General features: G+C 44.4%; 5 protein-coding genes across 8 annotated transcripts; 3 read left to right on the forward strand and 2 right to left on the reverse strand.

Moving 5' to 3' along the window:
- The first annotated feature begins 4,516 nt into the window (after positions 1–4,516).
- Positions 4,517–10,398, forward strand: LOC125441510 (neuropeptide FF receptor 1-like). Its single transcript, XM_048512118.1, has 3 exons — positions 4,517–4,829; positions 7,782–7,881; positions 9,513–10,398. Exons 1-3 carry the CDS (start codon positions 4,517–4,519, stop codon positions 10,396–10,398), a joined length of 1,299 nt encoding a protein of 432 aa, XP_048368075.1.
- Positions 10,399–24,074: 13,676 nt separating this feature from the next.
- Positions 24,075–31,813, forward strand: LOC125441974 (small serum protein 5-like). Of its 2 annotated transcripts, none has more exons than XM_048513053.1 (4): positions 24,075–24,198; positions 29,469–29,562; positions 30,029–30,161; positions 31,648–31,813. In XM_048513053.1, the coding sequence occupies exons 1-4, from the start codon at positions 24,157–24,159 to the stop codon at positions 31,757–31,759; spliced, it is 381 nt and encodes a 126-aa protein (XP_048369010.1). In that variant the 5' UTR covers positions 24,075–24,156; the 3' UTR covers positions 31,760–31,813. The 2 variants fall into 2 exon arrangements, with proteins under 2 accessions (XP_048369010.1, XP_048369011.1); XM_048513054.1 differs by lacking the exon at positions 24,075–24,198 and adding an exon at positions 25,420–25,525.
- A 27,074-nt stretch (positions 31,814–58,887) lies between these two features.
- On the forward strand, positions 58,888–64,586 carry LOC125441595 (small serum protein 2-like). The gene is made up of 4 exons (XM_048512217.1): positions 58,888–58,927; positions 61,244–61,334; positions 63,396–63,507; positions 64,446–64,586. The coding sequence occupies exons 1-4, from the start codon at positions 58,925–58,927 to the stop codon at positions 64,555–64,557; spliced, it is 318 nt and encodes a 105-aa protein (XP_048368174.1). The 5' UTR covers positions 58,888–58,924; the 3' UTR covers positions 64,558–64,586.
- Positions 64,587–69,809: 5,223 nt separating this feature from the next.
- On the reverse strand, positions 69,810–81,612 carry LOC125441511. The gene is made up of 6 exons (XM_048512120.1): positions 81,570–81,612; positions 79,505–79,659; positions 72,765–72,858; positions 71,794–71,978; positions 70,444–70,523; positions 69,810–69,936 (listed from the first exon to the last, which is right to left on the reverse strand). The coding sequence occupies exons 1-6, from the start codon at positions 81,610–81,612 to the stop codon at positions 69,831–69,833; spliced, it is 663 nt and encodes a 220-aa protein (XP_048368077.1). The 3' UTR covers positions 69,810–69,830.
- Positions 81,613–91,067: 9,455 nt separating this feature from the next.
- Positions 91,068–119,235, reverse strand: ARID5A (AT-rich interaction domain 5A). 3 transcript variants are annotated; one of them, XM_048512980.1, is made up of 7 exons: positions 119,113–119,235; positions 107,008–107,162; positions 99,140–99,329; positions 97,570–97,622; positions 95,208–95,305; positions 93,551–93,713; positions 91,068–92,884 (listed from the first exon to the last, which is right to left on the reverse strand). In XM_048512980.1, exons 1-7 carry the CDS (start codon positions 119,114–119,116, stop codon positions 91,367–91,369), a joined length of 2,181 nt encoding a protein of 726 aa, XP_048368937.1. In that variant the 5' UTR covers positions 119,117–119,235; the 3' UTR covers positions 91,068–91,366. The 3 variants fall into 3 exon arrangements, with proteins under 3 accessions (XP_048368937.1, XP_048368936.1, XP_048368938.1); XM_048512979.1 differs by having other exon boundaries at positions 119,138–119,224; XM_048512981.1 differs by lacking the exon at positions 119,113–119,235 and adding an exon at positions 112,185–112,204.
- Between the last annotated feature and the right edge of the window lie 1,781 nt (positions 119,236–121,016).

Raw genomic sequence — 121,016 nt, forward strand, 5'->3', positions numbered from 1 at the left:
GAAAGCTATGATCAGACACTCCCCATACTCAAACAGGGGCTTGATTCCTGCTTCAAATATGTAAAGCATTCCTGTGGGGCTTGTTTCCATGGTGCCCAGCACAAACGTTTGCTACTTCACTCGATGCAGGTTTAATTATCAGGAAATGGATAAAATGTCTGTGGAAGGAAGTGAAATACTGTGGGAATCCTTTGTTTAACTTATGATATTGGAGAAGTGTTGGAAGAAACTTCAAAATCATCTGTAAGCAACAAATGGAATGAGTAAGTCCATCCTTAAACATAGTCTAGAGTTCTGCCTTAAAATGTAAAACAAACACAGCAGGGCTGGAGGGCATGGGCAAAAACTTTGTAACTGTGTTTGCTGCTAATTTAGAAGATGCTTCTGGAAAGCTTTCAGTCCATTTGTTCCAGTCAAACATATAAACTAAGCCTTGTAATATCTTACCCCCATACTCAGGTGACAAAGTAGATATCACAGAAACACAAAACATGATCACCATTGCCACACAAATGTTGGAGTATACTGTCTGGACAATGTCACCACAATCTACAGAAAAGACAGAGAGGAACTCCATGCTTTTGGCATCAAAGATGCAGCCTTAATTGTCCAATATGACTTTCTGGCACATGCCCACGCTGCCTACTGACATGAAGTCTTGTTTGGTAGCTGAGTGCTGTCATCATAGTTCTACAAAGATATTTGAGCCCTAAATATGTGTCCATTTTGGCAGACCTGCTGGAACTGGTCAAGGTCTGCAGAGTAGCACACTGTCCCAGTTTATGGTGTTTACAGATTCAGATGGGGATAGTTTTGGGATGCAAACATTTGAAATGGGGCAGGTTGTTACTGATTTAGAATGGGGTGGGGAGAGGTGCTAAAAACCCTTCTATTTATTTCTATATTTTTTCCTATGTATTTTTATTCCACCCTATACTCGAAGGTCTCAGGGATACAACATAAAATACCTCTATCAGGTGAGGTGTGAAAACCATGGCACTCCTAACCTCTACGGAAGTGTTAGGCTGTTTTTTAATTTGCTCTAAGTTGCTGGTAGATCCACACGGCTTCTTGACATTCCTATAGCATGTTCCACCAGACCTACATGTTGGCAGAGTGCCTGTGCAAAAGTCAGAACACTAACCTAATTAAGAATTAGACTTCAGTCCAGTGGCACCTGAGAGACAAAACAAGGTTTTGGGGGCAAAAACATTTGAAAGGCAAATATATTTTTGTGAAACATGACAGAAAGAATCTTGAGCCTGTTGAAGCTCAAGGTCAAATATTCTTCTAACCAGAAGACATTTTCTACCATAATGCTCAAAGGAGAATTTGGGGGTGGGTGAATTTCCGTTCTAATCACTTGGTAATCTGAGGGGGCTGTTGCCCATCTTTTAGCTTATGTGCTAATACTAGCAATAGGGAATATGGAACAACATAGAAATCTGTCTTCTGTTCTCCCCAGCCTTTGCTTGTGATACAGTTAGCCATCAAATCTCTCTTCAAAGGGTGAATAAGAGAGCATTTTAGCCAACATGTCCTTCCAAAGTTCTTTCAGTTGGCATTTTTCAGGAATCAGTGACTGGAGTGAAAGCTTTTTAACCTTCCTGACTCTGGGATGTGGAAACTGTTCACAGCAAGTAAGGTTCAGCCAACAGATGCACTAAAGTGGGATATTCTTGTTGTGAAAAGCCATATGAGCAAGAATGCCAGGGTCTGTGCATGATACAAACTCAGACAGCAAGGATGTGTGTGTTTGTGACAATATATGTCTCTGTGTATATATATATGTTTTTGTTTATTGGATACAAATGCCATATTATTGTGAATAAGCATGTGTGCGTGTATGCGTGTGTGTGTGTGTGTGTGTGTGTGTGTGTGTGTGTGTGTGAGAGAGAGAGAGAGAGAGAGAGAGAGAGAGAGAGAGAGAGAGAGAGAGTGAGTGAGTGATTGGGAATGACATCATATCTTACCTGGTCCCAGGTTTTGTAAGTAACGGATGCATGGCTGAAGAAACCTGTCGGAAGGGCTAGTACCATTCAGAAGCAAAAATGTGAGCCAGGAACTGAATCATCCTGTATCCGTGGAAACAAAGTGATTATTCTTTTGTTAGTCGGACAGGACTGCAGTAGGAGACCTGCACCTTCGGACAGACCCAAGTAGCGGGGAAAGCTAGTCTATGGAATATCCCAAGTTTAACAGGTAAGAGGAGTGTTGGCATATTCTTTTTGACAATGGTGACAAATTAAAGATTTTTGTTCTTCTTTTAGCATGCCAGATTTTCCTTAATTATGTTTGATAAATGATGCCTCTGGGATCCGACACCAGGTGTTAAATTTGCCTTGAATCTGACTGTGCTTACAATAACGATATGGCCAAAGAGAAGAGGGAAAGAACTATGAAAATGGTTTTTAAAATAATGGAAAACCAATATCTAATTGCCTGAAGAATGCCAGAAGCTGGTACAAGTAAATTGGTGCCCAAATCCAGTTTGAAATTTATTGTCATCTCTATCTTTAAATAACATGAACAGAATGTTGATAGAATATGCAGCTTCAAAGTAAGTAGGTTTCATTTGAGATGTGTTTTCTTAAAATCCCAGTACAGCTGGAAAGTTACTGTGCATATATCAGTTTGGCTGATGGAAAATGCATAGCTCCCTCCCCTCCAAAAGAAATACAGTAGCCACGATCTCTTATGATAAGAGTTAGTTCTGTGCTTTTGAGGGTGGGTAGGTGATGTTCTTGAAAAGGACTGTCTAAATAGAAAGAGTGAGATTTTAAGAGCATGTAATCTTAACGCTTCTGTAGCCACCCCCCCCCCTTCCCAATGCTCCATATTTTTCTAGAGGAAAAACACTTTTCAAACAATTTTTGGAAAGCACTGAGCAGAGAGAGACTTATTTCCAAGTTACTGTGCCCACAGCTCTTCAGGAAAATGCAGCTCAATCCAACAGTTTCTGGTTGGGAAGAGAGTTACAAGCAGTGGTGGGATTCAAATAATTCAACAACCAGTTCCGGTGGTGGGATTCAAATTATTTGACAACTGTTTGTTTACAAGCACCATTTTAACAACTGGTTCTGCCGAAGTGGTGCGAACTGGCTGAATCCCACCCCTGGTTACAAGTCAGATTCTAGTTCACTGCTGGAGAGTCTGCAGTGTCTGAGACTTAAATCACAAGGGACAGCGGCAGATCCATTTGCTTAACCCCACTTCCCACCACAGTCACAGGTAAAGTAGGAGACAAGGGTTTAGTTTTTATAGCAAAAAGTGTGCTTTCTTAAAAAACTTTTTCACTTTGCCTGCAAGCTGCACAGTAGGTACAGTGCTTTCTGGGGGATCTCTGGGGTGGGGGCAGGGGCAAGAACTCCCTGTGTCATTGCTCTCACATCTGCACTTTTGCGTAGATGTGATGAGGAAAGAGGGAGAGGCAAGGTGCCAACAGCAGGTGGCACAGGGATGGGACGTGCAGACACTGTTCCTGCCTGTGCGTCATCTAAGATGCTGCTGCTGTAGCTGAGGTGTGTTTTTGTACCACCATGTGCATCCAGCCAAAATCTGTTCCCCAGGTGCTTTCCCCTCCCTCCCAGTCAAGCTCTGGTTCCAGAAATGAGTTTAGCTAAACCGAAAAAAGCCTGGGGGTCCAGGGGCAGAGGCTATGGGGAAGTATGCCATACCGTTCTTCAAGCCTACATGTCCTTCTAAAAATCAAGGACTTTGCTCTCTATTTTACATGTCATTGAGTGGCTCCTGGTCTTCAAGAAATGGTCTGTATAATTCAGATTTTGCACATAAAGAGAACCCATTGCAAAGACACTTTGCAGATTTTTATTTAAAAATTTTGATTCAATAGCTAAGGGAACTGGGTGTACAGAGAGTCTATTTCGGGGGCCTTTTCTGAGCCTCTTCTGATGCCAGTCTTTTCTTTAATGATAGCTACTTCTGGGTAATGATCTCAACATCAACAACCTTTATTGGCATAACAATGCACTGGGTAATGATAATTATGCCTCCCCATGTTACTAATAGGAAGAGCACCAAAATCAAAGCCGTCCGCTGAGCAGAACAGAGAAAAATCTTTTGAAATAAAGAACTTACAGCAGATCTTTTTGTAATCTTCTTCTGGGTCTTCTAGGGGATACGTAAGATTTTAAACAATGGCCAGAAAAGTGCCTCTACAGTGATGCTCTAGAAATTTTCCCATGTTTCTATGGTCCCTACTATGAGGATTATGAGAAATTCCTAGAGCATCATCTAAAAGTGACCCCACATCTACCCCAAACTCTACCACCCTGAAAATATCCCAGTATTTGCTGAGGTCATGCTGGCAACCCTGGCTTGAAGTGTTTAGATTTTCTGATATCCATTTGTAAATTCAAGGTCTAGAAAATTGGATGAATATTTCCAAATGCAATTCTTTAAATGGGAGGTTTGAAAAGTTTTATTTTTTCCTTGTCAAAAATTAACTACAGCAATTATTTTTTTGCTCCTTCGCTTGTTTTACAGATGAAACAACATGAAGATTGTAGAAGTTGTCCAGGAGGAAATGTTGGCCAATAAGAATGGGACACAGATGGGAGGAAGACACCTCAACAGTACTTTCCTCCCTTACTACCAGCATTCACCAGCTATTGCCACCATTTTCATCATTGCTTACCTCATTGTCTTTCTCTCATGCATGGCTGGAAATTCGTTGGTATGCATAGTGGTGATGAAGAGCCGGCGCATGCGCACTGTCACCAACCTCTTCATCTTCAACTTGGCCATAAGTGACCTACTCGTGGGTATCTTCTGTGTACCAACCACCCTGATGGATAACCTGATCACAGGTAAGAGTTATCCTGAAGAAGATGCCTGAGAACTGAATGTTCAGGGACTCCATGGTCCTGTGAACACAAATTTGGCATGGCATAGTTGTGTTGACTGTTAAAGCACATGGCATAAGAAGCAATTCTGATTTTAAAAGAATGTTGATGGTGAAAAATATCTGACCCATGTATTATTCAACTGTGGTCTCAAATAAGAGCAGATGGGGGGGGGGGGGCTTTGGCCAACAGGCCATCGGTGAGGACATCTCTACCCCCAGCTGTATCCTTCCAATTGCTGTAATGTCCATGCTCTTTAGTGGGGCCTTTCAGCTGAGTACGGCTGACAGTCTTAAATTGTCAACACTTTGGTATCTGGGTGGAGCCAGACAATAGAAAGTAGGACTAGAGATGAATTCAGGGGGTAGAAGCCTGTACGTTTCCAGTGAAAGAGGAACTAATAGCAATTTCAATTTCATTCTGTGATTTGCACCAGCAGATAATGGTGAATTGGGGCTGCATCCCTAATGAGAAGTGCTGAAAAGTACCAGAGCAAGACCCAGTCAAATAGAAAAATAAAACGGTGGCACCTTAAAGACTAACCACTTTTATTTTAGCATGAGCATTCATGAGTTAGAGCTCACTTGTTCAGAGGTATGAAGAGGCAATCATTTTGGGAATACTTACAGGGAAAATTACAGAAGTTGGGAGGAAGGCAGGAGTTGAGATAGAGTGAGGATTTATGTGAATTCTGTCATAAATCGTTCAAGGGGGATTTGTCATGCAAGGAACTGAAGCGAATTTTGGATGATGCCAGGTTCTCACTTGGGGAAGGAAATCTCCTGCTGTCAGCTCCTGTTGTCTGCAGCCATTCTGGTGGCTAGCAGGAGAAAAAAAGTGTGAGCTGATCATTGACACAAAGGATAATGTCATTTCTGGGGGAAATCCAGTAATGACATCACTTTGCTGTAGGAACTGGCAGAAACTCTATGGTTTTGAGATTCCTAGTACTGTGTGATGTTACTTCCAGGAAGCACAAAGAGATCTGACATGAAGAGAGCTTGCATTCCAATTAGGGATGTCAGACTGGTGTTTGGCATCCCTGGAAGATTTAGCAGCCCGGTATGGGCAAAAATGACATAGGCAATGTGGCCAAAATCAGAGATTATTTCACATGTGGGGTTTCAGGCATATTTGATGTCATGCATCACAGTGAATATCTTCACAGTGAGGCTGTAGTAGGTCTCAAAATTATTTGGCCACCCCAATCAGTTGAAACTGCAAAAAGGGGCCCTTTCCAATGACAGATGATTATTGCACTCCCTGAGGTATTGACCAGTGACAGTGCTCATCTTCAGGTACAGGAGTTTATAGGCATTGTTTAATAAACTGCTGTTTTCCTTACTGCTCTCTGTTTCTGACATTTCATTTAATTGAGGATATTTTGAATGGCTTTGATAATCTATCTCCTGGAGGAATTTTTACTGATTAACTGTCAAAATTTATCCTGAAGTGTTACTTGCTAATTTCTGCAAGCACAGATATGTTCCTTCTTCTCTGGCCCTTGATGGGTTATTAAGGTGTCTGAGAAACCAAGTTATCCACCTTGTCGCATTTTCTGCAAGATGATGGCAGCCACTGACTGCAGATCACTTTCTCTGTCATTGGAACTCATACAATGCAGATGTCTTCCGCACCTGCTGCTAGGCCTGCTTTGTGTTCTGTGTCCAACGTGAAGTAAACTTTGAATCCTACATTTTCCTTATTTGCCTCTTTCGCAGATTCTTTCTAGAAACTAGAGTGTCTTAGAACATATATGTGTCGAATGCTAGGATGGATTGATTCTATCATGGAAGCCACGGCCCTCAGTTTGAAAAACCTGAGGAAGCATTGAAGTAGTGTCAGTACAAGAGGGGCATATTTCAAAATCCTTATTTGAATATGGAATGCCAAAACGTTGCCGAGCTTACTCATGATGCACGTTTATCCCATTATACCTTTTTAGGTAATAGGGAAGCACTGTCACTATTTGGAAGCTTGCAGGATGGGATCTGCTTGGAGTGTAAAGAGGGGGCTTGGCTTTTGCAGAACAGTTTAAGATACTGGGCGGGGGGGGGGAGGTAGTGGTGGAGGTTCTCGTGGATCCAGCCTTGCTGTTTGAAAAGCATGTTGGCATAATGGCCAAGAGTGCCTTCAAGTGGCAATGACTGGGTTGACTGAAATGAATTCCATCAGCTGCATCTGGTTTGCCAATTCACTCCTTTCTTAAACTCAGCCAATCTTGCCACAATAATTCGTGCTTTTGTAACCTTTTGGCAATGAGCTCTGTGTTTGAAGACAACCTGGAAACTTCAGCTGGTTCAGAACACAGCATCTTCATTACTGTCAGGGATTATCCAACAGGAATATATCCCACCTGTCCTAAAACAACTATACTGGACACCAGCTTGTACCCAACTCCAGTTCATGAAGGTGATATGAGTTAAAGCTATGGTCTAGTACTCACACGTCAAAAGGACTCTCTCTCTCTCTCTCCCCCCCCCCATGTGACCTTGTGTACCAACTATCATCCTCAGTCTTCCATTGGTCTGATGATGCAACATGGCTGCTCTTAACTTGTTATGCTTGTATGAAGTTTCCAATTTTAAGGGGTACAGTGCATTGTGTTCTATGTTTACTAGAAATAGGTGGGTTCTATTTGGATTTTCCATCTCACATACTATAATGTTATCATTTCAGGCTGATTAATGCAATTTTATCGTCCAACATGTGTGCCAAAATTCCAGGAGCCGTGATTACTCTTAAGTCCCCAGGAACTGGGCATGCAATGGGATTTGTCTCCATGTAGATCTTTGATTTGATTTGGATTCCTTGTGGTGATGAACATAACAACGACAGTTTTTGTTGTTGTTCTTGCAAATTAAAAATGTTACAGTAACAATAAACATGCTTATTCTGTCACTTTTTGGTCAATAGGATGGCCTTTTAACCAGATTGTCTGTACCATGAGTGGCCTTGTCCAAGGGATGTCTGTCTCGGCTTCAGTCTTCACCCTTGTGGCTATAGCCATGGACAGGTAAGGATTTTAGCTCCTTATGGGTGTTGCAATGAACAAGAGAATTCTTGTTCCCTACATACTGGGCATCTATTAGCCATGAGTTGGCTACCAAAACCCCATGGATTGGTTGGTAGCTTGCCACCACTGGAAATTATAGTCAATAAGGCACGAATGTATATCTCCGTGATCCTTGATGGGATCGATGAGTGCAGGCAGGACAGACCTGAGAAAACTGGATTCTAAACATGGCAGTTTAGATGAGAGACCTAATGCAATTGTGCTTACAGTGTGCATCAGGGAGACTCTGCTACCCAGAGGTAGAGCTAGAAGGGGACGGGGGGTACACGTTGCACTGACACATGCTTGGGGGGCAGCAAAAATTTCAGGTGTGTTTTTGTATTTTTTAGTGTTTTTTAGTTTTTGGCCTGCAGGGCACGCAGTTTTGGGGGGACTCTCCTGATGATACCACCCAAGTTAGGTGAAGTTTGATTGAGAAGTTCTGAGAGAACTCAGCCAGCAGGCTTCATGTGCAGGAGCGTGGAAACAAAATAAGCTTTTGGGGGGCCATAAAATTGAAGCAAAGGTCTCCAAACCTGGATGCTATTACCAGGAGGACCTCCTGAGCCACCTTGAAAGTCTGGTGCCTCTATCTTCAAAAATGTGCAGCCTGCCTACACACTCAGAAATTCCCCATTGGCTACAATGGAGCAAAGTCACTGAAAACAAAGAATCTTGGGCAAATTTCTTGGGATGCCTGTAAGGGGTATATTTTTAAAGATAGTGACACCAAAATTTCACGGTATCATTTGGTAACTATTCTTATGATGCCACCCAGGTTTGGTGAAGTTAGGTTCAGGGGGACCAAAGTTATGGTCCCTCAAATGGGTAGCCCCCATTTCCTGTTAGCTCCCATTGAAAACAATGGGGATGGGAACCCCCTTTGGGGGTCCATAACTTTGCTTCCCCTAAACCAAACATCACCAAACTTGGTTGGTATCATAAGGACAATCTCTGGATGGTTTCCTGAAATTTCTGTGTCACTACCCTTAAAACTGCGCCCCCTGCGACCCTGAAATGTTGGCGCCCCTCCACGTGACCAAATGGGGGCGCCCGGGGACATAGGGTACTCCCTGTCCCTAGGCTGGTACACCACTGAGGTGAATACTTTATGTGGAAGCCTGATTTGCTCAACTCTCTGCTCAAAAACATGTGTGGGGATCATACAGGCTTTTTTTGTTGTTCCAGCTTTATTCTGTTGTCATTATCATTGGTTTCCACCAACTTCTTCTTTGTTGCTATCACTGATGATTCTTTTCAGCTTTTAATCCCATTCATGTGCCGTTCATGCATAGATTGTTGCAAAAATAACACTAGCTTGTATTTTACTACACCTCTGAGCCAAGATTGAACGCTTCCCCCAACAAAAGAGCCATTTCTGTTGGAGGAAGTCTCCTTAGGCTGGGTGAGTGACGAGATGCAAGTCATTGAAAAAAATCTGTATGTTTCCCAGGGAAAAAAATGGTACAAATATAAAGACTCATTTCTCACAAAGCAGAAGTGGGGATATCAAAACAGGGATGTTATTAAAGAGGCAACCTTGTGAAATTTCATCTCATAGCTACTTCTAATTTCTTATGCTTTCTCCCCAGATTCCACTGCATTGTCCTGCCCTTCCGGGAGAGACTTAGTGTATTCAAGGCTGTGGTTATCATTGTCATGGTATGGCTTCTAGCCATCGCTATCATGTGCCCATCTGCCATCATGCTCACTGTCACACACATGGAAGACCATTACATGGTGCTAAGTGATGAGAAGAACAGCACATATCCACTGTACGCGTGCTATGAAGCCTGGGCAGACAACAGCATGAGGAAGCTCTACACCACTATTCTTTTCATTCACATTTACCTGGTGCCTTTAGCACTTATCATATTCATGTATGGAAGAGTCTGCCTGAAACTCTGCAGCTCCACAGTACCCATCACTGACAATCTGCCTTGCAGTGGTAGAGTCAGCGGCATTTCTAAAAAACGCATCAGGGCCATCAAGATGTTAATTCTGGTTGCTCTCCTCTTCATGATTTCATGGTTGCCTTTGTGGACTCTGATGCTGCTGGTGGACTACACCAACTTGGCTGGTGAACATCTAGACTTGTTGACCAGCTACTTCTTTCCTTTTGCCCACTGGCTGGCTTTTTCCAACAGCAGCATAAATCCAGTTATCTATGGATACTACAATGAGAACTTCCGAAGGGGCTTTCAGGCGGCCTTCAAGTTCCAGTTTTGCTCTCACAAAATGGACCCTCAAGAGACTTATTCTGAGCAATCCCGGGGGCCTGCCATCTTTGGGATGTGCAACAAAGTCTTGGTGGATGCAATTTCTTCTAATTCGGTGTCCTCGCAGCCATTGCAGAATAGTGCTCCTCTCTTCTCTAGGATTATCCAACCCAAGCGTACTGGTCTTCGCTTGGAAGACATAGATAAAATAATGACCCGCCATGGAGTTAACCAGGCTTGGGAGAAGACAGAGACATAAACTATTAAAACATTTGGCAAAGAACAGGACTAATTTCTATAAAACACCATCTTCTCTTGCAATTTCTGTGTTGTGTAAAAAAAAAAAGTTAACATATCTAGGACCGCTTATGAAGAGGGACATTTGCTTATGGCCGGAGATGCAGCTCTAGGTCTTAAGAAGCTGTATTCTTGGATTCTGCTGCCACCCTGAGTCTTGTTCACCGGGGAAGGGCAGGGGGTATAAACAGTGGTGGGATCTAAACATTTTAATAACAGATTCCGAATGTGGTGGGATTCAAACAGTGGCGCCGCCGCACCCACGCACCTCCAGCTCCTATTGGGCAGGGAGGTTGCTTTAGTAATCCCTTCTCGGCACTCAGAAAAAATTAGTAACCACTTCTAGAGAAGTGGTGAGAACTGGTTGGATCCCACCTCTGGGTATAAATAATTTTTTCTTTCTTTCTAAGTTCAACAGTCCATTCTGCACAGCACAAATAAGATGTTTGGGGGACGTTTTAAAAAGAGGCAACTTTAAAAAAAAAATCCCAGACAACACAAGTGAGACATCCTGCGGACTTTAAAAAAACCCACCTGTCACATTTTGTCTGGACAGCACAAGCCTCAGAGGAGAAAAGAGGCCTTTCCCCACCTGACTCTGGTCACTTTCACCCCCAGCTTGTGCCCATCGTTTTGTGTGCTGCTGAAAGGAGACTCCCTGTGACCACAGCGTATGCTATATGAATGAAATTCACTAGACTTAACAGCCACTTCAGGCTGCACAGTGCTACGCTTCCATTACAGTGTATGAGAGAAGGGAAATAAATTTGGAAAATCAACTTTAAAAATCATTTAAAAAATTTGAAATGACCTGGTGCAAAAAAAAAGTGTTTTTGGTTGTGGTGGGGTGGCCGCCCATGGGGGAGGGAAGGGGCATCCAACTCAGGTTTTGCCCAGGGCTACAGTTTGCCTCGTTACTGTCCTGGTGGGACCCCCCAAGTTTGGTGCAGTTTGGTTTAGGGGGTCCAAAGTTGTGGACCCTCAAAGGGGGTGCCCCATCCCCCATTCTTTGCTAAGGAGATGGGGGCTACCCTTTTGAGGGTCCATAACTTTTGACCCCCTGAACCAAACTGCACCAAACTTGGGGGGGGGGGGTGCCATCACAACAGTCTCCAGATGATACCCTGAAATGTTAATGCTGATATGTCCAAAAATGCACCCCCTGCAGGAACATCCCAGAAATTTGCCCAAGAATCTTTGTTCTGCATTGAGTTTTCTGCATTGCTGTCAATGGGGGTTGCAGGCTGGGGGGGGGGGATTTCTGAAGACACAGTCTCAAATCTTTCATGGTCTCATCAGGAGACTGCCCTAATGATACCCCCCAGGTTTGGTGCAGTTTGGTTCAGGGGGGCCAAAGTTATGGACCCTCAAAACTGTAGCCCCTATCTCCTATTAGCTCCCATTGGAAACAATGGAGGATGGGGCACCTCCTTTGGGAGTCCATAACTTTGGACCCCCAGAACCAAACCTCACCAAACTTGGGGGGTAGTGTAAGGACACTCCCCTGATGATACGCTGAAATTTTGGTGCCTCTAGCCTAAAAACTGCGCCCCCTGCAGGCCAAAAATCGAAAACCACTAAAATACCCAAAAAAGAACCCTGCATTTTTATGCCCCCCACAAGGTGGTGCCCTGGGCAGCTGCCCACCTTGCCCAATGGGCATTATGCCCCTGGATGCAGCCACTGGCGTAACGTCCACTTGGCATGGCGAGATGCTGCATGAGAGCAGGTGAATCCTAGGAAGACAGAAGGACAAGGACTAGGAGTCAAATTTATTGGTCCTCGCCTGCTCCTGGGTCAATATATATATATGACCCAGGAGCCAGTATATATATATATTGACCCAGGAGCCAGTATATATATATATTGACCAAGGAACTAGTATTTATTTATTTATAGTTCAAACTTACTACAGTGCCCACCCCCAAAGGGCTCTGAAGTCCTTATGGGAAATGTTCTTTGTTTTTCTGTGATTCTTCTTTGTGTTCGATATGATGTAAACCTGTTTAAAACTAATACAAATTTTAACCTAAATGAAAAAAAAATGTACTGGAGTTTCTTCTTATAGTGAAAAGTTCTAAGGCCAAAAAACATTTCTCACAGAAGACTCAACACTAAATCTCTATATATAAAAAGCTAACAGTGTTTTTGTTGATGACAGTATACCTCAGTAACTGCTGGGCCAATTCCTCTGAAAATTCCCAGCCACTATAGTCAGCCAGGTGAGAGTGTTTTTAGATGTTCACATACCTGAAATTTCACACCTGGCCCAGGTAAAACACCTTTTTCCTGGCGCCCCATGGTAAAGGACATGCAGCTGCCTGTGTGTAACTGTCACCCTTAGAATGTTCATGCTGCTTAGAATGTTCACTCAGATGGCCAGATAGGAGCAGTGGAAACAGTACATAGGCAACAACTCGAGTGGAAGTGAAACACATACACACACATACACATGAGAGAGAGGGAAGGGAGGGAGAGGGAGGGAGGGAGGGGCGGCATGCAAGGGAAGAAAAGTGAGAGAGGGGAGAAAGTGAGGGGTGGCATGCAATGGAGGGGAGGCAGGGGGGCTCCAGACATCTTGATACATGACCTTGCACTCCACTCCTAAGCTGGAGGGAAAGGGAAGGGAAGGAGTGGCAGGGGTGGGCATGCAAGCGGGAAGAAGGAAGTGAGGGGAGGAAGAAGAGAGTGAGGGGCGACATGCAAGGGACGGGAGGGAGGGGCCAGGCACCCTAGATTCCCTGAATACTGTGGTTACAGTTAAGAAAACCAGGCACGCATTACTCAAGAGTAAGCTCGGTACAACAACCGTGACATACTTTGAATGGCTGCGTCATGCCCCTCAGAGGGTTTCCTCAGAAGCGCCACCCATTGCCACCAACCAAACTTACTCCCAGGTAAAGGATCATGACCAGCCAGCCTAGATGTGTGGGAGGGGTGCCTTTCCATTCCCCCCCCCAAGGAATGTGGGCACACACATCAATGACATTGCACAGTATCAGTCTGCATGTTTGCATGAGCACGTACTGCTGGCCTCTGCAATTGATTTGCTGCTACTGTTCCTTTCCCATTTCACCACAATAAGCCACAGCAATGCGTGGCCGGGCCCTGCTAGTAACACAATAAATTGTCAATGATTTATTATTACCAATATAACCATGACACTAATTTTTCAGTTACCAAAGCTCTGCTTTGGGGAAACAGCAGTGATAGTTCAGTTCAATGAACAGAGTTAAGATTTCTGGATGTTTGGAGGAAATCTGTATGCTCCCATACATATATTCTAATTTTACACACACACACACACACACACACACACACACACACACACACACACACACACACACACACACACACACACACACACACACACACACACACACACACACACACACACACACACACACACACACACACACACACACACACACACTGGAGAATTATCATTTTAACTATTACTATGATATTCAAATACATGTTTCATTCTTCAGTTAGAAAATTGATATTCTGCCTCCCTAGATACCTGTTCACAGTAGGTTACAAAGTAAAAAACAATACCATAAAACTATATAACATCAATTATCAACATGAAAACAATTTGAGGGCATAGGAATAGCACAAACCAACCTCAGATGATATTCCTCAGGCTAGACGTGTTCTAAGGTGCACAGAGACTCGGTCTGGATTGGGATCATGGCAGTTTTCCCGACTAGAAATGTCCCAGGAGATTTGCCTCAGTGGGCTAAACAGATGAGAATGTATCACTTTAGTCTAACAGGGCTAAATAGTGTCTCCTTGGGGACATTTCGGGACAAGAACACGGCGAGAAGGGGAGGGCTTAACTCTCCTTTCCTTGTGTTTTGTAACCCTGATCTGAATTACATCTCTGAATGCCTGAGAATTAATTTTAGGGAGTGCCAAACACAGAACCAGCAATACTTATCTATTTTGATTTACTCAGACTTATGGTGCTTGTTTGATTATCCAAATAAGATAACTGTTTACTCTTGTTCAAGGTCCTCCATATGAGGAGAAATTCCAGAAAATAATGTCCATCAACTTCTTGGTGTACTTCTGAAGATAGGGGCACTTCTGAATGTGGTTAAACTCTGCAAAACTGAACTGTTATCTCTGGACAAAGCAAACATCTTGTTAATCAGAACCAAATGATTTTCTCTGAATATTTGTTCAGTTAATCCAGGGCAGCAGAATCATGAGAGGTGATTTGTTCAGTGAAACCTCTCCCCTATCTCACTAATATAAATATGGGTAGTAGGTTTTTTGCAGATACGGGCACTCAGCTTTCCTTGGCTGTCAGGTTTATTTCTCACTGGGAAGACTCCATTGAGAGCATATAGAAGAGACAGGATGGTAAGTAGAAAGCTTATGAGCTCCACTATGCCTAACTTTGAAAAATTTAGATGGGGTAAAATACTGGAAAAGCTGTGTACAATTTTCAGGATTTTGACTTTTTTGTGGGGGAGGGGGGGTCCTTAGCACCAAATGAAACATGGATTATGCCACTTTTAAAGGAGCCATGCATCCCCAATTATCACATCTCATCTTACACCATACCTCTTGAATGGCAGCCCCTGTAGATATTGTGAAAACGCTGCTCTTTATTTAGCATAGTCTTATTTTTGATGTTCTGTTCTCATAACTCTATAATAAGTAAAATGGGGAGAACAGAGATGTGATAATTGTGAAATTGTATTTGGAAAATGAAATGAATGGAGCACTGATGAGGGCAATTGAAAAGCTAACAAACGCGTGTAGCTTCTGCAATGTTTATTCTGATGTGGATGCATGGCTCCTTTAACCAGCCTGCCTAACATTACTCCGGAGGGAGATGCAGTCATGGTAATATTGTATCCATTCATGAAAGTGGTGATTGTGTTTACACCTGGAAGAAAATAATTCATGAACTCAAAGACAATTATTCAGTCACCGACTTGAAGTATAAGACGTATGAAAGGAGACAACAGATAAAGTCATAAGCCTTCATTGAGGTGAATGTGTTGATAACATTGAAGGAGGATGTTTAGCTGCATCGGTGCTACTGAAGTTCTCCCATCGGAGATATCTGTAATGAAAGTAAAGATTTGTTAATGGCAATTGCATTTTATGTATGGTTATACACTGTAAATTATATTTGTAATATATACAAGCCACTGTGCAGCACACGTGCGTCACGTGATTTTTTGGTCCGGATTTGGCTAACCGCTCGTTTGACCCACAGGTTGAGAACCGCTGATGTATAGGGAATCCATTTTTGAGCCTTTTCACTGGGTTACTTTTCAGGTTGACTTGTTCCTGCTCAGCAGAGAATTGTATAACTAAACAGTAAGCAAATCACCTAGCCAGCCTGTGATCATAAAGACACACTGTATTGTCGAAGGCTTTCACGGCTGGATTCAACTGGTTGCGGTGGGTTTTCTGGGCTGTGTGATCTGGTGGATCTTGTTCCTAACATCTCGCCTGCATCTGTGGCTGGCATCTTCAGAGGGGTATCACAGAGGCAAGTCTGTTACACACTGTGTCCAGTGAGAAGGGAATGTTTTAGTGGGGTATATGGAGTATATGTTGTCCATGTCCCAGAGTGGGGAATCAGTCAGTAAGTGTATTGTTTCAAAAGTCTCACTGTTCAGCATTTATTAAAGTCTGTGTTATCAATGTATTTCATGAACCACACTTTCATACAACCTTAGATGTCATTCCCGCCTCATGTCATTTAATTACCTGACCCTACGACCCTAGGTAGTATAACCTTACTTCATGCGTAGATTCAAAGGTCCCTGCAAAACAAGGAAGTGGAAGTTCACTGCTACGGCAACTGCACCACTACACAGCTGACAGAGGGTCAAGGCAGATGATAGGCAAAGTCATAGGAAGTTCAGCTTCCAGATGACCACATCTGTCAAAGATATAAGTTTGCCTATTGAAGATGTTCACTGTGAAGCCTATGGATTCTTTAGTTCTGACTGCCTGTCAAGATGAATGAACATTCGAGAGAGCACAGTTTTAATTTACTGCACTCCTAAGGAATCTTTAAACTGAGAAGGGGCAAAGCCCCTCATTTTTTATAGTATCCTGGGTGAAATAAGAGTCAAGAGAAGCTTCTCCAACCCCACGAGGAAGGAGAGATCAAAATACCATAGTCCTATGCTGTATTGCTGCAATTCAGGGCTGCATGAACAGCAGTCCTGGCTCCAGGGAGTACTGTGCAGTAGTACTAAAATGCTGAGGTTTAGGGCCAAGTGAGTCCAAGCTGGGAGGTGTAAGGAGCAGGAGGAAAGATGCCGAAATCATGTATCCACTTCCCAGTGGTTCCTTGTGGACCCCTCATTTCTAGGTGGATAGAATTGCCAGTCTACCGCTCTAGCGACATCCTCAAGGCAGCAGCAAACAAAGCAAAGCAAAAGAGAAAGCAACCACAACCAATCAGTGCAAGTTTATTGTAAGCAGCAGAAGCATCCAATAGTGGTGATGGGGAACCCTGATAACTAATTTTGGGCCCTCTCTTGGTAATCAGAGTGAGGGAGTCCCTGCTTCTGACATTCAACGGTCTGTTCTCTCCATTTCTGTGTGCCCTCTCCCCAGCTGGTGAAGGAGTTGGTTAAACCAGTACTGGCCTGCCATAAAGGACATGGGGAGAGGGGCAACAGGGGAGGCCATAATCTTAATGGATGTGGAATGGTATAGTATACTCCTATGTCATCAGATCTCAGAGGGTAAGCAGAGTCAGTTCTTCAGTGGGGGACCACCAAGAAAGACTTTGCAGAGGAAGGCAATGGAAAACCACCTCTGCCTCTCACTTGCCTGGAAAGCTCCTTGCTCGGGTCACCCATAAGTCAGTTGTGACTTGATGGCACTTTACACACTCACTCACACACACGTACTGTCTTCATGCCTGGCTTAATCGAGTAATCTGTCTGGCTGTTTTAGGAAACAGGATGTTGGGCTAGATGAGCCCTTGCTTTGATGCAGCAGGGCCCTTCTGACCTGTAGACTCCTTCCACTCACACAGAAGCCCAGTTGTGTTTGTGAAATGTTCCTCCATTCCTGCGCAGAAAAGTAAGCTGTGCCGTTGCTGAAGTGTGGGAAACACTCACTTGTTCCTTGCCCATAAGAGAACCACCTTTTTCTGAAAGCCAGGATTTAAAACAAAACAAACCCTTCTTACTCAGAGAACAAACAGATTAAATGGCGGAATAAAACTGGATCATAAAATAAACAGGACCCATCATTAAAAACAATAGGATGATGGAGAGTGCTAAGTGACAAGCCCATTTACAGTTTTGTGCTATGTGTGGCACACTGACCGCTCTCGCCAGGCCAGAAGGAAGCAAAAGGTCAGTTCACCTCCTCAAAGCTTATTATGCTGGAAGAGGCTTAATGGTGGTTCAGTGACAATGTGAATTGCTGAATATCATGTGGCAGTCTGGATGTTGGTGACCCTCTTCATCTCTGGGGAAGAAGAGGGGGCACTGATATTTGACTGGCTTTAGTTTCATGAGTATTTCTCGGGCAGAGGAGTGATGGAATCTGTTCAGATTTTCCGTGTAGTTGTGGCTGGTTTCTTAAAAGTGCAAAGGAAACTAAGATTATGTTGACTAAATAAAGCCCAACTGGAAACAACTTAATGCTCAGTTTTGTTTACATTACAAACTTGTATAAGTGTAATACTAGCATACCGCTATCAAGACTTCCTTCAAATTATCAAGGGGGACTGCAATTTGGTGAGGGTGCTGAGAATTTGTCATTAGAGATCATGAGCCCCCTTTCTCAGAATCCCAATTCCAAGGATTCCTTGCAGGTAGGAAATGGTTTACAGTGCAGTTCCAGACAGAGGTACACCTTTCTAAGCCCATTGTCTTCAGTGGATTTAACGATAACTATATTTAAGATGTAACTATATTTAAGATGGCATTGTTAAGCCAGCTGAATTTTCCTGACATGTAAAAATTTAGCAAGTGACATTTTTCTCAGAATGGTGAATAAAAGTGGCGCTGGGTAAAGCTTTTCCCATCACTGTACTCCAGTGCAGGAAATACTTTTCCAGTTGGGTTCAGCATGCATGGCAGTTGCTAAAGGCACCACAAGACTGTCTACTTTTAATTAAAATAGACTTTATTGTTAATCAGTGCATGCATACTCAGGGTAGAAATGGGATTCCTCATGGAAAAGCCCTGAACACACACAATTATTAGAGAAGGAGGAGAAGGAGGAGGGGGAGTTTGGATTTATACCCCACCTCTCTCTCCTGTAAGGAGACTCAAGGTGGCCTACAAGCTCCTTTCCCTTCCTCTCCCTGCAACAGAAACCTTGTGGGGTAGGTGGGGCTGAGAGAGTTCCAAAGAACTGTGAATAGCCCAAGGTCACCAAGCAGGAATGTAGGAGTGCGGAAACACATCTGGTTCACCAGATAAGCCTCTGCCGCTCAGGTGGAGGAGTGGGGAATCAAACCTGGTTCTCCAGATTAGAATCCACCTGCTCTTAATCACTACACCATGCTGTAGGAAATACAAGATTGGCCCATTTCCTCAGCTTGGCCATTTTATTATCTGCAGGAAAAAAACCCTGCAATGCACTGCTCTGTGTCTTATATCTGTATCCCAATCTATGCCCTTTTAACAGTAAGTATCTTTCCCCCCAGTATCTACTCTTGCTGCAGATAGCCACTGGAAGAGAAAAACACACAGAAACAGTCACTTCCCTCCAGGTTGATAGCTTGGATGAGTGATTCCCATATTCCCACACAGCCTGGTAGGGAGAATAATGGGCTGTGATCTTGCTTCATTTTCTCCTGCAGTCTCTAGAGAAAATGGTCGTGCAGAGAGCTGGGTGTGTGAATAAACTGCAGTTCAGCCCAGAGAAGACAATGGTGCAGCTGGTCAAAGGAGAGACTACTTGGGCACTGCAGGCAGCCTGCCCTAGAAGGAGTTACGCTCCCCATGAAGGAGCAGGTTTGCAGCTTGGAGCTGCTTTTTGGATCCTGGCCTCCAGTTGGAGGCATAGTGCCTTTGAACATGAATGTTCCATTTTGCTATCAAATAGACATTCAAAGATCTATCCTCCCAAAAATTGGCTCTGTTAATTTTTTAAGAAAACAAGAAAATGTGCCATCGCACATCTTTCGGTGGCAAGTTTCATAGGTTAATTATGAGACAGCGTTTCTTTTCATCAGTTCTTAAGCTCCTGTTGATCCATTTCTTTTAGTGATGTTGAGTTGCAGTAGTGTAAAAGAAGAAGCAAAAATATATTTCCACTCTGCACTGTTCACTAACCCACTGCACTGTCACTTCTCTGTTCTGATCTCTTTCCCCATCTCTAATTATACACTTTTTTAAAAAGAATCAAGGATATAATTGCTGTACTAGTGAGGGAGCTAAACCATGCCCCCATGCATTATTTTTCTGTGCCCAACTATTTGAAACATTTTTCATCCTACCCACTTCACTTGTGGGCTTGGACTGCAGCAAGGAAGGGGGACAGGATTTCAGTGGGAGCTAATAGGAGATTGGGCTACACCTTTGAGAGTCCATAACTTTGGACCCCCTAAACCAAACTTCACCAAACCTGGCTGGTATCATCAGGATAGTCTCCTAAAAATACCCTGAAATTTTGATGCTGCTAGCCCAAAAACTGCACCTTCTGCAGTGTGAAAAACACTAAAAAATACAAAAAACACAAACGAGCATGGGGGAGGGGGCAGCAAAACTCAGATTTTGCACCGGACTCCATTTTCCCTAGCTACGCCTCTGTCAGTGATTATGGCAGCTGTATTTGGTTCTCCCTAACAACAGAACACCTGTAGAAGAAATAACATGTTGTAGAATTTAACCTACTGTTAAATGGTTTAACGTAACTAGGAAGACAGTGTGACCGCCAGTTATGTATAACTATAGGGACTGTGCTTGTCTTCTACACTTTTGAGTTGTGGATAGAAATGTTCCAGACCTTTCCTCTTGCATTTCATGAGCTTTTAATCCATTCTCTAAAGGTTTTCTCACATCCACCATATAATCTCCCTGGCTTTGCTGCAATTTCTCTCAAACTTAGTTCTTATTGCCTTTCTTAGAAGATTATCCCAAAATGTGTTTAGGAAAGTGTGGAAGAAAAGATATGGATTTCCACTCCTCCTTCCCCTCATAACCTCATATCTGCCACCCTCCACTCACAGCTGGTGGGGGGGGGTTGCTGTTTTTCTAATTTATCGATCTATATATACAATGGCAAAAAGCCAGCCTGTGGGGTAAGGCGGAATGTTGGAGAAGAAGCATGGAGGGAATCTCTGCATGTAAGCACTGTTTCTCTGTGAATGTTTTTGCATTTGCAGTGACACACAGAACAGAACTGAGAACAGTCCCCCTGCAAAAGCAGCTATAATCAGCTGACTGATAACTCATTTCATGCATCTGATGGACTAAGGTGGATGAATCTTCCGCTTCAATAATTTTGTTAGTCTTTGAAGTGCCACAAGCCTTTTCCCCCTGTTTCTGCTACAAAGTACGAATATGGTTTCCCCTTTGTGATGTGCACCCGTATAACAGAGAAGCTAAACTTCCTCAAGACTGCTATTGTTTTCCCATCTCTGTTTTTTTTCATGTAATGATTAACCTTTAGTTTTTATTTGTTTTTCCCTCAGAGGTGTCATTCCTTCACAAATGTTTCCATTGTGATGGTCCCTGATAAAGTTTTTCAAGAAGAAAAGAGGCTAATGCTGGGTTTCACTCCCCCCGTTACTGTCATGACATGTATATATTTATACCTCAACCACACCTCAGCCTAGGAATGATTGAATTTCATGGAGGTGTGAAGTGACATTTTGCGTCATTACTGAGAAATCTGGGGATTCCCCTTGTGGCTATAGAAATGTTAACTCACCAGCCAACAAACACATCATGTTTCTAGTACTATAGCCTCAAATGGACACTTCCTCCTTTATTATACATTTAGGCACAGCCCCATCCTGCAGCTTTATGAGAGGATCCTGTTGGGGTTTTGGCACGTCCTTATCAGCAAACACTTCTGATGGCGATAAGGCGCTACCAGCCTCTATAGGTTGCTTAGTCTAAAATAAATAGCAACTAGGACTGAACTGAATTCTTATTTGCCTCGGAGACATTTTATTTGTGTGTTCGTTGACCCAGGAGAACCGAACAATGTTGGCACTCTGCTGTGATTAGCTAACTGCCTTCTTGAGGGAACTCTGAGCAGCCAATTCCCCTACAGACAGGACTGAAGAACAATCTCTTCCTGTCAGAGTCATTTATCCCCAACAAAACTGTTGTCCAAAGCACTGAAAAAGCTGGGATGATCAGCAGAACATGCTGGTTTTCCTCATTGTTTGCCCTTTTGTTGCTTATCTCTGAAAAGAAATCACACTTAAGCTAAAAATAAAAAAAACATATGTCAGGAGTGAGAAAAAGAAGTCAATGGAGGATCTGTCCTAAATTGACAAGACATGGGGGGCAATGTGAGAGAAAACATGGCCATTAAATGTGCAACATCTCCTACTAATAACATCTGATCTCCGGGGGACAGAGATCAGTTCATCTGGAGAAAATGACCACCTTGGAGGATAGATTTAATGGCATTATACCCTGCTGAAGCCCCTCTTTTTCCCAAATCCTGCCCACCTCATGTTTTACCACCCAAATCTCCAGGTATTCCCAAGTACTTGCATCTAGCTTTGTCCCAGCTGCCTTTCCCTTGAGCTCTGCTTTCCTCAGACCCTCCTTGTCTTTTTCCCGCTATCTCCAGGACTTCTTCTCTATCATCTCAGCTCAGGCTTTGTGCTTCCTTACTAAGCTCCAGGGTGTTCTGTTCAAACTCCCTTCTCTTTGACCTTTACATCCATCGCAATACCTTCTCTTCACCTGCCTCCTCCATTCTCTTTTCTGTGTCCTCTCCCTTTCTTCTGTCGACTCATTTGTCTGCCTCAGGTTCTGTCAGAGTTCCTTTCAGGAAGACTCCTAAAGAACTAAGGAACCTCCTCCTGTGACTCCTACGTCCAAGGGGCTCCATACCTACCATTGCCCACCCCTGGCAGATGAGAGGCTGGTGGAGAAGAGACTTACCAAAAGGGCATCCCACAACAACACAACACCACCTCTGAGTAGAACTCATTTGGGTTGCTGACAAAGCCCTGGCAGATGAGAGGCTGGTGGAGAAGAGACTTACCAAAAGGGCATCCCACAACAACACAACACCACCTCTGAGTAGAACTCATTTGGGTTGCTGACAAAGCTCACTCTGCCTCAGACCATTCCATATGCTATCAATTCAGAGAAAGACTCCAGGGAGGACTCCGATTGGGACCTGGACTTCACCTGGCAGGAATCCAGGGTTGGCTTGAGATGTCACTCAACCTTGTTGGACAGCTCCCAAGTGAAGCTTCCACTGGTCAACAGCATTCTCAGGATTGTCTTGGACATTTGGGAGAAACTGACCTCTGCGTTGACTTCCACCCAAAAGACTGAAACATCAGGAGAGCATGCTACTAGAACACGGCCATACAGCCCGGAAACCTCACAACACCCCAATGGTCTGCGTTCTTGTCTCTAATAACCTCCATCAGCCTTGCCATCTCTGCATACCCTGTAACAAGGATGCGTATTTTCATGTGGCCATACATGAAACCCATTGGAAATATCTCAGGTTTGCAGTAGGCAATCTGGTTTACGAGTTTTGCATCCTGCCCTTTGACCTCTCATCAACCCTAATGGTGTTCACTAAGGTGATGGCTACTGTAATGGAGCACGTCTCCCTAAAAGGTTGCACAATATTTCCTTATTTGGATGACTGGCTCTTTGTAACCCGCTCAGCAACAGGTCTCCAGGAGCAAATGGCAACAGCACTGCTAGCTTTCAAAGCACTGGGGCTAGTTGTTAATACTGCCAAGTTCTAGGTCTCATGGCCTCAGCCATAGCCACAGGCAGGTTTGCTAGGTTGTGCATGCGCCACCTACAGAACTGGTTTGTGCGTCCTTTAGAATCAATGTGGATTTGCAGTGGCATCAACTTTCGATTCCCAGATCATATTTGGATCATATTTAATGGACATATTAAAGCTTTAGCTTCTGTAATCATTGTTTGCTAAGAAATCCATAAGTGCTAAATGGGACGGGATAATCATGCCTGCAGATGTGTAGTAAAAGATTACAGAACTTGCAAGAAGAACTGGATATGTCTAGTACAACTGGAATGTGGATGAACTAATGAATTTATGGTACGGCAATATGTACCCTGATTAGGAACAGCCTGATTCGTGTTTGTTTCAGTGTATAAAAGATTTGCTTTTGGCAGAGTTCCCCAGAGAAATGCACAAGCCCCATTTCTCTCACTGGCAAACAATAAAGTTTTATTTCTGGAACTTTGGATAGTCCACAATTTAGCTTTTTGCTTAAGACTGTGACAAAAGGACAGTAATCTCTTGAAAGGGATGCCCTTGGGCACACTGGCCCCCTCCAACCTAGTAACAACAGATGCTTCCATAACGTTGAGGGGCATACTGTCAAGGGCTCAGGGCCTGTGGCCTGAACACAAATCTTCCTTACACATTAATCTGCTTGAACTCATGGCCATCAGACACAGAGAAGTTCTCATTGCCACAGACAACATAGTGGCTAAGTTCTACATCAACAAACAGGGCGGCACAGGCACTTAAACTGCTATCAAAAAGGCTCTGTGGCTGGCCTGGGTTAGTGCAATTCCATATGAGCCTGTACAGAGGACCACTAGATGAACTAACAGTTAAGGTAAGCAACACTGCTTTTAGCTATGCTTTGTTATTTTTCGAAACAGTTATTAACAAAGATTTCCGTTTCGGTACTTGCATTTTGTAGATTAGTTCAAGAAGAAGCAGAGACCTTAATGGGTTTCAAATCCCCATTATCTTCACAACATGAACATGCTAACAGTCTAACCACAACATAATCCAGAAATGATAGAATTTCCTCTGTGGGTGAAAATGACATTTTACGTCACCATTTGGGAATTTGAGGCTTTGACTGAGATCACAGAATTGGTAATGCATCAGCTGCTTAGCTTAAATTTGCTCTGCCCTTCAAGTTCCACTGAATTTCTGTCTTGGGTAATAAACATCAGTGGAAGTTATATAGCTTCTCTGAAAAATGGTCTAAATTCTTCTGCTTAAATTAATTTTTCTTTCATGTGCAGAATTATTTGGTGCTGTGCCTGAACACCAATGTGTAGTCTGTATGCAACATTTCCAATTGCATTAGCTCATCCAGGTTCCACCTTTCTGTTAACTGTTGTCTCTTTTGATACCACCCTAATTCCATTCCAAGAAGCATTTGGCCAGCCATTGTTGAAAACTTTGATTCAACTCTGTCTTTCCCTATGCTCTCAAATCACCTTGAAATTTTAGCAGAAGACCAAGGCCCCTTCTGCACATGCAGAATAATGCACTTTCAATCCACTTTCAATGTGCTTTGCAGCTGGATTTTACTGCGTAGAAAAGCAAAATCCACTTGCAAGCAATTGTGAAAGTGGATTGAAAGTGCATTCTTCTGCATGTGCGGAAGGGGCCCAAATGCAACTTGCATATCTGCTGATCCTCCTGAGAAATTTCTCCAGTTTCTCTGCCAAGTTTGCTCTTTCAGCCCTTTCCCATCAAATAGTACTCAGTTTCCTGTCATAGTGGATAAGGTGTATCCATGGCAGAGCTCTCTTCTCTTGGCTGACCCATCTATAATTTTCTTTGGGGTTCATCATCATTTCCCACACATCATTTGCAAAAAGATCCTGATTTAGAACTGGATTTTTCCTTATCTACATCTATCTTTGAAGAGGATTGCCAGCTATTGCCCTTATCATTGCACAATGCAAACACAATCCTAGCTGAGTCAGAAGCAAATATTTAGTTCTTATCCACTTTGTTGTTGTGTATCAATTCACCCAGAACTGCAGGGCAAGAGTGATATTGTGCTCAGTTTAGCCTCTCCCTCTTTTGGACTGTATAAATTTGGGTAGCAGATTTCCCACTGACATTGTTAAGGAACATTCCCTGGCCAACTGAGCTGGTTCTCACGAAGAAGGATTCTGTATTGCACAGCAAAGATGGTGAGCACTAATCCTTTTTGCATCTCATTATGGTCCATTGTTTCTTTGCATGGAATCAAACAGATGAAAAGGTTGAATTTGTAAAGCTAGATGTATGTGGGGAACTGCAAAGGGTTTCTTGCTTTAAGGGGGAAATATTTCAGACATTTCATATTCTCTCTGACTTCTGGTCCATCGAAATCGCAACCAACCTCCTTCAGGTCACAGCGGGCAGTGTAAAACTGTCAGCAACATAGAACGTTTTGCAAAATTGAGTGAAGGGCTATATAAAGCAGCTATATGCATATACAATTAATTGGCTTATTTTTGAACATAGAATTCTGTTTTCCACGGTGCAGATTTTGGTTTTTTCCCCCATCTCCCAGGACACTATTGATTATGACTGATTCTCATGATATAGGAGTTTTGTTTTGCTTGTTCTGTTAAGCCTCTTGATGCTTTTAATATTTTTGTGCAAGTGAAAGCCTACTAGCTTAGATTAATGGTCTGTCTAGTCCAGCATCCTGTTTCCCACAGTGGCTATCTAGGTGCCCCTGAAGACCCACTGTAGGGCACAAAAGCCCATCCTTGCTGTTGCCCCAAGCGACTGGTGTTCAAACATACGGTGGTGAAAAGTGCAGTTAAGTCAGAGTTTACATGGTAACTTTAGACTGGAGACCTGGGTTTGATTCCCCACTCCTACACGTGAAGCCTGCTGAGTGACCTTGGGCTAGTCACAGTTCTGTCAGAATTCTCTCAGTCCCTCCTACCTCACAAAGTGTCAGTTGTGGGGAAAGGAAGGGAAGGAGTTTGTAAGCTGCTTTGAGACTCCATAGAAATGAGAAAAGTGAGGTATAAATCCAAACTTTTCTTCTTCAAGAAAATAGAGGTTCAGAGGTGGTTTGCCACCACCTGGCTTTACGTAGCAATCCCAGGCTTCCTTGACTGTCTCCTATCCAAGTAGTAACCAAGGCCAATTGTACTTAGTTGCTGAGATCTGATGAGAACGACCTAGCCTGGGCCATCCAAACCAATCGTTCAGATATATACTGCCTTTGAATATTGAAGTTCCATTCAGCCACCACCATAACTAGTAACTATTGACTTCCATGAATTTTCTAATTCCCTTTTAAAGAGACCTATGGTGGCATTGTAAGCACAGTTACAGTCTTCTCAGGACTTCAATGGACACAGAAATAATTACTCTATGAAGGCAGCTGTCGTCTCCATATCCCAAATGAATGAGTGACACATTGTGCGAAACATCCTGACAGCTCAGTCCAGAGCTGCCAGGCAGGCAGGGATGGCCCCGCATGAGTGCCCAAAAACAAAATCCTACCTAAAACTCCCCTGTAGGGGAGAATAGAGATACACCCTGAAAATCAGGGCGTATCTCTGTTGGAAACCCCATTGGGCCAGGAGGGCTTTGGAGGCTAACTAGAGACGGCTCTGCCCCCCAAAACATCCCTAGGATGCCCCCAGGAGGCTGGCACAGCTCTGGGCAGTGTGGGCATGTTGGCAGGGAGCTGGGCACTGCAGCTGGGCATCCCAGGGTACTGCAGCTGGGCATCCCAAGTATTGGCAGATTTGCCCCTCTGTCTGCATAAGAGGGCAAATCCACCAGCGCAAGCCTACGTTGCCTCCAGAGGGGGATTTGGCTCTCCCCGTCCCAGATTGCTTTGTGAATCTAATTCCAGTCAGTTCAATGGATGCTCTTGAGTTCCAGTATTTTGGGAGAGGAAGTTCTAATTATCCATTTTTTTCAAGGCCCCAAACTGTGTTTCAAATCTGCAATATAACTGCCTTGTTCTTTTTTCTAAATGAAAAAAGACCCAGTAAAGGAGATGTAACAATGTTTAGTTTAATAGGGATATTTTTAATTGATAAATTCTCTGCGACCATTTCCTCGTTCACATCTGCTCACACGGGCCATTCATTTGCTATTTTTCCTCAGATACATCTCATCCCTTTCACATTGTTTAGGGCTTAACTTTACATTGCAAAGATCTCTTGTCCCCCATGTGCCTGTCCCAGGCCTATCTGCTAGATATGCCCTAGGCAAGGGCATATCTACAGTAAACAGTACCTGTGGCAAGCAGTGAAATTGCAACACCCCGCTCCCCTGCCCCAACCAGAATGCCACCAAGCCCAGGGCAGGTAGCTCCTCTACTGCCTGCCTGCCCTTCTCACCCCCCTGACTTTTCGGGTGGCAGAAGCTCACCTCAAGCAAAAGCCAGCTGGTCCCCGCACTTGCCATGGGAGGTGGGACAGAGAATCCTGTGCCTGGAAAAGCCGAGGTGGGGGTGCCTCCACACACCTCCCAGCTCCACTCAGCTTCTCCACTCCCAGCCTAGCCAACAATGCCCCGCCCTAGCATTGGGGGAATTGTGCAGCCCATGCCTGCCCGCCACTGCCCTGCTTGCTCATCTGCATACTGTTTCCCGTGGCCCTCCACCCACTCTCTTGCTGACCTGGCCTTTTTGCCTGCCTGGTATGCAACCCAGGGACTTGCTCAGTTCTGGGCCTGGTGGACTTCCTGGCCTGTGAGGGAAGAGGGAGGAGGAGGCAAGTGGCCAAAAATGACCTCCATGTGGCCCAGGTGAGTGGCGCCTGAGGAGAGAGCCCCCTTCCTCCCCGCCAAGATCTGCCTCTAACATTGGGAGTTTGGTATTCAGAAATTAATGTCCATTACTCAGGCATATGGCCAGTAGTGGGATCCAAAAATTTTAGTAACAGGTTCCCATGGTGGTGGGATTCAAACTGTGGCATGGCGCCAATGGGGCTGGGTGGGGCATGGCAGGGTATTCCGGGGGGCGGGGCATTCCTGGGCGAGGCTGTGGCAAGGACACAGCCACTGTGCCGGTCCTTAAGCAGGAAAAGAATGCACACAGGCGCAGGCTGCCACGCACGCCGGTGCACCTCCTGCTAGACTGCTTCAAGTTCTGTGCGCTACTGCTGAGAGGAGGGGCATTAACTAAGGCAAAAATCACGAGGCAAAATCACCAATTAGTAACCCCCTCTCAGCACACACAAATAATTAGTAACCTACTCTCGGGAATCTGTGAGAACCTGCTGGATCCCACCTCTGCATATGGCGGCTTGCTTCAGATTGGGACTGTGGCATGTGGGAAGATCAGTAGCCCTGTGCCTAACCTGAAATGAGCTCAAGGTGCTATTTTTTGTCCCAATGAAGAAACTTACATGTAGCCCATCAGTACGTTTCCCCAAGGGAGTAAATAAAGTCTGCTCAGTGCCATCTCAGGTCAGGAGAATAACAGAGAGGGAAGGCTTAAGCTCCCTCTCTCTGCACAGTATGGTCCTAATCCCAATTGGGCCCAGGTACATCTGGAAATTGAGTTCCGAGCCTAAAACACCCAGGGCACAGCTGGTTGGAGCAGGCAAACGAGGCACACAAAGACTCCCTGTACCACATAGTCAGGCCCGTGCCTCAGTCCACAGGCCTGTTAGCACTATGTGCTGACAGGCCTTTACGCATTTCTGAGAAACTGGCATTTTCATTCAGACTTCATAAGATCTGAGTAGCTGAGCCAGTAGCTACCAAAGATTCATTCCAGTCTTCTCTTAAGACCAGTACTAGAGGGTTTTCAAAAAAAAGCTGTCTGCTGCCCTTGTCTCTCCCCACCCCCACCCCCTTTAGTGTCACGTTCATAAGAGCTTAGGAGCAAATTGGCGAGAAATAACAGGGTGCTTTAATGTGACACCCCATTTGTATGACCAAAGCCTTGTACATGCCAATTAGCTTTAATTGACTTTGTTGTCAAAAGTATGTATGAAGAGAAACACCATTTCTGAAGAAACCTGTTGAATCCATTGTCTTTTTAAAACACTGTAAATATTAAAATGTAGCCAGTCACAAAGCCTCAATGGAGTTTCAAACTGAATGAACTCCTCAAAGAACTTGGAGATGTTTCTAGCTAACTCTTATTCTTCTGTTGCTTTACAGAAAGTCTTTCTCATCCTCACCATCTCATACATCACTCTGGCCATGTGTCACGGAGCTTGTTTTCAGTCAGCACCCGAATTAGCCATAAAAGACGGTAATGTCATCTATCAAAGGGCAGAAGGTTTTTTTCCAGCTCAAAAATTTGATTTTGGCAGATTGATACCTTGCTTATGTCAATATTATCCCATTTTATGTGTAGTTTAGTGGCTAGTATGTTGGAGCCATGTTCAAGTCTTCACTTAGACATGGAATCTTGTTGGTTGACTCTCACAGCTCAACCTACATCACAGGACCCATTTTGTAAAGACACAATGGAAGAAGGGAGAATGATGCTGTAAGCCACTTTGACTCCCCATGGCGGGGGGGTGGGGGCATACAACCAGTGAAGTGAACTAGTGTGGTATGAGTTTCCATTAGGGTAAGTCCCACTCCTGCCAGTTTCCCAGGATTTGCTTTCTTGTTTTTGCTTTCTTTGATTATTAGGTATTGGTTTTTATTTACCTTTGGAGTTTATAGCATTACTGCAAATAAAAATGACAGAGATCCCCCCCCCCCCCCAGGTCAACTTGTGAAACCAGATAGCTGTGTCGATCCTCAAGATGAGAGTAAGCACGCCTTGGGGTCTTCATGGAACTCAACAAACTGCATGGGCTGCAACTGCAATGATGAAGGAGAAGTACAATGCTGTTCCAGGTAGGCCGGAGCCTAAATTTGAATGTATCCTGCCCCAAATGTGTGTTTTTCCTCCCATGGAGAGCAGAACATTGGATAGATAACTGGCATCATTTATAGGCAGATGGCATTTCTGTTGCAATCCCACATCAAGCAATTAATATGTTAACAGGTCTGACAATGGACCATGTTATATATTGATCAGCATGTTGCACTAGAAGATATGAATTCAAATCTCTACTGGAGCCCAGTGTTTGAACTTGAGCCAGTCAGTCTCCCTCAGTCTGACCTACCTCACAGTGCTGTTCAGTGGCGTAGCTACAAGGGAACGGGGCATGCACATTGCACTGTGCGCGCACCTGGGGGACAGAAAAATCACCCCCACCCACTTTCCTTTGATGTGCATCTGTGCAGGGTGTGGGGTGGGGGTGGGGGAGGCGTCTGGGCACCATTTCGTCCAGGGCGCCATTTTCTACGCCCCTGGTGCTGTCAGGAGAGCCTTGCGCTGTATGCATTTTGCCTTCTTGGAAGAGAGACAGGGTAAAATGTAATTAGACAGATGGATAGGTAGATAAGATATTCTGTGCATTTGTTTCTTACATTTATCCTCAAAACAAGGAGCAAACATCAGTTCGTCCAGTCTGACAGCCTTGAGAGGAGGCTTGTGCCAGGGGTGTTTTGCATTGGAGCATGTGACATGAGAACAGATAAAACTACAGTGGGATTAGATGACTTCTAAGGTCTCGCCAAACTCTATGGCTTTGTGAAAGATTCAGAAGACATCTCGCTGTCTGTGGAATGCCACCTTTGAAGATCAAGGGAAGGGCTTCCTTTTCTGTTAGCTTTCTTTCCAGAGAGATTTCAGTCCCAACACCGTTTTTTAGATATTCGTGTTAGATAAAAGAAACTAAACAAATAATTGGTCTCATTTAGCCATCTTTTATTGCAATAAAGGGGAAACACCAATAAACAATGTATGTCCCAAATAAAAAAAACACAAAGAGATTCATTTATATATTTTCTCCTCAGTTTAGAAAGTGTGGCTAATGCTGACTGGTTAGTTACATAATTAGGCAAAAATAGTTTCTTAACTAGACAGATAATTGGTCTAAAATAATAGAACAAAGAACAACAGTTATGTCTTTCAAAGATGATATAGTTTCTCTGTCTGGGTAATAAAAAACCGGACTGTGGCAGCATTCCTCAGCTGTCAACCCTGACCTGTGACCCTGGCTTGCCACTTCACAATCTGAGAAAGAATGAAGAAACCATTAAAGAAGAGCTATGAGCATGCACAAGGTATTTTTTCCTCTACACAGAATCATGTGACTTTGTGAGCCACCTTCAGCTGGTCTCAAGAGAGGCAGCACTTACATTCCCTAAACATTTACCCTATGGTAAGGTGCTTTATAAGGCTGAGTTTGTTAAGTTGCTCTGCAAAATCCAGCAAACAGAATCTTGTAAGTTATTAAAATCCTTGTTTAACACCTATTTGTTTTTGTTTTAGATATGGTGGCCTTGCAGTTGTTGAAGGATGCAAAGGAGTTGTTGACCCAGAAACATGTGAATACAAATTTTATAAGGCTGATGACCCTTCAGCACCATGTCCTGGGTTTTAAAACCCAACTCTGTTCCCTTCATATATGAAAACCTGAATAAATTACTTCACTCTGCTACTCTGTGCGCCTCTTTTCTTGGTTCCCCCTCCCCTTCAGTGAATGCTAAAATGATGCTTTTATTTAGATTGTTTTAAAAACAGAGTGGTCTTTTTTTATGTAGAGGCTACGAATGTGATCTTTTCTCCTCAGAATATCTACATGGGAGTCACTTCAGCCTTTATCTTTTTAGAAGCTGAAAGTTGAAGAGAGAGAAGCTGGACAAATCCCATTTTTCCCTCTGAGCTCAACATTTGCATTTCCCTCTGAGCTCAACCTTACATTTCTAGCCTTGCCTAATCAAAATGAATGAGGAAAAAAACAAATTTGGGAGAACATAAAATATGAGCAATGTTTATCTCTCCATGCAGAAAGAAGTTAGAGACTTATTTTTAAAAAAAGAGAACTGAGGATTCAGAGAACTTGCTTAAACTATCATTGCAATGCTGTGGCATTATATTGTTATTTTGGGGCTGTTTTCTAAAAAAAATAAGAGAGTGCTCTGGCACCATTAATCAGGCTACTGATCACAACCCTGCACTCCTCATTATTTAAGGGACACGTGTAAGGAAATTAACTGACTTTATTACATTCAGTTCAAATCAGAAGCTTCAAATAATGCTAATCTGTTGCAGCTGATCTTTTCAGAAGAAATAATTCAAATGCTACAACTCCACACTGTAAAAATGCATGGGTGAGTGTGGGGCAGACATGTTGAAAGAACCCTTCTCAAACTATTGTCAAAGGCTTTCATGGCCGGATTCAACCCGGTTCTGATGGGTTTTCTGGGCTGTGTGGCCATGGTCTTCAGAAGATGCCAGCCACAGATGCAGGCGAAACGTTAGGAACAAGATCTACCAGACCATGGCTACACAGCCCGGAAAACCCACCACAACCTTCTCAAACGGATTCCAATTGATGTGGATTGACTCCCAAGAAAATTAGGAGTAATGCCAGTGTGTGGAAAAGGTCCAAATTTAATCTTTTCAAGATACTTGCTTGGCTAGAGCCCCTAGAATTTGGTACCCCTGGCAGTTGCTCACTTTGCTTCTGATTAGGCAAAGACTGCCAGATCTCCCCTGGTCAATAACAAGAGAAGGGGAAGGTAGAATTGCCAGATTCAGATTGGGTAACTCCTGGAGATTTGGGGACGCAGTCTGGGAAGGACAGGGATCCCAGTGGGGTACAATGTCCACCCTTTGAAGCAGTCATTTTCTCTAGTAGTCTGGTGTGGAAAAAAGATTACTCAAAGCCAGGTGCTGTACCAATAACATACTGAAACCAGGTTACTTTATCCAGATACTCTCAAACATCTGAGATTTTTTTAAAAAATTATTAAATGATAAAATCAGCTCTCTCTCTCAGTTCTAAACAGTTCCAATTATAAAAACAATACAATACCAGGCTAGTCAGCCTAAGGCAGAAGAATAACAAGAACAGCAAGAAAATCTTAAGAAGAATCCTTTGAATGAGTCCCTTTAGAATTGAATCTCCCTAAAATGGTGTCAGGGGTTTTATCGAATTTGCTCATCTAGATAATTTGATCAGTAATCAACCAATTGGGTGTTGAATAGAGTCCATGCGGGAGATTACCCCCACCTGAGCATTCTTGGCAATTAAGACCTATCTGTCCAGTTTAGAATGTGGCCAAATGGTTGCTTTGTAAATGACCTGAAACAAAATGGTTACCTCATAAAAGAATACACAAGATAAATGATCTCTAAATAAATTTAAAGGAATATATATACTTTCTTCACATCTGAAGATGAGCTGTAGTTTCAGGTGATCCCCAGATGTCAGCTGGAGGCTGGCATCCCTAACTAACCCTGATCTGGGTGTTTTGATCTCTCACATCAGGATAAGGTACCTTTAAATCAATACCAAGCTTTTACCTTGGTAAATACCAATACCAAACCTTTAAATCAATACCAATACCAAGACTCAGGCTCATATTCAGAGTGAGGGTTGGAGGCTTCTCAAAAGTAAGTAACATTTAGAAACTTGCATGCAGAGGGAGAACCGGTACAGATAGCAAAGTGGGAGCAGAATGATTTACATTTCTAATTGTTGGCTCCACTGAACAGCAAGTATGACTGGCAAGAGTACAACATTTTACTTTCTAAAGGCAAGTGGTCATTGGGACTCTGAAGCCATCCATTCCCATAAATGCTGAGTATCAAAGGGGACACCACTAAAGGTTCCTCAAGAAAACAGGTCCAGAAATAGAAAAATCACTATTTATGTATATTAAGCTATAAATAGCTAGACCCAAAAGCTAGATCATTTCACATCTGTAGGAAGGATGAGATGTAGAAGCAATGAATTCTGGTAGTTGAAGAAGAAGAGTTTGGATTTCTATCCCCCCTTTCTCTCCTGCAGGAGACTCAAAGGGGCTTACAATCTCCTTGCCCTTCCCCCCTCACAACAAACACCCTGTGAGGTGGGTGGGACTGAGAGAGCTCCGAGAAGCTGTGACTAGCCCAAGGTCACCCAGCTGGCGTGTGTGGGAATGCACAGGCTAATCTGAATTCCCCAGAGAAGCCTCCACAGCTCAGGCGGCAGAGCTGGGAATCAAACCCGGTTCCTCCAGATTAGATACATGAGCTCTTAACCTCCTACGCCACTGCTGCTCTCTTGAGTTAGTTTCTCAGGTCGTAGCCAGGGTTGAGTTAGTTTCTCAGGTCGTGGCCAGGGTTTTCAGCTCCAGCAGTAGTTGTGGCTTTGAGTGGCCACACCCCTTTTGGAATTTTTTTTAGTTTCTATTTAATAAACCCAAAAATTTTCAAAAAAAAAAAACAACAACCCCAAAAGAAGTCAATATTGCAAATCGGTTTTTCAATTTTTTCCAAAAAAATTTCCAACAATTAAATCTGAAGGTTCAACGTCAGTCCCAGAAAGGTGGGAAATAAAGGAAGTAAATAAACAGAGACGCAAGAGGACAGAAAAATTATACTTTGCTTTGAATGACAAAGTATTTCCAACCAGAACATGAAGTACAGATTCATCTTTACGGAGGTTGAATAGAATTGCCTGGTCCTCCTGCCCTCCAGTGGGGCTTGGGAGAACAGATCACTATCTGGAACTGAAATATCCTGAAATAGTTCTTGAGGTAAGACTGTTCTGCCCGTAGTTCAGAGATAAGGGGAAATTTTGTACATAGCAGAATCTTGCCTACATTGTTCCCAGGACACGGTAAAAATTTTCTTTTAGATTACACCTGGCTGGGGAGTTGCTGAGAAGATATGAATATATCTGAGGGTTGTGATTTCATATTAACTAGAGAAGAGAAAGATTAAAGGAACGGCATTCTTTGACATCACTAGATATAAGATATTCTCCAAAGGAAGCATAATGCCTGGCCAATATGTCTGTGTTAAAAAAGACACTTGCAGCAGTAAGAAATATTATAATAATTGCACATTTATGTAGTGAAGTCGAGTGTGTTCTGTAATAAATATGTCTGTGAGCTTTTCATGTTTCTACCCTTTAGCCTAATTAACCCAGGAAATTGCGCAGCACACCGGCTGGCTGGTAGTGAAAACATAAACAATTATGATCAAATAAATAGTCTACTATCGTTTCAAAAACTCAAATGTATCTTATTGATATAAGTTCTTAAACTATTAGTACAATTGCATCACAATTTCTTAAATATAAAGAGGTATAGTTCATAAGAAGCTAGATTCCTTATTCAGTGCTATGTATCAAAAACGATAGTAGACTATTTATTTGACCATAATTGTTTATGTTTTTACTACCAGCCAGCCATTATTGCTGCGCCTGAACCCTAGATTAATTAGACCCTTGCCAATGACACCTGTTTGTGTTTGTTTTCTACCCGTTAGCCTAACATAAAGGTCTAAGTTGACAAATATCCTTCCATTCCATCCTGGAGAAGAGGTGTGCAAATCTGATAAATAAATTCTAGTGCTAAATGACAGTTTTCCTTCTGGTTTCAAAACTTGGTTTACATGGAAAATTGATGCCGCTGAAAAAACTGAAGATGAAACTGCGGTTTTCTTGCATAGGTGACAATGCTTGAAGTATTGCTAACAGCGGCGAGTGCACTGGGACACGGTGCCCGAGGCAATACCTGCTCCGGGTGCCCCTACCCCTGCACACCCCTTGCGCCTCACTTACATTTGTAAGCCAAATGGGCAGCTTGGGAGGGTGATCCAGACAGGAGCCCCGACCTGGTGATGTTTTGTATGGTGGCCAGCTCCTGCCACAAAATCCCCAGGAATTGCCCAAGTTGGAGCGGGCAAACCTACCCAAAGGCAGTTTAGGCAACAACATGGCTACTGAAAAGTTACAGATCTGTGGATGGAAAAAGAGGAAGGCTGGTCATGTGGCATCCTGAGACATAAACATAAACTATGTCTGTGGCTTACTATGACCTTGGTGGTATTCTATATATTTTCCTACCGGTACACCCTCATCCCTGCCACATGCCCCCTTTGCTTACCATATAAAGCTTCCATAACTTTCTCCCCCCTTCCACCCCCCCATGGAGTTGCCAACACTGGAGTTTTAGAAATTTCATGGAGAGTTAGTGGGGTTAAAAGTTGAGGACTGTGTGCAGATTTCAGAGGATGGGGTATCTCAGTGGACTATAACACTTCATAGAACCCACCTCAAGCTTTATTTACCTAGGGGGAACTTTGGATCTCTGTAGTCGGGAGATGAGTTGTAATTTTGGGAAATCTCCTGGTTCCACTCCCATAGTTTGTTCTTTCTTTAAGTTTGTGTATGATTTGTCCTAACTTGGTGAACTGGATTCCTCGTTGTATTGTTGCTTTATCATAACAAACATACTGTATGCAGAATTATTTATGCCTAATAAAAGGTTTACATTGTACTGTACTGTTTTTCTTTGGCACCTGTAGGGTACCTTTGAGGATCCACTTTCCTGAAACCACAATCTGCATAAATTGGTTTCTAATCCTTCTGCAACAACCCTTCCTGAGCTGCTAATTTCAAGTTGAAGGTAATTGTCTTTCCTATCTCTTGGATACGTTGCAGGAGCATCCACATGGCATTTCTCAGCTTCCCCACCTCCCATTTTGCCGCAGTCTTTATGGGAGGGGGAGATCGCAGTCAAAAGCACCTTTGGACGGGAGGAAAGGAGGGAAATGTAGTGGTGGTTTTGTGGTGGTTACTGTTAGCCATTAGGAACTGTGTGTATGCTTCTCCATGTCTTACTGTGTGATTGTTTGCAACCAAAATTTATATAAAAATATTTAAATCCACAATTCTGGTCTCTTTTGCATCTCCTCTGTAGAACGCTTCTAAAGCCAATTCTGGTGCATAGTTGTCTAAAAGATCCCACCAAGCCTGCCTCTCGCACTGCCAAGCTGAATTATATTCCCCATTGCTACTTTAAAAATATTATCATACTGTTAAGCTGGGTGACAATACTTCATTGCCACTGCATTTGCAGCAGTTAGCACTGAGAGCAACCTGGAAAATTGCCTCCGTGTGTTGAAGCAGTCCTTCTCACAAATACCACTGAAAGTGATAAGGCGTTCCCATTTACTAGAGGGACAAAAGAGATACCTAAATGAAAAGGAAATATTTTCTTGTGCAACCAAACTTTGGCATGTTATTTCAATCAACACATTTGGCATGTTAGCTGTCAGTTAAGACACTCCCCTTTTCATTTGTATAAATTTGGGTAGTAGACACAGAAACTGACACAAGCTACTGCCTTGCTGTTTCTCCTCACAATTCACAGCCAACTTAGCCAGGGATGCAGGCAGGGCATTCCCCTGTAGCTGTTTGTGGGTAAGTTTTTTTTTTTTTTAAAAAAAATCTGGAATAGATTAAAAGGCTGCAATTATTTAGAGGGGGACAATTATTAGTCTCAGTCTGAATCAGATGGCTGTATGCCTGGGAACTGAAGGTTGCCACCCTCCAGGTGGGGCCTGGAGATCTTTCAGAGTTACAACTGATTTGTTCTCCAGATTATACAAATCAGCTCTCCTGGGGAAAATGGCTGCTTTGGAGGACAAACTGTATGGCATTAAACCAGAGGCGTAGCCAGGGAAAATGGACCCTGGGGCAAAATCGACTTTTCCGTCCTGAGTCCTCCCTCCCCCCCCCCCACCCGCACAACAAAAGAATGATTTTTTGCACCAGGTCATCTCAAAGACACCATCACATTATAGAACATGCCCCAACTCACAAATCTGCTCACCCAGGACTCCCTGTGATGCTGTGTGGGGGGGGGGGGGGATCCACCCCAAAACAGCATCACTTTCAATATTGTTTAAACTAGGGAACTCAGATTCACCTTAAAGGGAGACTCTGGGCTCCCTAGTTTAAATAACATCACTTTTAGACTAGAGAGCCCGGATTCTCCTTTTAAATCCAACTTAAAGGGAGACTCTGGGCTCCCTAGTTTAAACAACATTGACAGTGATGCTGTTTCAGGGTGGATTATGAACCCTCAAAAGGGTAGCCCCATCTACTATTAGTTCCCATTGGAAACAATGGGGGATGGGGCACCCACTTTGGGGGTCCATAACTTTGGACTCCATAAACAAACTTCACCAAACTTGGCTGGTATCATCAGGAGTGTCACCTGATGATAGCCTGAAATTTTGGTGCTGCTAGCCTAAAATTACAGCCCCTGCCAGCCAACAACGTAAAAACACTAAAAACACAAAAAAATAGAAATGAACTCAATTTTTTCCGCGCCCCCAGGTGATCAAATGGTGGGTGCCCAGGACATTTGTCCCCACTTGTCCCCATGGTATCTATGCCTTTGCATTAAACACCATTGATGTCCCCACATCCCCAAACGCCATCTTGCCTAGGCTCTACCCCCAAACCTCGAAGAATTGCCAAACCCAGAGATGGCAACCTTACTGGGAAATGGGTTCCCACAAGGGGACTCCATGTACATGTCTGATCACAAGGACCCAGGGCAAATATAGCATGTAGGCAGACCTTATCTCTCACTTTCTCTCCCGGTCTTTCTACAGCCATTGTGGGACTAAACAGCAATGCCTTTGGATTCCCATTTCTGTGCAAATATAAACAGTCAACATACTTTTTGTGAGCATTGAATTCAGATTTGCCTAAGGCACAGTTTGGCCCCAGAACATGAGGCTTTGGAGAGGGGTTGATTCTTTTTTAAAGAGTGTTTCTTAGGTCATTTCCCGACGGCTCATTAACCGATGGCTCACGTAATTAACGCGCGCCTCAGGCCGCCACCAAGAGGTGGCTGAGCCGCTGCTGCAACGCAGCAGCTGCATTCCGACTCGGCTTCCTCCCCAGGGCGCGGCCAGGTCGGCCTCTAAACAAACAACCCTTTAAAGGATTGTTGTTGAGGAGGCTGCCTTTCCCCGATTAGCCGTGCGCGAATCAAGGCCACTGGAAGCAAGACGCTGTCTTCAGCTCTTGCGCCTCACTCATGGTGTCACGTCATGGCCTGTTGGCGTCGAGCTTGACGCCCACACTGTCCTCCACGACCAGGGTCAGGAGGGCAGTGTGAGTGGAAGGCGACGCTGCCATGGCAGGCTTACCTGAATGAGGACGAACCTGAGGGGCGGGCAGGGTGGCGGTCTGCATGGAGTCAGCTTGGCCGCCCTGTCAGGCCTCTGATCGACGCTTGCATGGTTGAGCAGCCTTTAGCCACGCCGCCAGAAACCTTGGCGGCGCGGGGCTAATTGGAGTACGTGTATGGAAACTTTAGTATTCTCAATTGATTGGCTATAGAAAGGGAGACCTGAGAAAATTTAAATTAAAAATATTGGAAACAATATCTTCCCTGTATCCATTTCTCAATTTCACTTTCTCCCTCCTGTTTACACTACTCACAGTTCATTTGTGTACCACTCTCAGACATGTACGCCGGCGTTTGTACAACTTGCCCAATCACATTGGAAATCCTTTTCTCTCATACATAATACTTGTCCACAGTGCTGATGATGCTACTTTCTTTCTTGCACCCATCTTTCCCTACCATCAGCACATTTAGTAGTTCTAGATTTTGGGGAGGGGAGTCTTTAAACTGATGAGTAGTTAATGGTGGTTTGCCACTAGGTAGCAACCCCAGGCTTCCTTGACTGACTCCTATCCATGTACTAACCAAAGCCAATTGTACTTAGTTGCTGAGATCTGATGAGATCAAGTTAGCCTGGCCAACCCAAATCAAATCGTTCAGATATATACTGCCTTTGAATATTGAAGTTCCATTCAGCCACCACCATAACTAGTAGCTATTGACTTCCATGAATTTTCTAATTCCCTTTTTAAAGAGACCTACAGTGGCATCGTAAGCACAGTTACGCTCTTCTCAGGACTTCAATGGACACAGAAATGATTACTCTGTGAAGACAGCTGTCATCTCCATGACACAATGTATGAAACATCCTGACAGCTCTAACTCTTACTCTTCTGTTGCTTTACAGAAAGTCTTTCTCATCCTCACCATCTCATGCATCACTCTGGCCGTGTGTCATGGAGCTTGTATTGTGACTCCAGCCCTATTAATCGAAAAGACGGTAATGTTATCAAAGGGCAGGGGGGGTGTTTCAGCTCAAAAATGTGATTTTGGCAGACTGAGGCTGTATATATGTATTTATCCATACTACCTTGCTTATGTCAATATTGTCCCATTTTATGAGTGGTGTAGGGACTAGTGAGTTGGGCAAGGATCTGGAGACCCAGGTTCAAGTCTTTACTCTGATATGGAATCTTGTTGGTTGACTCTGTCTCTCTGAGCTCAACCTACATCACGGGATCCTTTTTGTCAAGACACAATGGAAGAGGGGAGAATGATGCTGTAAGCCCCTTTGCCTCCCCATTGGGGGAAAAACATAGGTATGCATCTGCTGTCAACTGTCTTTGGAAGTGATGTAGTGTGGTACGAGTCTCCATTAGGGTAAGTCCTGCCCACCCTACTTTACCAGGCAATATGATACTGTTTTAACCGTGTACATGCTATGTAGTCTTTCCTTTCCTTGATTTTTAGGTATTGGTTTTTATTTACCTTTGGAGTTTATAAAAATGACAGAGATTTCTCCCCCCCCCCCAGGTAAACTTGTGAAACCAGATAGCTGTATCGATCCTGATGATGACAGTAAGCATGCCTTGGGGTCTAAGTGGAAGAAAGCGAACTGTGGCAACTGCAGCTGCGATGCAGGAGAAATACGGTGCTGTTTCAGGTAGGACGGAGCCTAAATTTGAATGTATCCTGCCCTAACTGGGCATTTTCCCTTCTATGGAGAGCAGAACTTTGGAAAGATAACTGGCATCATTTATAGGCAGTTTGCATTTCTGTCACAACCACTCATCAATAAATTTATATGTTAACAGGTCTTATGATAGGCCTTGTTGGTATCGGTCAGCATGTTACACTAGAAGATATGAATTCAAATCTCCACTGGAGCCCAATGCTTGAACTTGAGCCAGCCAGTCTCCCTCAGTCCAACCTACCTCACTGTGCTGTCAGGAGGAGAGCCTGGAAGCGAGGAGAGCCCTGCACTGTATGCATTTGGCATCCTCGGAAGAGAGGCAGGGTAAAATGTAGACAGATGGACAGGGTAGATAAGATATTCTGTGCATTTGTTTCTTACATTTATCCTCAAAACAAGGAGCAAACATCAGTTCGTCCAGTCTGACAGCCTTGGGAGGAGGCTTGTGCCAGGGTAAGCTTTGCATTGGAGCATGTGACATGAGAAATAGTTTAAAACTAAACTACTGGTGGGATTAGATGACTTCTAAGGTCTCGTCAAACTCTATGGCTTTGTGGAAAGATTCAGAAGACATCTCCCTGTCTGTGGAATGCCACCTTTGAAGATCAAGGGAAGGGCTTCCTTTTCAGTGAGCGTTTCTTTCCAGAGAGATTTCAGTCCCGGCATCTTTTTCGAGATATTCAGATAACTTACCTAAGACCACTGGCCCAGGCTCTGCAGGTTTCTCATCCACACACCAGCTGCACTCCTACGTACTATTTCAGGCATGCAAGAACCACTGAACTAGGTCAAATTTACTTCCAATTCAATGTAGATGGGATTGATTGGTACATCCGGCTTTGGAGATTTAAACACTGGCTGTGGGAACTAGTACGAAACTTGGTGGAAAGGTCCAGAACTTCCCTCAAGTTAAAACTCTAGACAGCATGAAGAAACCCTTAAAGAAGAAGAGCTGTGAGCATGCACATGGTGTTTTTCCCTCTACACAGAATCACGTGACTTTGTGAGCCACCTTCAGTTGGTCTCGAGAGAGGCAGCACTTACATTCCCTAAACAATTCCTTACCCTATGGTCAGGTGCTTTATAAGGTTGAGTTTGTTCATTTGCTCTGCAAGATCCAGCCAACAGAATCTTGCAAGTGATTAGAAACCTTGTTTTACACCTATTTGTTTTTCTTTTAGTACACCTTGCAAAAGTTGAAGGATGCCAAGCAGCTGTTGACCCAGAAACACACGACTACAAATGTTATAAGGCTGATGACCCTTCAGCACCATGTCCTGGGTTTTCAAACCCCACTCTGTTCCCTTCATATATGAAAACCAGAATAAATCACTTCGCTCTGGATCTCTTGTCTCTTTTTCTTGTAGCCCCCCCTCCTCCCTTCAGTGAATGCTATAATGATGCTTTTATTTAGATTGTTTAAAAAACAGAGTGGTCTTTTCTTGTGTTGAGTTTTCTCAATAGTCTCTGGTGAGGAACTTTGTCAAAAGCCTTTTGGAAACCCAAGTAGACCATGTCCACTGGTTTCCCCTTATCCACACGCCTGTTTACGCCCTCAAAGAACTCTAGTAAGTTTGTAAGGCAGGGCTTGCCTCTTCAAAACATTTTTAGAAGGACAAAGAAGGAGTTTCCATTGACTATCTACAGTTTGAAAAAACAAAACTGCGGGATAGATGAAGATGAAATGTTGTAAGAAGGAAAGACTTTATGGGCATGTGTTAGAATATGTAAGCCACACATTTTGTTGTTCACCTCTTCATTTTCACCTTATATGGATAACTTTTTTATAGCTCCTGCTATCTACCCAGTGTGTTGAAAGCCCATAAAGCAAAGATCATGGTAGAATGCCTCAGAATGGCAGTGGTAATTTATAACAGGCTTGTTACATATATCTTGTAGCAATTACATTGAGAGAGGAATGCATCTCAATCACCAAAATGCAATTCCCTTGACAATTGGTAAAACAGGTTTGATTCCCAGAAATTTGCCATGTGATCAAAGTGATTTAGATATGGAACAAAGAGATGTCTTCAAGTCAAAAGGTATAGTAGTGGGGAAGGGGAGCAGGGCTGCAGTTCCCTCCTTCTTCCTACTTATGGTAGCAAAATTGTTTTTCTTTTGTTGTCTCCTCCTGACTCAAAATTGCTGGAAATTCTATATATTTCATGTGACTGGACGAATGACCAACCTTTAAAGGTTCCTACAGAAAACAGTTCCAGAAATAGCAGCAGCAAGCCTTTATTGGCATAGACAACGGTACAACAATAGTAAAAAACTGACTAAAAAAACATATAGTTCCTGAAATAGAAAATCACAACTATTTATGCATGCTAAGCTGTAAATAGCTAGACACAAAAGAATCCTTCCACATTTGTAGGAAGCATGGGATCTGGAAGCAATGAATTCTGTTAGTTGAGTCAGTTTCTCAGGTAGCAGCCATGGGGTTTCAGTTCTAGCAGTAGTTGTGGCTTTTTTTAAAAAAAAATTGAGTTATTTAATAAACCCAATTTTTTTCAAAAAAACCACAAACAAGTCAAAATTGCATATCTGCCAAAAAGGTAGGAATTTGTGAAGTAAACAAACAGGGGACCGGGAGGACAGAAACATTGTACTTTGCTTGAGAATGACAATGACAAAGCTTCTCCAACCAAACAGGAAGTACAGAATCATCATTATTGAGGTTGAATAGGATTGCCTGGTCCTCCCCTGCCCACCACTGGGATTTGGGAGAAAAGAGCACTATCTGCAACCAGGGGCGGAGTGAGGGGGGTTTTGCCCGGGCTGCATTCCTCAGACTACAGCCCCTTCCACTCTGCCCACTCCCCACCCTCACTTCCACGACTTCCAGAATGCCCTCGCCATGCCCCGCCAAGACCAAGCTTGAGCTCCAGTGTGGCTGTGCCCCACCCAGACCCCTGGGCGCTACGCCACTGTCTGGAACTGAAATATCTTGAAATAGTTCTTGATGTAAGACTGTTCTGAGATGAGAGGAAATTCTGTACATAGCAGAATCTCACTTACACTATTCCCAGGACATAGTGAATTTTTTCTTTTCGACTACACCGGGCTGGGGAGTTTCTGAGAAGATATGAATACATCTGAGGGGCGTGATTTCATATTAACTAGAGGAGATAAAGATTAAAGGAACTGCGTTCTTTGACATCACTAGGTATAAAGGCTGCAGATATTTTCCAGAGGAAGCATAATGCCTGGCCAATATGTTTGCCACCTTATATATATACATACACATACATAATAAATTGTGCTTTTACTCCTTTGTTCTAAGGACCTTCCCAGAAAGCTATAGAGCATCACTGTATTTCCGCACTCAATTTCTGGGCAGAAATGGTTTGGCACCAGAGGCTCAATCTCAATTCTCAATCATTTTATTTACGGTCATCGACCAGAACAGCAATAACAGAAATACACATTTCAGCAATAATGAATCACAAATCAAAAATAGTACATAGTACAAAATATATAGTCAATATTGCTGACTGAGGGATGCTCGCAGGAATTAAATAATTTATATAAAATTTTTCCTGTGACTTATGTTTAAAATCCCGTTACACCTAAAATTGCAATACAATGATAAAAATACAAAGATTGGAGCAGTGATAAAAAATTTAGGTATAAAAGGCCCCTACAATATTGCAAAAAGGAAGCTAATAAAGACTGGCTTGGCACCAGAGGCTTTTGAACAGTTTAAGGAAAAAAGCTCTAGAGAAATTTATTAAAACTCTTTAAAGTGTTTGGTGTTTTCACGAAGAGAAAACAGGTAAATTTCAAAACCAGGCAGTTATTTACAGAGTGATGTTGCTCCAGTTTAGACACTGTTAATAGATCTGAACACATTTCTCAGTCCCTGGCAATAAGTGACAAGTAACTGAATTTACAGAAAGCTTTAAATATTGTCAGTTTTCCTTAGAAATTTATCATTCCAGTTAGGTCTGTATGTCTCCTGATGCTAGAGTTATAAGAATTCCTTCACCTCTGGATAGCTTGAGAGCATACATTTACCTTAAGGTAAAATCTTAGCAGTTTGAACAAACATCAGACTAAGGCAAATCTACGATATGATTATTCCTTCTTCACACAGATTATGATCAGGATTTTCCCTTCTGTCCCTCAGAAGAATCCCTTCCCTCTTTGGGTACTGAACTGACTGAATTAGAAATCTCACTGCTTCCCCCCTTCAGCATATCTTTCTCAAAGATAATATCCCCACATGTATCTGTGTTAAACTGCTACCAGGAGACACAGATCAGACCAGTCACGTCTGTCTGACAATTCCCTCAAAAAGCCAAGCTTTCAGCCAAGAGTACAGAGCTGTTCACTCAACCTCTGCACAATTCTCTTCCAGCTGTCTTTTCTGTTCAAATTAACCACCCACTACTAACTGGCAGGCTCTCCTCCTTCCATCAGAAGCTCTCTCTCTTTCACCCTCCAAAGCATCTATTTTCTCAGGTGATTGGATGAAATTCTGGGATATCTCTGGGTCCCACCTGAAAGTTGGTCATCCTACTGGACAGCATTGTGGGAGTCACACCTTTAGCCTATTTTATTTCACCAAGTTGTTGGGAGGATAAAATGGAAAAGAGGATGATGAAAGCCACTTTAGATCCCCAGTGAGGAGAAATGTAGGAAATAGATGAAGCAAATAAACCAACAGGACGACAGAAAAACTGTACTTTGCTTGGAACGACAAAGTATCTCCAACCAGAACAGGACGTACAGAATCATCATTACTGAGGCCGAGTAGGATTGCCTGTTCCCCCTTGCCCAATGGTGGGCATTATCTGGAAAATTGCATTTTGCTTGGAACGACAAAGTATCTCCAACTGGAACAGAAAGTACAGAATCATCATTACTGAGGAGGTTGAATAGGATTGCCTGGTCCTCCTGCCCACCAGTGGGACATGGGAGAAAAGATCACTATCTGGAACCGAAATATCCTGAAATAGTTCTTGAGGTAAGACTGTTCTGTCCATAGTTCAGAGATAAGGGGAAATTTTGTACATAGCAAAATTTCGCCTACCTTGTTCCCAGAATACAGTGAAATTTCTCTTTTAGATTACACCTGGCTAGGGAGTTGCTGAGAAGATATGAACATATCTGTGGGTTATATTAACTAGAGGAGAGAGAGATTAAAGGAACAACATTCTTTGACATTACTAGATATAAGACATTCTCCAGAGGAAACAAAATGCCTGGCCAATATGTTTGTCTTCAAAAAGACACTTGCAGCAGTAAGAAATCTTATAATAATAAAGTCCAATGTGTAATGAAATAAATATGTTTGTGAGATTTTTATTTTCCTCCCTGTTAGCCTATTTAATAAAGGTCTAAGTCAGCGGTTCTCAACCTGTGGGTCGCGACCCCTTTGGGGGTCAAATGCCCCTTTCACTGGGGTCGCCTAAGACTCTCTGCATCAGTGTTCTCCATCTGTAAAATGGATAAATGTTAGGGTTGGGGGGCACCACAACACGAAGAACTGTATTAAAGAGTTGCGGCGTTAGGAAAGTTGAGAACCACTGGTCTAAGTTGACAAATATCGTTCCATTCCACCCTGGAGAAGTGCTGTGCAAATCTGATAAATAAAATATCGCGCTAAATGACAGTTTTCCTTCTGATTTCAAAATGTGGTTTACACGGAAGCTTGACGCTGCTGAAAAAAATGAAGATGAAACTGCGGTTTTCTTGCATAGGTAAGAATGCTTGTACGAATGCTAATGATAACAGTCAGAATCCCATTGGGACTGTGTGGGATGCATTCCAGTGTTGTGATGAAGGAGGCCACATGCTGTACAAAGCTGGCTATTTAACCTTTGGAAAATGTCAGAATCCCTACATTTAACAGGCTAAAGTTTGCATATAAAAAAACCCAAACTAGACTGTTGGATGATATCTTCCTAGAACAGATGATCAAATTTTCAGAGAGGAGAGAAGTAGTAGTAATGGGAAATTTCAATTATCCTGATATTTGGTGGGAGTCAAACTCTGCCAAGACTATGAGGTCCAACAAATTCCTTACTTGCCTTGCAGACAGTTTCAAGGTCCAGAAGGTGGAAGAGGCAACCAGGGGATTGGCTATTTTAGATCTGCTCCTAGTCAACAATGGGCGTTTTCGCACACACTTTTTATTCTAGAATAAAAGCGAACCGCATTGATTCCTTACCTTTTTGATGTAGTTTCGTCGCTCAATGTCATTCACACATGGCCAGGTAGTCACGCATCTTCTGCTTGCTTCACAACTCCCGGGTTTCTGCATCCCTCAGGAATGCGGCGCAAACAACAACTCTGATTGGCTGGCGTGCAGTCCTGGGGCAGTCCAAGGGTGGGCTCAATGTGCCTTGCGTCACCCGTGACGACGTTGCCTCGTTGTCACGTGAAAAAGTGGCGTGGGCGGAGGGCAACCCTGATTGGCCGCCGTTAGCTCGATACATCTCGCGTTGATTGAGACGTGATCTCGTCGCCATTTTATCTTGTCGCGTCGAGTTCTCGTGTTACCGAGGGACCGAGGTATCGCTTCCTGGTAAGGCAGTTTCCCTCACCAGTTGTGCCCCGCTTTGGCTACATAATTGCTTTGTGGGCATAATATCAGATGGAAAGCCATCATGTCGCCATGCCTCTTGACACAGAGGAGACAGAGCTGCTTCTTCTTGTTGTGACGCTGCTGTGCCACTGGACGAGGGTTGTGTCTGCGGCGCAAGCCTTCATGCGCGCCATGGCTGTGCATGAAAGTTTGCCACAGGCTTCTGCACCAGCATCAGACAGTGGGCGCAGGGCGCGCGCATCTCGCCAGTGGCTTGCCTTGGCTGCCGCCCCAACACCGCGCCGCTTCTGGGTGTACCCGCACCGTGGCAGGGACTGGTGGTATAACTGTGTGTGGTCATCATGGAACGATGAGGAATGGATCAAGAACTTCCGCATGAGCAGAGGAACGTTCCAGAGGATCGTGAACAGCCTGGCACCAGCATTGCGGCGCCAAGACACACGCATGCGGGCGGCGCTGCCCGTGGAGATGCGAGTGGGGATGGCCATTTGGTATCTGGCCAGCCCAAACTCCTTCAGGGAGGTGCGGCAGCAGTTTGGAGTGGGCACCACCACCGCTTTCGAGGCTGTCCATGAATTCTGTGAAGCCGTGAAGAACATCCTGTTCAAGAGGGTTGTTCGGTTTGCGGATCCAGTGGAAAAGGTTGGTTCAAAGTTTGTTTAATCGTGCTGTGAATTGGGCAAATTATGACTTTTAGGGTGCCTGGGTGCTTCTCACCCAAGTCCTCTACTCCACCGCACTGATGCATTCATGTTTGGTGACCTTGCACTAACCATCTTTATCTCTGACCTCTCTCTGTCCCCATTATCTCTCAGGGTTTCGTTTCTGGGGGGCGGGATTTGTGAGCCCCCTTCAGTTTCCATGCAGGAGAGGTGTGTGGGTTAGGACTCCATGCTTCCAGCCTTTGTGCCAACCAAGAAATGGCCGTTCACATGCTGATCACTTAAAGCTTGTGAGGACAATGGAGAGCTGTGTTGCCTTAGTGCCCCTAGCAAGGGGCATCCTTGCAAAGTCATCCCATATCACACTCATGTGCCTCGTGCGGCTGCTGTTCAGAGACACGGAAGAATGGCACCATGACACTAACTGTTCCTTTTTTTCCAAACGACCTCCAGGTTATGCGAGGATTTGCCAACCTTGGCTTCCCACAATGCGTGGGAGCAATTGATGGGTGCCACATTCAGATTCTAAACCCATCGGACGCCCCTGCGGACTACATCAACAGGAAGAGGGTGGCCTCCATTGTTCTTATGGCTGTTTGTGATGACACAGGCCGCTTCTTTGAGGTGGACGTCACCCCGGCAGAAGCCACGACGCACACATTTTCAGAGGTTGCCATTTCACGCAGGCCATGGACAGGGGTGCCTTCTTTCCAGTTAACCCCGTGATGTCAATTCACGGCTTGGCCATCCCTCCGCTGATTTTGGCGGATGGCGCATTCCCCATGCGAAGGTGGCTTGTAAAGCCATTCATTCATCCATGCAACGCGATAGAGCGCTTCTACAACAGAAGAATGAGCCGGGCCAGATGTGTCGTAGAGCGTGCCTTTGGGTGATTAAAGGGAAGGTGGAAGTGCCTGTGGCACAAGTTGCCCATAAGGGTGGAGAGGGTCAATTCCCTGGTTGCCACTTGTGTGGTTCTCCACAACCTATGCGAGGCGGAAGGTCATGACTCTCCAGAAAGTGAGGGGTGGGCTGGCCCCCTGCTAACTCAGATGGAGGAGCAGCAGCCCATCATAATTGAACAGGGTGAGGGGTCCTGCTCTGAGGATCAACATCTGGCAAGGGGGAAGGCGGTGAGGAATGCCCTGGCCACCTACCTCTACTGCAACTGCCCAGGGCAGCAGTAGTCTCCTCGATGCATGGGCATCAGTTCATGTTTCGTTCTACTAGTGTCCGCGCTAATGTGCACAATGTATCTTGGTTTTGGCATAATAAAGTTATTTTACTGACAAATCAAACTTACATGCCTGCGCTCTCTCAATTCTACCACACGTTTCCCTCCCACTCCACTCGCACTGGGAGAAAGCATCCAGGTGAACGCCCCTTCAATTCTTAAAAGAAATGGCTCGGCCGTTGTGGAGCCACGGTGCAACATTGGGGAGCCGTGACATAGAGATACGGTGGGGGTGCGGGGGACAGCCATCTCACCTGGAATTCCATGCTCCCTGCCCAAGCTCTGCAATGGGATCATGACAGTCCTGTCATCTCAAGCGGCTAAATGCTCCTTGAGGGTGTCTGGGGACCACAAGTCGAACTGTGCTTCTCTCAGCTGGCACCATTTTATTATTACCTATGGTTTGGTCCCTTATTCTCCTCCGCATAGTTTCCGGCACACCACCAAGGAGATCAAAAGGCAAATGTGCGAATTAAATTCAATGTAGCGATGGCTACTTCCACTGCGCAAATGTTTGGGAAATGTAAGGCATAAAGAAAAGGCTGTGCACTGGAAGGTCAGAGGCCACGGGCTGCATGCCTGTTGCGTCACGGATGCTTGCTTGCAGGGAGCACTCTAACAGCAGTTTCACAGCTTGTGCGCTGGAGGCATGAGTGGCAGGAAGTTCCGGGGTTATCTATGCAACGTCACCTTGTTGTCCTGTTAGCTCACTAAGCTGTCCTTCAAAGGCGCCTGTGCAGGCTCGTTGGCCCATCCCCCTCTCGCACTTCTATCATCCTCAGTAACAGTGAGCACTTAATGATCGCTATGTCGTCGTCTCGAGGTGTGAACTGGTCTGAAGAGGAGGTGGAGGCGATGATCCAGGCGGTCATCAGCAGGGGAGTGGCGCCAAACCTGATGGGGAGTGGGAAGGCTCCCAACAGGAAAATTTACTCTGGGCTCAGCAAGGCCATGGCAAGGAGAGGACACAACAGAAGCCCAACTCAAATACAGAACAAATGGAAGGCGCTCAAAAAAGAATTCTTAAAGGTGAGAGCGGCCTGCAGTGGAGAACCAAGCGTCGCTGGGAGGCCAAAGCACTACTCCCTTATGCGGGAGGCTTGGCTGAAGGCTGGTGGTCCGGAGCGAACATCGGAAATGAAGGGGGGTGAGTTTGACAATTTTCAACATCATGCTTTTGCAGAGACAAACAAGTTTCTGGGTACAAATTCACCTGCTAGCTTTAATCTGAACACTGTGAACCAACCAATCTTGCACCTGCACTCATTATGCAAACTTATTTTCAGGGACATTTGGAGCTTTAAAAACAATGTAATGCAACAGATGTGTGGCATGTGGAGTCAGATTGTAAGGTTACGTTGGTTCACAAAGAACTTAGCTTGAAGGAGTGCGACTTTTACATTAGTTTTGCAGAGCACTCAGCAGCAATGGGTCTTAGTGAGCATGAAGCTTTGCAGAGTGATTGTGTGCAAGAGCAAATTGCTGCTAGCAATGAAGTTTCTGCAGCGGTGGCTTTGGAGGTTAACAGCCACAGCGAGCCCACTCTAGGGGCGTAGTTTAATCCCCCCCCCCCCGTGTGCCGCTGGAGCTGTGAAGCCTTACCTTGGGAATTCAGGTTTTCATGCACAATCCCAAAGACACCAGCTGGGTTTCCCTTGGCTGCTCCCAGCTTCTCAGAGCTTTCTCTGACCCCACCACGCCAAGTTGAGTCTTCTGATGGTGGGCAGGTGAGAGGAGAGTGTGATCCCCTTTGAGCATGCTGCAGGAGAGGAAGGGGGCCAGGAGGCCACACTCTTTTTGCTCTTCCCTTACTGCTTCTCTACTCATGCACATGGAAGCCAGCAAGTGAGCACCCTTTCATGCGCCTCACGCACATGCATACCAATGCGCTTACAATTTAATTGCATATTTCTTTGCAAGTGAGTTTTGCTCCTCCGCACAGTGGAGTCAAGATGCAATGTTCCACTTCATGCAACTGTTATCATTAAACTGAGCACTGTGAACCCATCTTGCACCTGCATTCATTATGCAAACTTTGTTTCAAGGACATTTGGAGCTTTCTAAGCAATGCACCGCAACATATGTGTGGCATTGGCAATAAGATTGTTAGGTTAGGTCTGTTCACAAAAATCTTAGCTTAGAGAAGTGCGTCTTCCACTCCATTTTCCAGATCACTCTGCAGCAATGGGTCTCGGTTAGCACGGAGATTTGCAGAATGATTGCGTGCAGGAACACACGGATGCGCTCAATGAATTTTCTGCAGCAGTTGCATTGGAGGTTTAGAGCCCCTGCGAGCCTACTCTGGGGGCGTGGTTCTATTCCCCCGAGGTGCTGCTGGAGCTGTGAGGCCTTACCTTGGGAATTTAGTTTTGCAAGCACACTCCCAAAGACACCAGCTGGGTTACCTAGTGCTCCTCCCAGCTCCTCAGAGATTTCTCCGCTACTGCTACTGAATGCATGAACAAGGAGGCAACCATTGGAGCACCCTTTCACTCCCCTCCCGCACATGCAGACCAATTAACTCTCATTGCACTTGCATCACTCTTTGCAAGTGCTTTTTTCTCTTCCAAACATTGGAGTCCAGCTGCAAAGTGCATTGAAAGTTTAGTGGGAGTGCGTTGTCACGCGAGGGTGTTAGGTGCCTCTGGCTCCCCTGGTGCTTGCATTGCGGCAGAGGGTTTTCATCCACGTGCATATACATTTGAAATTAAACCACAAGCCGACACATTGGAGAGCGCGCCCTAGTCCCGCCCCCCCTTCCAGTTTTGAAGTTGCCATGCAATTGAGGAAGTTGATGATAACTTACAAACGTTTGTGAGAAGCATTTTCCCCGTTCCTTAAACAATTGGGGACCTTGCTTGCAGTTTGCAACGCTCACCCTTGGCTGGAAAAAGTCCAACATGCTGGCCTGCAGTTCAATGAGGGTAGGACAAGGAGAGGTTGCGGAATTTCAGTGGCCACAGCTGCCCCTCCCGCACACACGCAGCATTCATTGCATTTCCAAACAATGTTGACAGCTATTTGAAAGTGCATTTCCGCTTTCCACACTGACAGTTTGAGCACTGTTGAAGGCGTGACAGAGCGCAATTTTAAATGTTTGCTGTCTGTGGCAATCTGGAGCTTAAAGCCACGCATCCCCTCTTCCTGCCAGGAACAGCTTCGCCCACCACCAAAACCGAGGAGAAGAGGAGCGAGGAGGCCACCCAACTGCAGTGCAGTGAAGATGAGGGTAAGCCTACTTGTCACCCCAAGCGTCATATCTTGGGGAAACGGGCGTGTCGCGGGATTTCCACGTTGCCCATGTTTCAGAAAGTTGTGTCCAGCATGTTCCAATGCTAACAAGCTCTGCCATTTCTCCACGTTTGCCAGGCATGTCTGGGGACCCACAGGGGGCTCTGACACCGGCTGTGCACTCTGCATCAAACACCACGACACGTGCAGTTGGCACTCAGACAGAGCCATCGCTGGATGCCAACTGTGAGTTTAAAAACCCGTGGGTGGTGGTGGCCTAAGCGGCCTGCGACAGCAGAATGACCTGCGTGGAGCGGGCTGGTTAGCAGTGCTGCAAAGCTCTGAATGGGGGGGGGAGGGGGAAATGTGGACACACGCCACAAAACCCTGGCCCCGGGCCTTGCCTCATCGGAAGTTTTCACTGGCTTATATCTTCCACACACTTCAGACAAGGATCTGGAGCGCAGGCTGGCTGTGGTTGAGAAGTGGATGAACAAGAGGAAGGGGGCCGCAAGGAGGCTCCTGGAAAAGCGGAGGGCTGCAGAGAAGGCCGGCAAACCACATGGGGCAGGAGCCAGCGAAACAAGCACCAAACTTTCCTAACCCATCTCCCTCACCCCTCAGTTGCCTGATTGTTTTATGCATTGTTTACCTCACAAAATAAAGGCAATGGATGTTTTCACAAATGCACAGGTGCATGATTTATTGTCGCTTGCTGGTTACATCTCTGCAAAGCAGAGGATGGTTGCCTTGCCATGTCCATCCTCTCCTGGCAACCCACCAGAGAGGACAGGCATGTCTAACGTTAAGAAAAAAAGAAAACCTTTTAACGTTGATGCGCAACCGCACATCGGTAATCGTAGGGAAAAAAGGGGGGCCGGTGGTGGCAGCCAACAGAGAAATAAGAGGGGGAAAACTGGGTCCTCAGAGGTCCATTCTGGCTTTGGGCTTCCTCAGAAGCTTGGCCTCCACCACATCTCCTCGAGGGTTGCAACAGGCAGACCCATTGCGTGAAAACGAAGTTCCTGGCAAAGATGCCTCTTGAGAACCCCTGGTGGCGGCAGCCACAGTTGGGCATGAGGAAGTGCCATCACTCAACCCTCCCAATGCGTGCATGTCCAGTGGCTGTGATTCCTGGCAATCAACCTGAGTGCCGCACAGCTCAGAGGTCTCCCCAACCATCATGAGGTCCTCCACCTCTGATGGAAGGGGCGCCGTAGCGCCCACACAGGATTCCAACTCGGTGTCCTCAGCCAGAGTGGGGAAATTTACCTCTGCTGCATCTCCGCGAAGATTTGCAGCTGGGCCAGCAATTGCACAAGTGGGCCGGCACTGTTCAAACGCTGGGGCAGGCAAGGTGTGTGATGCGACCTCAGGAGCAGAGGCGCCCCATGAACCTGCAGCACCCCTGCCACCCGAGGAGCCCATGCGCTGCAGCAAAGCCGTCACAAGGGTTTGCATTATGTCATTCCCCCTGTCGATGGCCAGCCTCAGCGATGACAGCTCGCTGTTTTGCTCTGCGTGGCTCTGCATGAATGACACCACCTCCCTTTCCCGCTTATCCTCGAAGCGCCTCCTCTCCATCGCCTCAGCCTCTCCCTGCTCCACCATGGCCCATGCAAAGTCAGCGAGAACTCCAACACGGCGCACACGGCGCCTTTCTGCAGTCATTCTCCGCTTTGGTGAAGTCAGTTCCATCATGGGCATGGATATGGAGCCTGTTAGAAGACATTGTTGGGCAAAGAAACAAATTGAATAGCCAGGTTATAGCAGAATTTTATGAATGTACTGTTGGGGGTGTTGTGTTTCAACGCACCTTCATTGCCACCAGAACTCCCAGCAATAGGATGGTCAAGGACATCATTCATGTCACCAGAGGTGTCTGCAAAGAGAGCTGCCATGAAGGAGAAAGCACATGAGGGCGCACTCATTACTTGTTTTCCTTTTGGAAAAGCACTAACACATTGTGCTGTGAGTGCTGCCTGTTGCAGGGTAGAAGTCTGCGCAATCGTTCCAATGCACACCACCCTGGCAGGGCTCAGCCACGCAGCACTAATCACCAATGGCTGAAAGGCATCAGAATGTAGTGGCCTCACATGCTTTCGGGAAAATAACCCATGAGACACTGCTCGTGTTGACAATAAACCAGGGGTCTTCAAACTATGGCCATCCAGATGCTCATGGACCCCAAATCAAAAAAGCCCCTGCAAGCATTGCCAAGTGGTCGTGCTCCCTGGAACCGTACTCTATGAACATATGGTGGGCCATAGTTTTAAGACCGCTGCTTTCAACCATACTCCCACACCAGCATTTGCAGGAAAAATGGATCTTTTTTTCACCCAGGTCAGCCACTCAAATCTGGGTTCCCCCACCAAAAAAACTGGTGTGTTTGGGCAGCATGCAACGGTGGCAATAAGCAAAAACCTCGCTGTGCTGGCAGACCAAGGCTGGAGCTACGGGGAACATGACGGTGTGAAACTCCTCTCTCCATCACCTCGGCTCACACCGAGCACGCAGAGTGATGCACTGGCAAAGTTCCAGTTCAGCTCTTTGTGGCTGGTTTACCTGCCCACATCCCCTGGCACACAGTGATGGGTGAGGCTGCGTGACTCTGAGTGCGTTGAGGATGCCCCTGCCCACCAAGCCCATGAGGGACCATTGTTCCCTGCATTGGTCTTCTGGAGGGAAACCATTGAAAGGGCACTGTTTTTTGAGGGAAAATTCCCTGATGAGCAGCTGTGGTCCTTAACCCGTCCCCACTTTTCATGCACTGTGATGGAGGGATGGCGTGGGAACCCAACAAAGCACAGCCTTACACCAGCAGGTTACACATCCAATGAACTCACCACTCATCTGCGACATAGGAATCTGCGTGGCATTGTCCTCCAGAGAATTGCAGATTTCAGAGGTGGACATGGACACTGTTGGTGCAAAGCATAAAAGTTCAGAAGCTGCGTGCAGAAACGTTGGGCAAAGAGGAGCAAGGGGACAATGGAGGCTTCACCTTGAAGTCCGCAGCACTGTGCAACACCAGCAACTGCGGGAATGCCAGCATTGCGCTGAACCCCCCATCCCCCCCCACCTTCGCACATCACTGCGACATAGGACATGAGCGAAGACCACATTAAGACCACCACAAAAGTGCTGCGTGAGGAGTTTGGAGTGCTCCATCACAAGATAGGGACTACAGAGCAAGCGCTGCATCCGGGGGTATCAGGTAGAAATATAGGAAAACTCACCCTGGGATGTAGGGGATGGGGTGGAAACCTGCAGGGGTCTCGTGTCTATGGTCTCCAAGTCTCTGTTCCCCACGCTGGTGGAATCCCTCGCGGCCGCGTCTGCAGAAGCGATCACCACGCACTCTGTCACCCTGAGTTGATGTGGGGGGTTGATGGTCCTGTCCCCCCCAACATCTGCTCAAGCTCTTCATAGAAGGGCATTGTCCGAGGCCCATTCCCTGAAGTCTTGTTGTGCTGGTTTATCCGCTTAAAGTCCCTTTTCAAAGTCTTTGCCTTCGTCCTGCACTCAACGGACGTCCTGTTGTGCCCCCTTTGGCACATTTCCACTGCCACCCTCTCAAACACGTCCAAGTTGCGGTAGGTGGACTTCAGCGAGCGCTGAACTTCCTCCTCCCCCCACACGGCAATGAGGTCCTTCGTTTCCTCCGCCCGCCATGATACACCCCTACCTGGAGCCTTCCCCGAAATGGCAGCCGATTGTTTGTGCGCGTCGAAGTTTCCTCCCATCCTGTTACCGAGAATGGTTAAATCGTTGCAACGCGGTAACGGGGCAGGAAACGAGCTGACGAGTCACCGTGCTGCGCAAATATCACGGTGCAACGGGGCCACGAGGCCTCGGTGGGTTGAGCTGCCAGGCGTACACGACCGAACAGGATGAGGGGGGGAAGTCGAGTGAGACGCAAACGGAACAAAGGAATGTGCGCGCGCAGCCAGAACGCCCAGTCGCACTCCCATTGGATGGATCAAATCTCGTCACAAGGTGGGCGTAAACCCTTGCTGCCGCTTGCTCCACTTTTGTTTCGCAACTAGGCACCAGATTGTGGGGGGAAACTGTGTTTTCCAAGAAAGTTGCAGAAATATCGAGCGACAGGAAAAAAGTGGAACAATGGCTGGAATGTGGCACAGAAAGGGAGTCGGGACACATTTCGGCTTAAGTGTGTGCGAACAAATGTGTGAAACGGCAACGACCTCACATGCCAGATCTGCAACAAACAGTGTGTGTGAAAATGCCCAATGAGATCTGATTAATGGGGTGGAAGTGGTAGGATCCTTAGATGAGAGTGATCGTGTTCTCCTGGAGTTTGTTATACAGTGGAAAGGGGATGTCAAGCGTAGTCAGACACACATTCTAGACTTTAAGAAAGCTGGTTTCAGTACACTTAGGAAACTCTTGGGTGTGATCCTGTGGTTAGGAATACTGAAAGAGAAGGGAGTGCATGATGGATGGAAGGTTCTTCCAAGTAAGATCTTGAAGGCACACTTTCAGGCAGTTCCAATGAGGAGGAAAGATGGGAGGTGTCTAAGGAACTCCAAAGACCTTTCAACGGAGCTAAGATTTAAAAGGATATCTACAAGAAATGGATATTACAAGATAACCAACATTTGCTCTTTGAAACTATGAAATGAAAGCCTTTACTGCCCAAAACTTGTAATGTTCCCATCCAGCACTCTCCCTGTCTTTGATGAGTGGTAACCAGATATTTGTAAAGTCATGAGAAAAAGCAATGCATACTATCACCCAAGTTCTCATCCCCAGACAACCCCCTACAAAAGGTACTTTATTGTCTTTGTAGGGCTGGGCACGTCCACAGACAACCTCCCTTCGCAGGAGTATCCAACGCCACGAATTTCACATGGCTCATCACCATTATGTCTCTCAGGTGATTTGTGAGAAGATCTAGAGGCACCCTCAGAATTTATGTCAGAATTCTAAAGGTACCCCCAGGCTCACAAAGGTTGGGGACCCCTGTTGTCATGCTTGATCTTCACAAGTTATTCCATTTTGGCCAAGATTCACAGTCATCTATGTTTATGGTTTTTCCTGTATCCCTGCTACCGTAGGCTTGCAATCTGATACCCTGGAAAGAATGAAAGCTTCCAAACGTGGACTCTATGAAATTACATCCCACTGAGCTCCCTCCACTCCTAACATTTCACCCTGCCACAGCTGTGCCCCCAAATCCCCAGGAATTGCCCATGTTGGAGTGGGCAAACCTAGCCAAAGGCAGTTCAGGCTTCAACATGGCTACTGAAAGGCTACAAATCTGTGGATGGGGAGAGAGGAAGGCTGGTCATGTGAGTCTGTGACCAAGAAACTAAAACATAAACTATATCTGTGGCATACTGGGACCTGGGCATACACCCCATAACCTTCTCTCCCTTCCGCCCCCATGGAGTTGCCAACACTGGATTTTGAAATTCATGGAGAGTTGGGGGTGGGGGGTGGCTGAGGACCGTGCAGTTTGGGGAGGGTGGGGGATCTCAGTGGACTATAACACCATAGAACCCACCCCCCAAAGCCACCATTTTATTCAGGGGAACTGATCTCTGAAGTCTTTAGATGAGTTGTAATTCTGGGAAATCTCCTGGTTCCACTTCCATAGTTTGTTCTTTCTTTAAGAATTTGTAAGTGCCTTTGAGGATCCAATCTGAAACCACACCTGCATAAATTGGTTTCAATCTTCTGCAACAACCTTCTGAGTTGCGAATTTCAAGTTGAAGGTAATTGTCTTTATTGTCTCTTGGATGCTGTAGGAGCATCCACATGGCATTGCTTCCTCACCCCCCTCCCCCATTTTGCCTCAGTCTTCTATGGGAGGGGGAGATCGCAGTCAAAAGCACCTTTGCATTGGAGGAAAGGAGAGAAATGTAGGGAGGAATTTGTGGTGAGTACTTCATTGCCACTGCATTTGCAGCAGTTAGCACTGAGAGCTACCTGGAGAACTGCCTCCGTGTGTTGAAGCAGTCCCTCCCACAAATACCTCTGGGGGTGATAAGGCGTTCCCATTTACTAGAGGGACAAAAGAGATACCGGAGTCAGAAGGAAATATTTTCTTCTTGTGCAACCGAACTTTGGCATGCTATTTCAATCATCACGTTTGGCATGTCCATTGTCAGTTAAGACACTCCCTTTTCCATTTGTATAAATTTGGGTAGTAGACACAGAAACTGACACAAGCTACTGCCTTGCTGTTTCTCCTCACAATTCACAGCCAACAGCAGGATGGTAAGCAGGGCATTCTGCTGTAGCCGTTTGTGGATAAGTTAGTTTAGTTTAGTTTTTTAAAATCTGGAATAGATTAAAAGGCTGCAATTATTGAGAGGGGGACAATTATTACTCTCAGTCTGAATCAGATGGCCGTATGCCTGGGAACTAAAGGTTGCCACCAGTGACGTAGGTATAGATTTTTTAAGGGGGGGTTCGGGAGCGAGGCCTTCCCAAGCCCCATCCCCAGCCTAAGTGCTTATAAAAGCAGCTCTCCGAGGCAAGGGATGGGAGACTCCCGTGACCTGCCCGCCCCGCCTCCCCCACCGTCTGGGCTCCCAGCTGGCACCCGGCAGTCCCTTCTCTCTCCCCTCCAGGCAGAGGGGTAGCTAGGGAAAAAGGAGCTCAGTGCAAAATGTGAGGTTTGCGCCCCCCGCCCCATGGGCGACTGCTGTGATGCTGGAATCCACCCCCAAACAACATCACTTTCAATGGTGTTTAAATTAGGGAGCCCAGATTCTCTTTTTAAATTCACCTTAAAGGGAGAATCCGAAGTCCCCAGATAAAACAGTATTGAAAGTAATGCTGTTTTGGGGTGGACCTCAGATTCTCCCTTTAAATCCATGCCGAAGGGGGTGGATTTAAAAAGAGAATCTGGGGAAATTTGGGGGGTGCCTGCTGTCAGGGGTACAATTGTTAAGCTAGCAGCACCAAACTTTCAGGGTATCTTGGGGAGACTCTCCTGATGATACCACCCTGGTTTGGTGAAGTTTGGTTCAGGGGGTCCAAAATTATGGACTCTCAAAGGTGTAGCCCCCATCTCCTACTAGCCTCCATTGGAAACAATGGGGGATGGGGCACCCACTTTGGGGATCCATAACTTTGTACCCCCTGGACCAACCTTCACCAAACCAGGGTGGTATCAGCAGCAGACTGTCCTGATGATACCACCTGGGTTTAGTGAAGTTTGATTCAGGGGGTCCAAAGATATGGACTCTCAAATGGGTAGCCCCATCTACTATTAGCTCCTATTGGAAACAATAGGGGATGGGGCACCCCTTTTGGAGGTCCATAACTTTGGACTCCCTGAACCAAACTTCACCAAACTTGGCTGGTATCATCAGGAGTGTCACCTGACGATAGCCTATGGTATATCCCACTGAGGTCCCCACATCCCCAAACTGTATCTTGCCTGAGCTCTACCCCCAAATATCCAAGAATTGCCAAACCCAGAGATGGCAACCTTACTGGGAAATGGGTTCCCACGAGGGGACTCCATGTACATGTCTGATCACAAGGACCCAGGGCATGTGAGAGACCTTATCTCTCACTTTGTCTCCTGGTCTTGCTACAGCCACTGTGGGACTAAACAGCAATGCCATTGGATCCCCATTTCTGTGCATATATAAACAGTTGACATACTTTTTGTGAGCATAGAATTCAGACTTGCCCAAGGCACAGTTTGGGCCCAGCACAACATGAGGCTTTGAGGAGGGATTTATTCTGTGGCAATTGTTAAATATTGTTTTCTCAGTACTCTCAATTGATCGGCTGTAGAAAGGGAGACCTGAGAAAATTTAAATTAAAAAAAAAATGGGAACAATATCTTCCTGTGTCCGTTTCTCAATTTCACTTTCTTCCTCCTGTTTATGCTACTCACAGTTCATTTGTGTACCACTCTCAGACATGTACACAGATGTTTGTACACCTTACCCAGTCACCTCGTATATCCTTTTCTCTCATACATATTACTTGTCCACACTGCTGATGGTGCTACTTTCTTTCACTCTTCTTTCCTACCATCAGCAGCATTTGATAGTTCTAGATTTTAGAGTCTTTAAACTGCTGATTAGTTAGAATTTATGCAAATATTCCACAAACCTACAGCAGCTCAGCCAATGGCTTCTAAGCCCTCATTTCAATCTGTTGAGGGAAGAACTCTTAAAGTGAATACCTGTTTCAATAATGTAGCCTGACCATGGGTTTGATTGTTCCTAATGCAGCATCTGTGTTTACCTCAACATTTTCTTTATTAATTTTCTTTATTAAGTTTAAGTATCAAATTGAAGATTTGTACATTGCTAATTTTGGGTGGGATGAATCTATATATTGTGTAGTTTAACATAACTCTGTTTCCATTGCAGGACCCTCACCTTCCCCTCACCTTTGCCTTGATATATCAATCTGGCTAGGGCATGAACAAGTGTTACATTAATTAATGTTCCCTCAGGTGACACTTTTGATTAAAGTTCTCCATGAAGTAAGACATTAGTACGGAGGGAAATTTAAAAAAATAACTTAACAGCTTCCCTAGCTGACTTTGTCCTCCTTTTCCAGAAAGTTCTCCTCTGCCTGATTATTTTGTGCATCATGATGACATTGAGTGATGGAGCTTGCTTCACTACACTCCCCAAACTGGGGGCCAAAGGTAGTAATGCTATTCAACAACCTATTAGTTTGGACAAAAAATATTTCATTTAGAAAGTATTATAGATGTATTTCTGACAGACTGAGCTTATAGGTATATCCATACTACTGATAAGTAGAAACGGGATATGCTGTGGTGGTGTACCTCTTTTTGGCTTGAATCCTAAGGACCTTTTCCTGGGATTATGCCCCATGAAACAAAATGGGGCATATAAAGGTCACAATGTGCTATCATCCTGAATAAGTAAAGACCTGGTGTTTGCACACCTAGGGTTAGGGTTAGGGGTTAGGATTAGGGGTCCTACCTTTTCCTTATACAATGGGACTTACTTCTGAGCATGTCAGTGAGTCAAACTAGATGTGACGGCACCCCTGAGTCCACCCAGGGATACCTCTGCCAGCGGCTCTTTTGAAGCCACTGCAGGAGCCAGAGTCTGATCAGGACTGCAGCAGGAGACTAGGGATCTCCTGTTCCCCTACCAATGCACCATTTCAAAATGCTAAACACTGTGTGTTTGGCCTCTTCAAAACAACATTAGGGGGACAATGAGCCCCCACTCATACACACCATGGTTCTGATCCTGATCCCACAGCTTTTGAAAACAGAGGGAATTTCAACCCTAAAATGGCAGTCATGCCTGTGGTGGATTTGAGGAGGCTGTCATGCCTAGTTTGGCTCTGTACCTCTAACAAAGAATTCTTGGCATCCTTACCAAACTACAGTTCCTGGAATTCTTTAGCAGAAGTCAGGACTGATATAATAAACATGCAGATGATATGACATAATAAACAGGCAGATCATAAACATGACAGATATAATAAACATGCAGATCATGACACATTTTTATTGATTTTTGTGATCTGCCGACCTTAGCTTCATGCTGGTTATAAGCCATTTTGAGTCTTCTTGTACAGAAGACTTGTGGGATATAAACATTTAAAGAAATAAATGGTAGTCACAGCTATTTGCTTCATGGGGAAGAAAAGGGCACCTTTATGCATTCCTCATAATGGCTCATTCCGCACATTCATTCATTCATTCATTCATTCATTCATTCATTCATTCATTCATTCATTCATTCATTCATTCATTCATATATATATAATATATATATGAATATATATATATATGAATAATATATATATATATATATATATATATATATATATATATATATATATATATATATATATATATATATATATATATATATATATTTATTATTACATTTTTATACCGCCCTCCCTCGGAGGGCTCAGGGCGGTGTACAACACTAACAAACAGACAATAAAACAAATAAATTAAATTAAAACTTAAAATGCAGCATAATGCACATGCAGAATAATGCACTTTCAAACTGCTTTCAGTGCTCTTTGAAGCTGTGCGGAATAGCAAAATCCACTTGCAAACAGTTGTGAAAGTGGTTTGAAAACGCATTATTTTGCCTGTGCGGAAGGGGCCAATGTTGACATTAATAGTGTATTATACTACTTGTGTAGTGTAATTCACTCCCACAGTATTCTAAGAGGGCTGCCAAGAGTCTGGGAAGGACCCATGTCTCCAGTTACCACCTTTATTTCTAACCCTGCTTTGGTGCTTTGAAAACAGGCAGACATTAAATAGACCATGCTTTCCTTTCCACATATCTTTGCCAAGAAAAATGTCAGTTGTTCAATTTCTGCATATCAGAATGATTTTATGCCAATAAAGGCTTGTGACTGATATCAGAATGATTGCTGATAAAAGCAGAGAAGGTCTAGAAAAAAGTTGCCCATCCAAGCATACAGCAAGCCACTGAACAGGATTTTTCATGATTCACGTCTGATTTCAAAACTTGGTTTTCAGTGATGACTAGAGATTCTGGTACTACCAGGGGCGTAGCTGCAATGGGAACATCCGAGACAGCTTGTTCTGGGCACCACCATTGCAGTCACGTGGTGGGGCGTGGGCGGGGCGTGGTGGGGATGGGAGGGGGCGTGCAGGCAGTTCATGCTCCGGGCACAGGCTTCTGTCACTGGGTACTACTGCTGCTAAAATTGACAGGAATTTTTCTTCCTTCAGGTTGCGCTGATCCACATGATAAGAAGTTACATCCCCCTGCATCTCAATGGCAGTCTAATAACTGCATGGACTGCACATGTGATCCTCAATCTCAACTTAATTGCTGCAGCAAGTAAGCCAGAACTCCAATCTGACACTGGATTCCTTATTGTCTTAGAGCAGGGGTGTTCAACTCTGGAGCTTCAGATGTTCGTGGACTACAATTCCCATCAGCCCCTGCTGGCATGGCCAATTGCTGGCATGGCCAATTGAACATCTGAAGCTCCATGCCATCAGGGGCTGGTGGGAATTGTAGTTCATGAACATCTGAACTGCCAGAGTTGGACACCCCTGTTTTAGAGCATTTCATTAGAAGCAGCTGCTCTCTCTTTGTGCAGAGGGTAGGGCAAAAGAGAGTTGGTATCCACGACTGGATTAGCAACAGGCCTGGAACAAAGTGTCTCAGCCCTTTAACAGAGGCTGATATCAGATGACATTTACCTCCATGCCATGAAAATCTTCAGCGGATTCCCACAGAACTAGCCTCTGTTAAAAGGGTCAGGACATTTTTCTTTAGATCTGTTCATACCCTACAGAATCAGCCACAATCCCAGATCACTCACATTCTTAGGCATTCAGTGCCTTTCTTGGTGATTCCTCCTCTGCAAGTTAATATGTTTCTCCATCCCTTTCTTGCCCTTTTTGAAAAGTTCCTCTTGAAAGCAGAAAAGGTAAGGCAAGGCGAAAAGCTACTCAAGAAAGGAGCTAAAGCGAGGGGGGAAAGGAAAAAGACAAGTAGGAAGGACCAAAGATGGAGCAAAGTGAAAATATCTCCATCAGGAGACCAGACCATCAAATAGCTGTTAATACCTGGGGGACTTGAGGGGGACCATCAAATAGCTGTTAATGCCTGGGGGACTTGAGGGGGACTTGAGGGGGAATGAGGCTACGCTGTTCTCATTTCTGCCTTGACAGCCTGATTTAAACAGCTTGAGTAAGTGGTAGAACTTTTTTTTAAATTGTGCACATTCAGATAAATTGTTCCTGATTCTTATTTTCTCTTTGTTTTAGACATGGTGTTGCCAGTGTGCCAGGATGCAAACCAGTTCTTGATGTAAAAAAATGTACAGTTACATTCTTTAAGGATGATGATCTTACAGAGCCATGTCCCATTTTTTGGTAATATATGGTACGAATTTTGTCGCACAGCACTTGGCGACAAACAAAACTCTCTGTCATAAGAAAGGCAAAAACACTGCTTTGAATTCATCCCCGCATACTTTACAATGACTTCTAACCAATCGCATTGACTAAAAGTTAACTCTAGGATCATGCATATAATTAACACATTGATTCAATATAGCTGTTTTCTTGGAATTGCCTTCTGGTAACTTAACAATCTATTGTTTTATGTAGATTTCAAAACCTTGCTACTGCTTCTAAAAGCCATATATTTAACCTTTAATAAAACCATGTCTGCATGTTGAGTGAACATGAATAAATACCTCACCTGTCATGCTTTACATACGTGTCTCTTCCTCTTTGCACAAATAGGTGAACATTAAAAAAGGAAATATTTTTGTTCTGATAATACAGATGGGGCCGAAACCTCTCTTGTGACTGAAGGGTGAAGGTCAGCATAATTGATTTCATTTTGAAATAGTCTAGATTCCAGTCAGGGCTGACAGGAGCAAAAGTGGAAAGAACAGATTTTTTAAAAATGTAGGTCAAGAGAACCAATATTAGCCTAATAACATTTGCAGCGTTTGTTGACACCTGTGTTAGAGAAACATTTGATCAGCTACTTTGGTTGAATGTTCTCATCTGGTAGCTGTCAATTTCTTTCTTTTTTCCTGGAAGGAGCTTAAAGATGCACCTGTTATTTTAAAGCTCCACCCAACAATTCCCTAGTCATGCAGAACTTTGCAGAACACTTTCTCCCTCAGGGTGCAATCTGGAACAACATTTTTCCCTCCCTTTCTCCCCCTTTCAACATCTAGCCACTCCAAGAATATTGGGAATTCAAAAACGTTTACATTATTTTGTGTGTTATTTTGAGTTGATCCTGTTTTAAGAGTATTGAGTGTTTTAGATTTTGCTTTGAATCTAATTGCTGTAGTGGTGACACAATTGTTGTGTGCTAGGCTTCAGCTGAATGCTTTTGCTGTGGAGCAGAGATAAGGCAATCAGCCTTTTAGAAGTTCAACAAATAGCATTGCTTTGTAACCCAGGGACGCATAATCAAATCCTAAATATACCACAGACTGGAGATGGATACCTTTAGAAACAGCAGAAAGGACGGAAAATAGTAGCCAACACCAGTAATTTAGCTTTAAGGCAGAATTAGGTACAGGTCTCAAGAATCCCTCTCTGGCTCCTGCCAAGTTGCACGTTTCCTGTGTCCAAAGAATGATCTAGATATAATTCCAAAGAGGATCCTAATCAGGTCAAATGGAAATATAAATTCAAATTGGAAATGCAGAACTTACGAAGACTTTTGGCCAGGAAATGTTCTGGGAAACTCTCTGCACAGCATGTTATAGTGTTTAAGAGCAGGTGAACTCTAACTTACACGAGTTTTGATTCCCCATTCTTCCACATGAGTGATGGACTCTTATCTAGTGAACCAATTTTATTTTCTCACTCTTTGCATTCCACCTTTGGTGATCTTGGGCGAGAATGCAGTTCAACTTTTCGAGAACTTTCTCCACCAACCCCTCACAGATTTGGTCCGCACAAACAGCACACAAGTGGCAAGAGGCTGGCCAAAAGCACAAACCCCATGTGGGAATTTTACTGCTTCCGGGCTGCTGGAGCAACTGAAAGCAGCCCTATTTTCCCTCAGCCAAGGCGGCTAAAGCTAAATGATGAGTCTTTTCCAGTGTACCGGCCAAGCACTGCGCAAAGCTCTGGCGACCAAGGAGGAGCCCTGCTGGAGCCGCACCCTCTCACAAACACACCGCTTCCTATCTTCATAGCCATACGAATTTTGAGGTTGGCTTATCTGGAGTCCCTAAGGGAATGTCGGCGGCCAGACTAGGGAGGACTGTCGGAATCCCATTCCCTCGTGAGAAAGCTGATCCGGATAAGAAGCGACAAAGAAAAAAACCGCTGGAGGCCCCAGCTGCAAAGGCCTGCGGCGGCCGGTTTGCAAAGCTGGCCAGGAGGCCTGACCATCACGTCACCAGGGCAATAGATTTTCATTTTACACTGTACGCGCATATGCAGCCACCAATGCAGAATCCGCCAAGGTAATAATGGCAATTGGGGAAGGAAGGAAAGGGTTGTAAGCTGTGAGTCTCTCCTTACAACCTTGAAAAGGTGGGGAATTATATAAATTCAAACTCGCCTTCTTCTTCTTCACTGAAGTGGTTACCATAATGGAAAATAAAGCGATGGGAGAGAATCCCCTTGATAATCCTCATTGCTACAGAGAAATAGCTAAAACGATCAAAGCTTGTCTTGAACAACAAGAGTAGAGTGAGCTTTGGACACAGCATAAAGGATGGGGTTGCCAACAAGGGTTGCCAAACTGTTGACAAGGCTCCTGGGTCTGGGCAAGTGGCACAATACACTGCAGGATAGCAGGGGCTGTTTTGCTGTAGTTGGAATTTGTTGCAGCCACTGCTTCCAGTTTGGAAGGCAGAGGAACCATTTTAGAAGGAAGGATGCATTCCCATACGGGTAGGGTTGCTGCTGCTGGGAGGCTCTCTGGGGTGGTTTCGGGTGCAGTGGTGGGAAGGGATGTTCCGCGCCACGGCATGCTGAACAGCCACTACAGGAGGTTGAATGGAGGTCAGTGTAGGATAGGGTAGCAGCACAGGGTTCCTGCCCGGTGAGTGAGTGAGCTTTTAAGGATTGGAGGGTGAATAGATTGCAGCTTTGGTGAAAACTCCCTGAGATAGGATGGGGTGGGGTGAACAGACTATAATGTCATACAGTCTGCCTCCAAAACCAGCCATTTTCCCAGGGTGACTTAGCATATTTCCCCACTTGTCCTCCACTGTGGTGTTGGTTGCTTTCTGTCCTCAGAGTAGGGGGCTTTGAATTGGGGCTGGTGGAGTGTCTACTCTCTGACTGTGCCAGAACTAGCCAGCTGACTTCACTCCAAGACATCCAGAGCAGGCTTTCTTATCCTTTCTTCCTGCTCACCAGTCCTGCTGCCCATCAGTTGGAGAGAAATTACCTTTTATTGCTACCCCTGCTGGTCACCTTTGGTTCTAGCTGTCCGCCTCCTGACCCCAGTTCACCACTTTCGTGAGGATGACGGGCTTTATAGTTGTAGTCTGACTCAGCACTCTGCCCACCTCTGGGCACTCAGTTTAGCCATCAGACTTAAATTACTCAAACTAAAATTAGTCAATGACTCAACATGGGTTGATGTCACGCATATCTTATCTTTCCCACCTAGAAAGGCAGGACCTCACTTTGTCACGCAACGGTTAAATTGCATACCTATGAAATCCTGAGGATCTCTTCTAAAGAGCCCCTTTCCCGTAACCAGTGTTCGTATCTCTAGACCCTTCTCTATCTATTGATATTATTAATCGTTGGTCTTTTCTTCTACAGGCTAAAAGGCAGCTCTTTTCATTCGTTATTCTGCTCGGATCAGAGGATTATAACCCATATTCTAGATTCCTTCATCTATTCCAAATCTTTCTCCTCAACACTGCGTATATCCTAGGAATTAATGCAGTATTGTGTTCTGCTACTTTATTTTACTATGCAGATTTCTTCTTGCAAAGCTGACTTCTGCACACAGGCAGCTTAAAGATCTCGAGCTTCCCTGATCTTTTGCTAAGTCAAGAGCCACTTTCACTAATTCTCTAAAAGGAACAGACTTTTACGCACCATTTCCCGGGTGACACTGACCTTGAGCTTCACTTTTTTGTTAGCCCCAAGGCCTCCTGTGGGCTGGCCGGAGCCTCTTCTCATCAGAGCCAGCACCCTGCCACGGCTGCTTGTCGTAGACTTGGCCATGGTGGCACTTTTCTGCTGCCATGGCTGTTCAGCCTCTCCTTCCTCCACTGATCTTCACCCAATGACAAATTAATGGTGTTGTTGTTTGTTTAGGCCTGCATCTAACTGGTGCCCTGGGAGGGAATGTCAAGAGGGCATCCCAGACATTACACACGAACAAACACAGAACATACAATTGTGGCGTGCTCTTTGGCGCAAGTGTCCCATCCACACAGTTAAGCAAATTCTCCTAATCATTCAGATTTAGGGATGCTGGTCTGAATTGCTGTCCCTGTTTATATATACTTGGTGGTAAAGTATTAAGTGTGTTGGATATGGCTAAGGTCAGCTTCGGTTGCATTCACCATACAGAAACCCATTGGAGAAACATTCACTTTTCAGCCTACACTACTCGTTGCAAGGGATATTTTTAGGAGATAAATATATAGGAGACCATGTAGCCACCACCTTGCAAAAGAAGGTAGATAGAAGTAATCCCTGGCTAATAGCAACTGGTAAATATTCTTATAAAGCGGATATCTCTATTCCTGCTGAGTGCACTAGCACTTGACTGGCTGCTGCAATACACTATCCTCTGGAAGAGGAAGGAAAGAATAGAGAGTTCTCTCAGGCACTCCATTTACTTCAGTGAGTGTACGTTTGAATTAGATCCGAGCTTTGATTTGTCTCCAGAGTCCATTAATCAGGGCTGCACAAGGGCATGAACCAGTTCATTTGCGTACTAGTTTGTGACCTGAGGTGATGAACAAGTTACTGGCAATGCGGAAATCACCAGTCGCGCGCAGGTGACGCCAACAACCTGCAGTCCATGAGTTGCATTCGGCCCTCGGATACCGCTGGTCTTCTGTCCCTTGGCGTCAACATTTTGCTCCAGCTCTGCCCCAGCAGCCTCTGGCTCCTCCTTGGCCCAGATATTTGCAAAAGGCTTCAAGCCTGGCGGCTTGATCCATTTTCAAATTTATCTCCCTTTGATCCTGTAATCAACACTTGTATCATGGCATTTCCACTGATGGCCAGAGCACACCTATTTGGTGATTATCCACTCAGCATTCCTGGTCACCTTCAGTTGAAAAGTAAAGAAACCAGGACTAAAATGTCTTTCTGACACCAAACAGAACATATATACGTATCAACAATAAGTTTACAGAAACTTTGCTGTGATCTTGTGATTTTGTTTATAGTCATTTTTTTTTAAAAAACAAAATAAAATCTGTTTTATTTCCCCATTTAAATTCTCTGTTTCTTCTTCCACTTGCTGTGCCTGCTGGTGTTAAAGGATTAATGGAGTCCAAGGGTATTTATCCAAGATAATCTGTTCTACTGACAAACTTTCAATCAGAAGAGATTCCTTCCCATTTCATTAAATCAAAGTCTTCTCTGTTGTGCTTTGATTGAAGAAAGACATAACAAGATAATAGCCTGAGGCCGCCTGATTTATTTAGGCTCACAGACATGAAAGGAATGGGCTGCTGAGGCTCAGAAACATGGCTCCGAAGGGTCGTCAATGCGATAGAATTCATACTCGCATGTTTCAGGATTAACAACAGCTTTGCAGCCTGGAGAACTTGCAGTACCGCCATATCTAAAACAAAAAACAGGAATTAAGTATAAAGGACCTACTTGGGATTTGCAGTGTGAAACAGACTTTTCTCTGTGATACCTCTAGAAGATACCAGTCACAGACACGGAAAATAAATATTTAGGAACAAAGATCACCAGACCACGGCCACACAGCCCGGAAAACCCACCATAACCGACCTACTTGGAGTTCTTTCCCTCAACTCAAGCTTCCCATATCTTCCCTGCAAACATCCCTTCCAGGACAGTCCAGTTTAGTTGAAGACACTAGGGCTCAATGCTTGCTTTGAGGCCTCACTAATGAAATCGCCAAATGAATCTGTGGCGCCAGCTTCTGGACTTACATTCCCGCTGGCAGCATGTTAATGGAAAGAGGAAGCCTGCCAAGGAAGAGCTACTTGATCTCATTTGCCTTGACCTTTCCCTCTCTGCAAGGGAGGAGCTGTGCAGGTGACACTTCTGGGAAGCGATGTTCAAAATGAACCAGGACCAATTCTCAGCTCTGGCTTACCTTGAACAGCAGGACATTTCTCCACCCCTGCAACTGCATTCTAAGCAATTAGCTGAGTTCCATCTTGATCCAGAGGAGCACTGCTTCCATCCATAAAGATCAATGCAGTCAAATGGGAGGCATCATGCACCTACAGGAAGGAAAATCTGGATTTCATTTGCAGCAGTAACAAAACCAGTCCCAGGGACAAGAGCTCGATCTGCCTGGCGACTTTCCCTCATCTATCCTCAAAATCAACGGCGGCATGCAGAACTGCTTAGAAGATAGACCTTTTCCTGGCAAGTTAATGGGAAAGTTTTGCATCCGTCGAGCCAGTGAGCCAGCATGAACAACAGATAAAACTGTGAATTAGCTGGAAAGCAAAATGGGGAAGCATCTACCTCTGAGGCAACCTCCTTAAAATCCATCCACAGAGGTATCTAGGGAAATGGAGCCGAGGGGACAAAATCTGGATTTTGCAGGGGCCTCACCCATGGTATACCTCCCTCACAAATGACAAACAGTTTTGCTACACCAGGTCGTTTCAAAGTCACCATAATGATAGAACATGCCCAACTCTGAAATCTAAGACACATGAAAGCTGGGCCATGCCGCACAGCAAAAAAAATAAATTTGTTTTAGAAAACGTTTTCAAAAGATGCTTTCAAAATTTTATTACTACTGCTGTGAAAGAATATAGTGTATCGGTCCACTCCCAATTGGGGGACACAGCAACACTTTCAATGTTGTTTAAACTGGGGACCCCAGGTACTCACTTTAAAGTGGATTTAAAAGGAGAGTCTGGGGTCCCTAGTTTAAACAAGTGATGCTGCAATCCACCCCAAACATCATCACTTTCAATGGTGTTTTAAAACTAGGTAGATTCTCCTTTTTTAAATCCACTGAAAGGGAGAATCTGAGGTCCCAGTTTGAACAACATTGAAAGTGCTGTTTTGGGTGGTTCTCCTGAAACAAGCATCACTTTCAATGTTTATTTAAACTGGGGACCTCAAATTCTCCACTAAATCCGTACCGAAGGGGTGGATTTAAAGGAATCTGGGAAATAAGGGGTACCTGCTGTCAGAGGGTGCAATTCTGATAAGCTAGCAGCACCAAGGTACAAGGATATCTTTGGGGAGACTCTCCTGATGATTACCAACCAGGTTTGAGGTGAAATTTGGTTCAGGAATCAGTCATGGACCCTCAAAGGTGTAGCCCCCATCTCCTATTAGCTCCCATTGGAAACAATGGGGGATGGAGGCACCCCCTAGGCCTGTGGTTGCGGGCAGCAATGGGTTCTGACCTCAGCTGGCCACCCCATCCAGCTGTTTGGTGCAGAACGCAGCCCTTGTGGCATCTTTGTTTTCCCACCTGATCTGCCAGCCTGTCTGTGCCTTTCTTCCCTTCCACTTTTGATTCCCTTCCACTGGCAGATGCCATTTTAGGTGGACTGTCTGCCCACCCACCCACCACGTTGCGAAGTTTGTTAAACATGTTCTGTGGTTTTCGAAGCACATATTTTTTCCTCTGCCATCTGTCCTTTCCGCCATGTCCAACTTTGGAGTACAGAAATACATTCATACTTGGCTCAAATTACAGTCTCAAGTCCCTCCCCCCCTTTTAAAAATGTTTAAAATATGAAGTTCTGTAGCATCATAGCAAAGCATCCATGGCGGGGCAATTGTGAAGGGGGCAATTCTCATGGTCATGGTGTACTCGTTATTATTCAGTATCATTATGTCAGAAGAATAGAACATACATTTTAGAACATGGAAAGGTGGAGGGAATTTTTTAGCATTGTTACAGTACTGTATTGTAGTGGAGGAAAAGGAGACTGGCTTAATGTCGGATCTGTTGTACAAAGTCATCTCCTATAGGAAGGCTTCTCTCATCTGAGGGTAGAACAATTAGCAGCTAGGCTTTAATGCAGGTTGTTGAGTCATTTTCTGCAGTAATTGCTTTAGAAGAGTAAGGTGTGGGTAGAAATATGAAATATTCAGAGATGCATGTGATATCACATCAACTATGTAGGAGAGTCTGCACATGTGTGGCAGGTCCTACTGCTTGCTGGATTACGATCTGGAGACTAAAACTCCTACAATCCACTGAAGCCACCAAAGAGTCCAGATTTAGAGCAGGAAGGAGCCAGCTGGACTCTCCATTACCCTGCCCAAAACTGGAAATCCAGAGTTCTTTTGCGGAAAGCACCGGCACTTAAAGTGGTATAGCACTGATATTAAAACATGATAGTAGAGTCAGTGGGGCAGAACCATTTTTCAAACATTTTCGAAGCACAGTATTACTTCTTTGCCCAAATTAGTAGGTTGTGTGATTAATATTACCATTTATAAACTCTAATTTGGCTGGTCTGGTGAAACAGTATGTGTGGCACAATGCCAAGGTGAGGGCATAAGGGCTGAGGCTCAGGAGGACTTTCTAAAAGAGAAGTAAAAGGAATTAACAGCCAACTTGATATAAACTTTAGATTTATTTATTTTTTGCTTAAACAGACCTTATGACATTTTAAAATAGAAAGTATATTATTAGTTCAGTTACATTTTTTAAAACCAGAGCTACAAAGGTATGGTTAATTTGCCATGACAAATGAAACAATACATTTTAGGACATCCCCCATAAAAAAGATAATTGCTCGGTACAATCTATATATATAAAAATCTATCAGTTCGTTTTTCTGCTGACAGGTAATCTCCCCCAAACCCCACTGGACCGATTGGCACAATTTTCCTGCTTGTCGCATTCCGCGATAAGCCAGGTTTTTATACTGTTTCCACACCTCCTGTTGTGTACTATCCACAACTCTGCCAGTGTGTGTGAACCTGCACATCTGCTGGCAGTTGGAACCCACAGTTCTGTCCTGCAACAGCATCACTGGCGATCAGCAACACTCCCCTCTGGCCTACAGAGACCAACCATACCTTCCTTAGGAAACCACTGCCTTATGGAGTGACAGGGATGGGGCGAACCATCTGCACATGGCCCAGCCACCCTATTTGGAAGGGAAAGGGAAGGTGAGGAGGAATCCTGGGGTTCTAACTGGACCACAGCTCACAGAATTTTGGAGCACAGCATGGCTCAGCACTCCCAGGTAACAAACACAGATAATTTATACAAGGGAAGGGCCCGAAAGGGACAGGATCTAAGCCCACCTGGACATGGCCCACCCACTATGAGAGGAAGGAACATTACGGAGAGGACCTGCAGGGTTGCCAGCCACAAGGGAATGGGAGGAGGGAGGACTGCCTTTTCTGCCTTTGATGTTGTGCACAATTACATGTTTAGACCAGTTTCGCTTCCCACTTTTCTTCCCTTTTCCACTTCCTGGGCACTCACAACAGCCTACGTGGCTGCACTGGGCCCACTTCGTTCTTCAGGAAAACACAAGCTCTGAAACTATTGGTTGTGAGAATTCTAACATCAAGTGATTGAAATGAGTCTTCAGCTGCTTATTGGATTAGCTACTTTATTGTTACAATGCATATTCCAATGGCTCCGATGATTCAACAACAATAAAAATCCTGCCCATAGATGACAGCTTGAGACTGGTAGAATTATCCAAGACCAACTGTCCAAATCGCAAAGAGTGTATATCTTTATTATATGATGATGATAAGTGTGAGTGTTGTCTTAGCTTTTCTCAGCCCTAAGAGGTCTCATGACACAAACTCTTCCTTCCTCTCTGACAGACTCCTTATGAGTAAGTGGGACTGAGAAATTCTAGAGAACTGTGACCTTAAAGGTCACCAGTAGATTTTTATGTGTAAAAGTGGAAAAACAAACCCAGTTCTCTAAAATTAGAGATCTGCCACTTATGTGGAGGTGAGTGAGGTCAAACTCAGTTCCCAGATTACAGAATCCCACATCTTAGCGTTATATCTTGAATGGCAGCCTGTAGATATTATCTGAAAACCTGCTCTTTATTTATAAAGTAGTCTTATTTTGATGTTCTGTTCTCACTGCTATATAAGTGGCAGGGAGAACAGAATGGGGGCTGGACCCCCAAAGAGGGAATGTGTTGCTATTTTTTTAAAATACATCTCTGTGTAATTCTTCACAGCCATTCCCATACAGTGAATACTGAAGGAAGTGGAGAAAATAATTTAAGGAGGGAGAAGTGTCCTAAATTGAAATCTTTAAACAGTCCATGTTTCATTTGATTATGGGACCCCAAAAGTCAAAGATCACAGAGGATTGTACTGGCTTTTCCAGTATTTTTTATCCCATCTAAAAATTTTTTTCAAAGTTGGAAGCAGTGGAGCTCATAAAACTCTGCTTACCATCCTGTCTCTTTCTACATATGCTCTCAGTAAGGTCTTCCCCGGTGAGAAATAAACCCTGACAGCCAAGGAGAAGCTGAGTGCCCGTGTATGCAAACCTACTACCCATATTTATAGTAGTGAGATAGGGGAGAGGTTTCACTGAGACAAATCACCTCTCATGATTCACCAACTTGCCCTGGTCCAGCTAATTGGTGAACAAATATTGAGAAAATCATTTGGTTCCTGATTAACTAGATGTTTCTTTGTCCAGAGATAACAGTTCCAGTTTGCAGAGTTTAACCACATTCAGAAGTGCCTATCTTCAAGAGTACACCAAGAAGTTGATGGACATTATTTTCTGGAATTTCTCCTCATATGGGACCTTGAACAAGAGTAAACAGTTATCTTATTTGGATAATCAAACAAGCTTGCAAATCTGAGTAAATCAAAATAGATAAAAGTATTGCTGAGTTCTATGTTTGTAGCACTCCTAAGTTAATTCTCAGGCACTCAAATTTAATTCAGATCCATGGTTACAATACATAAGAGAAAGGAGGATTAAGCCCTCCCCTTCTGTACGTGTTCTTGTGTCCCGAAATGTCCCAGGGGCTGTTCTTTGCTTACCTCAACTAAGACTAAGTGAGCTTTCTCATCTGTTTAGCCCTGGGCTGAGAATCTTTCCTGGGACATTTCGTTGAAGCTGCATGATCCCAATCAGACCGAGTCTCCTGTGTGCACCTTAGAACACATCCTAGCCTGAGGAATATCATCTGAGGTTGGTTTGTGCATTCCTATGCCCTCAAATTGTTTTCATGTTATGATGTGTTGATGTTTATATAGTTTTATGGTATTGTTTTTTACTTTTAGCATTGAACAGGTATCTAGGAGGCAGAATATCAGATTTTCTAACTGAAGAGATAGAGCATGCATTTCAAGATATCTGTATTAATAGACAAGACTGAGTAATTCTCATTATCTATCTATCTATCTATCTATCTATCTATCTAATATGTATCTGTCTATCTATCCTATCTATCTATCCTATCTATCTATCCTTTATCCTCTATCTATCTATCTATCTATCTATCTGTCTATCTATCTATCTATCCTTTTCTATCTATATCTATCTATATAATTGGGAATATATGTATGGAAACCTTGAATTTCCTCCTAAACATCCAGGAATCATATGTTAGTTGAATTGAACTATCACTGCTGTTTCCCCTAGAAACCTTAGGCTTTGGTAACTGAAGAATTAGTGTCATGGTTATATTGGTATTAATAAATCATTGACAATTTATTGTGTTATTTAATTGAGTCTTCTGTGAAATGTTTTGGCCTTAGAACTTTTCACTATAAGAAAGAAACTCTAGTAGATAATTTTTCATTTAGAGTTAAAATTTGTACGTGGTTTGTAAACACAAAGAAGAATCCACAGAAAAAACAAAAGAATTTATTTCCATAAGGGACTTCAGAGCCCTTTACAGGGGTGGGCACTATAGTAAGTTGAACTATAAATGAAATAAATCACGATTTAGTCTGCACCAAATATTAACACGACAAAAGATATTACCACTTGCTCTTTAACAACATATATAAAATTGGATCTTTAGAGTTGCTATTAGTAAAAGTCACACTTTCCTCTATTGGATCTTATTTTAACAATCCCTAATTTTCAAAATTACTAATCATCAATTTATTTTTGGAAACACTGGTAGATAATGGTCTCTTCTGCACAACACAAATAAAACATCTTGATGACGTTAAAAGAAGCATTTTAGGGAGGAAGTATGCACAGCTTGCACCACAAGGCGATCCTCAGGGGCGTTTTACATTTCTCCTGTTAACTGAGGCTTTTGACAATGCTAAACTAGTGGTCTTTTACTAAGACAGGTTTAAAAGGCGTTTAGTTCACAAGCTGCGTGAAGAGATCAGGAAAAAATGTTTTCCTGTTCTCACTTTTCTCAGTCTCTCTACAGCTCCGCTGACGTTTTCTACTGCTGCTCCAGGGATATTCCATGCTGTTTGCTATTTCTAAGGGTTGTTTTCTTTGCTTGCGTTACAGCTGGCTGCTATTTCAGCTTGAGGAAAGGGGAGGGAGGGAGGAGGAGTTTGGGTTTTATCCCATCCTTCTCTCCTGTAAAGGAGCTCAAGGTGGCTTACAAGTTCCCTTTCCTTCCTCTCACCTCCACAGGTGTCTGGCTGTGAGGAGAGGAAGAGAAAAAAGGCTTTAACAGATGGGAGCTGAAGGTTTCAAGAACTGTGACTTCAGCTCAAGGTCATCCAGCGGGAATGTAGAGTCTTGGAAACACATCTGGTTCACCAAGATAAACCTCTACACTCAGGTGGGAGGCGGAAATCAAACCAGTTCTCAGTTAAGAATCCTGCTCTGACCATACACCATGCTGGCTAAAATACAAACCGGTTTCCCCTGCATTGACACACACATGTTGTTTTTTTCCTCAATTTTTGTTGTTGTTTTCAATGACATGCCTTCAAAGCTACAAAGATATGAGAATTGGCAGCGATTCTCATATTGTGTCTTCATATCTTCAAACACAGACACAGACACACACACACACACACACAATGGTGCTGCATCTCAGAATTCTGTGGAACTGAGTCCTCATGATTAAGCACCATCCAGTTGACTTCAGAAAGTTTGCATAAGGTGGCGCGGTAGAAACAAAGGCTAGAAGTCAATGTTTTTTTGTCAACTGGAATTGCCAAATCTGCATTCTCCCCCAGTCCTAGGACTGCCAGGGACCAGAAAAAAATTCCAGATAAACTGGCTCCCCCACCCCTTTTGGAAACAACCTCCAAACAAGCAGAGGGGCAAGAATGCAAAGAGGAACTCAGAATCTCTATTGCCTGCATTTGTCCTCAGCCATATATTTGTTTTAGGTTGTACACTTCAGTTGGAGTCAATTATGCTTCAGTAGAGGTGGCTTTTTTTAAAAGCAGAGGAGTTTAAAGGGTTGAGCAGATTTGTGGAGGGATAGGACCATCAATGGCTACTAGCCTTGATGGCTAAAAAGAACATCTATAACTTCAAAGGGAGTATACCTCTGAAACATGAATTGCAGGGAGGCAACATCAGATTCTTAGTATCAAGGGTCATTGTGTGAAACTGGATGTTGAACTAGATGGGCCCTTTCACCTAGTCTCATCGAGCAGAGTTCATGTTTTGGTCTGTGCATCTTCCGGGGTCCACCCAAAACCTCTAGGCCATGTACCCAGCCTGTACTTTGTGATCATCAGACACTACTACAAAAGGTTTTCCATATCTAGATTTAGGAGTCTCTACCTTAGGGTTATCAACTCTAGGTTAGAAGATATCTAGAAATATTGAGGTGGAATCAGGGGAGGGAGGGTTTGGGAAGAGGAGAACAGGACCACAGTGAGGGAGTATAATTCCATGGCAGCGACGCCCTCAAAGCAACAATTTTTCAGAGGAACAGAGGGAGCTCCAAAGTCCAGCCCACTGGAGATGAGATATAATTCTTCACACCCACCTAGAGCCACCAACAGCCCGACTCTACTGCAGATGCCACCTTGATGTCCAACAGCTGGCAGTCAAGAACCCCACACCAATGGGTGTTGAAGTTGGAAAGAATTCTTGGAATCCTACCTCATCAGACTGAAGCTGAAAATAGAGACTTTGTATATTGGCTATGTTAGGAGAGCCCTTGGAAGAAGGTCTTACAAACAGTCATTACCTCTTGCAGCACAATATGCATAATGTATTGTGAAGGCTTTCCGGCCCGGATTCAACTGAGTGTGCTGGGTTTCAGGTTGTGTGGCTGTGAGTCTGGTAGATCTTGTTCCTAACGTTTGCCATCTGTGGCTGTCTTCAAAGGTGTATCCTGAGAGAGAAGTCCTGTTACACACTGTGTCCGAGTGAGGGAATGTTTGAGTGGGGTATATATTGTGCATGTCCCAGGGTAGGGAGGCCAATGTGTAAGTGTTGGGTGGAACTTGCTATGAAAAGGTGTGATTGAGTGCATTGTATTGAAGGTGGGGTTATCAGTCCATTTACATTTATAGTCACATTTGCATTCCCTTCAGCAGCAGCAGCAGCATTGTGAATACCATGATCTGTCTGGAGTAAGATCCTATTCCATGATTTCAATTTGCATAGAACAATATGCACAGTTCAAGCCTCACCTTTTAGAACACAGTTATTACTTCCCACCCCTTTTCAGCTGAAGTTTCCCTGTTTATTGACCTAATTAAAATTCTTCTTTCTCTTAAATGTTTGTTACTGTTGGAACCCTACCCCCCTACTCCATCTGATAATAGAAGGTAGTAGAAATGCTTTCAGTACTATCCCCAAAGCTTGCCTGCAGAGGGATGCTACTAATTGATATTACAGAATTAGGCACATATTCACTGCATCCGAGCAAGAAGGCTGTAATTCTGGCAATAAGCCTCTCCACATACATTAGGCCACAGGTGTCAAACTCGCAGCCCTCCAGATGTCATGAACTACAGTTCCCATCATCCCCTGCCAGCATGATGCTGGCAGGGGATGATGTGTCCTAAGGGCTCTTTCGGATTCCCCTGGAAGGCTTAGCCAGTTAATCCTGATACTCGTGGAATTAGGCAAGAACAAAGGAGGATGCCCCTTGTAGTCGGAAAAGCTGAAAGGATACCTTGTCAGCCTTTGGTGCTTCTAATTTGTCCTCATTTATGCTGGAACAGACTCATACAGCTAGCCCTCTAACTCATAGTCAAAACTGGATTGTAATGCCCCTGCCATAGTGGTACCCATTGGCAGGCAGCCCACCATGGGCTCAACTTACCTGGCCGTGGTTCCCATCCAAGATCCCAGAACAAAAGGGGGTTACTTCAGAATCTGGCAGGTTTGAAGGCAATTCCTTTCGAGATTGGAAAACTTGAGAGGCAAATGTTTTTCTCACTGGGTCTCGGTCATAGGGGAAATGGGGAGCTGGTGATTCTCATGTGCAGACTTGGCTGACTGCCAGCCTAACTAATCAGACAGCCTCTGCTGGAAACCGAGACATCGTGAATGTTCTCCAAGGCCTGAACTTTTCTCCCCGTTCCCCCCACCCTCATGTTTTGAGTTACTTTCCAGAGATGGGGAGATGGGAGGGTTGACAGGGCTGGATTCACTGCAACAAAGACCACAGGAGGGACTTCAGCCCTTGACACTGTTCTGTATGTTTGAAATGAAGCTCTGATTCAAATGTCCTCTATGGTTGACCCTCCCTATTTGAGTGAACACTTCATTCCATATGAACCTCCCTGTCCCATGGAAACGGGCTCTGTGTTGCTTTCTTTGGAAGTCAGATTAGCAGCTGGGTCTTTTCTTGGTAAAAGATACAAAGGATGTGGGCAATGTGTATAACCAGAATACAGAATAGAACACTATGCCAACTGGCGACAAATATAAATTACAAAAGAGGATTAAAGTGCATCTGCAATTTTAATAAGCGACTGGTGCTCTTATGTAAACATTATTAGACATACATAACACTTATAAAGATACATAATATGTTAGGGCTTCTGAGTAAAAAGACCCAGTGCTAAGAGAATTAATCAGCACACACCGAAAGTCAGAGCCTCAATAAATTGTTAGACAAAATAAAGACAGAGAGTCTGAGAGAACTTTGAGAGATAAGCTATCAGAAAGTTCAAGATAATGAATTTATGTTGAGTGAGAGTATTAGTTGAGTATTACCTTAGAGTATTAGTTGCCTCAGTGATTTTATGTTATTTTGAAAAATATTTTGCTTGAAACCTTGACGTTACCTATCAGTTATAAATAAAATCTTACTTTGAAGAAACATTGGAATCCTACCCTATTTTCCTTTGGGCCACTTTAAACTCAGAACTGGGGAGAGGACCACGTAGTAGGCCATCCACTTTACCTTATAAGCTCATACACACTACCAAAAGGGAGATAACAGTTTTTATATATTTGGTGGCAGCTACCATATAGGGAAGAATTAGGGGAACAAATATTAGTTGGCCCTTATTATGTATTTATTTATAAAGGAAAAAAGGGTGGACATTGCTTTGGTGACTGCGGGTGGGTCATCACAAAGACAATTTAAATATATGTTTTCAAATGAGACCACCATGTTCAGTGTCTATTTCACAGTACTGAGGGGGTTGGAACATGCTCAGATCTGAGAAGCCATGTGGGTTTTGGTGCGTTAATTTAATCAGGAACAGCCAATGTTTGAGAGATGCCAGCCTAGAGAAAATGTGCTCTAGGCTCCAAATCAGCTGGGATGTTGGGTGTCCCATTAATGGCAATTCCAATCGTTTTATTCCTCTCTTTAAATAGGAAGGATAGGCAGACCCAAATGCTCCTCAGGCCACCAGTGTCTGCTGTGTATAGGGAAGATGGAACCACTGGGAGACGTATTCACAGAACTTTTAGCATCACATCAGGTTTGGTTCTAGCAGCTTTTGTTGATTATATTCTAAGTCATGCCAAACTTAAGGAAATGCTTTTTCTTTGCATAGCCACAGAAAAATAACTTAACATTGGTGCATTTGAAAATGATGCTTTTGTAACGTTCATTCCAGAACACTGCATGAATGCCTTTTTTGGATTAAACCCAAAAGCTCACCATGCACAACCTGATGGGAAGTTATCCTGTAGTAGTGTATAGTGATATTTCCCCCTGGCACCTGTTCGCTGAGCTTGGGAACTTTCCTGTGGACTGTGTCCAATGAAGGTAAAGTGTTTGCCAGGATTAAGATCTTGTTCTTGATTACTTCTATTCCCCCACCCCAGCTCCCACTGAGTATTTTCTTTCCTGGCTTATTTGAAAAAAATGAATTTTTTAAAAAATTGCAGAAAAATCAGGGAATGGAACCAAGCCAATTTCTAACCTGTCAGTCTGTTGAACACAAATACAAGTGCAAACACTGCCATCCAGTGGTCAAAGAAATGCTCAGAAAAGAAAACTAGTTCATGTCATCTTGCCGAAACAATACACAGAGTTTATGTTCAATTTTGAATGCTAAATTATGGAAAGCACCAGATATACCAAATGGAAAAGATTGGCTCTCTAAAATGTTAAGCTTCTTGAATATTGATAAATTATCGACAATTATGAGACAACAGATTTTAGAGATATTTGAGAGAAATTGGAAACCTTTAATTGATTATTTCCAGTTAGAATATAAATGTATGAAATATGATTTGTGATCTTTGACAAATGAATAAACATAAAATTGTATAATATTATATATTATGTAAATAGTGACTATATATAGATTTTTTTACTATATTTTCTTCTCTTCTTCCCTTTGTTTCCTCTCAGATCATAATGGCTAGTTTATATATAGATAACCAAGAGGACATTTTCTTTGACACAACACTGGATTAAGTAATAAACGTAATGGATTATTTAAACACTGTGACAATCTGTAGGTTAGAATCATTGTAATTATAATTTAAAATGATATATAATTAATAATTTGAGATGCACCAAAGCAACTGAGATACTAGATTATGTATCCTAAGTTTTACTAGCTGGAAGTCTGTTTTTGTTTTTTGTTTTTTGTTTGTTTGTTTGCTTTTCTTTAACACATTATGTATACATATTTCCTTCCCCCTCTCCTTTATGTTTTTGTTTATGTAAACACAATTTGTTACTGTATTTTTTTGTATTTATATATATAATTTCTTTCGTTTATTGTATATTATGATTAAATTCAATAAAGCAAAATTCTAAAAAAAATATTCAATTTTGATTAGGCTTCAATACACAGTGGAGTTTGTGTGCATGGAATTTGAGATGTGGCTTGCCCATGGTAATGTGCAAAAAGGTGTGTTTGCAATGAGTGTCACATTAAAACCCAGTCTTCTGCAGAAAACAGACATCCCAAATATCTTTTTCATTCAAACCAGAGCTCATTTAGGGCTGTAATAGGAGCTCTTATTCCTAGCACATAATTCAGGATAACCTGTGAAATTCTGGAGAAAATTGCTATATCTGGGAAAGTGATAAAAATGAGCATTGATTCTTTCCTATACAAGCTGTGTGAATTTTCTCAAGAAGAGTTCACACTTCTGAAAAAAAAAATCAAGGCATTCTGTAACTCAATATCAAGGCATTCAGAAAGACTGGCCTTTCACAGAAGGTGATATAGATATGCAAAGATTTACCTTATGGTCTCTGTGATAATTGATACACATGAACTTTGGAGTAGTGATAAGGTGAATGACTTGACTGTGGGCAAGTATTTTCATATACATCTGATGTTTGTGTTATCTATCACAGACATATCTGGTTTGGGACATGGACAAAGTTTTCAATACAGAAATCAAAGATTCCATATTTAAAGCAGAAGAAAGGATGTATTTTATCTCTCTGTCTCTTCAGTGTGTAAGTGCAGAACACATAAGGAAGCTGTTGGAGTGAAAACTGTGCAGCAGGAATATTAACAATTTGAGATATGGCAAGCGATGCCTCATTATCAGCAGAAAATAGCAAAAACTTGAAACAGCTATTGGTGAAAGTTAAAGCAGAAAGTACCAAAGCAGGACTATAGCTAGCTGACCATCCAGATGACAAATAGTAATGACTACTGGGGAATTACTCAACTTTAAGGCTGACAATGAGGAAATGAACATTGTTCAATGCTTTCTATTCCTTAGCTTCATTATCAACCAAAAGGGAGACTGCAATCAAGAAATCGGAAGAAGGTGCATGACCCCATTTAAAGTGGGGCTGAATCCACCATTCTGGAGATAATATAAGCATAATGCCCCCAGAGACTCCCAGAAGCTAGGTTTTGGCACCTTTTCTCTTGTAGTATCCTGCATGCTGAAGCCACTGTGAGTTGTACTGTGTTACACAGAGGCACCATCTAAGCATCCTGAGAAGTCTCCACTGGCTGGCTCAGCACTGTTCAGGTGACCCAGGGACCAATGCTGCTCCCTATAAATCTTTGCCCCAAGCTTGCCCTTCAGTTTGTGTGACTGATCTCCTGAAAGCCTGTCCTGATGGCGTGAGAGTTACTATCTCATAGGATGTGGGAGATGGCCAAGTGACCAGCTTGAATACACATGCATACAGGTGCACCCAAACAGTGCTGGTCTCTTTACCTCCTAGCTGTTCCTTTGAGAACCTGCCTTTTGCTCTCTGTTAGCAATTGGCTAGAATCTGGGGAAATGGGGACATGGGGGGGCACCATCAGGCAATGCTGAGGGATAATGACTGGGAGGAATCTGGAAGGGACATCAGTCTGCTCTAGGCATCAGTAGAAACTATACGGTAAAACCATAGCATCCTGGAATTCCTGGAACAGACATAATTTCCAGGCTTTCTTGACAGTGAGTTTTCTCCCCTCCCACTGGCTACTAGAGCAATGGTGGGAAACAGGAGCCAGGAGCAGGAGGTAACCTTGTCTCATGTAGAAGTAGGTATGAGTTTCAGAAGATGCTATTGAGAGGGTGGGTTAGCTGACATTTCCTCAAAATTCAACATGCTGGTTTGAGGATGAGCTGCCAAACAGTGGAGTCTCAGAACCAAAGCCCAAAATCCAGCCACCTCATACCACTTGTTTAACCTGGTTGATGGCTATGGTTGCCAACCTACAGGTGAGGCTTGAAGTTCTCACAGAATTTGTCTCCAAATGACATAGTTCAGTCCTCATATCAGAAGCAGCGATTTCACAGGGCGGAGTCTGTGGTATCACATCCCAACTGTGCTCCCCTCTCTCCCCAAACTCTGTCCTCCCTGGACACCACAAACTCCAGGAATTTCCAAAGCCAGAATTCACAATCCCAGCTGAGAGCTTGCTCCCCTCTGATCCTGGTGCCCTACTCCTGTTAACAGTGCGGATCCCTTGTGAGCCCTGCCTGTCTTCGAAATGCTTTGACCACATGACATCTGTCAGATGGCACTCACAGTGATCATTATTTGGGATCTATTCATAAATGAACAATGGGTTTCTTGAGGGGCTGAGAGAAAACTGCGGCTCCATTGGGATATCGCAACAAACTTTGAATTACAAAGGTTTTATTCAACTGTGCACTTTCCTGTTTAATTAAGCTCCAATTTGCAGTGATGTCCAAATACAGCCGCCCCTTGTTTTTAATGTCAGCAGGAACATAATCAGGTCCTCCAGGGAAATGCTAATAGCTGTACTTCCACATACCATTAGGATTGTACCACATAGTATTTGAGAACCCACGCAATGTGGCTCTGTACATAAACACCAATCAGGGCAGGCACTACATAGCGGGATCAGCAGGTAACTTCTAGATGGATGGGGCTGCATGTCTGGCAGGCATGTATGTGCTGACTCACACATTTCTCACCCCCTCCTGCCTGTGCTGGATGCAGCCCTGCCTTGTCCTGCTCAAATGGACGTGCACGTTATCAGCGATCATGGTGGCAGGTCACCCAACATTGCTGTTTTCCCCTGAATGCTTCCAAAGTTCAGAGTTCATGTAATTCTGTATTGACGAGGGCTTTTGTGGCAGGAATCAACTGGTTGTTATGGGTTTTCTGGGCTGTGCGACTGTGGTCTGGTAGTTTTTGCTCCTAATGTTTTGCCTGCATCTGTGCCTGGCATCTTTAGAGGGATGTTACTGTAAGATGCTTCTCTCTGTGGCAGTGTGGAATGATTGCCTGGTGGGATGTCTATTTTGTCCATCTCACAGGTGGGAGGGGAGGGGAACCACATTTCTAAAAACACTTGATAGCACTAGGAAAAGTGTCGGTAGGCGCCATGGTGCTCACTTGCCCGATATAGATGCTGGTGGTGCTAAAGCTCTCTCAGCTACCATTACTCAAATTGATGGCACTCTCAGTAGTTTGCATGAATTGATTGCAGAGGTGTAGCTCCAGGGGGAGGTGTGACACACTGGGTGCACGCCCCTGTGGGGGTGTGGCGAGGGCGTTCTGGGGGCTTTCCAGGGTGGGACAGGGCTGGAGGATGCACAACTGCAGTGGGTGCTTTTCCCCCTTGCTACACCTCTGATTGATTGCCTTGTGGGTATGGAGAACTTCCTAATGTGGGAGTGACGCTGGCGGCATGGGTGGCTATCATTCTAACATTATGGGGAAAGGAATCTTTCCCCCCCCCCCCTCTAGTAATCCCATTCCAAATGCTCTCCCTTTTCACATATACTGGCCACCTGTTCCCCACAAGGGAAAGACTTCAGCTGTTTCAACTTTTCTTCACAGGGAAGGGATTCCAGCTTGTTTTCTTCGCCCTTTCCTTCCCTCACAGTTCTTTCTAAAGACTTTTAAGTTCATTTCTTGCTTTTAGTAAGACTTTGGATGATTCTGAATGCAGGGTGACAATTTGACAAGCGTTAGGCAGACCAACTGCAGTGATCCACCAGAGGGCAGATGCCCCATACAAGTGCATAAGTCAAAAGGGTAAGAGGTGGTTGCATTGGCCTCTGAATTCTCTCATATACTTTTAAAACATTGCAACCATACAGAGCAAGAACCCATTTTTTTTAAAAAAAACAGGACGTTAGGTGGTTGGGATACAGAAACAAGAGGGTTTAACCAATTAAGAGCCCCCAAATAATTGTAAGGATTGAGTAGGAAATTCCACATCAATATGAACAAATAGCATAAGACCACTGTGTTCTGGAAATAAATGAATGGCTTCCTATTTATTTCGTCCTTGTTTTCATTGTAGCAGTATTGCCTCAAACCTGAGGAGTACAATAAGGAATTGTGTTTAACTGTATAATGTAAGTCACCAGCCCCAAGCAGAGTGGTAAACTGCAGTCAAAAGTTCTGCTCACAACCTGAGTTTGATCCCAGCAGGAGTTGGTTACAGGTAGTCAGTTCAAGGCTGACTCAGCCTTCCATCCTTCCGAGGTCAGTAAAATGAGTACCCAGCTGAGGAGGGCAGGGGCAAACCATTCCGTTAACACAGTCTGCCAAGTAGATATTGTGATGCAATGTCACCCCTCCGGTCAGTAGGGACCCAGTGCTTGCACAGCGAACTACCTTTACCTTTTAAGGCAATATTGACATCAAAAGATGTGCGCCTGAGCCCCCTAACTAAATCACAATCATGGTAATTAATAAGAAATGAAGAAAGCTTATTACACACCCTCCCAAGGGCTATATTTATCCAATCCAAATAAATCACTCACCATAGGATTCTTGTAGTTTCAGAACACTCAGAGGTCTTACAAGTTTATGGCATGCTGGCTTTAGGGGGTAATTATGCATGGCTCATAGCACATACCTCTGACTCTAATTTCCCCTCTCCACGAGAAGTAGCTTGGGACTCAAACCAAATTCTGCTTCTTGCCTATTTTCTCCCTGCCCCTCAAATGCAATCAATGTTCTACTCAGTCTCTGTCAGACCTGATGAAGGTTTTCTTTCCTTTTTAATTGACAAAGTTCCACATAACCGTTCCGCACAACTGCTCGAAACCCAAGCATGCAGGAAGTTCTACCCAGTGAGTTTCATGCCTTACCACAAAAGACCAGTTTTATGCCTTACCACTAGGACCACTAAGTTTACTATTTGACATTAAAATATTTGGTGCCAAATTAGCTTATCATGGTATAACTCAAGAATGAACAAGAACAGCAGGTGTGTTCAGCCAGCACACCAGTCTTCTTTCAGGTGTTTCTGTGTGTTGTTTTTATTGCCAGTAAGAAATATATTTTGTTCAATCAGTTTCGACACTGAAGGCCCAGTTGCTACTGACACACTCCATCACAGGGTTTCTCTACTGATTTTCCAGCTGTTTTCAGATCTGAATTGTGTTGATTTTAAAAACGTAAAACACACTAGTCTATCAAGTGTGAACTATCAGAGCACCAGAGGACTTTTCAGCCTTCATAGGGCTATTGCCCTTCAAATTGTGTTCCTTCCCGCTTCAATATTCCTGCTTTTCCTCCAGTTTCTAGTAACCTGTGGGAACTCCAAATACCCAAATCCTTAATTCATTCTTGTTCCCTGGAAGGGGTGCGTCTTTATGCCGTTTTGGTCATTAATTTTCTTGATGATGGTAATCATAAAATGATCATCAAAAATAGCACTAATTAATGAGCACTCGCTGTGGTTACCTCCCGACCTCTTCAGACTCCTCTAGTACAAGAAACAAGTAAAGACTGATTGAGAAATGTTAACTGTCACAAGTAACAGAAAAATAACTAATTGCACTGAGAAGGAGAAGTGAGTAGGGGGAATGCAGTGACAACAGCACAGAGAAACAGGAGAGAACTTTGAGTCTCCATACATGTTCTTGGATAGTTTCATGTTGATCATTTTATGCTTATATCAGAAATCTTCTCAGGAATCTGTTGCGGGTTAAGTATATGGAGGGAACAGATTTCTTAAAAAGTAACTAACAAAAATATAGGATCCTGTTTGGGGTGATGGACATTACCAGCTTTTTATTGGGAATACAGCATAATGTTGGGCGATGTGGAGCCTCAGTTTTTCACTTCTGCTTCCAACTGGAGGTAGAAAGTAATAATAACCAGCCAATGCAAAAGTATCCTAGCGAGAAAGCAACTTCACATGTACAAAAAGATTGTTGGGGGGGGGGGGGTTAGTGCTCTCTTCTGCTAGGTACACACGGTATAGGGGAGAAATGATCAAGAAAAATAATGTCTGAATAACTTCCCAATTCAAAAAGGAAGATCAGGAGAATATTAAATGCTCTCTTCTTGTCCAGTGAAAACATTGCTCAGTCTTTGAACTTGGCTTCTGGAATTGCACCAGCCATTGCTTGCATTTTCGAGTGTAATTTTGCCATTATGAGGACCAGAATTGTGGTGGCATTTTAAAACTATAATATTCTCAGCCTGCCAAATTCTGCAAGCAGTTCTGATTGGTGGGACAACATAGTATAGAATCACAATACACACAGTTCTGAACACATAACCCTATTATCAACAATTTTATTTCTAAACAGGGTGTTGTTTGGTCTCTGGATAGGCAAATAGGCATGATACTGATTCAAAGTATTTATACCCCATTTTTATACCATGGGCTCAAAGTGGCCAGCAAGCCACAACTTAAGCTTTAGTGCCATATAGAAGGTCTTCCATATAGAAGGTCTTCAGTCCTCACCCTCTCCAGTCGAAAGGCTCTTGGGTAGCAAGATGGAAAGAGAATTCTTGGAGAAGCCCCAGGGAGTGGCCACCAGTCCATATGGACAACACTGGGCAAGTTTAGGCAATTCCCCCATTTCTCTACGTTGGGTAAGAACATAAGAACATAAGAAATAGCCTGCTGGATCAGACTGGAGTCCATCTAGTCCAGCATTCTGCTACTCGCAATGGCCCACCAGGTGCCTTTGGGAGCTCACATGCAGGATGTGAAAGCAATGGCCTTCAGAAGGCAATGGCCTTCTGCTGCTGCTGCTCCTGAGCACCTGGTCTGGTAGAGAGCATTAAACCAACACTGGCTTCAAGGTGATATTTACAGCCACCACCAGCACTCCAGGGGGCCATTTTAATGTTTTGCCATAAATTTCTAGGCCTAATGGTACCCCTATTTGCTCAGAAGCAAACCCCACTTAACACAAATATCATTAGAAAGAGTGCCTGCTCTGGATGTAACCTGATCAGGGGGCACAGAACAGGCACCCTGGACAGTTACTGAAACACTGCAGAAAAGAAACACCCTGCATCATTTCTCAGGAAAACTTGCCCCTACACCTGCTGTTGTAGCACCCTAAACAGGACATAACCACTCTTAACTCACTCCTGGAAGAGCCCTGACAAATCAAACCCAAGGTCTAGCATCTGATTTCCCCCAGTGACCAGCAACATGCCTGCTGCCAGCTCACAAGCTTCCTCTTACCCCTCTCCCTTAGCCAATTGCTTGCCCCAACCCAATAATCTGCAAACTGTGTGCTTCAAGAGAAGTCACCAAACCTACACCATGGGAAAGGAGTGAATGCATGAAAGGCACTGCTAAAGGAAAGGACACACTCACAGAGGCGGCATTCGGCTGGTCGTTCTTTTTTCCTTATTTGCCCAAAAATTTGGCTGAATAAACCAATCATGCTCATTGCATGATTCCCTGCCCTAAGAGGGTTCTTGCTGCATTGCAGAATTCTTGGCTTGGCATTTGCCTCATTCCAGTCAGAAGGAGTGATCAGCAAAGTGACTCACACAGAAATAAGTCCAGGTTGGAGGGGTCCCTTCTGACAGTAGATTCCTACATCTCAGGGGTGCAAAACAAGTATGCCAGATTCGGAAACAGATAAACCTCTGCTGTCCAACCTCTGGAAATGGCAGCCCTTGGCCCCGTGCAAGCAGCCTGAATGAGCATTTCCCACCCCAGCCAATTAAAGCTGGAAGATCAGGCAGCAAGAGTCCACCTACAGCCTCACTGAAGCTATATTCTATTTAAAGGAGCAAGAGAAGCAAAGAAAGTTAATGTTGGAAGTTGCATCAGAAAGGACTAAGGCCCTGCTAGGTAGGGCATTACCTTGGCAGTAGGGATACCAAATCTACATTGTACAGCAAGGAAAGAAGACACCAAAGACATCTTCCCCCAGTCCCAGGAACCATTATCGCCTTCCCCTGTGCCTGCTGTACGATGCATCCGTGCATCCACACCCAAACATACATCACTGTTATCAAGTCTTGGGCTTCTTCTTTTATCTTCTCATTATTTTCTCTACCCACCTTCAATCTAAGTGCATGGTTTCAGAGGGCTCCTCACTGATGGGGAGTTGCTCTGGTTCACTAGCAGAGCATCTCCTTGGCATGCAGAAGGTCCCAGGTTGAATCCTTAGCGCAGAGGTGTCCAACTCTGGTGCTTCAGATGTTCATGGACTAAAATTCCCATCAGCCCCTGCTGGCATGGCCAATTGGATGGAAATTGTAGTCTATGAACATCTGAAACGCCAGAGTTCAACACCCCTGCCTTAGCATCCGTAGTTAAAAGGACAGGATAGTGGGTGATGTGAAAGACCTCGGCATGAGTTCCTGGAGAGCTGCTGCCAGTCTGAAATTGACAGCACTGACCCTGATGGATGAATGATCTGATTCAGTGTAAGGCAGCTTCATGTCAGTGAGCTAACTCCCTTCCAAGTCAAGGCTTCTGCACAACTTCTCTGCTTCATACAAAGTCAGACCACTCATTGATTAAGATTCGTATTCTCTGTTCTGACCATCAGGAGCTCTCCAGAAGCTCAGCCAGAGGACTTCCACATAACCTACTACCTAATCCTTTTAACTGGCGATACCAGGGATTGAATCTAAAATCTTCTGCATACAGGCAGAATGCTCTGCCAGCCAGCCGCACCCACGCCCTCACAAATGAAGCCATCCTCTGCTCCAGCAACGTCGAGCAGCTACCGTGAGGACTAGTCACTTTGCCGGCAGCATTTGTTATCCATAAAAGACAAACTGAAATGGAACAGGGTCCAGTGTTACCACAGATAAAAAATCTCCATTTATATGAGTTTTGTTCCCTACTGGGTTATTTTTAGCACAATATAGTTTAAGTAATTTGCATACCATATCAGATACAAATATGGGTCAAAGTCTAAGAGTTTAAAAAAATATTACATGGTCCTAACAGTAGCATCTTGCCAGCACTTTCCCAAACAGAATAGAACAGTCCAAAGGCTGAAATGCAGCCCAGCTGCAGTTCAAGAGTTATTGTGTGCCTCAACCAAGATCTCATGAGAAACAGGCTTTCCTGAGGTCCATGACAGGTGGCTACAGCTTGGTGTTTCGGTGGTAGGAGGATACATGGGGAGAAGCGTATGTTGGCTGACTGTGCCATGTTGAAACTGGATAGAGCCTGTGGCGTAGCGTGCCATCGTAAGATGTGGGGTAGTGGATGAGACTCGTATTCAGCGGCTGGCAGAAATCCGAGGGCTGGACAGAAGCAGTTAATAATGGAGTTGGAAAAGCAGGGATTATGAATGGACTAACTGACAATGAGGGAATAAGTGAGGGCGCTTGCCCCTTTAAATGATCTCCCGTGCTGCTAAAGTTCATAGGTACCCTCAACATCGTCCCTTTATACATGTCCTGAAGCTGAGGTGTAGGGGCTGCTGGGAAAACCGATCTTGACACATCCGCCTTGAGCTTAGCAACCCCCTGTTGGCCACTTTGGAAAGTCCCATGCTCCAGTCCGTTGTTGGATTCAACTTCCTTGACAAAAGGAGAGACGACCTTCAGCTTCTTCCCATGAAGAAAGCTTTCCTCCTCCAAGGTTCTCTTGTTCTTCTGAGCAGGGCTTGGAGAAACAGGCTGTCCTCCATCCTTAGAAGCCTGTGGACTGACCTTGGTCAGGTTGACAACAGGAGGAACCCAAGAGGCCTTGACATTCAGAAAGGGGGAGGAGCCTTTCTTACCACTAGGGCTGCTCATCTGAAAGGCCAAGTGTTGGTGGATGTCTCCTCTCCAGGTAGGAGATGGTTGACTTGGTCTCCTGCTGAGGTCTTCTGGTTGGTCCTCCATGTCTTCCTGCCCTTTCTGAGATGCATTGCTTGATGACAAGTCTTTCCCAGGTTGATGATAGGAAGAGAAGGACTCTGTAAAATCCTTAAAGCCATGATAAAATTCCACTGGTCCTCGGAAAGGGTGACAACTTATGGGTTTCAAGACGTCACTTTGATATGTGTGGAAATACCCAGTGAACACAGGAGGACCAGGTGAAGGATGGACCCCAGAATTTGCATCTTCTGCTTTCTGAGACACCTGGCTATCCTTGAGGCTCAGAGATGCCTTTGATGTGCCTTCATTTGTTTTCGAAGCATGAGGAGAGCAAGCAGGGCGAGTGGCGCCATCCACTTCCAGCACAGGGCTATGTGTTTCTTTCTGATTGTGACTGATCAACGAGTTCTTAGGACTGGCCTCTGGCTCTGAGTCCAGGACCTCTCTGCTTCTGGCCTTCTTGTACTCCGGGCAATGGCTGAGGTGCTTCTCATGACCATACAAGGATTCAGCCTTGCTCACCTGGGCCAACAGCTTCTTCTTGGCCAAGGGAGACATAATGCCATGGTTCCCTTTGAAGTAGAAGCTGGAAAAGAGCCGCTGATAGGCCTCAGAGCAGCAGCTGGCCCTGCAGTTACAATGGCAGCCCTCAGGGGGCTGGTTGTCAGAAGTCTCCCTGCCGTTTGTCAATGGGAGAAACTCCTTGGTTTGTTCTGCAGGTTGATTCTGCTTAACTTCATTGGCATGTTTGGGGTCAGAGATGACATCAGCCTTCAGTTTCTCTGGCAGAACCTAAAACCAAACAGAATTTGCCATATAAATGGAGATCTGGCAACGGGCACTCTTAAACTTCAGGGAACACAGAAGGATAACAGGAGGTAAAAAGAAGTGCTTCTACTCATGTAGGGGGGGGGGCGGCTTCCTTTTCTCACTCTGTAAAGTTCAGTTTAGGGCATCTACATGCAGGACCTCTCTATTTTTTAAAAAATCACCAAATTAATCTGAATTTTATGCCTGGAAAAACTGACTTCCACACCCCATATCATTATGCTGCTTTTCGTAAGTTATCTTCTTATTGGGGTCATGAAGAGGAGCCAGGTGTTGGGAGGGGCCTAAAAGGCTGCCTCCCAATCACAGAAGTGTTCCTCACACTCAGATTTCAGTAGGCACGGCCCACTCAATGCAAAGCCACAAGTCTAGAATTTTGCTTTTAAAAGAGGTGTGGCTGATGGATTATGCTTCTCAGGAGGAACACATTGGAAACCACTCTGAGACTTTGGCAACAGGGAGAGCGGTACAAAAATCGGGTGAATACATAAAACAGTCCAAGGTGGCATCAGCTGTCACCATAAAGAGCACAGAATATGTGACAGTGCCAAATCTTGGGATAGGGCTGGCTGTCCTTACAGGCTATGTAATAACATGAATTTCCAAACAGCTGGCTGAGCACTGCCTTACCTGGTCCCTAATTTTCTCCTTCTTGGGTCGCTTTTTCTCCACACTGCTGTTCCCTTTGTCTCCCTTAGGCTCCTTGGACACCTTGTACTGCTTCCGGGGCTTCACAGGGGGCAAAGGTTTGTCATCTTCACCTTTCAAATGCCGCACGTACGGGAGGACCAGCCTACAAAGAAGAGGCAGGAATCTTGAGATGAAAGGTTGTACACCAGAAACCAACCACGTCCTTCTCACTAAGTGCAGCACCTGAGTGCCCCAATCCCTTGCTTAGGGAGAAAAAATACACACAGAACTGCACTCAGGATCTGCCATCTGCTGCAAGGTTTGTACTCCTTAGAACCTGAGCAATCAATTTTAAACAAGTCACTTGTCTACGTGGTGGTGAAAGGGGAAGAACTTTTGGATCAGTGGCACAAAATCTGCTGTGCGTGTAGAAGGTCCCTGGTTCAATCCAAGTATCCTTAGTTGAAAAAAAAATCAGGTAACACTTGCTGTGAAAGGCCTCTGCCTGAGACCCTGGTGTGCTGCTGCCAGTTTCTAATTTTAGCCATGCAAGGGAGGAATTGGGAGCATGCGAACCTGTATACTGCAGTTATTAGAGCAGTGGTTCTCAACCTGTGGGTCGCAACCCCTTTGGGGGGTCGGACGACCCGTTCACAGGGGTCGCCTAAGACTCTCTGCATCAGATGAAAGGATAAATGTGTGAAATGGATAAATGTTAGGGTTGGGGGTCACCATCTGTGAAATGGATAAATGTTAGGGTTGGGGGTCACCACAACATGAGGAACTGTATTAAAGGGTCGCGGCATTAGGAAGGTTGAGAACCACTGTATTAGAGTGTTAGGATTTGGGGAACCCAGGCTCACAGTCCCACTCTGCCATGGAAGCATGTTTGGTGACTCTGGGCCAGTCACTCTTTCTCAAACTAACACACCCCACAGAGTTGTCGCTGTGAAAATAAAAATGGAGGAGGGGAGAATGAAAGCTGCCTGTGTAGGGATGAGCTGCTGACCCAGCAGCGCCGTAAGTAGAGCGCCGGCACACCGGCGCTCCTACGGTCTTCTGGTCGCACCGCTCCCCCACTCCTCACCCCCCGATGAGTCACGGGTCATGAACTACCTGGCTCACAACCACCGAGTGTCCCAGACAAAGGGACAATGGTCTTGCCCCCAGGTGAGGATTAGGCCCAGACGCTGATGCTCCTCTCCGCACGTAGCAGCCAGGTGAGATCATGCATCACATGATGATCTCTCAGTCTCCCGCTCTCCCGGATTTCCCCCCGTTCCGCCCTTCTACACGCCCCCGCTAGAATCATAATAAAAGGTGCCAGGAACCAGAACGCGGCAGAGTCGCTAGGAACACGGACACCCGCGCTCCCGCTGCTGGCGCTCTCCACCAGATGAAACCTCCGCGTCTCGCCTCTTCCTTAGCGACGACCCTGCGGGGATGACTACAGCCTGGGTCCCCATTAAGGCAAAAAGTAGGGCATAAATAGCTCGAATCAATAAACAGGAACAGAGACTGGCTTGTGTGAAGCCATAGATTGGCATTACACATCACACAAACCATTTGGCTTCCCGGCTGAAGCAAAAATTTGTTGCCTCTCAAACCGTTCCCTTCCTTGCCAGGGATGGCACCAGACAAGATTTGAGTCCAATACCTCTCGTAGTGTCTCCGGGTGCAGGTGGCAGCACTGGTGCTTCCGGGGCTGCCACCCAGCATGTCGTACACGTTCTTCCAAAGACGTCTTCCGGTGACCTGCAAGAAGAAGAGGTTGGGAGAGACCAGGATGAGAAGTAGAACAAAGGCAATAGCAGAAGAGGTCAGGAAGACACTTTAAAAAGGGAAAGATACTATGGGTTATATCACTATGTATAGGATACATGATCAATTTGCTGCACATACTGTCCTGTGGTATTACTGTTCTCTGAAGTGGTAATAGCATATTCTTCAAGACATCCCCACTTAGCATCTAGTAGGACCAACCCAAGACATGACAACTCTATGCCATGCCTTTCACACAGGGTGGGTATTCTGTCACATATCTCCTCAACTAGAGGTTATAACCAGAACCTACCAAGCTAAACAGCCAATGGCTGACAGGCAGCACACGATTCAATGCCCTCTTTGAATCTGAACAGTCCTTGAAGAAGAAGCTCTACTGAAACAGGCAACAAAGCCTTCTGAAAGAGACCAATATAGATCAGACAGCCCCACATTCTCCCCCAGCCCCTCCCTGGAGCAATGATTGAAGTAAATTTAGGTCACTGAGTTTCAACTGTCAGAGTTGGCAGGAGCTTTGCTGACTTGGAACGGAGAGATGCACAAGTTTCCCCGGAGCTGTTTGCAAAAGGGCCACCGAGTTACACCTGCCTTGACAGCACTGCTCCATTCCCACTACAATATGCTAGGAAGCCAGCTCTTTAAATAACCCACTGTTTGTGTCTGTGCTGAGGGCATTGTCCAAAGGAGTCCACTCAGCAAACTGGTTTCAGCAAACGCCTTTCTGAGCAGGCCAGAGACTGGCAGAGCAGCTTGAAAATGATGATGTTTTTATTCAGAGTTGCTGAAAATGCCGTATTTTTAATCCTCATTTAATGACCCCATAAGATCTTTTGTTGTTTCGCTTGCAGTACTAAACTAGTTACCCCTGTGATACCTGATCCACCAACTCCTGTCCTGGGCTTCAGATAGTTTCCCTTGGCCCAACCAGGCTGGCTTCTCTACTCTCCCAAATTCCACACAGATGCTGACACCAGTAACTTCCCTCCACCCTCTACTTGCAAGAAACAGATGGATGGAGGGAATGAGGGAACGTATCCGCTGAGGTAAGAGCAAAACTTGAGAGCCGGGGGACAGCCCTTTCAGCAGTAGATAAACCCTTCGTTCTGCCGAATCCCCCAAGGAAGAGTACAAGCCAAAGGAAGGGCCAGGGTGAGTTACTCCTATTTAGGATGATAAATGACTTGGTGCCCAAAAAGAAGCCTCCGTTAGCAGCCTGGAGGGTCTGTGGTGAGTAACTGGAACCCTGCCCCTTCCATTTGCTTTCTAGACCCACATTTTTAAGACATACGATGGATGATGGACTCTTGAAGACTACCATTGCTTTTTATACAACTTGAAGACTCTTATCTTTGTTGCTTATACAATTGTATAAAATGTGTGAACACCAAATCTCCCAAAGGTTTGTTGGTAAGATCTACAGCCAAGGCATGCATCTAGCCCAGTAGAAGATACACAGATATTAAATTCTTACTACTTCTATTGTTGATCATTTCTATACACACGTTCCACTTTGCAAACCACTTCTGAAGCTTTCACACTGATTTGCCCTCATAGCATATAGACTGCAATGCCCTTGGGGCAGATTTTATTTTTAAAAATTATTATTATTCTGTGAAATCCCATTTATGTCAATTGAAATAACCATCACTCAGAGCAAACTTTATTGTTCTCATTTATCAGACGGGACACTGAAGCTAGGAAGCTTTCTAAGAAGAGGAGGATTGTGTGTGTTAAGCACCGTCAAACTGCTTCCGACTCTTGACTGCCCTATGAATCAATTCCTCCAAAACATCCTATTGTTAACAGTGTCCTCCAAAATGTCCTATGGCTCAGATCTTGCCAAGTGAGAGATGTGGCTTCAATCCATCTCAGGTTGGGCTTTCCCCTCTTTCTCCTGCCTGCAACCTTGCCTACCATTATTGTCCTTTCTAGTGACTCTAGTCTTCTCATTATGTGACCAAAGTCATTTTAGTTTCGGCTTGATTTGATCTAGAACCCACTTATGTGTCTTTTTGGTGGTCTGCGCAATCCGTAACATTCTTTTCCAACAGAACATTTCAAAGGAATCTACTTTCTTCCTGACAGCTTTCTTAATTGGGAAGGGTTATACTCCAAATATTTATTTACGTCTTTACCTACAACAATTCTAAGCCCCTTTCCCACCCAAATAGGGTTCCCAAGGTCACAAACATCAAGGCATTAAAACAAATTACTATTTCTTTTCTTTTTTCCCTTACCAATTCATAGGCTCCAAGTTTTTCCACAACTTTGTAGATCTTGTATAGGTTAACTGGAGGAAAAAAGAACAAGAAACATACCAAGGAATTAGAGCAGCAAAACGCAATACAGATTGCTGGTCTCAAAGTAGGGCTCCACATATGATGCAATTCTATGGAAATGCAGAAATCCTGCACAACATGGTACTGGGTGCTGGACCCACCTTCCTGAGAATTAAACGTTCAGTCAAAGCTAGTTTCTAGTCCTCATTGTTGCACAAATATGCCTGAAAACACAAAGGTAATGCCTGCTAAAAGACATAGGCAAGGGGTTGCAAAATAGATTTTCCAGTAGTTGGGGGTAATGCATAGGAGCCCTGCACAGTCCTTGCCCCTCCCTGGAGCAGCAAAACCCAATAAAATCTAATAAGAGAAATGATGCAACTTGCATAAGCTTCATAATTTAAAATGGTACAGATGAGCGTTTCTTATTGAAGAGTTTAAATTTTCTTTCTTAAGCCCAACAACATACACAGCCCTAGTCTAAACTTCCATACAATTGCACAGAATCCCATTATTTTCACAAATGCATACAAGTGAACAGAGGCAAAGTGGGGACCTACTCCACAGTCTGAGAACTGCTGGCTGAAACGTTCTGGAGAGCAGAGGAAAATCCTGCTGTACCAGCATTCAAGGGAGCCAGCCCAAACATTTGCTACAAGCAACTAAGCAATGCAAGTATTCTTGTGAACCAGACTCAAGAGATTGCAAGAGGTAATAAGGGAGATGACAGTGCGTGTGTGTGTGTTCTAGTACCACTACAGGGAATAACACATCTTTCTCGTTCTTTGCACTAGTCACATCCCTGCCCCTGAGTAACAAAAGTAGTCAGCCTGGTCATTCATGTGTTGTGTTTGTGTGTGTAGGGGGACATGCATCACCTGGGGTAACAGTGGCAGCATCATTTCCAAATGGAAAAGGATGGTTAGGAGAGGAAGCAAATGGAAAATTGCCAGGCCATTCAAAATGGTGCTGTTAAGAATAAAAACATCCTGGTGACTTCGGGTGGAATGGCGTTTCATTTTGGTTGAGCCTCTGAGTGTTCCCGGACTACACATTGCTGATGGGGGCTATTTTTGCTGGCTGTAGAGCAAGTTTTTCTTAGCTCTCCCCTCCCCAGTGAAAAAAAGCCAGAATCAGCAAGGGGAGTGAGTTGTTGAGCTCTTGGAAACAGCCTCCCCATTATCTTTGTTTTACTTCTCATTGGTCTTTCTTTCATTTTTTAAATCTCTTTTTATTGTTCAATAAGAAGAATAAAAATGTCCTGCAACGTGCCCTGCAATTGAATCATGGATGCCAGCCAGTAGCTGCTTGTGATATTAGCATCACCTCTACCCCTAAAAGGGAGAACCACACTATGACATCATGCCTGCTAGGTCACACCAACCACAGTCGGAAGCCTGACAGTGATTACTGAAAATGGGAATGTCCGCGTAGATAACAATAGTCTTGGCAGTTTACAGATGACAATCTAAAAGGCCAAGAACTGATAAAGAAGGACCCCAATCCAGAAGAAATGCAAATGGCATACTCTGTTTGAAGCCAAGATGAGGCACCCTCTCAATTGGCGTGTGACGCTCCTTCATGAATTTGTACAGGTTAACCAGGAAAGTTTGTTCCTCTTCTCTCTCGTCATTCGGCAACTGTTCGTCTCCAGATTCCTCTGTGAGGCTCTTCTGCTCAACCTTGGAAATATCGCCCACTTTTGTTGCTACGGCTTCCTGGAGGGGAAAAAGACACACAGTGAGCGGGGAGTAATTAACTGCTATGAAGAATTTGAGCAGTGACAGTTGGGAAGATTATGGAAACCCATAGTTAAAATGGAACATATAGCAGAAGACCAAACACTTTCGTCTCTGTGCCAACCTTCTCACAGTACAAAGGATTCCAACAAAGACCTAACCCCCCCTCCCCCCCTAAAAAACAAAGGAGAAGGGCACAGCTACACTGTGGACTTAAATCATCTTCCGTATCTTCTTTTCTCTTGGGGAACTGTCCTTCTGTGTAGACTGGATTCTCTTATCAGAAAACTATCTGACATTTCACCAAACTGAAATTCCAAGAAATCTTTAGGGGGAAGCCATTAAAGCGATAAAACAAATTTGGACTGTAGCGATCCCCTGAGACAAGTAAAACTACATAGAATTCTCAAGGCCTCATTTAATCAGCTTGGGCATTGAACCATTTTGGCACCAAATCCAAATTGGGATGCGCATAAATGTGCACTGTTGTGATGAAGAGCATTGCTCAAGTCATCAATTTATACCACATCCCTTCTTTATCATTGTAAGCCACCAAAAGCCAGTTTCACAAGCCAAAGTTATTAAGCCTAACAGATCAGAGTGTTAGGATAAATGTGATCGTGCATATGTATACCTTGTAAGAACAACAGATAACAAGGCTCAGAATTTGCCACCTGGAGCAGTTGCCTCAGACAATCTCGTGTGCCAGCCTGTGTCTAGCCACTCAACAGTATCCCACTAGCCACGGGCTAGAAAAACAATTTGAAGGCCCTCTCACTTCCATGCAGTTAGCCTGCATTTAAAAGACAGCTTCAAAGAGCCAGCCTTCAAGCTAGTTTCTATTTAAAAAAAAAAAACCCTGTTCCTTACGGGACCAAAATCATTAGCTCTTGTAGAAACAGAAAACAGATGGAACCCTGCTTTGGTTTTGAACAGCTGCATTAAGCCACAAAGCTCAAATCCATGACCTGCAACCCCAAAGTCAATTACCAGGGAGAGGGACGCTTGTTTACCAAGCAAGAGCTGCACTGGTTGCTTAACAAATTCCAGCCACTGCCCTCCTTTCCTGCAAACTCCAGCACATCTGGACTATTTTACTTCTCAGAAAGGCATCACGCAGCTCAGTGACCAGACGCACAGCTTGGTAGACAGAGTCCCCAAGTTCAGTTCAGAAATCTCCACTTGAAAAGGAAGAAAAGCCGCTCTCTGCCTGAGGTCTCTTGGGGAAGCAACTACCAGTCTGAGCAATTAATACTTGCCTAGATGGAGGGAGGGCTGATCTTGGTATAAGACAGCATCACACAAGGAGATGCCAGCTTTGTGTTGGGAAATTCCTGGATATCTGTGGGCGGAGCCTAGGGAGGCAACTCCCACACAGCAGGGGCGGAGCGCCCACGGAGATATGTGGGGTCACATGTCCCTGGGCAAACACCATCCTGTCACGTGGGGCCCCCCACAAAATTGTCCCCCACACCGCTCCTCCCCTTCACCGACTTGGCTCATCCAAGTTGGTGCGGGGACGGGTGCAAAATTGCCCTTACACCCCAAACCCTTGCCTCCTTGGCCAGCCCTGGTCCCACCAGGCTGCTCCTTTAGCCGGTGAAGGCTGAAGGAGCAGCCTAGTGGGGCTGCCGTAGGGTGCCCCTAAGCCTGGCCCTGCCCCGCCAGGCCTGGTGGAGGCCGCAGCTGAACACCCCTCAGCTGCGCCCTGCCAGGCTTCCTGGGACCAGCTCAGGTAAGTGGAGTGCAAGGGGGCGTAGCTACCACGGGGCGCGGTGGGTTCCATAGTACCCCAGGCGACATTTTCCCCAGCTACGCCTCTGCCACACGGGTTATAATGCCGCAGAGTCATCCCTCTGGAACAACCATTTTCTCCAGGGGAACTGATCCCTGCCATCTGGAGATCAGTTGTAATACCAGGAGTCCCTATGTGGAGGTTAGTAAGCCCAATCATACATCTTGTCAACAGAAAGTCAGATATTGGCAAGTTCCTTGCACAGGCTCTTCTCAGCTTGCTCCATGACAGTCTACAAGGGAAGAAGGGACTTATTGGGGATTTTAGAAGAGCATAAATCTGAACCAACAGAAGCAGAATTCTATGAGCTGCACATTTCAGCCTGGCAAATAAACCAAACTTAATCGCAGCTCACAAAAAGTGCCACCATGGCCCAGATCAGCACCCTACTCCCCAAGATGCTTTTAATTAGTACACAGGATGGGAGATCCAATAGCAGTTGTCCAGTTAAGATATTGATTTTCTTGCCAATCAGCCCCATCATCCGTCACTTTAACATCCTGTTTCATTCACTGGCATTTATTTTTATTTTAATTACCTAAGATTACAAGTAAGCAACTGCAGGATTGTGCAGACAAGTAAAACCATGTGGATTGGTTTACTGCTCTTAATATATACTGATTGCGGAAGTTAGCTGAACTCAATGCAGAACAAGGTCTTCCTTGGCACAGAAAGTTAATTATTTTTAGCATAGAAAGCCTCAAGCAATGTGCAGGCATCGGTCTGACTCTCTCTTTTGCATGCTTGCCCCTTCTATTATACTCCTGCTGATGTAGACACATGAAGTTACCCCCTCTGTGAGTCAGACCACTGGTGTACCAAACCCAGGAGTGATTGCTGTGATGGGCAGCAGGTCCTTGTGTGTTCAAGGCAGGAGTCCTTTACTGCCAGCTGAGATTTGAAGGGGGGTGGGCTACCAGTTGTTCAACATGTGCTCTATTACTGAAATACCTACATGGATTAGATTGCTTTGTTTTATTCCCCGCCCCCCCCCCCCCCAAGCTCGGCTGTTCAGCCCCATCAAGTGTTTTGTAGTTGGAGGCAATTTATTAGCTCCAAAGAGTAACCAGCTTGTTCAGCTGAGAGAGAGAGAGAGAGAGAGACGCTGAGTTTATTATGCTTGGGGCTGGGAAGGAAGCCAAGTTGGTCAGAGTGCCGGAGATGTGTGAGAACACGAGAGGCTGTTTCCAGGAAAACAGAACGGCACAAATTCTCACTCTCACACCCCCTCCCTCCCTCTGCTAAAAACGCTTTGCGTTTGTTTGTTCTAAATTTTCCGGAGTAATAAAACTTGTTGCTATTTTTGGTCAAAGCAGCTGCTCGGCTCTCAGCTCTTCTGCTCCTTCCTATTCTTTTTCTGCTCACGATAGACGTGTTATTTTAACTGCAGCGCTATTTATGGGACTGGTTTTCTTTTCCAAAGAAGCTCATTCTGAACTAGCAAAAGGCCAGCTTGACAGTGCTGTGCCTCCACTCTCAAGAGGTATCAGCTCCTAGCGGCCCTGGGTGTGTTGTTTACCCAGCTTCCATTCTTAGGAAAGCGGCATTCTGCAATTTGCAACAGATTATTTAAATTAAGAATGGCTGTGTGTAGGCTGGAGTAAAATGACATGCCCCCTCCCCCTCCCCAGTCTGTTGAAGTCAACAGCACAGTTTTGGGCATCATGTGCCCATGGCACGCACAATGATTCCACTCTATCTTCTAGTTGGATACTGACAGTTTCTAAAGTGTTCCTAAAATCTATTTGACTACAGATGGACTAGTTAGGATAAAAGGAAATGCATGCGTACACCCAGGTGAAAAAAAAATGCCTCTTTCACTGTATCTCCATCTTGCTTGACTTGGTATTGTGAAACAAAGTGATGTATTAGTGTCAAGCAGCAGTCAGAATGTTGGACCTACGAACCAAAGCAGACATTGCAACTACCACGGATCTAACCTGTAGCTGTCAACACCAATTTAGAGGAGAATGTGACCATTTTAAAAGGGCCGAGAAAGCCTTCCCAGGAACAGGCAACTTGGCAGCTTTTGTTCCGAAGCCAAACTCGGACTGGGATGTTCAAACTAGTTGTGTTTGGCTACGTGCCATGACAGCTGGCTAAAAGGGACAAAGCATTTGGGAAGCATCCCCAGTGCTCTTTTGGGACAGCCAAGCAGATACTGGTTCCTGCACTGTCTCCCCCCACCCCCACAATCCCCATTCAAAGAAAGGATGCATACTGTTTGTTTTCATCCCTGTTTTCAGATCATTTGGGGGGGGGGGCTGTGGGCGTGAAGAGGGAGCTGGAAAGGATGGTAGCCACGGGAAAGAAAGCAAGGGAGCTCTGATCTGCAGGACCTTTGTTCGAAAGCAACCAGAGCTTTATGCATTGGGGGGGGGGGAGAGATGTGGGGAGGGAGAGAAGGAGTAGAAAACAGGATTTCCCCACTAACCTATTTCCCATGAGTAATGCTAATTTCTTAGCAATCAAGGGTTCATTTCAGAAGTTCACAAAAAGTTTCTTCTCCACAGCACACAAAAGTAGTTTGTTTGCAGTTTCTCTTGTTCTTGATACAGTCACCCCTGGTCTGGAAATTTTGACACCTTTCTTTCTTGCTCTCTTTTCTCTCTCACACACACAAACACACACCTCTTATGCAAAAATCCTCATTCTTTCTCACACACAAACACACCTCTTATGCAAAATCCTCCCTTGTTTGGCTGGGTAATGGTGTCACAAACCCCTCAGATCCACTGACTTTCCTGCAATTCACTTTAATCTCTTGAGTCAACATGTCAGGAGACAAAGTGAGCGTGTGAGTGGAACATTACTCAGGTAAGCCACCCCAAAATGAAGAATCCAGTAAATGGGAGAGAGGAACCTGAAACATTAAAATTGTCCAGTGCAGAGCTGATCCTAGCTTCACATACATTGATGATTTAGAAACAGGAGATAAGAAGGCAGGCACCCTACTTCAATCTAATAGCCTTTCCTATCCTTTGTTAATTTTAACCACTGTTCAGCACCTTGTCAGCACTGATGCCATGCATGCTGGCTGCTAACCAGGGTTCCTGCCTTAACCTTGGTTAATTCCGGAAACCTAGGCCCCTTCTGCACACGCAAAATAATGCGTTTTCAAACCACTTTCACAATTGTTTGCAAGTGGATTTTGCTATTCCGCACAGCTTCAAAGAGCACTGAAAGCAGTTTGAAAGTGCATTATTCTGCATGTGCAGAATGAGCCCTAGTTAGCATCAATCATGGTAAGCACTGGTGCAAGATGTAACACTGAGTCATGGTTAAAACCAGCAAGGGCAGAGAGAATGCCTTCCTGAGGCTAGCAACTTATTTAACACAAGTTAAAAGGAGTCAGTTTTACTGCACTATGCCAATCTTTTTACAGACTCCGCTACTTTCCGACAGATGCCACCAGTTTTCTACCCAGATGGCCTCCAACAAATGGGTTGCAACAGAGGCATCACCACCATTTTCTTGAAGGCTTTTTCCCCCTCTTCATTAGGTATTAAACTAACTGGAAGCAAAGGGGTTGCAAAGAGGGTACATGGAGAATGTGAAGTACAGAAACTGGCATCAACTGGGAGCCAGCAAAGGCAGCTCAGCAAGGGGCACTGGAGTATCACCTAAGATCACCACTTCTGACCACCATCTCTTGCCTCCATCCATCCCTCCCACTGCACCACAACATCCAGGAGTCAGAACAGGTAGTACACTTTTCCTCATCCTTCCCCAAGAATTTTTAAATACAGCACAGTGCGGAACAGGACTTTGCAAAATCTCTCAAGGGGGGAGCTCAGAAAGACCTATTCAGCATGCACTGTGTTTAAAAACACCTGAGGAAAGAGCATTATCTGTTCCTACATTGGATCCTGGAGAAAACAGCCCCCCAAAATCCACCATCTCATTTTGCCTCATTGAAGTGCAGGGCAAGAGAAACAGGAATATATCTTTCAGGTGCAGGAGGACTGTATGGAGGTACAGGACTGCTGGGTCTTCATGCTAATCATTTGTAAGTAGACCACCCCCCAAAATCTTCTGGAACGGATGAACAAGGTAACAGAATAGTAAGCAATGGCAAAGCTAACATCCTTGGTGCATAGTAAATCCTCCACAGAATGTGAAAGAAGATGGAAAGCTTTTCTGGATTATACTAATTAAGGACTTGAATGGTTATACAAACTAATGACCTGTTAGTTATAGAAACTAATGACCCATATAATTAGAGTTTATAAGGACTATATAGATAAGGCAAACAACTGAGCCTGTATTTTAATTTCTTGAGCTTTAAAAATTATAATTGGAATGTAAAATTGAATAATAGATCAGAGGTGTCCAACTCTGGCGCTTCAGATGTTCATGGACTACAATTCCCATCTGCCCCTGCTGGCATGGCCAATCTGAAGTTGGACACCTCTGATCTATATCGTTCAATTTTACAACATCTTACATTCCAATTATAATTTTTAAAGATCAAGAAATTAAAATACAGGCTCAGTCGTTTGCCTTATCTATATAGTCCTTATAAACTCTAATTATATGGGTCATTAGTTTGTATAACTAACAGGTCATTAGTTTGTATAACCATCCAAATCCTCAATTAGTATAATCCAGAAAAGCTTTCCATCTTCTTTCATATTCTGTGGAGCATTTACTATGCACCAAGGATGTTAGGTTTGCCATTGCTGACTATTCTGTTAACTTGTTCATCCATTCCAGAAGAACTGGGTGGTGGTTTACTTACAAATGAATAGAATTAAGACCCAGCAGTCCTGTACCGCCATACAGCCCTCCTGCACCTGACAGATATCAGATATTCCCTGATATAGATGTTATCTCAGGGAACCCTCGACATAGAGGAACGCAAGCTCCACAATGATTGTTATTTTATTTTATTTTTAATGTAAAAAAAGTTTCGATGACATTTAATTCTTCTTCATGGACCAAAGTTTCCCCATATTTACCAAGGAACTGACAGCACTCTCCGCCTTGCTTCCATGTAAACTTTTTAAATCCTCTTCACCTCCTCAGCAGATCCATACAAGAACTGAAGGAGATATTCATATATTTTTTTCCTAAACATCTAACTGAAACAAAATTTAGGCAAAGATGACACATTTCTTCAAATGTGAAAAGGGGATTTTCATATTTGGAAAAGTCTGAACGGCTAACATAGCTCCAATTCTAATTTTGGCAATCCCTTAGGCCTCATCCCTCACCACCAAAATTGCATCCAAGTATGTTCAATTCAGAGCTTATGAAAGATATTAGATTTAATGCTGGACTTATACTGGGGAAACCCAGGCTCACATCTGCACTCAACGATGACCTAAGATAACCTTGGACCAAAAATTAACCTACCTCATAGAGTAGTGAGGATTAAGAGGTCACGGTTGGGGGGCTATTCCATTCTTTCCAGGGGCTCAAGTAAGGGTAAAAGTCTGGTAACGTTATTATTAACAACAGCAAAAACTTAATATACATATAGTCTTCAAATTCTTTCTTCTCCTTTCTCAGCTGTATACTCACCACCGGCAATTAGGCTGATTCCGCTTGGGCCAAAAACAGTGGTGTGAAAACAGCATAAACCCTTTTACACTGTTTTAAACCCTTTTACACCATTTTCACACCGTTTTCACACTGTTGTTTTTGGCCCATGCAGAATCAGCCTTAGTTTGAAACCTCTCTACTAGTCTCTTTTTAAATGCATTTATTTTTTGCAGATGTTCTTCTCAAAAGTGCCACGGACGTTTATAACTCCAGCTAAATATTTCATTGCAAGGTCATAAAGCGACATAACTTTTAATAGGAATCAATTTATTACATTCGTGAGGAGTTTTTATGCATTCAGCTTGTTTCACTGACCACTTGATCCAGCTTCTCTGGAGAACTTTGACTTTCTTCCACCCTGGGACTTGCTGCTGCTGCTGCTGCTGCCACCTCTTCCTCCAAAGCCTTCTGGGATTCACACGCATCCATGAGAATGAACTTCTTTTTCCGTTTCCCTTTAAGGCTGGGTGCTGGGGCAAGGAAGAAAAGAGAAAAATTCTTAAGACAGTCATCACCTGAGCCCCTCAGAGTGTAGAGACACCCCGACCATTAACATCAACCCATGTGGAGTCACACTATGAGAAGAAGCTCCCAAATACCCTCCCAAGGAGAAGGAAAGGCTGGGGGTCTATTGAGCTGAAAAGTGTGGTTTAGATCTTTTAGTCAAGACCATTTCTTTCTCCAATCAACTACTGTCCAACATTCTAGTGCAGCCTCCACGCTGAGACAGGGTAACAGTATAATATCATCTTTAGACAGAAAATTACAAACAGTAGGATCCTTCATCCTATTAAACCCCCCATAACGCTCTATTATAACAAAGAGTACAATTTCTTCTGTTCCTTGCTTCAGTCTTTAATTGTCACTCAGAAGTTATCAAATTTAATGAAGCCATGATAATATAGTCAATATTAGTTATAGGTCCTCCATTATTAGAGGACCTAGCATGTACTTCTGAGCCACTGTCCGTTGTAAGGTTCATTCTTTACTAGCATGTATCATAACACAGGAGAGAATAGAGTCAACAACCACACAGGTCACAGCAGCTTTGAGTGATCTTCCATCCAAAATTAAAGTCTCCTTCATGGTCCTCAAAAGCTTACTCCTCAAATCTTCCAATCTATTTGTTATTTGTTCTTGCTCCATAACCGGTGCACTCAGACACAATTTTAACAGGTTCTCCTGACTGAGTTATTAAGCAGGACCCCTTTGCCTCTGGGCTGCAACACTTCAGGGAAATCAGACCAAGTGATCACATCTTGTGACAAGAAAAAGAAGAAGAGTTTGGATTTATATCCCCCCCTTTCTCTCCAGCAGGAGACTCAAAGGGGCTTACAATCTCCTTGCCCTTCCCCCCTCACAACAAACACCCTGTGAGGTAGGTGGGGCTGAGAGAGCTCCGAGAAGCTGTGACTAGCCCAAGGTCACCCAGCTGGCGTGTGTGGGAGTGTACAGGCTAATCTGAATTCCCCAGATAAGCCTCCACAGCTCAGGCGGCAGAGCTGGGAATCAAACCCGGTTTCTCCAGATTAGATACATGAGCTCTTAACCTCCTACGCCACTGCTGCTCGTTCCTTTCTGACAGCCTCTGATGTCATTCAAACAATCAGACACGAGCTTTTTCTAAAAGAGGGGTTAGTTTGGTGTTAAAAACCCTCGCTGGAAAAATCAGTTAGCCTTCCAGTTTAAACTTCTGACTTAACAGCAAGGAAGGAATTCTTGGGCTCATAAAAGTTAACATCAGTCTCGAGGTCTGTTTCATACCATTTATGAGTTCAATCCACAACAGATCTATAGCAGAACAGCTCTTCATCAATACATGAGAGACAGATTAACAGAGACAACCTTGAGCCAAAGGTTGTTGATAAGTATGTAGGTCCTTTTCACACATACATACCCCCAAACAACAGCAATGTAATATAGATTTTTTTTTTTGTTAAGATCAAACCAATTGTCGCAAAGGAGTCAACAAACTGTAATTCCCAATAAGCCTTCAGCAGGTTCCAGGGATCAAAAGTTCCAGGGATCAAAAAAGTTGTTCAATTGCTTTATGATAACCTAAATGGTCCTTTTTGGGGGGAGTATACACCAGAATGTTCATGCACACATACATCCCTTTCAAATTCTTGGCAATTCCATATAAAGAGTGGGACAATGTAGCTGCTACGGCTCTCAAAGTTACTCCAAGTAACACGGTCTTTATGGACACCCAAACCGCCTTATGTAGAGTCAGACCATTTAATGCAGCGGTTCTCAACCTGTGGGTCGGGACCCCTTTGGGGGTCAAATGACCCCTTTCACAGGGGTTGCCTAAGACTCTCTGCATTAGTGCTCTCCATCTGTAAAATGGATAAATGTTAGGGTTGGGGAGGAACATGAGGAACTGTATTAAAGGGTCGCAGCATTAGGAAGGTTGAGAACCACTGATTTAATGCAAGATCAGCTGTCCTGTCTGGCAATGGATTCTTCTTCCTTATTGCCCAAGAGCTTTTTAACTGGAGGCGCTGGGGAACTGAACCCAGGACCTTCCAGATGCAAAGCCAGCACTCTGCCATTAAGCTAGGCCTCTCCAATCCCTACAACTCAAACACTTAACTACCTTGCTAGGTAGTCCACTGCATTAACCCAGTTCACCCCAATGTAGTCCTTCTTTTGCCTGCCTTTTACCTTGGTTGGCAGTTCCAAATACCACCCATCTGGGATGTGACAAAGTGGAATTCACTTTTTTAACCAAAGGGAAATGTTTCCTGTGTTGAGCCAGGTGTGCCTATCAAAGGAGGTAGTCTTAAAAGAGATCTAGAAGGAGCCCTCAGACTGAAGTTTCACCATCCTAGCAACAGGATTGGTTTTCCTAGAAGAGATGCTCTAGTGACGTAGTTTCCCGTTGGGAGGCGCAACTGCGAGTATGCTAAAGCTTGTATCACAGATCAGTAAGTCTGCCAAGGTTCTGCTTTCACTTTCAAGGAGGTTTCCTGAAGGTGTGAAGCTCCCTCCAGCAGCCACATCCTTCCCTCATAGACATTGCTCAATCAACCACCTTAATTAAGCAAGATTCAAAGGCCCCACTCTCAACATAACCGTCTGCATTTGCATTCAGAAAACCACTAGTAGCCTCAAGGGCCCACTACTTTTAAGGTCAGACTCAAGTGCAAGGCACATTATTGGTGAAGAATGCTGTCAGATCCAACTCCCTGGGCTGTTCATGGCAGGATAACGCAAAAGCAGAGGGACCAAAGTCAATCTTCAGGTAGCAAGACAAAGGCACAGGCCAGTTAACAAACCTGATTCATAAGGATTTATAAAAGAGTCAGGGAGCACTGCCTGGCCACCCTCCAACCTCCAGGCCCACCAAAGCCTCACTGGTGGGTTTCCATGCAGTTCTGTTCCAACCAAAGTTAGATGATGGCACACAGGCTGAATTTCCTGCTCAAATGCTGGCTAACTCCTGCAAGTGACGACACACCTTGGATTCAAGTTCTGCACATCTCTAGCACTCAACCCCGCTAGTTCTCAAGTGTCCCCATTACAATATTTCATCATCCATCTGGGGTTTTCATCCCAGACTCAGAAATATGAGAATATTTTCCCAATTGAACAAAATATTCCCATAGGTCCAAAACTCACTCCAAAGTTTCCGATTTCATTTAGAAAAAGAGAGAAAAATTCAAACATGAAATTCTACCCCCTGCTTCAAAGGCTTTAGAACTGTTCTGATTTTAGTAGGTGTCAAATGCAAATGTCTCAATTGTCAACTGCCAAATTCTAACATTCAATACCGAACACCATCTGTCAAACACAGACAAATATGAAACAATACTAAATGCCAACTGTCAAATACAAAAAAAACCAAACACACCCTGTTCGTATTGGCTATCAAATACAGTCAAATATCAGTTGGAAAATACTGAAACAAAAACAAATCATGTATCACTGCATGTTGAACAGAGGAATCAAATTATTCAGTGAACGTTCACATATTCAGAGGACATAAGAATGTTTCACGTCAGAATTTGTAGGGCCCAACTTTATCTGATACTTTTCATGTATCCTCTATCAAGAGTTTTCAGTCAAATGTCAGGTGTAAATTCCTCACTAGTAAGTCACACTTGACTGAAAATCCTAGCGGATGATTCAGGTGGGACAATCCAGATGGCCTTACATGAACCATAGTATCATCTTCAGCTTTTCAACTGCAGAAGAAGGGGTCAATACCACCCTTGTTTACAGGCTGGTGTAACGATGAACGTTTGTGGGAAACTTTTGACACATGTGAGCTCACCAGTTGTCATCCTCCTCCTCCATCACTTTGCTGAAACAATACAGGTACTGACTAATATTGCACTTCTAGTCATCCTTTTCATAACTTCACTATGCAACTGACTTCTGTTGAAACAAACAACAGAACGCTAACCAAGCTTTACATCCATCTTCTCCAAAAATCACCAAATCAAGACACTTTGAGAGACTTTGCAGGTGGCTTAGCTTTCCTTTTTGAGCTTTCCAATAAAACGTACTTTCCAAAAGAACCCCAAATCACTTCAGTTACTCAGCGAAGTCAGAAATGAGGGTTTGCCCAGGAAGAAGGAATAACTGCAAAAGCCATAAAACAAATTCGGAAACACTCATGTCATTCGGGGGAGACTAAACATCTGCTTATACAGAGCTCAGAATGTATATGATATTTTACAGATTAGCATGGGCAAGCAAGACAGATCCCTCCCCCAAGGAGGTTACAATCTAAATTCTGCATATCATCCCATCCCATTCGTTGCTGGACATCACAGACTGATTAAAAGTGGAGGCTGTGGGTGCCAAGTGTGGTAATTACCACACTATCCAACCCCCCCCCCCCACTTGTCCAGCTCCTAACTTTCTGTCTTCTATTCAAGCCAATTAGAAAACACCCACTAAAGCTTAAAGAATTACAAGCTCACACTGGGGGAGATTAGTAATGGGGCACAGGAGACTTTAATCTCTCCAGGCCATCAGCCTGCATCTTGCATGGGTCACTAGAAACTGGAAGGCTAAGTTAAGGGGGTGGAAGAGAGAAGGGGGGGGTGAACATTCAACAGAGCACATATTATTCAGTTTTACTTCAGTCCAAACTCACTGAAATCAGTGGCTTTAGACCAGAATATCTGCACAGATTGTATCTCAACTGGCACGTTTGGTTTTTCACATTTGTATCACAGAAACCATTACGGACTTGCCTTCTCTGCCCATCCTTTTGGTCACTGTGCATTATAGAAACCAAGCACCGAGTGAATCGTGGAAACAGAATTCTTTGCTCACTGGCCCTTACAGAAGTCAAAATGAGGAGGTTATCAGATTCAGGCCTGGGAAGACTGCACCCTAGACATGCCCCCATGCCCCCACTATCATCAACATTAGATACAAAACATTTATATCATAGTGCAAAGGAGGAATGGAAATATTTTCTAGCTAGAAGGCAGACAAAAGGTGTGGGTTTTTAAGAGCCATCTGAAACTCACCTGACCACCACAGACAGAAGCACCCTTCCCGGAAGTCAATGCAAGTTGTGGATCGACGATGCTAACCTGACCCATGAGCATAGCCTAGTTGGATATTCCTCTACCCTTCTTGAGAGAAACTGAAGTGATAAGCAGTTTCATCATTTGGAGGGTGGGGGTAGAGATATAACACTATGAATAGCACACATTTAATCAGCCATGAGTAAATTTGGGGCTCCATGCTTTAAATCTGTCAACAATCAACCAAAGCTTCCGTAGATGGAGTAAGAGATTATTTTAACATAACTGCCAATTAGCAGGGCTGCAAGTTAAGGAAGCATTCTTACTTTTCTTTGAACCTCTATTAGTCCTGTCATTTTATTCTAGCACCAAACCACACTTGAACCATTACATGCTCCTTGTGGTCTCGAGACAATAGAGTAACATGTCAGGGTGAGGGGCCAGAATCAACATAGCCAGCTATTTCCTGCTTATACTGACAGAAGCTTTTAGTATCACCCTCCTGACAGCACCTCATCAAGCACTATCCTTAAGGCACCCAGTAGTGGAAACCTCTTTCCCTGAATTGCCAGGGGTCACCACAGGCAGGGGTTTAGGGGCCACCAGGCACCTCTTGCTCTGCCCCATGTCAGGCAATGGCTTCTTTGCTTTCAAGCTCCATTCTATAAGACCCAGGGTCTCAACTGGCAAATCTGACCCTTTGAATCTCTTCCTGTAATGCTACAGATTCTTCCCCTCAAGCTCCACCCCTGAGCCATCAGGTACAACCAAACACCTTTCCTCTGCCCCTACAAAATACCTAAGTATCCCATCCTCTCGTATGCCCACACAACTCTCAGGAGACTCTTAATAGGAGAATAAAACTTTTTAAAAAGTGGCTGCTTGGTGTTTGCTACGATATAAATTCACAAAAAAAGACATCTACCTTGACATCTTGGTACGGTCCACTGATCTGCTGGCCTAAAAGTGTTTGATCGGTTAATAGAATGTGTAATGAAACAAAAGGCAGATCATCCATCAGCAATCCTCAAATAAGTTCCCAGACATACTTAGAAAATGCCTGGCCCACTGAGGCAGGCCCCAGTTCCCCCCTCCACCCTTTCTGCATTCATGGGATTAATTCCACACTGCATAGTTTGCTTAATATAGAAGTTAAGGAAAGGAGGGGAAATAACCCACTGTCTCAACCAAGTTCTCTACTTGAACTGTGAGGTACCAGCTTTTGAGTCCGTCATTCCAGTTGCAGCCGTGAGCCCTTAAAGACAGTCCAGAAGGATCCGCACTGGTACATTATTGTGGCGTACTAAAAAGAGGACTCTTCAGACTCTTGAAAAAAAAAACACCAAGCCCTGAACTGCTGCCAGCCATCTTTGCCTCCGCATCCACTTCCAGCTCATGTTTGCTCAAACAGTTTGTATGTCAGTCTCTTCCCTGAGGGGTCAGTGAGCTCATTCAAAACACTAACATACTGTACAAAGAGGCAGCGGAGGGGGGGGGGGCAGGGAGGGAGGGAGGATTTTTAAAAAAACCCTTCCAGTTTAATGTTCTCTGAGTATGAGATCATGGCACACGGCAGCCAAAACAAGTCCAGCTTCTGAGCGGATTACTGGACATGATGACAAGTTCGGGAAACAAAAGGGGGGAGGAACCAACTTTGAGCCCCTTTCATCAGACTTACAGCAGAAATTAAGAAGGTGGGGAGGGGGACACTAGCAGGCGCCTGCAACGCACCACGGGACTCAGCAAAAAGACAACAAAAGAACAGATGTGAATAGATGGGGGGCGCAACAAGAGAAACCCAACAAAAGTCAGATCAGCTACACTGAAAACAGAGCTGGTGGAAAGAAGAGGCTCCCTCCGGATTGTCCCTTTGGTTGTTTTTTAAAACTATTTTTGTCTCTGGCTCTCCTTTTCACTTGCTAGAGAGCAGCAAAGAAGTTCTGCCTGCCAGTCCAAAAGAAACTGCCTTTCTAATGACACCTAGTTTTTAAATGGAGAAGCCTCCCCGACTCCTCCCCAATATATTGATTATAGACTCAACACTGGCAGCTATCAAAAATCTGCTTTTTGAAAGGCATTTGTTAACTGTCCCCTGTCGATACTGATGGCGGCCAATAGAGTTAGAGATTGCCCCAAATGACATGGTCCTATTGGTATGAGACAAAAAAGGAAGTCTCTCACAGGTCCTTTTATTCTTGAAGCCAGACCTTTTCCTTTGGCCACACCCATTTAGCAAGCCCCCTCCCCATCTTATGCTGTATCAGAATCACACAATACCATGTACACAGGCTGGGTTTGGCAATCCCACCCATACATAACAGTCAGATCAGAGGTGAGTTGCCCCAAGCCATTCCCCCACAATTAAATGGTCAGGGAGTGAGGGGAGTACTATTTGGCCCATTGGGAAACCCGTGCCTTCATTAAGGAAAAAATAAGTGTCTTGCCCCTTGCAGAGATATAAGGGGAAAGGCCCATCTCCATGAGGAAGGGGACTAGAGACTTCTTAAAAAAAATGAAAACTGGGAATTCAGAGAACCTGCTTAAACTATTATTACAACCCTATATTGGTATATTGACATTTCAGCAGCCATAATATTTATATAAACATGTGTAATGGGGGTTGCTGTGATGCCACTGGTGATAACAGCACTCTCCTTTGAAAACTTTCCTCATATGCAGAAGAAAATGACGTTGACTCCTCAATTGTGAAAATGCAGAGAGAAGGCAGGCGTGCAGAACAGCCGTGCTCAAATCAGTTCCAACGCTTGTGGTTCGACTCCCAAGAAAATCAGGAGTAAACAGAATGTCTAGAAAAGCCCCTAGAGAGAAAGGCAGACTCAACATAACACATAAATACATCTGCACACTCCATGATACATGAATTGGCATGACCAATCATCTACAGTGCTTATTTCTTTGAACTAGTACAACGGCTCTGGGGATGGGTCAAGTCACAAAAAAGAGGGGAGAGAAAGAGTTAACCCCCTTAATCCTAGGCTATCATCCCAACAGAATCAGGGCCCCATTTAGAGACTCAGAATGAACTCCTGACCGCAGATTCCCAGCATCACATCCAGGTTGGCCCTAATATGGGCACTTCCAAGGATTCCTCCTACTGCTGGCTTAGCTCCTTCCTCAGAGAAACCATAATAAAGTTCAAATAAACCTCTAAGCATGTACAGAGTTCCTCCCATCCCTGAATGACTGAAGCATGTCCCTAGAGCCATGACATGAATCCGCTGCATAGCACTCCTGCAAAACATTAGACTTGTCCTCAACTTTCTTCACAACGGCAGCCTCAAAGTTCCAGTGAAACACACGTGCATCAAAAAAACACAAACACACTAAGAATACAAGAATATCTGTGGCCCAGAGAAACGTCTCCTTCTGCTTCGCATGGTTTATGGAGTTTGTTTATTGACCCAAGTAAACTAATTTATGTGTGGGGAGGGAGGGGAGTGAGCAGAAAAAAAGAGCTCTTCAGTTCTAACTTTCCTGCACTCTCCCCATCTAAAGACTTCAAGCAGAAACCACAACTCTGCATTTCATGCTCTTGGGATGCCTCAATCTCTTTCACAGTCCTGAAAACACCTGTTTTGACAAAGGGGGGACATTCCCTTACCCCTCCCCTTGCAAAGCAGCTGCCTGCAGGAATCTCTCTGTGGCAGTTTGCTGCTTTCTTAGGGAGGGCAATGAAAATAATTGTTTTTTTGTGCCCTGCTCGCCCACGGGGAAGGGCAGCCCGCTCTCCAATTCCTCCTCCTCCTCCTCCAACCCCCAGCAAAGAGAACGGAATGTGCTGACCTCAACCCAATTATTTATCCGTCCATCTGGCACAGATTCAAAGCTTTCAGAGCGACTGCCCCCTACACGCTCCGCCAGAGTGGGGTGGGTGTATTATTACCACCAAGTCCAATTTAGAGATCTTGAAACCGAACCTCAAAACAGGAAAAGGAAACAGAATTGTGGTATGGAAGGAGAGAACTTTTTTCTTTCTTTCTCTCTCATAATAAAAAAAGGGTCACGCTCAAAAGCTGGCTGCTGGACAAAAGAACCAGCTCTCTCATACAACACATCATTAATGTTTGATACGGCAATAACGTTTTATAAGGTTTCATAAAGTTTGAAGGTTTTATAAATCGGAACAGTTAAATAAAACCTCTATGTTCCGAGGCGATATAGATTGAATTTTCATTGGCCAGTGTGGGGATACACAACAAGCCATCACACGTGAAGTTGCCTTCTAGTGAATCAGACCCATGGCCCATCAAAGTCAATATTGTCTACTTAGGGTGGCAGCAACTGCCCAGAGTTTTAGGCAGAGCTCTTTTATATCACCTTATTACCTGGTCATTTCACCTGGAAATGCCAGGAATTGAACTCAGGACATTCTAAAGGCCAAGTAGATTACCACTGAGCCACAGTCCCCCCCCCCCCATCACATTCATGCCCTGTTTGTGGGCTTCCCAGAAACATCTGGCCAGCTGCTCTTGGGAAGAGAGAGCACTGATTTACGTAGGACCGATATAAATCCAGCAAAGCAATGTCTTATAAAGCCACTTGTCCGAGAAATTATCCCACAATGGCAAACCCCTCCAGCTCTTCTTTGCGGTCTAGTAGAAAATAAAGCCACCCTGTCTTTCCAGAGAAAGCAGTTTTTGAAACACAGAAAGTCCCAGCAACACGCCAAAACATCAAGTGACAAAATTGGGAAACAAGATTGTCAGTGCCAGTAAGTTTTAAAAATACACACACGAATACACGCACATAAAGGAGAAGTACAGCATATCAGTTTCAAAACTTCACGGTGAATCATAGAAATCAGAGCTGGCGTGGGAGCCATGAGCTCACTGTGTTTGCGCTCAGCGTTGGGGGAGGGAGGATGCTCCCTGCCCAGTATTAGAGGTCCAATCCCCACTTCCAAGAAAGTGTAGCCGGCCTTTCTACTGAATTTTAATCATAGGAGTGGCAAAGCGGTATTGCTCAAACCTCGCTTGGGAGGAAATGAAGCACATGCATTTCACAGAAGCTTTATTCTGTGACTCTCTCAGAATATTCATCAAAGGAGAAATAACTGCTGTGCCAATGTGCCCCTTGAGGAAAGAGGTGCATTCCTGCCTCAGTTTCCCCAGGTGCTTAACTTTGTACCATCCAAAGGCCATACTACACACAATACAGGCCCACACATTTCTGACAAGAAAGTTTATCCTACCCCTGCCATTTCCCCAGGTCTAAACTGCCCCCTAAAGCAGCTATTAGTTCAGCAAGGGAAGGTCCCACTCTGTCGCTCTCTTTCTTTCTAACAGGAGCATCAAACACTTCTCTCACTTCCAAAGCGTGCTGCCCTGAGTGGAAGAAAAAAGGGCACACGTGCTCAGTTCCTCCAAGCTGATGAGTTCTTCCTAAAAACAACCGCTCTCGAGAAGGGAGAAAAAAGGTCAACAACCCCCTAAATATTTCTTGGCTCACGGAGAGGCAGCGAGCCTGTTGGCATCTTCAAAGAATGCAGATCAAGCCACATCCAGGAAATGACCGAGCACAATGGAACCAGACCTGCATGCACACTTCATTCAATATCACATTTTTAACTCTTTCGAAGCCACGAGGGTAGTCCAGCCGCCTGAACAGCGGCTCTGCTGCGAAACGCTGGGGAGGGGCGAAGGGGGGCTGTTGCTAACAGCTGACACAATAAACGCGCTGAGAATAGCGAGAGATTAGAAAACACAACAGGAAAGGGAATGACAAACACGCAGAAGTGTGTTGAAATACACTTGATGAGGGGAGGGGTGGTGGAAACAAGAATGAGATCAAAATGACTGGAAAGTCCTTAGTAAGCAAGCAGGATTTTGCTGTTCTTTTAAGTATTGGGAAAATACACAAGACAAAAAACAAACAAAAAACAAACTTCAAAGTTTTCAGCTACTTCTGGCATGGCTAAAAAGGTCGGATCACGTGAATTGAGCTGACACACTCCATGCTCCGAATACCAAGTGTGTGAGAGAATGTTTTGTAGTGCGGGAGGTGGGAGAGTTGTTTTGTTTTAATAGCAAACAGTTTTTTTAAAGGGCACCGCCTTGCCAGGTTAAAACCCCTCCCTCGTCTCCCTCCCCCCCCCCCACCCCCCGGCCTTCCACCTGCTCAGAAATGCAAACTCAGTGACTTGAACAACTTAATCGCAGATCATCCTTGCCAATAACGGCGCGCTGAGCCACCCAGCCCGGGGAAGGCAAGCCTTTGCATAGGTCCGATCGTTTCCTCTTGAAAAATCAAAGCGCTTCACTCCCACTCCCCCGGCGCTCCCCCACAGGGCAAGATCAAAAGGCAGACTGGACACGGGATCTCCTTGAATTCGGACGGTGCGTAGTCAAACACGCAAAGCCCTGCGTGAGCCAAAAGGTCTGCAGAATAAGAAAGCAACCCCCCCCCCCCCCCCCACACACACACCAATCGAGGAATTTTGGTCAGTTGGTGCATTACCAGATCGTAATGCTCTCCCGCCCCGGATGGGTAAACAAGGTACAACTCGACGAAATACAAAACAATTAACAAACCGGGATTCATAATCCGCCCACCCGCCTTCAGACGCATAGTTTCCAAGTTCGGCGATCCCTAAATTAATTTGTGCGCAAACAGGAGTTCCAGGAAACTTGGCGCAGAAGCCTCAAGGATACATTATAAAATCCGTTCCCCCTTCCCGGCCGGTTCTCCCCCCTCCCCCCGCCCGCCCGCCCGCCCCCCGTTTCAAAGCCACCCTCTCCTCCTGGACTGGCCCATCCTAAAGAGAGCGCCTCCAACAAACCCCATCCTAAAGGCAGAGCCTCCAACAACCTTCTAGTCCGCTGCGCGCCCGGTCTCCCCAAGGTCCTGGTACCCAGTCGGGGAAAGGAGGGCACAGGGCTCGGTCCCCAACACCAGGCTCCCCGCTTACCCATCGCCCGGAGCGCAGATCCTACCCGGCTTAGCGGCAGCAGCCGGCTCGATCCGTCCCATGTGATCCCAACTCTACAGAACAACTGAGCCCGCAACTCTCTCCGCTAAACTCTCTCCTGGCCCCAGCGGCGAGCGAATCGTTCTGCGCCCTGATAGGGCTAAGCGACGCGCTGGGCTCAGGCAGTTGGCAAAAGGAGCCGTCAGTCAGAGGGATGGTCTCCGCCTGCTCTGTCTTGATGGATTCTGGGAAGGGTAGTTCCGGATAAACCTTCTGCAGTAATGTTTAAGAAATTAGTTTCCGCTTACCGTCAGCTATTGTGAAACAGTGTCAGGGAAAACATGAATGAAACAAACGGACAAAACATGAATTTGATGAGAAATGGGGACTTCACTTTTCACATGAAGCTGAATGATCATGTAAAAATGAAAAACGGCTTGAGGATTAATAATTTGATAATGATTAAGATATAGCAGTCTAACCAGTAAAGATGTTTTGGAGTTGGTGGATAGAAGACAGCGATTCAAAGATTCTGGGATGATTTCTCTGATAATATTTTAGAATATCACATCGGGATCCATTATGTAATGATTAATTAATACAGTTTTGAGTAGGTGTCTCCTCTGTTTAGTTCTTACCTATTCTATAGTATCTTTTCTAATTATATTCTATTAAATATATTGTGAAAATCAATTAAAATTATTTTTAAAAGTTTTTTAAAAGAAAAAAATGAATGGAAGAAAAGTTACAGAAGCTCACTGCAATGGAGTAAATGCAAATACTTTATTACATTGGCACCCTATCTAGGGTTGCAAGCTCTGTGTTGGGAAAATGCCTGGAGATTTTGGGGGTGGAGCCTGAGAAAAGTGGGGTTGAGCTGAGCGGGGCGGGGCGGGGCTTCAGTGGGGCATAATGCCATAGACTCCACTTTCCAAAGCAGCCATTTTCTCCAGATGAACTGGCCTCTGTTGCAGGAGATCTCCAGCCATCATCTGGAGGTTGACAACCATAATCCCATCCTTTCTCCACTCTCCATCCAGGGAGCTTGGACATGTTTTGTACATGGTATGTTTAACGTTTGCAATTTGCAGTGAGGACCCAATGTGGGAAACAGCTATACAATAACACAGTGGTCCTTACCGCAGTCCTGTAAGGTAGGCCAATAAATATTATGATCTCCACATAGCTAAGCAGGTCCATCTGGAAGACCTACAACAGGCCCGGCTAATTTCATGACAGATGAGAGATTTGAAGCAGGCATATTATAATTCCCATTCTCAGACATCCAAGGTTGCCAGATGGTGCCTGGAGTTCTCCTAGAATGACAACTGATCACCAGACTAAAGCAATCAGTTCCTTGGAAGGATACAACAGTTTTAGAGGGCAGAGTCTACAGACATCTCGTTCCCTCTAGCTTCCTTCTCTCTCCAAACTCCATTCTCCCCAGCTGCCTCCAAATCTCCCAGACATTCCCAAGACAGAGAGTTGGCTGTCCTACCAATTGGATATGTTTCCATGATCATACAAAGGTTTCGAGAACAAAAGCAGGCAATGCCCTCCTAAGAACACATTCATGTGTGTAAGCCCTATTGAATAGACTCAAATAGAATTCTGAGTAGACCTGATTAGCATTGGCCTCAGAGCTAAAGTTGCCAATTCCAGCTTAAGAAATTCAAGGAGATTTTGGACCAGTGCTTGGGGAAGGCAGAGTTTGTGGAGAAGATGTGATCGGCATGGATGTGATCAGTGATGGGATTCAAGTAATTTAACAACCGGTTCCGATGTTGGGAATTCAAATAATTTAACAACTGATTGTTTACAAGCACCATTTTAACAACCGGTTCTGCCGAAGTTGTGCAAACCTCCTGAATCCCACCACTGGATGTGATGCTATAGAGTCTGGC

Source organism: Sphaerodactylus townsendi, linkage group LG12 (assembly GCF_021028975.2).
Source record: "Sphaerodactylus townsendi isolate TG3544 linkage group LG12, MPM_Stown_v2.3, whole genome shotgun sequence".
Taxonomy (NCBI): domain Eukaryota; kingdom Metazoa; phylum Chordata; class Lepidosauria; order Squamata; family Sphaerodactylidae; genus Sphaerodactylus; species Sphaerodactylus townsendi.

What these genes read in the sequence shown, in the direction of transcription:
- LOC125441974 (XM_048513053.1), top strand. Translation starts at nt 24,157, where the DNA reads ATGAGCCTGTACAGAGGACCACTAGATGAACTAACAGTTAAG. An exon ending in CGAATTAGCCATAAAAGACG is followed by an intron (nt 29,563 to 30,028) that starts GTAATGTCATCT and finishes CCCCCCCCCCAG; the next exon opens with GTCAACTTGTGAAACCAGAT. An exon ending in GAAGTACAATGCTGTTCCAG is followed by an intron (nt 30,162 to 31,647) that starts GTAGGCCGGAGC and finishes TTTTTGTTTTAG; the next exon opens with ATATGGTGGCCTTGCAGTTG.
- LOC125441511 (XM_048512120.1), bottom strand. Translation starts at nt 81,612, where the DNA reads ATGGCAGTGTTTGCACTTGTATTTGTGTTCAACAGACTGACAG. An exon ending in TGGATGGGAACCACGGCCAG is followed by an intron (nt 72,859 to 79,504) that starts GTAAGTTGAGCC and finishes CTTCTCTTTTAG; the next exon opens with AAAGTCCTCCTGAGCCTCAG. An exon ending in CAGACAGGCTGGCAGATCAG is followed by an intron (nt 70,524 to 71,793) that starts GTGGGAAAACAA and finishes GGATGGAAGCAG; the next exon opens with TGCTCCTCTGGATCAAGATG.
- ARID5A (XM_048512979.1), bottom strand. Translation starts at nt 119,174, where the DNA reads ATGGGACGGATCGAGCCGGCTGCTGCCGCTAAGCCGG. An exon ending in TCATCTTGGCTTCAAACAGA is followed by an intron (nt 97,623 to 99,139) that starts GTATGCCATTTG and finishes TTTTTCCTCCAG; the next exon opens with TTAACCTATACAAGATCTAC. An exon ending in AACTTGGAGCCTATGAATTG is followed by an intron (nt 95,306 to 97,569) that starts GTAAGGGAAAAA and finishes TTCTTCTTGCAG; the next exon opens with GTCACCGGAAGACGTCTTTG.
- LOC125441510 (XM_048512118.1), top strand. Translation starts at nt 4,517, where the DNA reads ATGAAGATTGTAGAAGTTGTCCAGGAGGAAATGTTGGCCAATAAGAAT. An exon ending in GATGGATAACCTGATCACAG is followed by an intron (nt 4,830 to 7,781) that starts GTAAGAGTTATC and finishes TTTGGTCAATAG; the next exon opens with GATGGCCTTTTAACCAGATT. An exon ending in GTGGCTATAGCCATGGACAG is followed by an intron (nt 7,882 to 9,512) that starts GTAAGGATTTTA and finishes CTTTCTCCCCAG; the next exon opens with ATTCCACTGCATTGTCCTGC.
- LOC125441595 (XM_048512217.1), top strand. An exon ending in CCCCAAACTGGGGGCCAAAG is followed by an intron (nt 61,335 to 63,395) that starts GTAGTAATGCTA and finishes TTCTTCCTTCAG; the next exon opens with GTTGCGCTGATCCACATGAT. An exon ending in CAACTTAATTGCTGCAGCAA is followed by an intron (nt 63,508 to 64,445) that starts GTAAGCCAGAAC and finishes TCTTTGTTTTAG; the next exon opens with ACATGGTGTTGCCAGTGTGC.